The sequence below is a fragment of the Orcinus orca genome, chromosome 14 (assembly GCF_937001465.1).
Source record: "Orcinus orca chromosome 14, mOrcOrc1.1, whole genome shotgun sequence".
Taxonomy (NCBI): domain Eukaryota; kingdom Metazoa; phylum Chordata; class Mammalia; order Artiodactyla; family Delphinidae; genus Orcinus; species Orcinus orca.
The window spans coordinates 28,012,506-28,154,783 of NC_064572.1; the positions used below are offsets into that span (position 1 = coordinate 28,012,506).

The 142,278-nt window shown below is 50.0% G+C and overlaps 2 protein-coding genes across 4 annotated transcripts; one reads left to right on the plus strand and one right to left on the minus strand.

The window, feature by feature from the left end:
* The first annotated feature begins 5,485 nt into the window (after positions 1 to 5,485).
* Positions 5,486 to 62,108, plus strand: FAM241B (family with sequence similarity 241 member B). 3 transcript variants are annotated; one of them, XM_049697329.1, is made up of 5 exons: positions 5,486 to 5,641; positions 6,028 to 6,091; positions 54,351 to 54,500; positions 55,217 to 55,508; positions 61,969 to 62,108. In XM_049697329.1, the coding sequence occupies exons 3-4, from the start codon at positions 54,408 to 54,410 to the stop codon at positions 55,484 to 55,486; spliced, it is 363 nt and encodes a 120-aa protein (XP_049553286.1). In that variant the 5' UTR covers positions 5,486 to 5,641; positions 6,028 to 6,091; positions 54,351 to 54,407; the 3' UTR covers positions 55,487 to 55,508; positions 61,969 to 62,108. The 3 variants fall into 3 exon arrangements, with proteins under 3 accessions (XP_049553286.1, XP_012392569.1, XP_004280838.1); XM_012537115.3 differs by lacking the exons at positions 5,486 to 5,641; positions 6,028 to 6,091 and adding an exon at positions 53,090 to 53,209; XM_004280790.4 differs by lacking the exons at positions 5,486 to 5,641; positions 6,028 to 6,091; positions 61,969 to 62,108 and adding an exon at positions 53,090 to 53,209 and having other exon boundaries at positions 55,217 to 56,012.
* Positions 13,158 to 14,527, minus strand: NEUROG3 (neurogenin 3). Its single transcript, XM_004280791.3, has 2 exons — positions 13,535 to 14,527; positions 13,158 to 13,427 (listed from the first exon to the last, which is right to left on the minus strand). Exon 1 carries the CDS (start codon positions 14,494 to 14,496, stop codon positions 13,849 to 13,851), a length of 648 nt encoding a protein of 215 aa, XP_004280839.1. The 5' UTR covers positions 14,497 to 14,527; the 3' UTR covers positions 13,158 to 13,427; positions 13,535 to 13,848.
* Positions 62,109 to 142,278: the final 80,170 nt, after the last annotated feature.

Consider the following 142,278-nt stretch of genomic DNA (forward strand, 5'->3'; position numbering starts at 1 on the left):
ATCCAAGTACAGGCAGCCCAGCTCCTAAGCCGCGCTCTTGTCCACTACAACAGAGAGTTAAGTGGCTCTCTCGCCTCCGTGGAAAGCTCTGTGCGGAGGAGCTACAGGAGCTGCAGTGGGAAGATAGGCTGTGGCGTGCGGGCTGGACCAGAGGGAGAGGGGACAAGAAGTCTCCCGGCAGGGACCTCTGCCATAGTGTAGCCAAGAGTTGAAGGAGAGCCAGGGCGGCTCCACGGACATTGCAGAGGCAGAATCAACAGAGCCAGGGTGAGGCTGGCACCCAGGTTTCTAGCTTGGGAGGTGCGTGTCTCGTGGTGGTGCTGTTTGTAGGAGTGGAGCCTCAAGGAGGAGGTGTGACCAGTCACAGAGGAGAAGCCTTGCTCTGCTCTGCTAGGGCTGTGCTTGTGGGTCTGACTGGCCCCTCCTGCTGAGACCCATGGGGCTCTCTTTTCACACAACTCACACAGGGCCTGGCATGCACTGAGGACCGGTGGAGCCAGAGCCCCTGTAAACCTGCCTGCTTCTCTTTCCCCTCCTCCTTCTCTCTTACTCCTTCCTGTTTCATGTTGACCTGGTGAGATGCCTGTTGCCACCTCCCTCCGTGCTTGAGGCTTTGAGGATTCCAACCTATTTGTCCTGCCCCTGGAGAAGGGTGAGAGCACCTCTCTCCTTTCCGCCAGTGTTGACTGTTCCTAGAAGGGGAAATGGCTAGAAGGGGTTTGACTGCTAAACGTACACCTCTTTCTTATGTATCCTCCCTGCTCGCTGGGCCCAGGGAAGGGAACACCCTGGGCCTGGCAACAAAAACCACAGCCCAGAAGGTGGCTGATACGAGATCCAGAGAGTAGGGGCCAGCCTGGCCCCTGCATTCATTCAGTTCAGTTTCATTAAAAACATTACCACTGAATGCCTACCACATGCCAAGCATTCAGGGGACACTGCGATGAACTGGACACTGTGATGGCCCCTGCTTTCGAGCTATGACCCTCTCTTAGCCAGACAGCTGAGACATAAAAGGAGAATAAACTTGGTGCCGTGGGCATGGAGGGGTAGCCTCAATTCTGCGTAGCGAGTCTAGGCTGCGAAACTGGGACACTCAGCTCCGGACCCGGACCTGCCACTAACTCTGCGTGTGACCTTGGGCCAGGCTCTTCCCCTTTCAGGGCTTCAGTTTCCACAGCTGTGAAGCCAAAGTTCAGGACTCAGGGGTCCATGAGGCCATTGCCAGCCAGAGCAAGAGGCAGTTCTGTTCCTGGATCCCGAGTCCTTTTTCAGTTGCTGCTAGCTTTTTGCTCCCACTCTTTAAAAGCAATGAGAAGAGGCTGGGATGGGGCAGGGGACATGGGGACTGTAAAGAAATTCCCAGACTGATCTGTTGCTTTTTTTGTGTGGATGGAGGAACTGGGGAGTGCTGGGGGAGGGCGGAGGGGAAGGACAGGGATGGAGTGAGGAGGGGGAGAGGAGGGTGCACAGGGGAGACAGAAGAATGAAATAAAGGCGAATCCAACAAAAGGAAGTGAAAAGTGAGTGACAAGTTTGAGGCTGCAGGCCCGAGGCCGGCCAGGCCTTTAGGGCAAAGAATGGAGACAAACGAGCTAGATTTTCATGCTTGGTGGATAGTGAATGAAGAGCATCTTTTAAAACCCTATCAGGAACTCTTTGGATTGTCATTAGATCTGGAGAGGGGAAAAAGAGGAGGGAGGAGACTGCTGAATTTGGCCCCTTGGGTGTGAAAAGATCCTGATTCTCTGCTGGCGGGGCCTTGGGCCTTCTTCTTCCTGGAGCTAGGCACGCCTGGGCCCCTCAAAGCTTTCGGTAAATTATTTATTATTTCGAGGGCCCTTGAAATTCGGTGGCAGGCTCCCCTTGCTCTCAGTGGGTGACACCACACTGGAGCTAGGAGGGGGAGGGAGGGCTGGGGTGGACACAGGTTTCTGGTTCCTTGTAGGGTAACCAACCATCGGGATTTGCTGGGGACAGGACTTCTAGTACTAAAACTGGGAAAGTCCTGGGCAAACCAGAATGATTGGTCACCAAACTTTGGGGTGAGACTGGTGGGGCGGGGAGGAAACTGACTTGCCCAAGGCCAGTCCCACTAAGCCAGGGAGTCAAGGCTGGCCTGGTCTTGGTCTTGGCCTTGGTCCTGGCCTCCAGCTGGCCGCCTGGCTCACCTGCTCAGCTGGGAGAGAGGAGATTCTAAGATGGAGATTCTTTGCACATTTTAAAAAAGTTGATTGGAAGTGTTTGAATATGACTAGCTGTTAGATCATATTATAGAATTGTTAATTTTATTAAGTATAAAAAATGGCTTTTTTTTTTTTTAAACGTTCTATCACCTAGAAATGGACACTGAAGTCTTTACAAGTGGGATGATCAATATCTGGGATGTGTTTTTAAAAATTCCACACAAATAAATATAGAAGTGTGTGTGCAGGATTGGGGCAGACGGGGGCGGGGTGAATAGATGAAACAAGGTTGACCATGACTTAACGGTTGCAGAAGCGGAGTGATGATCCATGAGGACACGGGATTCTATTCTAGTTTATGCATGTTTGAAAATGTCCAAAACCAGAACTTAAAACGGGGAAAAGTAGAGCATGGCAGTGGTACAGTGTAGCCGTGGTTAGGTCTACTGCCTCCAGGGCAAAGGACCCTGAGTTCAATCCAACTCCACCTCTCGCTGGGTAACGTGTAACATGTTAATGGCTCTCAGCCTCAAGTTCATCATTTGTAAAATGGGAATAATAATTCTGATCTCATAGATTAACAGAAAGCACTAGAACTCTGCTTAGACATAGTAAACACTCAATAAAAATTAGTTGCCATCCAGAAAAAGGGAAGTTTGGGGGGCCCTTTCTGCCCAAGAGAACTCTTTGGAGCTTTGATCCTGGGGGTGTGGGTGATTTCCTGGAATAACCTTTTTTGGAGAGGTCAGCTGTTAGGACCCGGGCCTCCTCTATACAACGAACCTCGGTAGGCTGGCTCCCTTCCCCCACCCTCGGCTTCCACGGAGCCCCCTCCCTGCCCCTCTCTTCTGTTTCCAATCTTATGTGTTTGGTAGACCTTAGTTTCTCCCTGCTTCCTCCAGGAGGTCTCAGTACCATGCTTGTGCTGTCATGCCTTTGTTTGACCAGTTTGACTCTGGTCTCTGTCAGTCAAATGTGAACTGCAAGAGGGCAGGTTTTAGTCTCCATCTGGGGTCTCTCTCAAAGGCTGAGCACATGGAGACATGAGAATATGCTAGTTCACACAGAGGGACAGCACACACTCAGACACACATGTACATGCACACACAGAAGCATGGGCACATGCATGCACACACATATACATGCAACCTTAAGGCAGGTAGATTGACACCTGCTCACAAGTGGGACCATCAGGAAAGAGGTCAGAAGGCCTAAAGATGCAAGGAGAAGAGAAGGGGGTCCTGGTCTTGCTGATCTGGGGGTCCATAGTGCAGAGCTGAGCAGGGTTGTGAGTGGTAGAGGCTGGGGGCCGTCAGCACCTGACACCAAGCTCACTGCTGAGGTCTGTGTTCTCATAGTGCAGTGCCAGGCACAGAGTAGTAGTGACAAGCCACTTGCCTCTATGCCAGGAGACAGCACCAAGAGACCTGGATGTTGGAGGCCAAGAGCTGACTTCCTGCCAGACTACAGCCATTGCTGATGGTACAGTGGTAGCAAAAATGGAAACAATAAAAGCCTCCATTTACTCTGCCCCTGGCACAGATGCTGAGCACTTGTCTTGTAAAATTTCATTTAATTCTGACAGTTACCCTCTGAGATATCATTGTATCCTTTTATAGTTGAGGAAACTGAGGCTCAGAGACATTAGGTTACTGGCTGAAGGTCACACCGCTGGGAAGGGGCAGATCTGGGATTTGAACCCAGAGTGTCTGTCTTCAGAGCAGCTCTCAGCTGCTACGCTCGATGATGCAAAAAACAAACAAACCCAAAAAACCCCTGAAACTGGGGAAGGATTTGTGGTTGAAATTGTATGATGTCTTGGATTTGCTTCAAAATAATCCACAGAGGTAGTGCTGGGGGAAGTGGGTAGGTATGTGGGTGAAAAACAATTGCCTCTGAGTTGATCATTGTTGAATTTGGGTGATGGATACATGAGAATTCATTTTGCACCTCTATCTGTGATTTTTTTCAAAATAAATTTTACTGGTTCTGGGTTCTACCTTGGCTACACCATCACTAGGTGACCTTGAACATGTTACTGAACCTCCGTTTTGCCACTGGGCCTTGCCGCATCTGTTCCCACCTCATTGCACGACTGCAGCACTGCTTAATTTGTGCCCGTGGATTAAGGGGTGTGGAATCTGGATCTGCTGAGACACAAGCTCCCCTGTTTCTAAGGACAGCCATGGATCCCTTCTAACTGACCATCATTCTCTGCCTCTCACTTTCCAGAAAGAAGAATTGTGGCAGAGCTGCCTGTGTGTTTGGTCTGTGTCCAGACTCCTAGAGTGGAAAATGTGTGTGTGTGTGTGTGTGTGTGTGTGTGTGTGTGTGTGTGTGTGTGTGTGGTGGGGAATGTGCAATGCCCTGCTCACTCCACCTGTGTGGGTATCCTCTTCTCTTCCAAGTCGCCACATGTTCATTCCTCGTTCAAAAGGAGCATAGGGGCCCCAGGCAGAATGGTGGTGCTCAGACCCTGGGGGAGGCAAATGAGACTCTGGGCCTCCCAAACACTGGGGATGATAAATGGGGTCCAAGTCTTTCAGGCTTCATTATAGAGTCACCATGGGTTTGCCCAAACCATGGCAACCGATTCAAGCAATGATTAACCTAATAAAGCAGAGGCAAAGGGGAAAAAGATGCATTCAAGACCCCAAGGCAGGCTCTGGTTCTCTAGAGGCAGTAAATTTCCCTTCAGTGGGTACGGTGTCCAGGCTCCAGACGTCCTAAATCTCTGCCTCCGAGAGTGGGGGTGGGAAGGCCTGTGAAAGCAGTAAACGGATGTCAGAGATCAGCTGGGGTAGCTCCAGTGCTCACTTAATGGTGCCCCTCCTGGGCCCTTCTTGGAAGCAGACCCAGCACCGGGGGGCAGAGAGACATCTGCTTTAGGCCCAGGAGTCAAATCACCTAGGCTTTCTTCTTTTGAACTTTGATATATTTGGTCCTAGGGAGGTATATGTGTGTGAGTGCACACATGTGCATGCACATGTGTGTTTGTCTGTCTGTCTCTAGGGTGTAGAAGGCAGGCAGCAAATATTCTGCTACTGCCGCTCTGATGGGCAGCCTCTAAGACGGACCCCAGTGATCCATGCTTCCTGGTATTCGTGCCCTTGTGCAATCCACTCACCTTGGCTGTGGCCTGGATTTAGTCATTTCTAGTGAATAGAATGTGGCAGAGGGATGAGATGTCACTTGTGAGATTAGATTACAAAAAGACTGTGGCTTCCGTCTTGGGTGTCCCTCTACCTCTTGTTTGTTTGCGTTGAAGGAAGCCAGTTTCCATGTTGTGAGCTGCCCTATGGAGAGGGCCACGTGGCAAGGAACTGAGGAAAGCTTCTGGTCTAAAGCCACTGAGGAACTGAGGCCCTCAGTCCAATGGCCCTCGGGGAATTGAGTCCTGCTAACAGCCACATGAGTGAGCTTGGAAGTGGATCCGGCCCCAGCGAATCCAACAGGTAAGACTACATTCTTGGCTGACACCCTGACTGCAGCCTCATGGGACACTTGGAGTCGGGGATGCCTACCTAAGCTATGCCTGGATTCCTCACCTACAGAAGACCCACAAAATAAATGTTTCTTGTTTTAAGTAATAGAGTTTTTTTTGTAATTTGTTATGCAGCAATAGATAACTAGTAGGACAGAGGTACTATAGCTGGTGATGATGTTAGAATAACAAGAGCATCAGTTTGTCTCCATAATTAACAGGCTTGGGCAAGTCATATAAACTCTCCCTGGTTAATGTGGGAAAGTCAGTCCTGGTCTCTGCCTTCTTAGCTAGCCTTCTGTAAGCTTAAGATGGAGATGGGGTGGGAATTATAATGAGGTCTGCTTTAAATTGCAGGCAGGCACATGAAGTGTATGGACATACCTGTCATCTCATCTGAATCCTCATAAAACCCTATGAGGTAGGTGTGGTTTTCTTCATGTTGATATTTGGAGATATTTTTATATATGGAGGCTTGGAGAGGCTAAGTAACTTGCTCGTGTGATAGAATTAGGAAGTGCTGGAGTTGAGATAGATGCCAAGCTTCATGCTCTAATGGACTATCTTAGGAGGGATCACCCACACCTGACTATTGGAATTGTTACTGGTGATCTCAGAAACAATGATACTCTTGTGATAACCCAGTCTCACCAAATCAGTTGGGGCATCTTCTAAAATAAACCTATTGGCAGCCAAAGACAGGCTATTTTGGTGCCGAGGAGGGTATGATGCAGGAAGGGTAATGGGTCTCTGTATAATTTATTAATTTATTCATTCACTTATTCAACAAATATTCATTGACCTTTATACAGCAGCCAGTCGGGGGAAGGATAGAAATTTCTAACATATAATTGAAATACCTTTCATTCAGTCAGTCAATTCATTTATTCTAATTCATTCTAAAAACATGTGGCATATGGTTGAGAATGGGTACTCACTGGAGACAGGAAGGACACTTCCTTTTGCCAGTGGAGGGCACAAATAGCAAACAGATAATCACAAATGCTACCTGGAAAGTGCAAGGATATTCTTATGCACAGGATATTACGGAAGCAGGAGCAAGGAGGGAGGAATAGTTCAGAGAAAGATTCTGAGAAGAGGTGATATCCACGTTGGAGATTTGGGGAGGGGGAAATGAGGGTTTGGGCAGGGACAGCAGTGTGGGAAAAAAGCATGGAAGTGGTACTGACTGTGTTTAAGGGTAAGACTTCAAGCAGGTCAGTATTTCTGAGGGTAAATGCCAAGGCAAGCAAGACATTATGAAAGAAAGGCTGTTGCAGCAGGACTCTGGTCATAAGCACGAGTGATTCGTGATGATAAAAACAAATATTAGCACATATAATCCAATGTAATCCTGACAACAGTCCTGTGGTGAAGACTGCTCATCACCTGCCAGAACCCATTCTTCACTTCTTCCTAGGCACATAGCCCCTCTTCCAGTTACGTTGAGGGGATACGATCATGTACTCCCAGTGGAGTGTTAGCAGAGGTGAAACATGCTACTTCTGAGTCTAAGCTTTAAGACTGCGGGTGAGGCTCCTCCATGACTTATTTCCCCTTCCCACTGGCTGGGACCCATGGCAATGAGCCTCAATCATGTGGATGGCAGGGACCTAGGAGCTGGGGGAGGAAGAAGATGGAAGGAGTGTGGGTCCCTGAGTGATGCCACAGAGCAGAGTTATCCACTCACATGGAATGCTCACCTCAGAATGAATTATTGGTGAGTCTGGTGTAGCAGCCTGGGTTTACTTTAATCTAAACTCCATAAGGTAATATTATTATCCCTGCTTTACAGTTGAAGAGATTGAGAGAAAGGCTAAGGAACTTGTTCATGAGTCATACTGATAATTGGTGAACCAGATGGGAATTGAACCCAGATCCATATCACATCAAAGCTCACATTACAACATCCTTCTCTATTGGAACGTGAGCTTTATCCCAGGGATGATTGGAACCGTTTGAAGATTTTAAACAGGAGAGTGACAGTCTTATATTTGCATGTTTCTGTGGCTGCAGCATGGAGGGTATAGGGACAAGTATTGAGATTAAAGGTAGAGAAATCAGGGGGCTTCCCTGGTGGTGCAGTGGTTGAGAGTCCGCCTGCCAATGCGGGGGACACGGGTTCGTGCCCCGGTCCGGGAAGATCCCACATGCCGCAGAGCGTCTGGGCCCGTGAGCCATGGCCGCTGAGCCTGCACGTCCGGAGCCTGTGCTCCGCAACTGGAGAGGCCACAACAGTGAGAGGCCCGCGTACCGCAAAAAAAAAAAAAAAAAAAAAAAAAGGTAGAGAAATCAGTTGGGCAGTCTCTCCATGTGAAAGTTGAGAGCCTGAACTAGAGACGTCATCATAAGGAGGTAAAGGAGAGGCCAGGTTCAAGAAATAGTGGGAAGGACAAATCAGCAGGTCTTAAGGGTTAATCGGTTGTGGGTAGTAAGAGAGAAGAATCAAGATGAACCCTAGATTTCCAGTACGGATGACTGGGTGATGCTAGTTAGTGAGATCAGGTACAAGAGGCAGCATTAGTTTGGAGTTAGGGGAGAGTAATTCCATTTTGAACATGTCTCATTTGGGGTGCCCAAGTGACATCTGGATGTATAATCCTGGAGCATGGGAAAGGTAGATCACAGCTGGGGAGGGTCACCGGGAAGGGGTGGGTGGCCCTTGGCCTTTGTGCCAGCTTGCACTGCACAGGAGATTCAAATTCATACAAAAGCAACCTCCTCCATCCCAAAATATCCTGGGAGAATGAGAAGAATTTGAGACAAATGAAGATGTTAATAATAATAATAATCACCATTTATGGCAGCTTAATGTGCACTAAAAGCAAGCACATTTAATCAGCCCAATTAAGTGGCTACTACTTATTGTCCCAACCCTACAGGTGAGGAAAAGGGGCCTTAGGGAGGCAAAGGGGTATAATTGAAACCCACTAGTTAGTGGCAGTACCAGGCTTTGAACTAATGTCTGTGTGATTCTGAAGTAACTGTTCTTAACCACTCTGCCATTTATGTATGTGTTTGGAGGGCTTCCTTTCGTCTTTGTTCTTGGAATAACTAAAATTTCATTTTAACCCAAAGAATGAGACCCCTCCCTTTTAATACTTAAGAGATTTATTAAAGCATCTTGTCACAAAGATGGAAACACATACAAATTAGAAACATGCAACCGTCATCATCCACAGTCAAGTTAAAATGTCGTATATTTTTCCAGTTTTCATAGCTGAAAACTTCAGATCTTAGACCGAACTCACTCACCCTGAGTATTTAATTCATTCTTCCTGAAAGTATCCAGGGCAGCAAATAACCAAAATACAAACTATTATATAAGGAAGGTGCAAAGTTAAAAAAGAATATGTATGGAGAATGCCCCCTTCCCACCCCCCTATCAAAGGCAAACAATGGCACTTTGCTCTTGCTTAACCTAGATTGTCTTCAAAAATTATCGAGGGCAAAGTTCCAAACCAGTTTTCCAGTTAGGGCTGCTGCATCCTAAACTTCCAATATTGTTCCACTTCAGATCTCTCATATGCTGTCAGAAATTCCTCAGCTGGTAACTAACTCAATTCTAACTCCATCATTTATAAGGGAATTTTCTTTGTCCTAGATGAGAAAAGGGCCTGTCTGGGGTCGGTCATACAGTCAGTTATTAGCAACAGAGTCTGTGCTTTCACCACCATATCAAGGAAACCGACAGCCTTCTGGGTCTACATATCCACAGGGGGCTCCCTAGGGACTCAGCACTGGAAAGGTGGGCAGAGGCTGTTGATAGTTGGTTTTCCTTACTGAGAACGCCAAGTTCCCAGGAGCGTCTCTCCTCTGAACCGATGCAGTCATTTCAGCACCATGGTCAGGGGCACGCCGCCGCTTTTCAGGACCTCGGTGCCCGACAGTGTTAGCCAGGCATACGCTCTCTCCCACCACTTTGGTCCTCGGATCGCAGAAGCAGAGGGGGCACACAGCAGCCTGTGAATCTCGCTAGGGTTCCGGAGAGCGGCCAAAGCGCGAGGGAGTCTCTTGGTCTTACAAGACCCAGAGAACACAGCTCAAGTCAGTACATAAACACCTAGAGACTGAGTTGGCACAGAGGGAGAGAGCTCTAAACTACTAGCCTAGAGCCAGGGTCATACTTTTAGCTTGCTCCAGTAACTCACTGAGTGATTGAGGGCCTTGGGCACGTCACCTACTTCCAAGACTTTGGGTCTCTATTTCCATTGGTGTCACCATCCTGCCTTGCCCCCCTCACCGGCTGTAGGAGGGGACCTGAGATAAGAAGTGTCCAGCCCCAAGTCTCCCACAGTCTGTGCTTTTGGCCCTTTGAAGGTGGAGCAGGCAAGTAAGGTGAGTGAGTGTCCCTGACGCCCCCCACTCCTTCTTGAGTACAGTCTGCAGATATTTAAAAGGGGAGGAGAGGGAAAAGAAACATGACAGAGAATCTTAATTACATATATGTAAAATGTAATTATAATATACTCAGCATTTGTTCTGCACCGCATTCTCAGTTGAATCTCCTCTCCCTCTCGCCCACACACACACTGTACACACACTGTTACCCTGGGTCTAAAGGCTTTTTCCCACTGTCACTTTTCCGGGGTCGCCCGGGCCTATAATTCCGTCCATCATAAGCAAGGCCTTCTCTTAAGCACCCAGAAATCCAGTGAAAGGGTATTAGGGACTCTCTCCAGCTTCTCATGTGAATTAGCTGAGGCTCAGAGACTTGTCCAAGGTCACACAGCCGGGCAGTGTGGCCTTTGGGTGAGAGGAGGGGCAGAGGGCGTCTGTGGGGTTGTGTGCTCCCCCGGCCCCGCCTGCCTTTGTGCCAGCCCTGCGGCCAGGCTCCCAGACATTAGCATTCCAATAGCCCTGGGACGCTTTGTCCTCCGCCTGCAGCCGGCTTGGGGATGGGGTGGGATGGGGGCAGGACACCATAAATCTACCTGCTTGTGTGTGCGGACGGGGTGGGATGGGGTGGCCGCAAGATTCATGTGCTGTTTTTCTGGAAGCCAGGGCTCAGACAAAGGCACAAGAGGGGGAAGAGTCCTTTGACCGGAGCATCCTTCCTGGCCCCGCTTGGGACCCTGTCTAGGTTTTGGGGAGCTGGGGCGCAGGCGACGACCTCAGACCACGGGAGGCCCTGCAGCCACTCTAGCTGAGGTGTAGTGGGTGGGCTTCCAGCTGAGACCCAGAGCAGCCTGACCAATTGTAAAAGCCGCCAAATGCAAAATGCCCGAGGATGGGTGGGGGGGGGCGTGGTGGTGATGCCACTGGGCTAGTTGTAGGCGCCACCCAGAAATGTTTCCTCGCCCTTCTTGATGAGGGGCTCTTTGGAAAGAGGCGTGGATGAGGTTTCCCATCTCAATACGGTTCCATGCGCCTTGATGGAACTCATCCTGGGCAAGGAGCCCTAAACCTTCCTCCACCTCCTCCTGACTTGGAGACTAGAGCTGACAGCTCTGGGGGATCAAATCCACCCCAACCCAAGGTGGCAGCCCAGCATTCGAGTTGGTTAAATAGTACTTTTTTTTTTTTAATTTGTGGGGTGAAGGACGAGTCTCCGTGTGTTGGGTGACTAATAGCTCCTTAATGAGCACCCTCACAAGCAGGAGAGGGACTGGGCAGTGGGTGTCTCCACCTGGAACACAGGGTCAACACTTTTTCTGCTTCTGGAAGTCGTTTGCACCAAAGGAGTCCCTTGCCTATTTGAACACTACTTCCCACAGCCTTTCACAGGAAGAATGATCTTCCTGCTTGAGGACTTCCTCTCCAAACCTTTAGTCCTGGCCCAGAATGCCACCTTCTCTGGCAAGCTTCCCAATCTGGCTGCAGATAACAGTCCCACTGTCCCTTCTGTGGCTCCTACCTCCACTCAGCACCAGTGTTTTTCAGCCTTGAATGATTTTGTCTATATACTTGCTATTGTCCTCGGAGGACAGAGATGGACCTTCCTGATTTTTATGTCTTTCCACCCCTCCCCCCAATGCCCAGTAATTAGCAGACCCTGGCTTGGTCTGTGCAACTTGGAGCTGCCGACACCTGCCCCAGGGCGGTGCCCCAGGTGGAAAATTGGCTGCTGCAGAAGTCACCAATAACCCATTAATCTTTTCCTTCCAGATTAAAGCCATGAAATACAACAGCCTCATTCATTCGTTTGCAGTGTCCCCGTCCCCGCCCCCCCCCCAATCCAGGCCCTGATAACTAAGACTTATCTCCTCCGAGCCACCTCTAGGGACCTAGGAATAGAGGAGAAAGGAATAGCTCAATTTGAAGCGGGGAGGGCATAAGAGGCAGACACAAGAGGCATTAACCCCTGCAAAGCCACCACCTTTGCACTCTAACACTGGAAAGCAACCTACCCTACCCAACCACTCCCAGCTCCTGACTGTGCCATGCATTCCCCACTGGGGTTGGCTCGCTTCTTCCCCTGGCACCCCGGGCCAATCCAAGGAGGCCTCCGGGGTTCAACTCGTAGGGTAGTGTGCCCACCTTCCATTTTCCTGTTCCTGAGAGTCAGGCCTGGGTTCTTAGAGCTCAAACCTGCTTCCCAGAGGTCCTGGGGGTCTTGGAAGCTAATGTAGGGCTGCTCCAGCAGTGCTCTGGGGACATGTCAGTGTCACTGTGCATCAGCCCTACTCTACCTTGGAAGTAATAGAGAACATGGGGCTGGAAACCTTGACTAGTTCCTTGAAAAGAATAGTAGTTTATTCAGTCAAGTTTGCTGGGTGTTGGGAGGTGTCAGAGACTGCAGCCGGACCCTCCACTTTCTCTACTCCCTGCTGCTTAGTTCCATGAGTCTAATGCCACAGCCTCAGCACCGGCGGCAGCGTAAAATGAGCTCAGAAGATGGGCTTGGGCTCTAAGCACTTTGGGAAAATTCCTGGGATGCCCAGCCTACCAGCATTTCTGAGGGTTCTGACCCTGCTGCAGGGTTATTACTCCCTCCCTTCCCCCAATGCAACAGTCACTCTAAATCCAGGCTAGTGGCATAGGGGAAAGGGTCAGCACCACCAGTGAGTAACCCTAGTTGGAGGCTTGTCTTTCTCCTAAACCACTGTTTGGAAAAAGACAAGTCGCTGCCCCATAAATAAAACAAAGGGGCTGAGCCAATGATTTTTAAGAGCCTTCCAGCTCTTCCTTTCCAAGTGTGTATAGCTGACTTGCCCTGAGAATGCAGTCTGCCTGGCCTCCAGCCTAGCGCCATAGTTTCTCAGACCAGGCCTCAGGAGCGGCCCCAGATCCCCAGAAAAAGTCTCATCCCTCTCCTTGGACAGGGCCCTCCTCCCCCAACCCCAGCCACAGAGGCTGGCCCCTCCCCTCTGCACCGTCAAGTTACCTTGCTCAGGCTTCTTTTTATTGGTTCAAAATCTCATTCACCAGTCCCTAAATCATCTTATGTACAACATAAAAACTTTTCCCACTGTGAAATCTCATCAATAAATACAAACGTGTAAAACAGGGGAGGGGCCATATAATTTACCAGACAAAAATTCATTTCAAAAGATATCAGATAATTTACAAACTGATTTTTTTAAGACAAGGGTGCTTCAGTTTGCAGGGTGGTGGTGGAGGCGCTCCCCCTGTTCATAGCCTCGTCTCCCGCCCCTGGGAGGGCAATGGCTCCAGGAAATTGCACAAGGAGAAGGCAGAGGATCGCCTTCGTGAATTAAGGCAGAGTAGAGAGGCCCAAACCCCGGGGCTTGATAGGGACTAGAGGAGGTCGGCGGCATCCTTGAAGAAGACACGCTGGGCAACAGGAGCAAGTGCTGAGAAACCAAATATTGGATTAAGCCGCATTGGGGGAGGAGTGGTAAGAGGGAGACGGGCAGACAGACTTCAGTGGGGGTAGGGTGGCGGAGACAGTGGGTGTCACCTGCTGTGTAGTGCTATCATCCTCGTCTTTTCTGCACGAGATTTTGGGGTGGCCACAGGGAGAGGGCCTAAAACGCGCGGAGCCTGCAGTGCCCACTCGCGCGGGCAGCGGCAGAGGGTTGCAGTTGGCTCGGCGCAGAGGACCAAGGGATTGAATCCGGCCTGCCACCCTCTTGGGCGCCTGGGCCCGCCAGGGGTCAGCGAGCCAGAGGCAGCAGGAGCAAGTACGCCTGAGGGCCTCCACCGGGCGTCTCCGACGGCTTCCGCCCCTTCCCTTTCTACCATCACCCACTGCCCAGCAGCGGATAGGCCCCTTCATAGAAAGTCTGAAAAAGCCAGGGCGCCAGGGTGCAGGCAGGCAGGGGAAGCAGGCGCCTGTAGCCCGGGGCGCTCCTCCAGCGAGGCGGCGGGACTCAGGCTGCCCTCCTGGGAGACCGGGGAATAGAGGGAACCCCAGTCTCCTGGGGAGCAGCCGTCCGGGCTGGCCAGCTCCTCGCAGGGAGGCGCAAGCGACTCCAGCCCGTAGAGGCTGTGGTCCGCTATGCGCAGCGTCTGCGTCAGCGCCCAGATGTAATTGTGAGCGAAGCGCAGCGTCTCGATTTTGGTGAGCTTCGCATCGTCCGGGAAGGTGGGCAAGACGCCGCGCAGCGCGTCCAGAGCGGAGTTGAGGTTGTGCATCCGATTGCGCTCGCGGTCGTTGGCCTTCTTGCGCCGGCTCCGTCGCTGCTTGCTCAGAGCCAATTCACCCTTGGGGCGGCTGCGCCCTCCGCGTCGCGCACGGAGCTTCCTTGAGGACCCTCGGCAACCGCCCCCTTCCGTCTCGGCGCAGTTCCCCTGCAAGCGAGCGGGGCTGGGCGGAGCGGATGCGACGCAGGTCACTTCGTCGTCCGAGACACCCGGGAAGGGCTGCTCCGTCTCGTGGGTCACTAGGACACCTGGCGCACACGAGGGATGAGGCGTCATCCTGCGGCGGGGTAAGAGGTAAGGGTAAGAGTGGGTCAGTCACCCGAGCGCAGTTCCCAATCCTGGGGCCAGGTGGGAAAAATCGAGAGAAAGCCACCCCCCACCCCCGCCGGACCAGAGGACCCCCTTTCCCCTCTGCTCATCGCTCTGTGGCTCCAGGCGTTACCTTGCTGTAGGGCGCAAAGGGGTAGAGAGCCGTAGGCAGTGAGAGCAGCGGTGAGCTGCGCTGGCTTTTTCGTCTGCAAGTTCAGCTGAGAAGCAGGCGCTGCCGCTGGAAAGTTTCTTCGGCCCCAGAGAAGAAAAGTGTAAAGGGGGCCCCGGGCCTCTGTTGCTCTCTTTTGGCGCGGCTGCGAGACCCTGCAGATTTTCTGAGCCGCCAGTCGTGTGCCCCCTTGGCACGCTTTATCTGCTGCGCCCGGGCTAGGAGCGTGCCTGCCCCGCTGCTGCCCGCGCCGCCGTCCAATCAGCGCCCGGGCCAGGGGGCCGCGCCACGCGAGCCCGCTCCGCCCTTCGAGGGGCACAGCTGGATTCCGGACAAAGGGATGGATGGGGTCGGGGGAGGGGAATGCCGCTCTGTTTGCTTTCTCCCCGCGGGCTCTGTCCCAGCGACTCTCGGTTCCTCAAAGAGCCTCGCCCAGTGAGAAGGGCCTTGTCTAGCTCGCGTCTGGCGGCCCCAAACCGCTTTGCTCCATTCTGGCTTTCCTTGGCATCTGTCCAGACCCTTTCTTGGTACCCTGAAGGGGGCTTTGAGAAGTCAGTAGGGTAGGTCAATCCCCGTGTGTTACACAAGGGGAAACTGAGGCTCAGAAAGGAGGCAGCTTGCCCCCAAACCACTCTGAAAGGACAAGGAGCCAGGTGTCCTGTCAGCTTGGAGGAGCAGCCACTAATTCCTAGTGCCATTCTGCTCTCCTCCTCTATGGGTCAGGTTAGGAAATACAGAGGGTGATGTTTCACTGACCCTTTCTATTTGGGGAGGAGGCACAGGGTGACCACAGAGAGAGATCCTGCCTATGTCCCTGCCACTTAGAGACCTTTGCCTGGGGATGATGAGCCCCCCACCATGCCCTGAGATGATGCCCCATGCTCAGATGTAGGTGCTTAGAACCTCTCCCCTCATCCCACCACCCATCAGAAACCTAAGACATTTTTATCGTGCCTCAGAGTTGGAGGGTGGCTATGGTGGGACCTCCAGGGGCATTCCACCACTGCCAATTGTGGACAGTACCCTAGCAATCTGCCGGGGCCTGTGGGGGAAGAGCTCAGATGAGAAGGGGTCAGGAGAGGGCCAGGAGTTCACAGCGAGCCCCTGTGTATTTTAAATGCCCCTGGAGTGCTAGTGCTTCAAGAAGCAGATCAACTCTCTCTCCCCTTAGTCCTCCTGTCCAATCACAGGCCGGCAGGGGCTGCCTGCACTACCTGGTGCAAACCCCTAGGCAGGGGTCAGGCATTGAGCACAAGGCAGGGTGTCTTCAAGACCCCCAGTTAGCAATGTGTGGAAATAAAAGTGAGCCTGAACACACCATCCCTCCTTTCTTCCCCCGCCTGTCCCTTTGTCTCTGCTTTGGACACCCTGTGGTCTTCTGCTTCTGGTCAGTCAGGGTGAGTGTGCCCCCGGGGAGAAAGCCGAGTCTGGGAAGACCGGGGTCTGGATTAAGTCCCTGCAGGCCCTGAAGGCTTCACTTTCTGGCGGAACCAGATAACCTGAGCCTCTGGAAGCTGGCAGAGGGGGGCAGGACCCGGCAGGGAAACTGAGGGGATAGGGTGAGGGAATGAGGTAAGTAAGTCTGCATATCTGCCCTAGTGACAGCCTCTTGACACTTGCCCAGTCTGCTCGGAGGGCGAAGTTACCTTGAGGCAGAGAGAGGGTGGATATGCTTGGGAGCCAGGGAGCCAGGGCTCTAGGTCTGCGTGGAGGCGACGGTGCTGTCCTCAGGATCTCAGCTGCTGTGCTGTTGGCAGAGGCTCCTTCCCTTGTTGCTTGGGAACTGAAGCTAGGAGCCAGGCTCCAGACCAACAAAGGGACCCTGCCGAGACTCCTGAGTTCCACATTTTGCTGCTGCTCCTCCCTTAGGTCACAACTTGCTCCAAACTTGTCTTCTAGTCGTAAGAGCCTTAGGCCCATTTTTTTTTTTTTTTTTTTTTTTTTTTTTGCGCTACGCGGGCCTCTCACCATTGTGGCCTCTCCCATTGCGGAGCACAGGCTCTGGACGCGCAGGCCCAGCGGCTCACGGGCCTAGCCACTCCGCGGCATGTGGGATCCTCCCAGATCGGGGCACGAACCCATGTCCCCTGCATCGGCAGGCAGACTCTCAACCACTGCACCATCAGGGAAGCCCCTTAGGCCCATTTTACAAATGGAAAGTCAAGGCCCAGAAAGGGTAAGTGACTCAACACAAGGTCACACAGCAAGTTCTAGCAGAATCACATAGAACTCAGGTCCTAAGACTCCTAGTCCTAGATTCTCCCTTGCAGCTGTTGCCTCTCTTTGATTGGGGGAAATTTTTTTTTTCAAGGCAAAACCAGACATCCCCAAATGTAGAAGATAGAAGTCCTGTGTCTATGAGGAATGACAGAGTCAGAGGACAAAAAGGATAGTGGCCCCATCTCCCAGTGCCAAGGGGAGCCAGTATGCACTCAGGCTCCGTCTCTCTACTTTCACACCCTATACACCTGCCTTGCTTGATTTCTATCCTGCAAATTAGGATCTGAGAGAGGAAACCCAAAGCGTGCTTCCCTAGGGCTAGGGGACCCAGCCTGGCTCCGAGGAGGGAGCCCTGGCCATAAGGGATCAAAGCACCCCTATGGGTCCCTGGAGGCCTGAAGAGCAGCCCACAACCAGGGCTCTCATCCTGCAGTGGCCCTCAGATGAGAACTGAAGGCGGGACTCGCCTTGGCTCAGTCTTGCCTCAGGTGGCCCATGTGTACTGATGAGAGCCGCAGGGCAAGCTTTCTGCACCAGGGAAGATTCTGGGGATATTTGGGAATCTTCTTGACTGGGAGAGAAATCTGGCACCTTCTGAGAATTCTTATCCAGCTTCCCCAGCGTCATTCCAGCTCAGGGCTCTCCAGGGCTTGCGGGCTGCCACCACTCCTGCTTTGCGCAAAACACAGGGCGAGGAGCGCGCAGCGACCGGGGGGCAGCGATCTCCTTGAGGCACTCAAGAACTCTCCGCAGCCCTTCCTCTGGTCTGGAGGGTGGGGCCGGAGGTCGAGGAGTCCTGGGGGATTAGAGATCAAGGATCCACGTCTTCCCTTTCAGCTGTAGAGGATGCGCAGCCCCCTCTCCAAAGTTAATTCCTGTACTTTTGGCGGCGGAGGCGCAGGCTGTGATAACTCAGTGTGCGCTGGCGGTATTTGTGAATGGGCTCTTCCAGCCGGGAGCAGAGCCTGTTCCTGAAGCCCCTGGCCGGCCACCGCCTCTAAGGCCTTTGGGAACCCCGCACCCCTCAACTCTCTGAGACCTAGGCTTGCCTGGAGGCTGAGGGGGCCCAGGAGAGAGGCGACAGCCTGATGCCTGGAGACCGCGGGCAGATTGGAAAAGAAGGAAGGCAGCGGTCTGCCCTGCCGCCTTCCCGTCGGCGGGGGGAATCTTAGCAGTGCCTGGGGGCTCTTTGAGAAACGAGGGGAAGGGAGGGGGGCCACAGGAGGCTGAATAGCTAATGACTTGACAGAGGAGGGGGCTTCTTTCTCTCGCCTTCGCCTCCACACTGAAAGAGGGCAAGACAAAAATCTGGCGAGCGAGCTGCCCAGGCCGAGACTAGCCACTTCAAACAGCCCTTCAAACAAAAGGAGACGACGAAAAGAAAGCCCCACCTGTCTCCAGTGTTTGCTAAAATAATAATAAATAGATTTCGTTTAATAAATAATTACAAGAGATTGTAAAGTGGAGTGCTTTGGAAAACATCTACTGCGGGAGTCCCGCAGCCAGCCGTCACCTGCTCCCAAGGCGGGCAACTTTATTGTTAAGCCACCCCCCAACTAGTTTGCCTCTGATAAACCCTCTCTCGTTTTCACAGTGACTGTTTACTCATAGTTAGCACAATATTACCTTTGCCGTGATAAACCCAGATGGGGGAGACCTGGCCCCTGGCCCCTGGGCACACCTGTCCCAGAAGCTGACACATGGATTTGGCACGGAGCAGGCCTTCCCCCGCCTCCCCTGGCCTTCCCCCGTGTACATTGGCCCAATTGCCACCCATTTATAACAGGTTGGCTGCAAGGCCTATCTCGGTCCTATTTGTCTTCTTTTATTGAAAGCATATGGTCTCCAGGGGCTCACCAGCCCCATATTTCATCTGCCGGGAGCTGGGGCGCTTCCGCAGGCTGGTGCTGCCCTGCGCTCTGCTCCCCACCCAACGGCTGCTGCGCCAGCTGAAAGGATGGCGGAGGTGGGGTGGGGAGAGATAAGGAGGGCTTCTCATTTGCTTTGGGAGAGAAGCTGTTCCCCCAGAGACTCCCCCTCCCCGACTCAGGGAGCTCGTGCGCTCCTGAATGGGTAGCCGGTTCTTTTTCTTGGGTAGGTGAGAGGGCGCCATATGCCACCCCCCAGGGCGCACGAGGGAGCTCCGGCCCGGGGAGTCCTCGAACAAAGGGAAGAGAGGGCCCCGGACCTCAGGAGCATCCGAGGTCTTTATTTGCAGATGCCCCTCCCTGCCTAGGGCCGCTTCCCCCCCGGGCGTCCGTAGCTCGCACGCAGCGCCTGGAAACAAAGTGTCTACATTATCTCCGCCGCGGACGGAGACAGTGAATGCGTGAAAAGGTGCATTGCGCACCAAGACACCTGTTGAAGCGGCGCCTCTTCTCAGCGCCTCTCTCTGCTCTGCCTTCAGTTAGGAGGGAGTGGGGGGTGGGAGGAGGGAGAGATACTGTGATTTGTGGCGACATATGTTGAGCAGATCGGTGTGTACTCTTCACAGGGACACACGCACCCTCGCTCCCATACACACCCCGAGAGAAGGAGCAGCTGCTCTCCTCACCTTCTCCCGACATAATACCTGGGCCAGGCGCTTTGGCGTAGCCTTTTGAGACTCCAGTTCTCCCCACCCTCTCTGCCTTCCGCCCCCACCCGCTGTCCCAGTCTTGGCAGCTTCGCTGTAGGACTTTATTGTCAAATTTAACAGATGCACGTTTGTTCCCAGCGCCCGGGCCTCAAACACACACATACACACACGCAGACATCCACAGAAAACGCGACAAATGACACAGATGCGGAGCGCGAAATGTCCATATGCCGGGCTCCGCGCCCGCGCGGACTGGGGAAACAAACAGGGCTGTGTGATTTTTCCCTCCCCAGAAAGGAAGAAACGGAAATCGCCCGGGGGGCCGTGAGGCCCCTCCAGGCGCCTCCAATTCGCGCTTGCCCCTTGGCGCGGTGGCGCACTGCGCGGCGCTGGGGGCCAGGAGAGCGCAAGGTGTGAACGCAGAGCGCAGAAGGAAATGCTGCAGGAAAGGGGCCCCTGGGAGAAGCGATGAGGGCTGGAAGCTCTGCAGGTGCGGGTTCGGCACTGCCTGACCTCTGGCCCTCACTTGACCGCTGGGCTTCTAAACTCCTGAGTGGTGAAGACGCCTTGGTCCTTACAGGATTCCCTGGGTGGGCATCCACCTGAGGCGCACTAGGGCCGGAGGAGTCCGTTGGGCGCGCTTCACCAGCCCACTTATCTCCTTGGCGGGTGCGCTAACAGAGCATGATAAGGAGAGCAGTGGATGGGGGAGAGGGGGCCTGGCTCTGCCAATATCCCTGTGCCACCTGAGCAAATTATTTTACACGGGCCTCGGTTTCCCCTCTGTTAAAGGAAAAAGCTGTGAAGGAAATACTTTGTAATTTTCTTTTCAAGTTTTGCAAAATTTGGAAGTCTTGGATAGCAATGGGCCTTAGGCTGTGAGTGGAGGAAACCCAGAGGCAGTGCAGCTATCCTCCGCTCCCCAACACCCATCTGGTTCCCAGATGTGAGCTTCTGGTTGGATGAGTCTTTCACCAACATTTGAGTGGCTGAGGGCAGTGTTGGTCGTAGGGAAAGACAGACACTGAGGGGTTTAGGAAGCTGTCTTCTGTCCCTCTGTCTTTCAACTCTCAGGGCATAGGCAACCTTTGGGCCACTGTGACATTCGGTGACAGTCAGGCATGCCTGATGAAACCAGGCTTTCAGACCTTCATTTCTTCCAGTGCCAGGATGGAGCTGGGAAGCTGGGTGGTGGATGTAAGGCTCTTAAGCCCTTTAGTGTCTCCAGGCCTGTTTTTGGAGAAGAACATGCCCCTCCCACCCCCATTGTGAGCTTGGATGAACTCTGCTCGTTCTGAAAGAGAGAGACAGCTTCCCTCAGCCTTTCACAAACTGTCTTTATTTTCTGTGTGCGTGGTTTTTTTTTTTTTTTTTGACTGTAGGGGTTCTGACCTTTCTGAGGTCCACTGGCCCAGGGCAGGGGGCAGTCTCCTTTGGGAGAAATCTCCTTTGTAGAAGTCAGGGCTTGTGCTGGCAGGGGAGCCCTCTGCCTGGTGGTCCCTCTGTTCCCCTGTCCTGATGTCCCCTACCCAACCACCCCCAGCCCTGTGGGGATTCTGTATAGGCAACAGCAGTCAGAACCAAAGGGTGTCAGAACTGCTGTGAGTTGGGGTGAGGGCACCTCACTTTTTGAGGTCACCATAGATGAGATACTCACCCCACCTCCAGTTATCAGATTGAGAAGGCAACCTAATAAAGGGACAGGGGTAGAAGGTGGGCAGGGTCAAGAGTTAATTCTAGAGTAACTCAGTGGAGAAGCCACAGAATGTAATGCAGTGCAGCTTTCTACGAAGCACTTAATAGCATTCTATCCGTATAGAACCTTGAAGGAGGCAGAGCACCCTCTCACACAACCTGTGCGGGCTCCAGGAAGGGATTTTTCTTGTTCCCATTTTACGCCTCACCAGTCTGAAGCTCAAGGTCATAGAGCCGAGTCTGGAACTCCTCTTCCCTGTGTCCCCTCCAGCCAGCTGGCAGGGAATCTTCATTTAGTCACCCTCCTGGCCCCCTACCCACTGCCCACACTCCAGGATCTTCATCCTGCCACCCCCTGGAGCCCTTTGGAGATGGGCAGGTCTCATCTAGGGCTTTGGGGGCACAGGAGTTGAGGGGTTTGAGAACAATAAATAAGGCAGACTTTCCCCTTCTCTCTTGTCTTCGTCTTCCTGTGGCTTCCAAGAGCCTCCCCTAGCTCCTGGCAATGCTACGGAGGCAGGGCCAGGCTTGCAGGCCCTTGAGAGTGCGCACCTTCTTAATTTGTGTGCCCAAGGCACCTCACTTAACCTCACTGCAGCCCCAGCCCTGCTGTGAGGGCAATAAGCTTCCTGTCCCCCCTTTAGACCGTAAAATAGGTGGGCCCAAGTTTTTTTGATTATGTGGCACTATCAGAAAACTATTTTAGGCACACCCTTCAAGATATGTTAGCTACTTATAATTCTTCACATATTATGTACAGTATAAAGCATATGCAAAATATGATTTATTGTAAATGATAGATGTCTTTCTGTACCAGACAGGGCAAGTAGTGGAAAAGAGAATGTGATTTGAGCCAGACACCCTGGGTTCCATTTTGGATTTCTGTGTCTAGCAGCTGTGTAACTTTGGCTAATTGACTCAACCTCTCTGAGCCACCTCCATTTTCTCACCTATAAAATGGGCATAATAATAGAGTACCTACCTCATGGGGCTTAAATGATCGGATTTGTTTAAAGTGATCAACAGCAGCAGGTAGTGAGTGCTCAGTCTTTACGAATACAATGTAATATGTACTTTATAAAACATACCTTCAAAGAAATTTGCACCCAGGAAATAAAAATAAATATAACTAGAAGTTCTAATACGTGACTCTCCTCATGCTCCCCCGTCCAGGCAACCCACTTTGAAGCCTGCTGTGTTACGCAGTCACCGTAGCAGTATCATCAACAGTTATGACACAGGTTTATATTTGATGGGTACTTTATCACCCATTATTATTTCTCACCACACCAGTGAGGCCACATGGTCAGAGATCTTAATCCCATTTTACATATGAAGAAACTGAGGCTTCACAGAGCTGGTGTGACTCACCCAAGGGCAACCAATTTGTACTGTGGAATGGGAATAAGAATCTAAGTCTTCTGACCCCACGTCTGTGCCTCGTCCACCCTGGCTCTGTGTTACACTGTGGATCCCACTTATGAGCTGGTTGTAAACCCAACCCAGTTAGGCTCTTGCAGAACACCTACGAAGGAAGCGGGTGTGGGCTAATCAATGAGCTGGTGGTGTGTGCATATGGCTCATTCACTCTTGTCCAGCAGAAGCCGTAGTGGGCTTGGAGGCCCCTGGCATGTGAGCTTATTTGGTGGGTGGGGTACACTTTGCAGATGTTAAGTGTAGAAGGGAGCACTTTTATGCAGAGCTTCAAGTCTGCACAGGAAACAGCAAATCAAATTCCTGTCAATGCAATTGCCCAGATACCAAGATGGCCTGGGTTAATTGGGCACACCTTACCTTTGTCCCATAAATGTTTATGAAGGGTCATCAGGAGACAGTGGTGGCCAGCTGTTTCCTACAGTCACAGAGATTAGACTCAGGGGAAGTGGTTTGAGTTGAAAAGGCAGGGATTTAGGCTATTTATGACCATGTCTTCCCTAATAGATAAACATGGTGAGAGTCCTCTTCAGGTGAGGTGGAATCCTCTCTGTAAAGACTTCCCATTCCTGGCATAGAATGGTTATATAGTCTGCTTAGAGGCAGGGGGATGGCCTGGATGATCCCAGGAGACCGTATCCATCCCCATGACTTTTCCACTGGGACTATTCAGTTTTATAGAACACACTTGGGGAGTCAAGTCACCTGCCACAGAAGTCCTTCAAGATCATGGGTGGAATTTATTACTATAGTTCTTAACCTGAGTGAATGGGAAGTAATACCAGTCCCCTTCTGAAGCATTACAGAACAATAGCACAAACCCATGATATGCTAGGTGTTGTGAGAAATATCAAGAACCAGAGGGTTGGGGCTGAGGAATACCTTCACTAGTATGTGGTCCCCAACACTAAGTTGACACATGATTGGGAACAGAAAGGAAATTTGTCTTGTCCAGTGTCACACTACAAGTGTGGCCAAGTCAGAACTCAGGTCTCTTTCCACTATTATTCCATGATCAAGTCCCAGAGCCCTTGCTCTGTGTTGTTCTCATTTGGTACCCACCCTTCTCTGCCTGGTGTGTGGAGGTCCCTTGTCCTGTGTCTCCCTCAGTAGAGGATGAGCTCCCTGAGGACAGGGGCTGTGTCATGTTGAGAATTTAGCAAGGATGTTGTAAATGGTGGGTCTCCAATAGAGACCAGCTTTATGGGCCCAGGCAGGTGAAGGTTATGTGAGACCTGAGCATCTGGGCAACCAGCCGGAGGTTGGCAGGATATGGAAGGAGTGGAAGGGGCTGATCAGACCCCGTCTGCTGTTGTAAACTCTGATGCAGGTAACGGAGCTGAGGCTGTGGGGATGATGGAAGCAGAAAAAGGGAGGCACATTCTTCCCTTTAAGGGTACAACCTGGAAGTGGTATACATTACTTCTGCTTATGTTCAGATCAACTAGTACTTAATCCCATGTTTCATTTAGCTGCAAGGGAGGCTGGGAAATGTAGTCTGAAGTCTAGGTCACCATATGCCTAGTTATAAATTGGAAATCTATTAACAACAGTCTTTATCACACTTAGTTATTAGAAAAGATGAACTTTTCCTTCTTGGACTTCAGTAGAGATCCTTAATGTAGTGTCCATCCCCCCAGCCTGGGGGCTCCCAAGGATTGTGAAACCCCAGAGTTAGTAGGCAATGTTCCGTGTATGCATGCATCTTTCTGAGAAAATTTGAGTTTCATTAGGTCATCAAGGGGTCCTTGGCCCTCTGCCCCCAACATTAAGAATTTACTATGGTCTGAAGTTTGCTGAGAAATTTTGTGCAAGTCATACAATCTCTCTGAATTTTTTTTTGAGAATTCTTTTCTCTTCTATAGAGATGTGCTGAGGCTCTGAGTGAATAAAGAGCTTTGAATAAAGTTCTGGCAAAACAAAATGAAGGTCTCTCAGTCATTTAGCATATATGTACTGAAACCTGAAGTGGGCCAAGCACTGTGGTCAGCGCTAGGAATAAATCTAGTCCCTGCCTCAAGAGCTCAGAGTCTAGTGGCGAGACAACAGGCACCTAGCCTAGGAATTACAGAACTCTTCTGTGCCTACTATCGCAGATCAGGCCCTCTGGTAGCCCAGAAGTCTGAAAATTGAACAAGTACCCCAGGTGCTTTTGATATGAAGCCAGAGTTGGGACCAGGCCACAGATGACTAGCTTATAAGCTTTTGAGGAGGTCACTGCAGGCAAAGATGCAGGAACCAAGGGTGGTAGGAAGAGTCCTGGGCTCTGGGTTCTAACTCCAGCTCTGTGGAACTGTAGACAGCTCCTCTGTAGACTGCTCACTCATTCATGAAGAGCATTTACAGAGAGTGATCAAGAGCAGACTGTGGACATTCACAGAAAGATAGACAAAATGAAAAGGCAGAGGACTTTGTACCAGATGAAGGAACGAGATAAAACCCCAGAAAAACAACTAAATGAAGTGGAGATAGGCAACCTTCCGGAAAAAGAATTCAGAATAATGATAGTGAAGATGATCCAGGACCTCGGAAAAAGAATGGAGGCAAAGATCGGGAAGATGCAAGAAATATTTAAGAAAGACCTAGAGGAATTAAAGAACAAACAAACAGAGATGAACAATACAATAACTGAAATGAAAACTACACTAGAAGGAATCAATAGCAGAATAACTGAGGCAGAAGAACGGATAAGTGACCTGGAAGACAGAATGGTGGAATTCACTGCTGCGGAACAGAATAAAGAAGAAAGAATGAAAAGAAATGAAGACAGCCTAAGAGACCTCTGGGACAACATTAAATGCAACAACAATTGCATTATAGGGGTCCCTGAAAGAGAAGAGAGAGAGGAAGGACCAGAGAAAATATTTGAAGAGATTGTAGTCAAAAACTTCCCCAACATGGGAAAGGAAATAGCTACCCAGTCCAGGAAGCGCAGCGAGTCCTATACAGGATAAACCCAAGGAGAAACACGCCGAGACACATAGTAACCAAACTGGCAAAAATTAAAGACAAAGAAAAATTATTGAAAGGAGCAAAGGAAAAAAGACAAATAACATACAAGGGAATTTTCATAAGGGTAACAGCTGATTTCTCAGCAGAAACTCTACAAGCCAGAAGGGAGTGGTACGATATATTTAAAGTGATGAAAGGGAAGAACCTACAACCGAGATTACTCTACCCGGCAAGGATCTCATTCAGATTCAACAGAGAAATCAAAAGCTTTACAGACAAGCAAAAGCTAAGAGAATTCAGCACCACCAAACCAGCTCTACAACAAATGCGAAAGGAACTTCTCTAAGTGGGAAACACAAGAGAAGAAAAGGACCTACAAAAATAAACCCATAACAATTAAGAAAATGGTCATAGGAACATGCATATCAATAATTACCTTAAACATGAGTGGATTAAATGCTCCAACCAAAAGACACAGGCTCACTGAATGGATACAAAAACAAGACCCACATATGTGCTGTCTACAAGAGACCCACTTCAGACCTAGGGACACATACACACTGAAAGCGAGGGGATGGAAAAAGATATTCCATGCAAATGGAAATCAAAAGAAAGCTGGAGTAGCAATACTCATATCAGATAAAATAGACTTTAAAATAAAGAATGGGGCTTCCCTGGTGGCGCAGTGGTTGAGAGTCTGCCTGCCGATGCAGGGGACATGCGTTCGTGCCCTGGTCTGGGAGGATCCCACATGCTGCGGAGTGGCTGGGCCCGTGAGCCGTGGCCGCTGAGCCTGTGCGTCCGGAGCCTGTGCTCTGCAACGGGAGAGGCCACGGCAGTGAGAGGCCCGCGTACCGCGAAAGGAAGGAAGGAAGGAAGGAAGGGAGGGAGGGAGGGAGGGAGGGAAAGGAAGGACACTACATAATGATCAAGGGATCAATCCAAGAAGAAGATATAACAATTATAAATATATATGCACCCAACGTAGGAGCACCTCAATACATAAGGCAACTGTTAACAACTATAAGATAGGAAATCGACAGTAACAGAATAATAGTGGGGGACTTTAACACCTCACTTACACCAATGGACAGATCATCCAAACAAAAATTAATAAGGAAACAGAAGCTTTAAATGACACAATAGGCCAGATAGATTTAATTGATATTTATAGGACATTCCATCCAAAAACAGCAGATTACACTTTCTTCTCAAGTGCACACGGAGCATTCTCCAAGATAGATCACATCTTGGGTCACAAGTCAAGCCTCAGTAAATTTAAGAAAATTGAAATCATATCAAGCATCTTTTCTGACCACAACGCTATGCGATTAGAAATCAATGACAGGGAAAAAAACGTAAAAAACACAAACACATGGAGGCTAAACAATACGTTACTAAATAACCAAGAGATCACTTAAGAAATCAAAGAGGAAACCAAAAAATACTTAGAGACAAATTATAATGAAAACACAATGATCCAAAACATGGGATGCAGAAAAAGCAGTTCTGAAAGGGAAGTTAATAGCTATACAAACCTACCTCAAGAAACAACTCAAATAAACAATCTAACATTACACCTAAAGGAACTAGAGAAAGAAGAACAAACAAAACCCAAAGTTAGCAGAAGGAAAGAAATCATAAAGCTCAGAGCAGAAATAAATGAAATAGACACAAAGAAAACAATAGCAAAGATCAATAAAACTAAAAGCTGGTTCTTTGAGAAGAAAAACAAAATTGATAAATCTTTAGCCAGACTCATCAAGAAAAAGAGGGAGAGGACTCAAATCAATAAAATTAGAAATGAAAAAAGAGAAGTTACAATGGACCCGCAGAAATACAAAACATCATAAGAGACCACTACAAGCAACTCTATGCCAATAAACTGGACAACCTGGAAGAAATGGACAAATTCTTAGAAAGATATAAGCTTCCAAGACTGAACCAGGAAGAAATAGAAAATATGAAGAGACCAATCACAAGTAATGAAATTGAAACTGTGATTAAAAATTTTCCAACAAACAAAAGTCCAGGACCAGATGGCTTCACAGGTGAATTCTATCAAACATTTAGAGGAGAGCTAACACCCATCCTTCTCAAACTCTTCCAAAAAATTGCAGTGGAAGGAATACTCGCAAACTCGTTCTACGAGACCACCATCACCCTGATACCAAAACCAGACAAAGATACTACAAAAAAATAAAATTACAGACCAATATCACTGATGAATATAGATGCAAAAATCCTCAACAAAATGCTAGCAAACAGAATCCAACAACACATTAAAAGGATCATACACCATGATCAAATGGGATTTATCCCAGGAATGCAAGGATTCTTCAATATACGCAAATCAATCAATGTGATACACCATATTAACAAATTGAAGAATAAAAACCATATGATCATCTCAATAGATGCAGAAAAGACTTTTGACAAAATTCAACACCCATTTATGGTAAGAAACTCTCCAGAAAGTGGGCATAGAGGGAAACTACCTTAACATAATAAAGGCCATATATGACAAACCCACAGCAAATATCATTCTCAATGGTGAAAAACTGAAAGCATTTCCTGTAACATCAGGAACAAGACAAGGATGTCCACTCTCTCCACTATTATTCAGCATAGTTTTGGAAGTCCTAGCCATGTCAATCAGAGAAGAAAAAGAAATAAAATGAATATAGATTGGAAAAGAAGAAGTAAAACTGTCACTGTCTGCAGATGACATGATACTATACATAGAGAATCCTAAAGATGCCACCAGAAAACGACTAGAGCTAATCAATGAATTTGGTAAAGTTGCAGGATACAAAATAAATGCACAGAAATCTCTTGCATTCCTATACACTAACAACGAAAGATCAGAAAGAGAAGTTAAGGAAACAATCCAATTCACCATTGCAACAAAAAGAATAAAATACCTAGGAATAAACCTACCTAAGGAGGTAAAAGACCTGTACTCAGGAAACTATAAGACACTGATGAAAGAAATCAAAGATGACACAAACAGATGGAGAGATATACCATGTTCTTGGATTGGAAGAATCAGTATTGTGAAAATGATTATACTACCCAAAGCAATCTACAGATCCAATGCAGTCCCTATCAAATTACCACTGGCATTTTTTTTTATAGAACTAGAACAAAAAATCTTAAAATTTGTTTGGAGACACAAAAGACCCCGAAAAGCCAAAGCAGTCTTGAGGGAAAAAAACGGAGTTGGAGGAATCAGACTCCCTGACTTCAGACTATACTGCAAAGCTACAGTAATCAAGACAATATGGTACTGGCACAAAAACAGAAATATAGCTCAATGGAAGAGGATAGAAAGCCCAGAGATAAACCCACGCACCTATGGTCAACTAATCTATGACAAAGGTGGCAAGGATATACAATGGAGAAAAGACAGTCTCTTCAGTAAGTGGTGCTGGGAAAACTAGACAGCTACATGTCAAAGAATGAAATTAGAACACTCCCTAACAGCAAACACAAAAATAAACTCAAAATGGTCTAAATGTAAGAACGGACACTATAAAACTCTTAGAGGAAAACATAGGAAGAACACTCTTTGACATAAATCACAGCAAGATCTTTTTTGATCCACCTCCTACAGTAATGGAAATAAAAACAAAAATAAATGGGGCCTAATGAAACTTAAAAGCTTTTGCAAAGCAAAGGAAACTACAAACAAGACGAAAAGACAACCCTCAGAATGGGAGAAAATATTTGCAAACGAATCGACGGACAAAGGATTAATCTCCAAAGTATATAAACAGCTCATGCAGCTTAATATTAAGAAAACAAACAACCCAATCCAAAAATGGGCAGAAGGCCTAAATAGACATTTCACCAAAGACGACATACAGATGGCCAAGAAGCACATGAAAAGCTGCTCAACATCACTAATTATTAGAGAAATGCAAATCAAAACTACAATGAGGTATCACCTCACACCAGTTAGAATGGGCATCATTAGAAACTCTACAAACAACAAATGCTGGAGAGAGTGTGGAGAAAAGGGAACACCTTGCACTGTTGGTGGGAATGTAAATTGATACAGCCACTATGGAGAACAGTATGGAGGTTCCTCAAAAAACTAAAAATAGAATTACCATATGACCCAGCAATCCCACTACTGTGCATATACCCAGAGAAAACCATAGTTCAAAAAGAATCATGCACCTCAATGTTCATTGCAGCACTATTTACAATAGCCAGGTCATGGAAACAACGTAAATGCCCATTGACAGACGAATGGATAAAGAAGGTGTGGCACATATATATACAATGGAATATTACTCAGCTATAAAAAGGAACAAAATTAGGTCATTTGTTGAGACTTGGATGGATCTAGAGACTGTCGTACAAAGTGAAGTAAGTCAGAAAGAGAAAAACAAATATTGTATATTAACACATATATGTGGAACCTAGAGAAATGGTACAGATGAACTGGTTTGCAGAGCAAAAATAGAGACACAGATGTAGAGAACAAACGTATGGACACCAAGGGGGGAAAGTGGAGAGGGGGTGGTGATGGTGGGATGAACTGGGAGATTAGGATTGACATGTATACATTAATATGTATAAAATAGATAACTAATAAGAACCTGCTGTATAAAAAAATAAAATAAAATTCAAAAATTCAAACAATAAAAAAGTAAAGTGTGGAGTCAGCTAGGTAGGTCTGAATACAGGCTATGGATGGATCTTAATCTCTTTGTAATGTTGGACTAATTACTTAATTTCTCTGGCTTTGATTCTTTTATCTAAAAATGGATGCAACCACCATGCTCACATCCAAGGTTTTTCTTGTTTTAAATGAGCTAATAGATGTCTAGCACTTAGAATAGTGCCCAGCTCATAGCAAGGGCAATGCTTTATTGAGGGTTACTGGGTGCTGGCCACTGGGTCCATGATAAGGATGCACAGGAGAGTAAAACACACAGTCTCTTACAGGCTGACAGCCCATCTACTTGGGGGAGGCAGATGTTAACAAAGCAGTCATACGAATAGATGATGACAAACCCTGGTGAGAGCTATGAGCGACAAACTTTAGGGTGCAAAGGAAGCTTGCAATCAGGAAAGGTGTTCTAGAGAGAGGACCAACATATTTAAGGCCTGAAGCAGGAAAGAGCATGGCACATTTGATCTAGTGAAAGGGCCTTGTGGATGGGGCACAGAAAAGGAGGGAGAAAGGTTTGAGATGAAGCTGGAAGGCTGGCAGGGCTCCTTTTGGTAGGGCTGGGCCCTGCATAGCTTCATGGGTATTTACCTTGAGAGCAGTAGGTGGCCACTGAGTGGTTTTGAGCTGGGGACTGGCATGTTCACAATGTACATTTATGGAGAGATCAGTGTGTATATGAAGAGCAGATTGGTGTACACAGATGGGAAGCCAAGGGGCCTGTCCAGGTGAGAGGATGGGGCTTGACTGGGGCCAGGGCATGGAGAGAAATGGCTGGATCTAGCTGAGAGAGGGAGAGTGGGCAGAGTCTGGCAATAGATCAAGTATGGGGCATTAGGGAAGGGATAATAGAAATAATGGGGCACTTGTCAGTGAGATGGAGATCACCAGAAGACATGTTGCATTTGGTGCCTTTGAGATGTCCAAGACGGGTCTTGGTGGAAGTGTGTGCTGGAGATGCACATTTGTTAAGCCATCTGGGTATAGCCAGTGTTTGGGTATAGATGAGACAGTTTAGGGAAAGAGCATGGAGTGAAAATAGGAGGGTCTGGGAGTCTAAGGAACTCCAGGCTTTAAAGGCATAAGAGAGGAGGAAGAGCTAAGGAGATTGAGGAGGAGTGGCCAGAAAGGAAGGAGGACCACCAGGAAGGTGCGTTGTCCTGAAGGCAAGGGAAGGGTCTCTTAATTCTGCCTGGAGTAAGACACAAGGTATGAACCAGCTTGAGGGAGAGCTGAATGTTCCATATGGATATAAGAAAGCATTGTCATTACAAATGTAGTGCTGTGAGTGAAAGTGTTCTACAAACAGCAGAGGGCTCTGCAAACGCATGAGACTAGCCACGTGAGGTGTGTGGTGAGAACTCACATTACAGTGCAGAGAGACACTATGGAATTCATCCCTAATCTTGTTTCATTAGCCAGTCTTTGCTGGTCCATATTTTACACCTCAGGAAATGCCATGAGGACGAAAGTCTGGAGACAGAGGATGAGGGGAAAAGCCTAGGAGAAAGCAGGAGGTGATGGTCCTGAAATATTAAAATATGCAATTTTTTCAAATCCGTGTCTTAGGGGAAAAAGTTGTTTCCACTTCTCCTGAGGCCTTTCCTGGCATTTCAGCTCCAACATAAATCTCCTGTCTTAGAATGCCCGCATTGCATTGTGTATGATCAAGGGATTTATGTCATAGAAAAGAAGGTGAGGAATTGGATACAGGTTCATGGCATCCACTGGTTATTTCACGTATGGCATCTTTGAGAAGCTGCTGCCTAACAGAGTGTTGGAATGGGCTGCTGAAGGTACCAATGAGTCAGAAAGGATAGGATACCATCCTCCAGAACAGAGCATACATTCTTTTGTTTGTTTGTTTATTGAAATATAGTTGATTTACAACATTATGTTAGTTTCAGGTGTACTACACAGTGATTTGACACTTGCATATATTATGAAGTGATCACTATGATAAGTCTAGTAACCATCTGTTTCCATACAAAGTTATTACAGTATTACTGACCATATTCCTTATGCTGTATATGACATTACCATGACTTATTTTATAACTGGAGGTTTTTACCTCTTAATCCCCTTCACCTATTTCAACCCTACCCTGGTAACCATCTATTTATTCTCTGTATCTACCAGTCTGTTTTTATTTTGTTTTGTTTTGTTTTTTTAGGTTCCACATGTAAGTGAGATACTTGTCTTTCTGTCTGACTTATTTCACTTAGAATAATAGCCTCTACCCAGCCATGTTGTCACAAATTGCAAAATTTCATTTTTATGGCTCAGTAATATTCCATTGTGTATGTATGTGTGTGTATATATATATCTTCTTGATCCATTCATCTATCAACAAACACTTAGGTTACTTCCATATCTTGGCTATTATAAATAATGCTGCAGTGAACATTGGTGTGCATATGTCTTTTTGTATCCATTCAGCCAATCTGTGTCTTTTGGTGGGAGCATTTAATCCATTTACATTTAAGGTAATTATCGATATGTGTGTTCCTATTCCCATTTTCTTAATTGTTTTGGGTTCGTTATTGTAGGTCTTTTCCTTCTTTTGTGTTTCTTGCCTAGAGAAGTTCCTTTAGCAGTTGTTGTAGAGCTGGTTTGGTGGTGCTGAACTCTCTCAGCTTTTGCTTGTCTGTAAAGGTTTTAATTTCTCCATCAAATCTGAATGAGATCCTTGCTGGGTAGAGTAATCTTGGTTGCAGGTTTTTCTCCTTCAACACTTTCAATATGTCCTGCCACTCCCTTCTGGCTTGCAGAGTTTCTGCTGAAAGATCAGCTGTTAACCTTATGGGGATTCCCTTGTGTGTTATTTGTTGTTTTTCCCTTGCTGCTTTTAATATGTTTTCTTTGTATTTAATTTTTGACAGTTTGCTTAATATGTGTCTTGGCGTATTTCTCCTTGGATTTATCCTGTATGGGACTCTCTGTGCTTCCTGGACTTGATTAACTATTTCCTTTCCCATATTAGGGAAGTTTTCAACTATAATCTCTTCAAATATTTTCTCAGTCCCTTTCTTTTTCTCTTTTTCTTCTGGAACCCCTATAACTCGAGTGTTGGTGCGTTTAATGTTGTCCCAGAGGTCTCTGAGACTGTCCTCAGTTCTTTTCATTCTTTTTTCTTTATTCTGCTCTGCAGTAGTTATTTCCACTATTTTATCTTCCAGGTCACTTATCCGTTCTTCTGCCTCAGTTATTCTGCTATTGATCCCATCTAGAGTACTTTTAATTTCATTTATTGTGTTGTTCATCGTTGCTTGTTTCATCTTTATTTCTTCTAGGTCCTTGTTAACTGATTCTTGCATTTTGTCCATTCTATTGTCCATTCTATCTCCAAGATTTCGGATCAACCTTACTATCATTATTCTGAATTCTTTTTCAGGTAGACTGCCTATTTCCTCTTCATTTGTTTAGGTCTGGTGGGTTTTTATCTTGCTCCTTCATCTGCTGTGTGTTTTTCTGTCTTTTCATTTTGCTTATCTTACTGTGTTTGGGGTCTCCTTTTTTGCAGGCTGAAGGTTCGTAGTTCCTGTTGTTTTTTGTGTCTGTCCCCAGTGGCTAAGGTTGGTTCAGTGGATTGTGTAGGCTTCCTGGTGGAGGGTACTAGTGCCTGTGTTCTGGTGGATGAGGCTGGATCTTGTCTTTCTGGTGGGCAGGTCCACGTCTGGTGGTGTGTTTTGGGGTGTCTGTAGACTTATTATGATTTTGGGCAGCCTCTCTGCTAATGGGTGGGGTTGTGTTCCTGTCTTGCTAGTTGTTTGGCATAGGATGTCCAGCACTGTAGCTTGCTGGTCGTTGAGTGAAGCTGGGTGCTGGCGTTGAGATGGAGATCTCTCGGAGATTTTTGCTGTTTGATATTATGTGCAGCTGGGAGGCCTCTTGTGGACCAGTGTCCTGAAGTTGGCTCTCCCACCTCAGAGGCACAGCACTGACTCCTGGCTGCAGCACCAAGAGCCTTTCATCCACAGGGCTCCTTAATTTGGGATGATTCGTTGTCTATTCAGGTATTCCACAGATGCAGGGTATATCAAGTTGATTGTGGAGCTTTAATCCGCTGCTTCTGAGGCTGCTGGGAGAGATTTCCCTTTCTCTTCTTTGTTCTCACAGTTCCCAGGGGCTCAGCTTTGGATTTGGCCCCGCCTGTGCGTGTAGGTCGCCGGAGGGCGACTGTTCTTTGCTCAGACAGGACGGGGTTAAAGGAGCCGCTGATTCGGAGGCTCTGGCTCACTCAGGCCGGGGGGTAGGGAGGGTCACGGAGTGTAGGGCGGGCCTGCAGCGGCAGAGGCCGGCGTGACGTTGCAGCCTGAGGCGCGCCGTGCGTTCTCCCGGGGGAGTTGTCCCTGGATCCCGGGACCCTGGCAGTGGCGGGCTGCACAGGCTCCCCGGAAGGGCGTGTGGCTAGTGACCTGTGTTCGCACACAGGCCTCCTGGTGGCGGCAGCAGCGGCCTTAGCGTCTCATGTCTGTCTGTGGGGTCCGCACTTTTAGCCGCGGCTCGCGCCCGTCCCTGGAGGTCTCTCAAGCAGCGTTCTTAATCCCCTCTCCTCGTGCACCAGGAAACAAAGAGGGACGTAAAAGTCTCTTGCCTCTTCGGCAGGTCCAGACTTTTCCCCGGACTCTCTCCCGGCTAGCCGCGGTGCACTAACGCCCTACAGGCTGTGTTCACGCCGCCAACCTCAGTCCTCTCCCGGCGCTCCGACAAAAGCCGGAGCCTCAGCTCGCAGCCCCGCCCGCCCCGGCGGGTGAGCAGACAAGCCTCTCGGCTGGTGAGTGCCGGTAGGCCCGATCCTCTGCGCTGGAATCTGTCCGCTTTGCCCTCCGCACCCCTGTTGCTGCGCTCTCCTCCGCGGCTCCCAAGCTCCCCCACTCCGCCTCCCGAAGTCTCCACCCGCGAAGGGGCTTCCTAGTGTGTGGACACTTTTCCTCCTTCACAGCTCTCTCCCGCTGGTGCAGGACCCGTCCCTATCCTTTTGTCTCTGTTTAGTGTTTTCTTTTGTCCTAACCAGGTACGTGGGGGGTTCCTTGCCTTTTGGGAGGTCTGAGGTCTTCTGCCAGCGTTCAGTAGGTGCTCCGTAGGAGTTGTTCCACGCGTAGATGTATTTCTGGTTTATCTGTGGGGAGGAGGGTGATCTCCACGTCTTACTCTTCCGCCATCTTCCCGGAAGTCCCCGCATATGTCTTTTTGAATTAGTGTTTTGTCTTCTTTGGGTAAATACCCCAAAGTTAAATTGCTGGATCGTATTGCAATTTGATTTTTAATTCTTTGAGGAACCTCCATACTGTTTTCATAGTGGCTGCACCAATTTACAGTCCCCACCAATAGTGCATGGGGGTTTCCTTTTCTTCACATCCTTACCAACACTTGTTATTTGTTGTCTTTTTGATGATAGCCATTCTGACAGGTCTGAGGTGATATTTCGTTATGGTTTTTTTTTTTTTTTCTTGTGGTACATGGGCGTCTCACTGTTGTGACCTCTCCTGCTGTGGAGCACAGGCTCCAGATGCGCAGGCTCAGTGGCCATGGCTCACAGGCCTAGCCGCTCCGTGGCCTGTGGGATCTTCCCGGACCGGGGCATGAACCTGTGTCCCCTGCATCGGCAGGCAGACTCTCAACCACTGCGCCACCAGGGAAGCCCTCGTTGTGGTTTTGATTTGCATTTCCCTTATGATTAGTGTTGTGGGGCATCTTTCATGTGTCTCTTGGCCATCTGTATGTCTTCTTTGGCAGACATAGTGTACATTCTAAATCAACAATCTATATGGTGCTGTATACTCAGTAGGGTAGAACACACAAGTCCCGGAATCAATAGAGTGGAGGCAGGAGTAGCCCCACTCTCTATCACACTCAATGACCCTTTTGGGGAATTTAGCTCTCTGCCTCCACCATTTTGGGTGTGCAGACCCTAGAAACCCAAAGGGAGAGTGCTCCAACAGGAGATAGAACATGAGTGCATGGAACTACAAGTTTAGGTTGCAGCCTTGGCATATCAAGCTCCTTGAAGCAGGAAGGTGAGTCATCATCTTGGCAGGAGTAGTTGATTTCAATCCCCAGAATGATGTAAACAACTGATGCAAAGTGGAGGCGGGGAGTAATATGTTCATTACCCAGATGATCTACTTGGATGAATCTTGGTGAAAGACGGACAAGTGTAGCAGCCACAACCTGAGTAGGGCATGGTGATAGGGGCTCAGACCTCTCAGGGATGAGGGTCATGCCATCAGGTAAACCACTGAGCCCAGCAGAGATAATATCTATGGGGGAAGGAAATCTAGAATGGATTGAAAATGAGGGGGATTATGTGTATCAGTTGTAGCCCAAGATCAGATACATAGCAGGTATTGTTTTCTTCTAGCTGATGCCTTCATTTTCTGAGTTATCCCCCAGTAAATAAACCGTCCCATAATTCTAGAGAAGTTGCACCCTGAACTTATCTAAAGAAATTAATCTGAGATCTGAGCAGCACAAGGGGTGGATTGTAGTGGATGCTACAGTGATGCTCTATCCAGTTTGCTCTTTAGCAATAAAGGATTTACTCTTTTAGATGCTAGAAGTGCCTTTGGCTGTTAACCCTCCTCAGAGATTGCCTCAGGTCAATGTAGTTGCCATGGCCAAGGTCATGTTTCCTTCTTGCACAGCCTGCATCTGATGACTGGTCAAAGTGGGGTATAGATATCCATCCCCATCACCCCAACTTGGGATAACCTTAAGGACCATCCCAGCTTCAGAGCTTTCTTGGGTAGAATGAGACCTTTGTTGAGAACATATCTCAGCCTAACTTCACCCTCTTCCCAGTCAGGCTTTCTTCCTTTCCTGTCCCCTCCACAGGTTTGGTCCTAAGAGAACTCTCCCATAAACTCCCTGCACAGTAATCTCCACGTCAGAGTCTGTTGCCTGGGGAAGCTGACTTGAGACATCGCTTTGCAGAGTTAGTGTTTTGGAGATAATAATAGAACCACTGAACTTTTAGAGGTGGAAGGGATGTAAGGATAATCTAGTAATACCTCAACCACTTCATCTTTTAAATGAAGACCCCAAAGTTCAAGAGTAGTCTTGCCCAGAGTTAGTTGCTGGATCTAATCACTCCCAGGTTGTCTAAGGATTGGCTTCCTGACTTGACCTATTATGACTCCTTTGAAATCTTGGTTTGACACAAGGGCCAGCAAACTATAGCCAGCCACCTGTTTTTGTAAATAAAGTTTTGTTGAACACAGCTATGCTCATTGATTTAGGTGCTACAACAGCAGAGTTCAATAGTCACAACAGAGACTTTATGGCCCACAGTGCCTAAAACATTTACTAACTGGCCCTTTACAAGAAAGTTTGCTGACATGTTTTAACAGATGAATCAGTCAAGGTCCAGTGAGAAAAAGAGAAAGTACTCTAGGTACTTCAGCTGAGGGAATTTAATATAGGAAATTGGTCAAGCAGGTGTTGGAAGCAAAAATTACCTGAAGGTGAAAAAGCAAAAAGTTTATGCCAAGGGAACACAGAGTAATAACTGCAGGAAGCAGCTACTATCTCTAGGAATGGGGGTTAGAATCTACAAGTTCAGAGCAGGGTTTCCTTGAAGCCAGAGCTCAGAGCTCTGAGGAGGGGCGTTGGCTGGTGCTGCTACTGCTGGCTAAGGAGGAGTGACGAGACTGGTGCTGAGATTGCCAAAGGAAGCTGGAAGTTTCTTGCCTAGAATCAGTTTCCACTGTCAGGGCCATTGTTGGGGCCATGCTGATAGGAAACTCCAGCAAATAGGAGAAGCAAGTCCCTTCTCACCTCTTCTTGTCTGCCAGTCTCCCTCTAGTGACCCCTGTGGTCAAACCTTACAGGAAGCTGGCAGGTAAAGCAGGTATGTAGTTTGCACACTCAGTTCCAGCACAGCAGAGCAGAGTATAGAAGGAGCTGAGAAATAGAAACACAGTGACCTGCCCCATAGACCAGGATAATGTTAGAGCTGCTAGTTAGCTTCTGTCTCAAGTTCTCCCCAGGCCTGGCAGAAGGAGTAGGGTAGCAACAGAAATAGTCCTATGCCCCATAGACTTGCCCTGCTTGGGCCCTACAGGTCCTCTCCTATTTGTGGGCAAGTCACAGGGAAAATGGTCAGATTAATGGGTCTGAGTCAAAGATGTGCTCTAGGGACTGTTGGGATAAGCCTATGTCCCAATAAAGAAACATTCTTTTCTGTCTGAGGATAAGCCTTGCCAGATACATCTGCTTCCTTTGCAGCTCAAATTAGTATTATGAGTCTCATTAGCTCTGATTCATATCTGACTGGGGTTGTATGTCCATCTCTGACCCAGTTATTAGAAATGAGATGCTCTGACTGGCTTAGCCTGGGCCACATGCTCCATCCCTGGAATACTGGGTATGAGGATGGGGAGGGGAAATGAGGGGTCCATTTCATCTGAATCAAATGGACTCAGAATGGGAAGGAAGAGTTCCCCCGTAGTCAAGCCACTGTAGTGTTACCAGAAGGAATGGTCAGTGTCCTATTAGAGTGTGAACAGAGTGTGGTGAGAACACAGAGGGGCCAGAGATGATTTGTCTCCAGGCTGGGAAGACAACTCAAATCATAAGTTCTACTGGCAACATGGGGGTTATTACAGGACTTGGCCAGAAAATCCAGATGAGCCTGGCTGACCCAGAGTTCAGACAGAATCACATGGTAGCGTGGCTTATTGGGTGATCTCAGTGTCAGGCAAGAAGGAGGGGGCATGGGGTGGGGTGGGGCTAGGTTGCCAAGCATATCAGACTTGGGGTCACTTGGTGACTCAATAGATGGCTATGTGAAAAGGGGTTATAGGAGGAGGAAGAGGTCCATACTAGCAGCAGGAGGCCCTCCAGAGCCAAGATAGAAAGACGATATGGCCGGACTACCACGAGCTGCCCTAGCCGTGCAGGGCCAAGCCCGCCCTCTTCTGCCATGAGATACGGCGATTTCCCAGCAGGCGGCAGCATCTCTGGAATAGTCCCTGCTTTCCCTGAGATCCCCTCTTTGCTATTCCCTGGCTCTGCTCTAAGTTGCAAGGAGCTGACCTTGGGTTATGTTTCCTAGGCTGTGGTTTCCGCCTGGGATCAGCCAGTAGGAGACACTGGTGGGAGATGAAAGGGTGGGAAGAAGAGAAACCAGGCTATTTCTCACCTTTCCTGTCTATCTAAGGCAGCATCTCCAGCAGCAAATTTACCAGCTAAGTTTTTTTTTACTTCTCTTCCATGGCTCTGGTCTTTCGCCACCATGTATGATGTTATTGGGAGGTTTTTCATAGATGGCCTTTATCAGGTTGAGGAAGTTCTTTTCTATTCCTAGCTCACTTAGACTTTAAATCATGAATGGCTGTTGAACTTTGTCAAATGCTTTTTGCCCATCTATCAAGGTGATTTTGTACTTTTTGTCATTCTTTAATGTGATGAATTTTATTAATTGATTTTTTAAAATGTTAAACCAGCCTTGCAGTGCTGAGATAAAATTTACTTGGTCATGATGTATTATCCTTTTCATACATTACTGTAATAGATTTGCTAATGTTTTGTTAAGGACTTTTACCTCTGTGCTCAGGAAGGATATTGGTCTGTAATTTTCTTGTACGTTTTTTCAGTTTTGTTTTCAGAGTTTTTCTGCCCACATGAAAATGGACAGAATGAATTGACAGGCTGTGCCAGTTATCAGTCTATTGCCTATCAACTCCAAATCCATTCTTCTTTGCCTGCTCTGTGATCAAGGAGATGGTCATGTAAATATTTCACCTTGGTCAGCAGGCACCACGTTAAGTCAGTAGAAGATGCTCGAGGGACACTGGAGGAGAGAAGGATTTTCTCTTCTTCTTGTAGCATGAGCTCCCAGTGCTTAGGTAGATCAGCATGGTGGCTCCCCCACCTCCCTGATCCTGCAGCACGTGGCAGCCAGCAGCCTTCCTGGGTACCTCCTCAGGTGGCGGTGGAGTGGTGCTGGTGAGATACTTCCCCATAAATGGCCACCCCAACAACTTTGTAGCAGGTTCCAAGGCACAGCACCTCACTGTGGATGACTTCCCTCTGCACCTCAGAGGACAGGTTTCCATCAAGTCACATGGTACCTCGGGCACCTTAGCCCTCTCCACTGTCCAATGTGCTGTGCCATGTCCTCTTCAGTGAAGTCTGGATCTCAGCCCAGGGAGGGGGATATTTATGATTGCCCTAGCTCAGCCCCTAGGAATAGCGGCTACTCATTATGTTCGCTATTCCAGTATTCTTTAGGGTTCTCTTGCACTCTCACTAGACAATTTCCCCTTTTTCCCCCCAATCTCCTGATAATATTTCTTTATATTAAACTTCAAATTACCATTTGAATTACCATGTAGTTTCTGTCTCCTGGTTGGACCCTGAATGATACAGAAGTGCTCCTTCCTCTTGTATTTTCCAAAAGAGTGTCTAAGATCGATATTATTTCATTTTTAAAATTTGTTCACAGTATTTTCTCATTATTCTTTTAAAGTCTGTAGGATCTGTAGCGATACCATCCATTTCATTCCTGATACTGGTATTTTGTACTCTCTCCTTCTTCTTGATAAGTCTAGCTAGGGGTTTATCAACTTTATTAATCTTTCCAAAGAACAGACTTTTGTCTTTACTTTCTCCTTTATTTATCTCTTTCCATTCATTGAATTCTGCCCTTAATTATTATTTTATCTTCTGTTAACTTAGGGTTGAATTTCTTCTATTTACTTCTTTTTCTAGCTTCTTAATGTGGAAACCTAGATAACTGATAATTTTATAATATAGATGGTATAGATGGCATAAATGCATTTACCTCTAATGTAATTATTAATGTGGTTGGGTATAAGTGTATCATCTTGCTACTTGTCTTTCATTTGTTCCTTCACCTTTTTGTTCCTCTATTTTTCCTTTTCTGCCTTCTTTTGGGTCAATCAAATGTTTTTTAGTGTTCTAACTCATTTGTTCTATTGGCCTCTTAATTCTATACCTTTTCACTACTTTTATTATTTCCTTCCAAAAGTACGATGCCATTTACCTGTCCTCTCCATCCTTTGTGCTATGTTTGTCATATATTTTCCTTCTACATAAGTTATAAACCTATCTTACATGATTATCATTTTTGCTTTAAACAGTCTTTTATTTTATTTTATTTATTATTATTTTTTTTGCGGTATGCGGGCCTCTCACAGTTGTGGCCTCTCCCGTTGCGGAGCACAGGCTCCGGACGCGCAGGCTCAGCGGCCATGACTCACGGGCCCAGCCACTCCGTGGCATGTGGGATCTTTCTGGACTGGGGCACGAACCTGTGTCCCCTGCATCGGCAGGTGGACTGTCAACCACTGAGCCACCAGGGAAGCCCCAGTCTATTTTATTTTAAAGAAATCCCAAGAATAAAAGATAATATAGCCTTTTATATTTACCTACTTATTTACCATTTTTGGCGCTCTTCATTTCTTCCTGTACATTAGTTATCATTAGGTATCATTTCCCTTCAGCTTGAAGAACCTCCTTCAGCATTTCTCATAACCCAGGTCACTGGAGACAAATTATCCCTGATTTCATCTATCTGATAATGTCTTCATTTTACACTCAACTTGAAGGATGTTTTTGGTGGCTTTAGGATTTTTTGGTTGGCATTTTATTTTTCTGTTTCAGCACTCTAATGATGTCATTTCATTGTCTTTTGGTGTCCATTTTTTTTCTGATGAAAAGTCACATGACTTTTCATTCATATCATTGATTCTCTATACATAATATGTCTTCTCTAATTGCTTTCAGGATTTTCACTTTATCTCTGGTTTTCACTTTATCTCTGGTTTGACTATGATGTGCCTAGGTGTGTTTTTCTTTGTATTTACCCTACTTGGAGTTTGCTGAGCTCTTTGGATCTGCAAGTCAATGTTCTTCATCAGATTTGGGAAATTTTTGGTTGTTATTTCCTCAAATTGTTTTTCTGTCTCGATTTTACTCTCTTCTCCTGGGACTTTAATTATATGCACGTTAAATGACTTGTTATTGTCTTGCAAGTCTCTGAGATTTTGTTTAAATTTTTCCAGTATTTTTTCCCTCTGTTCTTTAGATTGACTTATTTCCCTGATGTTTTCTGCTGCCGTCTCCATTCTTATCACATCATAGCAAAAGTACATGACATTAGCAGCATGGTTTATCACTGATAGTATTAATCACGATCATTTGGGTGAGATAGTGTTTGTCAGATTTCTCTGCTGTAATTCCTTTTTTCCTTTCCATACTATAATTTTTGGAAGCAAGTCACTAAGTGCTGTCCACACTTATGATACGGAGAATTAACTTCCCATTTCTGGAGGAGTAAATATTTACATAAATTATTTGGAGTTCTTCTGTGTGGGAAATTTGTCTTTTCTTACTATTCATTTATTTATTCAATCATTTATTTATATCAGTATGGACTCAGAGCTGGCAGGATAGGGTATACTGTCAGACCAGGTCTGGTCCACATGGCCACCTTTGGACCTGGGAGTGGGATTAGCTCCAGCTGAACTAAATGGACCAACAGTGGAGAAGGGCCCATTCACTCAGGAGAAACTGGCCTGCTGATATCAGAAGAAGGGAGAACACATGCTGGGCCGGCTAAAGCAACAGGTGACCTTTCAAAGATCTTTTACAGGCAAAATAGCCAAAGCGTCCAGGATACAGTTGAAAATCACAACCCAGGGCTCTAAGAAAGCCCTAAACACAATTTATGTCAGACTCTGGAGAAGAACAGGAATATGGGCTCATGGCATAAAGAGCTACAAGCAAAGAATGTGTGTGTAGTAACTTTACACTGGTGATCTTAAGCTTTAAAGTACATCAATGTGATTATGACGTGTGACAAACACAGCAGCTTTCCCTGTGTGATCAATTGCCTAAAAGACAAAAAAAGGGCTCATAGAAACAGAACATTACATTATCATCATATATTAACCTGAAACTGAAAATTCATCTTTGCAATAAAGATATTGAGCTTCATCAAGAGTAATTTAGTAATTTTTAAGTTAAGCATCTGTCTTAGTCAGTTTGGGCTTTTATAACAAAAACACCATAGATTGGATGGCTTAAAGAACAAATATTTATTTCTCACAGTTCTGGAGACTGGAAGTCTGAGGTCAGGGTGCCAACATGGTTGGGTTTTACTTTCAGCAAAATCTAATTTCCAATCCTGTCTCCTTCTCCCATTATTGGAAACCATTTTTATTAGTTTTTGGTTTATCCTTCCATGTTAAATATATAAGGAAATTAATTTATTTATGTATGTATGTATGTATGTATTTAGTTGTTTGCGTTTGTATTTTCCCTTTTCTTAGATAAAAGACACCACTCTATACATTGTTCTGTACCTTGCCTTTTTCACTTGGCAACTATCACTCCATAGTTGTGTATCTGTAACTGGATTTTGAATGAGCTAGACTTGCTAGGATGCAAATAGAAAGCAGCTATATATATCATTTCTCCCCAGCCCTTTTAAACTGGCTTTCCCATCTTATTCTTCTTTGCTCCTGGGTGAGATCTCTGGCTGTTTTCAGGGCTTTCCCAATCACTAACAGGTAATGAATAGCATCTTTTTCCAAATCTTAGAATGTCCAGTCCAGTGTACTGTAAGAACTCCAACTTTATTTAGGGCTTCTCGCCTCCCTCAGCCTAGACCTATAGCAGACTGGGAGCCCTGCAGGGGGACATGTGAGCTTATGGGGGGTGTGATCAACTTCTCTCTTCCTTCTCCTGCCCACCTCCCTAGCTGCTGGTTTCTACCCCAAAGTGGGAAGAATCAGGAAAGTTCTTGCCTGACTGCTATAGTTGTCACCTGGTGCTGCTGCTCTGTGGCTGTGGTTCTTTCCAAATGCTCATCATCTCACTCTAGAAGTAGCTTCCTGGGTTCTTCGCAGACCATCTCTCTCACTAAGGATTTCTCACCTATAGCTCCCTTGGCACAGACATTGTCTCCATTTGCTGTTTCTGTATATGACCTCTCTCTGCCCCTTGGTTTCTGGGGGGTCACCTAGTCCCTTCACACTCTCAAGGTGACCCAGCCTGGCTTCCTTCTTCAGATTCCACATATGACCCAGAGGAACTCACGGATTCTTTGCCTGCCCACTTTCTGCTTTTCTCCCCTCAGCTATCCCAGGGCAGCCGCAACCTGGCTTTTTTCTTTAGACTTTTCAGATGTGAGTTGGACACCAGTTCCTGCATCCTTCAAACTCCAAGGAGCACATGTCAAACTCTACATGGTTTTCCTGAGGTCCCTTAACTTGGCTTGACGTCCCAGAATGTAGAGGAAATGCTTAGCATGCTTACAAGTCTCTTAAAAATTCTTCACAGTCCACTTCCATATCTTCAGAAATTTCTTTGTCTTTGTTTTTTACTGTCTGTTTCCTCACTCTGCTCTGAGTGTCCTCCTGGGCTTGTGTCAGGGCTGCAGGAGGGGAAGGTCACATGTGTGATGATGGGTTGCTGATGACAGTAAACCTGCACAAGGCACGATGTGCTAAGGGCTCGACAAGGCTCATCCTCATTAATTTCCATTGCAAACACAGAGGATGGGAATTATCACCCCATTTTACAGATAAGAAAACAGGTTCAGAGAGCTTAAGTCACTCCCTCGAGGCGACCCAGTTGACAAGCAGCAGAGTGAGCATTCAGATGGAAGCTTGACTCTGAGTTCAGCCCTTCACCCTTGGGCTGTCTGGCTGCTGGGACCAGGTGGGGGGAATGGGGATAGGTCGGGGGTGGGTGAGTGGGATGGGTCCTGCTCGTGGGCGTGGCAGGTACTGGTGACTGTCTGCTGTCCTAGACAGCCTCACCTGAATGGCACACTTTGGGAAACTGAGTCCCACAGAGGGTCACAGCCTGCTCGGGTGCCATAGCTCTGTCCTACCCCACGGGCATTTCCCCACACTGGGGTGAGGGCTCTGCTACCCTTTCTGGTTGTTTTATTTCCTGTTCTGGAAATAGTGGAAGGTGACTCTGGGAGACACTGTCGGTTCTTGTAGGGCTTAGGGATGGTCCCCCTCAATTCCCCCCCTGCTGGCTCCCCTCCCCGGCAGGCCATAGGGCCCAGCACCATTGAAATTTCAGTCCCAAACCTCAGCCAGGCCCTGAACATATGTTCTACCCTGAAAGGAACAATGGGCTTAATTAAGACCCCACAAAAAGCGCTTGGCTGGGCTGGCCTCATTCTCTGCTTTTGGTTCCTTTTTTGCTCACCCCACCCCCGCACTTCTGTTTCTGCTGCTCCTTCTGTGGAAGGGATGAAAGGCGTCCAGGACCCTCCCGGCTCCTCTACTCTCCCTGCTCATCTTTTCTCACAGTCTGACCTCTCTCTGCTCTTCTGAGCCCTGGAGTAGAAGAGGCCGCTGGTTCTGGTGCCAGACTGCCCGAAGCCCCCATGCCCAGCCCAGCTGCGGAAGCAGGAGGCCAGTGAGGGCCTGCCTGGCTTCCAGTCCCTGAAGGGGTGCCCCAAGCCGGGACCCTCTGGATAACCCCTCGGCTCAGCCTGGCCTGGGCCAGCAATCTGGTCTGGATTTTATTGGGTGGTGGCCTCATTGCCTCTAAGGTGGAGCTCCAGTTCTTGGGCCCAAGACCACGGGCCTGTGAAGGCTTATTGATGGGCCCAAGAGCACAGGTCCTCGAGGAATTTTTAGGTTGAATGAATGTACAACTTTTTACTTATTTAACAAAGCTCATGCCCAGTTTACTGCACGCCTGAGAGCTATTAATCTTCACATTAGGTAGTATTATTATCCTTATTTTTACAGATGAGACAGCTGAGGCACAGAGAGGTTAGGCAAACTGCACAAGGTCACACAGCAAGTAGGTAGCAAAGCCAGAGAATTCAAATCCAAGTCAACTGAACACAGAGGCCATATGCTTAATCCATACCTAGGCAGCCTCTAATGAAAGAATAGACCCATTTGACCACGACTTGGATAGACTGACTCCTTCCTCAGTTCTGTCCCCCCCACTTCCCTGTGCAGTTTAACAAATTATTATAAAGTGAATGTTCATGAAACTACCAACCAGGTCAAGAAGTTGAACATTGTCAGCCCCTTATAGCCTCCGCTGCCTACCATGTGCATACCCCTTGCCATGCACAATTCCTCTCTCTCCCCTAGAGCTAACCACTAAATTTTGGTAATGATTTATTTGCTTTTCTTTATACTTTTATCACCCAAGTATGCATCCCTAAATAGTATACTTCAATTTTACCTTCTTTTGATTTTTATATAAATGAAACCATGCAGTAAGGTTCATTTTGCTTCTGGCTTCTTTTGTTCACTATTGTATGTTTTTCTTTTAGCATGGTTTATGTAGTTTTAAAGATAGGGCTACAGTGGTATAGTCAGATGACCTGGAAAGGCTCGTCAGCGCTGTAGGAGGCTGTGGGGCAGTCAAGGCCCTCTCCTCAGGCAGCCTGGGGAGTTTGTAAGTCAGGGCAGTTTGTTAAATCGGAGGAGCTGGAGAAGGATTACGGATCCCTTAGCCCCGGGTGAGCAGCTCTTTTCTGGGTTGCACAGCCATTCTTTATCTTCCTTCTGGGTGTGTGATAAGTATCTTTAATGTACCTTCGCAAATTTTCTTGGTTTGACCCCTTTCTCCAGTGATTGCTTTAGTACCCATTCCATGCTGGCTTTGACCAGTTTTCTGCAGGTGAAACCTGAAGGTCTCTCCTCAGGCTTGTGCTGCTGCGGGTCTTGATGTCAGCCCTTGATTTCACTGTTGGTGGGTGCCTCTCTGACTCCCCAGCATGGATTGCCCATGCATAGAACATGCTAAACAAAAATATGGGTAAATAAAATAGGCTTTCCTTCTCCTCTTAAGTTTTCTAAATTATGTTTGACCCTTGAAACTAAAATGATAACACTGTCTGATGTGGTTCTAAATATATGTAGAGTAAATGTTTAAGACAATTACATTATAATTGGGAGGGTAAATGGATATAAAAGAAAGTAGGTTCTTATATTTCACTCAAACTAGTAAAATGATGTCACCAGAAGACTGATGAGTTATGTATATGTAATATGATATTTAGAGTAACCACCAAATAAGATATATAAAGAGATATAATAAAAAGTACTATAGATAGGGACATCCTTGGCTGCTCAGTGGTTAGGACTCTGCCATTCCACTGCAGGGGGCACGGGTTCAATCCCTTGTTGGGGAACTAAGATCCCACATGCTGCGCAGTACGGCCAAAAATAAATAACTAATAAAAATTTAAAAAAATAAAAAATTCATTGAACTAAGTGAAAATGAAAACACAACATATCAAAATTTATGGTGCACAGATGAAAAGTGCTGACAGGGAAATTTATAGCAGTAAATGTTTACCGTAGAAAATAGGAAAAGTCTCAAACAAATAATCTAAGCTTCTACCTCAAGAGCTTAGAAAAAGAAGAGCAAAATAAACCCAAAACAAGCAGAAGGAAAGAAATAATAAAGAGCAGAAATCAATGAGATGGAAAACAAAAAAAAACAATAGAGAAAATAAAACTAAAGCTGTTTCTTTGAACAGAACAGTAAAATTGACAAATCTCTAGCAAGAATGAAAGAAAAAAAGAGAGATGACACAAATACCAGTATCAGGAAGGAAGAATGGGATATCACTGCAGACCCTGCAGACGCTAAAAAGATAATAAGGAAACACCACAAACAACTCTATAAACAAATTCGACAACTTCGACAAAATGCACCAGTTTCTCCAAAAGCACCTTCCAGCCTCAGCCAACCTCAAGAGGAACTCTGGAGCTGAAATGGCTCATGGATACCTCCTACCTCCATCAGTCATTGAATGTGGGCAGCCTCTGGAAGGGCTTGACCTTGGGTGAAGTGTCTCTGTGGTGAAGCAATCTGTGAAGGGGCTGATGGCTGAAGGCTGCCCTGATGGCCTCCCAGAAATTAGGGCAACAAATCCTTCCTTGGAGGGGGTCTGGCCAGCAATCCTCATGTCTCCCACAGTCCACTCCTTGTACCACTCAGATCTCCTTTCTAAGGATTCTGGTGGGTCTTTCTGAGAAATACTAGTGGGACAAACTATAGTCCCCTGTGTTGTAGCTGCAAATGGTCCGTCCACTACCCCTCGGCTAGCACCTCTTTTGGTTTTAGTGGCTCACCTGGTGGCATGACCCAGACCCTTGTCCCTGAGGGCTCTGGGCTCCTGGTCACATGCCCTTCTCAGGACAGAGTTGCTGCACCTGCCCTTTACCATTACATTTGGGTAAAGGAGAACCCAGAGACATCCAAGTGGATCACCTGGGTGCCAAACATGGTCTGCCTGTCCTCATTTTGTAAGAGCAGCCCTACCTCCCCTGGTGATCAGGACCAGTTTCTCCTGCCAGGACAGTGACTCCTCTTCATGCCTGCGAGTCTCCAGAAATAGGAACTCAAAGTACTCAGGCTGGGCTTCCCTGGTGGTGCAGTGGTTGAGAGTCCGCCTGCCGATACAGGGGATGTGGGTTCGTGCCCCGGTCCGGGAAGATCCCACGTGCCGCGGAGCAGCTGGGCCCGTGAGCCATGGCCGCTGAGCCTGCGCGTCCGGAGCCTGTGCTCTGCAACGGGAGAGGCCACAACAGTGAGAGGCCCATGTACCGCAAAAAAAAAAAAAAAAAAAAAAGTACTCAGGCTGCACTCTTAGCTTGACAGGACTCTTGCTGTGTTCTCTGGTTCCAGTTACTGCTGCTTCCACCCCTTGGTTCCTGAATCCATTTCTAATTAGAGACACAACAGCTTGTAAAGGTCTTTGATTCAAGGTATTGAATGCATACTTGAGAATGACACCCCATCCTTGCAGAGTACTGCCTCTGAGCTGGCATTTGCCTGTGCCTTCAGTGGGCTGTTGTAGTGTTCTACCAGGCCAGTAGCCTCTTTTTTTTTTTTAAATATTTTTTTTGTGTGTGTGTGTGGACCAATTTTAAAGTCTTTATTGAATTTGTAACAATATTGCTTCTGTTTTATGTTTTGGTTTTTTGGCCCCAAGGCATGTGGGATCTTAGCTCCCTGACCAGGGATCAAACCCTCACCCCCTGCATTGGAAGGCGAAGTCTTAAACACTGGACTGCCAGGGAAGTCCCTCAGGCCAGTAGCTTCTCGCTGGTGACATATGTGATATAACCAGTGAATCCCATGGTCATGAGCACGATCCTGCGCCTGTTTTGCTGTAAAATGGGACCACTGGTCTAATGCAATGTTATAGGGGATCCCATACTAGTAGATTAAACACTCTGTAAGATGTATGGTGCTAGTTGAGGCCCTCCAGGCAGGAAGGGCACACACACCTGGAGTGTGTGTCCATTCCTGCCAGAAGGAATCTCCGGCCCTGCCAGGCTGGGAGGGGCCCAGTGAAATCAACTTGCCATCAACTAGCCGGAGGGTCTCCTTAAGAATTGGAGCTATATTGGGGGCTCAGGGTTGGTCTTTATTGTTGGCATTTGGATATTCAAAGGAGGCAAGTGACTGTAATTATGATGATGTACCTTGGGCAATGTTCCCCGTCTGGGGCTTGGGCTATTATACAAGTTAATCTTTGTTAGCAAAGTGGAATTTGCTGCTTTGTATCCGAAGAGGCTTTAAGTTTGAGGGGCATCTACCACAGTGTTTTAAAAATGACTACACATCAGCGTTCACAACCTTGAGTGCCTATTCAGTCACCTGGAATGGAGGTGCCTAGGCTTTACCTCCTAGAAGTTCTGATTCAATTGGTTTGGGCACCCGTGGTTTATGAAAGTTCCCTTTGGTGATTCTAATGTGCAACCAGGGTTGAGAACCATTGTATTAGTGGATAGAGAAATCGAGTGAGGTCTCGATTGGCATTTTCTTCCCTTACAAAATAGAAAATGTCGCCGTATAGCTAATATAGAAAGGATAATATTGTTTTGAAACTTCTTTTTCGTGTGTGTGTGGGGAGGGGCTACTAGGTTGTGATGTAAGATGTATTGCCATCAAAAGAGCTTGAAAAGCCCCTGGTCCAAAGTAGTGCTTGTCAAACTTCAGTGTATGTAAGAGTAACCCTGCAAAGACCAGGAAAACCAAAAGCACATTTTTACCGGGCACCTTCTGGGAGTAAGACATGACCTGGGGCCAGTCTTGTGCCAATGGCATTGGATGGGAGAGCACAAAGTAAAGAGGCAGCAGAGATGGGACAACGCTGGGGGAGGCTGTTTGGTGGTGGCTAGATACAGAGCCTACAGTGCAGAGCTGGGGGGATCCTGGCTCTGCCACTGACCGCGGGATGGTCACCCAGAGTCCCTCTGAGTCTCTTTATTAGCAAAAGGGGAACGATAGCCTACACCTTTCCTATTTCAAAATCCAAAAAGGATGATGTGGTTTCTGGAAAAGCACTTTGGAAGTGGTAAGGACTCTGTACACATAGAGGTTATCATTACTACATGGAACAATCAGAACTGAAGTTTATATTGTTGGCATTAAAATTTGGGGATGGGGTGGGATTTAGATTGGGTGGGGAGGGCCTTTGGGCAGATAGTCAGGCCCAAGCAAAGCAGGACTACGGGTGATGTACTTCAGGGAGAGTGAAGAGACCCTGGCAGGCGGAGCTGAGGGAGGGAGTTGGTAAGAGTGTACTGGGGCCAGATTTGGAGGGCTGTTGGAGCCTGCCAACGAGTGGGTCTTATTGGAGCAGACAATAGGGAACCATTGCAGGTTGCTGAGTAGGGGAGACATCTGAAGGAAGTGGAGAGGTAGGAAAAGTGATTCACAGCCTCCTGAAGTTGTTTTAATTGGTAATGATAGGACTTTTCTAAGTGCAGTCAAACACTACTGCCTCCTAAAGCGGTTCTTGACCCCCTCTGGAGGGACTTACTTCCTCCAATGGGCTCTCACGGCTACCTCTGGCTAGACTGTGTCTATTTGGCAGCTGTGGTACCGGCTCAAGCCTTCCTAGAAACTTCTCATTTCCTCCCTGGTTTCCCCAGCCCACAGAGGTCTCTCCCTTCTTGGGGTTCCTGGGTTATGAGCCCCATGTATAGAGCTCAGTTCATGGAAGGTAGTGGTTCTCTGTCCTGGCTGTTCATTAGAATCACCTGGAATTTGTTTTTTTTAAAACCTCTTCCTGCCCAGGTTGTATCCCACATCAATGGCACTGTCACCTCTGGGGTGGGACTCAGGCATTGGCATTGTTTTTAAACATCACAGATAATTTCAATGTGAAGACAGGTTTTTTTTTTTTTTTTTGCGGTACGCAGGCCTCTCACTGTTGTGGCCTCTCCCATTGCGGAGCAGAGGCTCCGGACGCGCAGGCTCAGCGGCCATGGCTCACGGGCCCAGCCGCTCCGCAGCATATGGGATCCTCCTGGACTGGGGCACGAACCCGTGTCCCCCGCATTGGCAGGCGGACTCTCAACCACTGCGCCACCAGGGAAGCCCCTGCAGACAGTTTTGAGATCCACAGACCACCTCTGAAAATTGGGCATCCTGCCTTGGGATTACCCCTTCAATGGATGCACTATACCCACCTGCAGCAAGAGTGTAGGAAGAAAGTATTAGGATTTCAGTTTATATTTATTTGAAATCCTGTTCTTTTCTAATGTAGATGCTTTACAATATAGTACTTAATGTAGTGGAGCAGTAGCAATGACAGTGGCTACTGAGAACATATTGCGGCCTCATCTAAGGCTCTCATCTAAGCACTTTACACTAAGCACTTAGTGCTTCACAAAAACTTAATGAAGTGGGTACTGTTACTATCTGCATTTTACAGATGAAGGAACGGAGGCCAGAGAGGTTGAGTAACTGGCCCATCACACCACCAGAAGGCAGCCGTGCCAGATTCCAACCCAGGCTGGCTCTAGCATCCACCTTTTACCCACAATGCCAATCTGCTCTCATAGCACACATGTATAATTTATAAACAAACAACTAAATAATACACAAATGAGGTACAGATATCAGGGGTCCTGCTCAACATTTTTTACTGATAAGTTTTCATAATCAAATAATTAAACCGTGGTGGCAGAAGATGAGCCCTTGAGGCAAGGTCTAAGTCTCAATCTTTCTGTTCCCCCACCCAGGGGCTAGTGAGCATCTAGGTCTATATATGCTTAATAAATATCTGCTCCCAGAAACATCTACTGCTTGATAATCATAACAAATGGTTATCAACACTTGCCATGTGCCAGAGACTCTTATTCTTAATCTTCACAGCAATCCTGAAGGTAACTGCTATGTTTGGCCCCATTTTGCAGATGAAGAGACTGAGCAGCTCTGGAACTTGCCAGAGTCTGACTCAAGTTGTGGGGTTGCCGAGCTTATTCTCTTCCACTGGTGAACAGGTCCACAGGGAGCAGCTTATGAAGGTGGGCGGGGGTGGGGGGTGAAAACACTGGGAAAGAGGCAGAGGTTTATCGTTCACTCCTTTGCCAGGTGCCCTTCCTTATTTGCCTGACAGGTAAACTCCTACCTACACTTCTTGCCCCAGTTCAAAGGCCACCTCCTCCAGGAAGCCTGCTTTCCTTCACGTTGCAGTTAGTTGCACTTGCCCTGTGGTTCATGTGTTGTCTTCCGCACGGGGAGGTTCCACACTGGAACAGGAGCTGGAGTTTCTTGAGTACAGGGCTGGGTCCTACTGAAGGGGCATCCGCTGAGCGGGCTCAGCAAACTCATACGGGTGGGCTGAGCCTGTGCCACCCAGGCCAGAGGCTCCCCCACCCCGTAGGTTTTTCCTCCTCCTCTTCTTCTCCCTTCTCTTTGCTTTCCTTCTTCCTCCGCACTCGTCTCCTCCCTCCCTGCCCTGTGGTCCACCCGCTCCTATCTTCGTTCTTCTCCCGCCCTCTTTCTCCCGCTCCTTGCGCCGCCCAGGGTCCGGAAGCTGCAGTTCCCCCAGAGGCCTACAGAGGGAGCTGCTGCGCCACCTGCGGGGCCGTACGGCTGCGGCGCGCGCTTCCTGTGAGGTCAGGTGGGAGGAAGCGGCCTGGGAGCCGCGGGGACTGGACGCCGTCGCCCGTAGGTGAGTGTCCGGGCCCTGGGCGCGGGGGAACGAGGGCGCATCCTTCCCCTACCCCGGGCCTGGTCTCGGAGTCGGGCTCCGCGGCCCGGGCAGCGGCCTGTCCCACCGCGGCAGCAAGCCCAGCCCAGCCCCGTTCCCCGCCCCCATCCCCCCTTAGTGTCAGGTTCAGGGCGGGCCCGCCGCACCCTCAGCCCACCCAGCGAGGCGGGATAACAAAGCACAAAAGGACTGCGGAGGACCCTTTGGACACGCTTGGCCTTCTGTAGGGGCCAGCAGGCTTCAAAATGGGGACCCGCCGGCCCAGGCCACGGGCGTGAGAACAAGGGCTCTTAATCTCTTTTGGCGTGTGCGTCACGAGTGCTTTTGAGAATTTAGACGAAAACTGGCTCATCTTCTGAGAAAAATGATGGCCTTTACCCAGATTCGGGAGAGGCGTGGAAAGGCCCCCATCTCCAGCCCGTGGACCCCCTTGTGGTCTGTGAGTGGGGCCTCCGCAGCATCCCTCAAACCGTATTTCGGGAAGGCTGGCCGCGCCCGCCCAGGTGTTACCTGAGAGGTGAGGGACAAGTGAGAGTATGCCCTCTGCAGGAAAGTAGCTCTCCCCGGTCTCCTGCGCGGAGAAGGCCTGAGTCCTTAGCATCTCCCTGGACCGTTTTTTAACGGAAGGGAAATGGAGACACTGGGGATCCTGGTGTCCTGGACTCCCTACTAGGGCCAGAGTTCCTGGCTTCGTGCTCGTTCTCTGCTGCCCATGGATGAATGGTCCCGGGTGAGTGAAGTAAGCCCCTCTGGGTCCCTAGCTGTATCTGCCCCGGAGGAGTGTTGGGAGGTGTAAGTGAGATGAGCCTGGGTGGACTTTCCACAGGGCCTGGGCCCCAGCAAGGGTTGTCATCCCTATTGTTGCTGGAGGTGGTGGTTAATAATAAAACTTTCTTCTCCAAGAATCTTTCTGATAGTTTTCCTAGTGGACTCAAAGTCTGAAAGATTTTTGTTTGGCAAACAACTTGTATTTATTTCTCTCCTTTTTATTAGTCAGACACACTGCCTACTCAGCATGGGTCACCAGTGTGAGCACCCAGAATTGCAGTTTCTCCCACTGAAAGCAAGCATCTCTTTAAGTTTGGTAAATTTTTTCCCTCAGGTGTTTCAAGGTCTGGGGAAAGGTGCAGCCCAGCTGGAACCCATAGCTCCTGGAAGGATGGTTCGGATCTTGGCCAATGGGGAAATTGTGCAGGACGATGACCCCCGTGTGAGGAACACTACCCAACCACGCAGCAGCACCCCTCGACAGGTAGTCGCCCCGCCCCTGTGGAGGGGAGCAGCTGGCCTCCCGTCCTCTGTACCAGTTACTCCTTAGCTCCCAGAAGCTCCCTTTCTGGTGATTAACCTTCTCTAGCCCGAAGTCCTCTTTGCAGAGAGCCAGGCTGAGCAGCATGGGGGTTTAAGACTTGGGGAAAACCCCAATAGATTTGTTGCCCAGCCCCCTGCCTCCCCAGCTCTCCTTTCTCCAGGCAGCCTTCCCAGACTTGAAACCTAAGAGCTCTTTCTCCCTTAACCTGGTCAGCAACCCCCACTGGAGCCAGCATCTTTTAGAGTCTGTTGGATGAGAGGGAAGCTGGAGAGTAAGTGGAGAAGAGGAACCCACGGCCACACAATGATGAGTTTAAAGGAAGGAGTGAGGAGTGTTAAAAATGCCTGCTCAGATGCTGTGCCCTGGGTGTAGTCCCACCCTCCTTGCCCCCTTCCTCTTCTCTGTCCCGGGCAGCTTCTCCCTGACGTGACATAGGGAACCTGGACTGGCATTTTCTGTGCTCTGAGAGCTTGCGACTCAGTGGTTGGGATCCCCATGGGTGGCATGTGAGGATTGCTGAGAAAGGAGGGCATGGCCCTGGGTGGCCGTAGGGGAGAGCAGGGCCCCACCCAGAGGGTTCCCTCCTGCCTCTGGTGCCTCAACTCCAGCGAAGCTCTCTCTGGATTCATTCGTCTCTCTCTGTCTTCACCTTCCAGAGCTTTCTCAATAGGGGCCATGGCACCCCGCTGGGGGGTCCCGGCCCTCGCCAGCAGCAGGCGGGCGCCAGGCTGGGTGCCGCTCAGTCCCCCTTCAGTGACCTCAACCGGCAGCTGTTGAACATGGGCTTCCCCCAGTGGCATCTGGGCAACCACGCCGTGGAGCCGGTGACCTCCATCCTGCTCGTCTTCCTGCTCATGCTGCTTGGTGTGCGTGGACTCCTGCTGGTGGGCCTCGTCTACCTGGTGTCCCACCTGAGCCAGCGGTGACCTCCGGGGGCTGCTGGAGCAGGTGTGTGGGAGAGGGAGCTGCTGGGCCTCGGTGTGAGAGCGGGCACCTGGGGAGGAGCTTCACTGGTGCCTTGAACGTGTGCTCAGAGAGCATGTTTCCATGTTGTGTTAAGCATGAGGCAGAGGGAGCCTCTAGTCCAACGTTCCCAAAGGATCAGGTCATACCCTCATTCCCTGGAGATGCATTTTGGTCGTATCAGGCGTTAAGCACAAAGTCAGAGCGAGAAAGGGATTCCCTTTCCAATTCTCACCCAACCCTTTTATGCCACGAAGAAAGTCTGCTGTGTGCCAATATGTTCTTGTGCGTCTGGAACACGGGCCGACTTCCCCGTTACTAGGGAGCAGGCCTTGAGCTTAGGGCAGGTGGGAAAGGTTTCTAGACTTTTATAGCTCTGTTTTGTTTTAATGGGATATTTTTATTGGCTACCTTTTATTTACGACAGGTGGTACTGGTATTCTCCTTATTGTGGTGGCGTTTTCAATAAAGAAATTTAAGTAAAAGTGAGTCCATGTAAAGACATTCGTAAATAATTGTACAACTGCATGTAGATCTGGAAGACGTGGTGAAAGTGGTTTGGGATTGGGGACCAGGTAGAAGGGGGCATTTGACCTTGGAGGGTGGTTTCTAACCTCTTCCTGATGGGCTCTGAGAGCAGGGGCAGGGGGCCAGGTGAAGCCTGTACTTGGGCCCCTTGACCGATGCCTGGATAACTCTGGCTTACTCTGAGATGTTGGCCTTGTCCGGGGTGGTGTGGGAGAGATTCTCTGACCAGAAGGGCCAATGAGGCTGTGGGGTCAGGACAGCCGGGGTGCTGGCCTCCCCTCCCAGGGTCTCTGACCAGAGGCTGCTCAACCTCGCTCAGTCTCCTGAGGCTCTCATAGCCTCTAACCTCGGCACACTCTCCTTAGAAAGCAGGGGTCTTGGCGCTGACTACTCCGTGCACGCGGGCTGAGGGTGCCCTGCTTTCCGTGAGTGGAGGCCTTGCGTTATGGCTGGTTGAGCCCTGGGTCTGTGTGGAGGCCCTGCTGGGCGGCGGGGTGTGGCATCGGATGGCTGAGGGCTCTGGGCCTACAGTGCTGACCGTTCAAGGTCAGGGAGAGGCTGCGTGAGCTGGAGGGCTTCCCCGGCTCAGGGACCAGATTTCTCACCTCACCTTCCTCTTAAGATCCTTCTGGGTCTGGTGGTTTGGGGGAAGAAGACAGGTTTTAGAGGTGCTTCTTGAAAGCCAGGGCCAGGGCAGCAAACCATCATGGGGTGTATGTGGGGGGAGGATGGGGGAGAGAGATGGAGGTTGATTCCATCCCTCCGGAGAGCCTGCGGTGCTCCGGGGGAACAGAACCCTCTTCCCCCGCCCTTGTGCCCACCGCTGCCCTTGAGGGGGCTGGCGGCCTTTATCATAGACATTCCCGGGGAAGCTTTATACTGTTCAGATAGGACTCCTATCTCAGGATTTTCTGTGTCTTTATTTCTACAGAACAGGGAAGGGAGGGTCTGGCTCCCGGCGGCTCCTCTGGGGCCTGGGCAGGGGAGGTGGTCCCCAGGCCTGGTTGGTATCCCAGCTGTTCCCCGTGGCATCTCCTTCTGCCCAGCACATCCCCCAGCCCCCAGGCTCCTGTGGCTCTAGCCCAGCAGCCGTGGGGGAAGGGATGATCCTCCACAGCACTCCCTCTCCTGACACCCCCCTTCAGTGCATCTCTGTGGCTGGGCTTTCCCTTTCTTTTTGCCTTGCAAAGCTGTGGGACTTTCTGAAGAAATAAATCTTAAGTGGACCCTCAATATATAAAATTCCTTGAAGGAGTATGAATCTGAGTCCACAAATTCAGGGCTGAGAACTGTGTCTTTTTCCATAATTCAGTTTCCATTCCCAAAGCCTGAGGCCTTTGAGGAGAATTGAGGGTGCTTTAGAGAAGGCAGGGCTTTCCTTCCTGCTTCTGACTAGGAGACAGACTGGGGCAGGCCCTGGGGGGCAGGAGGAGCCCTGGGCACCGCCCCAGGGACTTGTTAGCCAGCCTAAGGGAAGCAGCTGGGGGCTCGGACGAAGTGAGTTGTTCAAGAAAGAAGTGCTTTTTGTTGATTGAGCTCGACACCCATGACACAGACCCAACAGAGCTGCGCTGGTTGAAGTGGCCCGGGGCGAGGGCCCAGGGGCCCACCTCTCGACCCTCCTTTCCTCAACCAACCTTCCCTATGCCCCCTCGGGCTCTGGGCAGTTTGCTAAGCAATGCTCTGCCTCACTTCTCAAGGTCCAGGGTCCGAAAGTCTGCCTCGGCAGAAGCAGCGTGCTGAGGGAAGGCGCCTCCTGGGGTTGTGCAGCCTGTGGAGCTGCTATAAGCCGTCTGGGGGCCGCGTCTCTACCTCTTGTGTGAATGCCCTTCAGTGGGCTCTCGCCCGCCTCGCTCAGAAATCATGGTGCAGGCATGTTCTGAGCAGGTAGAGGCTTGTTGCCTGGCTGGGTGGCCAGCTGCAGAGCCCGATGGGCCCCTGAGAGAGGCCAAGGGCCACCTTGGCCTAGTGTGCATCCTAGCTGGAGGCTTGCTGAGGAGGGTGGGCCCTGCCTCCTCTGCGCCCCCCTCCCCACCCTACCTGCTGCGTGACGGGACCCCCCAGACTGGGCCACCTTGGGGGCAGATTTCAAGGGAGGTTTCTGCTAATCTCTAGGGCTAATCCTCGGAGCCCTGTGTCTCCGTGTCAGGTTGGATTTGCGGCCTGGCTGCCTCGTGAGCCACAGCGGGGTTCACACCAGGCCTCCGCCGCCTCCATGGGGCTGGAAATAACTCCCACCCCCCATGGGGTTGTTTGACTCCCTGGTTGGGGCCACCTGGTGAGGAGCTGCTGGGGTCCGACTGTGTGTTGCTACTCCATCTCCCAGGACGAGCGGCCTCCTGGGCCCTTCCTTCCGCAAGTTCCAAGCCCTTTGCTTTGCACGCTCTACCCCTCCCCGCCCTCCAGCTAGCCTGCCGGTGGGGACCACAGTTCCATATCCCCAGAAGAGATGCTGCGCCTGAGAGAGAGCTACATGATTTGCTACCTCCAGGGCTCTTCCTGGGCCTTTTGGCAGAGGCAGGGACTTGGGCTCCCTGACTGGGGACTCTGGCTCTGTGAGTTGAGGAAAAACCCTGGTGTGGTGGTCAGAGCCTCTGCCCAAGGACACCTGACCTTGAGGGCAGAGAAGACCCCCCCAACCCTGGCCGGCTGGACCCTGGAGGAAGCTTGCAGGCCCTGCTCTCCTTTGTGGGTCCATGACCTTGGACAGCTCACTCAGTCTCTAGGGCCTTGTTCCTCATCTCTAAGGAGGGGTGATGGTCCCTCTGGGTCCGTCCTGCCGTCCGGAGCCTCAGGGATCACCCTCAGTGCAGTGGGTAAGGGAGATGGACAGAGGGCATGGGGAGGACTGCTCCAGCTCCGGCACCTCCTCCTCGGATGCTCTGCCTTGGGCCACAGCTCCTGTGCTGTGGGCTTAGCCAGAGCAGCCGCCATGTCCCAAGCTCCTAGGACCCCCAGCTGTCACCATCCACCCACCTTCTCCCGTTGGAGAAGAAATGCAGCTGCTTCTCTCACCCCTGGAAGCTGAGGGGCTTGTTGCAGGTCTCGAGTGTCAGGACAGGAGGAATTTGCCAAGTGTGCTGTGTGTCTGACACTATGCTAAGCACTTGGTGTCATTTAATTGTCACTAGAACTTTATGATCGAGGTACAATCACTGTCCTCCTCATTTCACTGCTGAGCACACTGTAGAGCATTTATAACTCGCCCCCAGGACTCCTGCACCCCTCCCACCCCCAGGTGAGTAGGGGGTGGAGCTAGGATGCAGACTGAGGCCAAGCCCACATGTTCGACCACGCCTCTGTTCACCTTTGGTATATGTCAGCATCACCTCCAGACTTGTTTCAGGTGCAGATTCCCAGGCCTCACCATAGAGTTTCTCAGAAGCGCTGAGGGATGTGCTCCAGAGCCTTCCTCTTACAAAGCCCTCCAAGTGATTCTGATGGAGGGTTGTGAGTGAGGGGTAGTTCATCTCCTGACTGTGCAGAGGGTGCCTGTGGCCCAGAGAGAGGAGAGAAACAGGGCAGGAACAGGCCTCACTACCTGCTGGGACCCATTGTGACCACTAGATCAGCTCTGTGAGGGCGGAGGGCACAGGGTGGGTGTGAGGATGCTGGCTGCAGCTGCCCGGCTGGGTGGCCTCCCTAGCTTCCCAGCTCTGGGCCACAGCCATTGAATAGGGTGCAGCCCTCTTCCCTGCTTTCCTGAATGCATGACGTTTCACAGCAAAATGGCAAGGGGAGAAATCCAGTTACCTCATGTAGGGTCCCTGAAGGATGGTACAGGTGAGGGTGAGGGAGGCAGAGGGCTTTTCCCCCAGCTTCAGTGGAATTGCAGAGGGCGCGCGCGCGCGCGTGCGTGCGTGCGTGCGTGTGTGTGTGTGTGTGTGTGTGTGTGTGTGTCTCTCTCTATAATCCTTTGGTTAGGGGGTGGAGGGAGAGCTGAAACCATTTGGCTTTAGGGACCCAAATGAGGCTGAGCCTTTAGGGCAACTACCTAAAGTGCAGGCTGCCAACGGCTGGAGGGGGGAGGGCTGGTCTGCATTCACTGGGCCACCAGCTTTTAGTCCCTCCGGTGTTGGGCCCTACAGGAGGCTGGATGCCTGGGTTCAAATTCCAGCTCCACCTCCAGTCAGCCAGTGACCTTGGGCAAGGTCCACATTCTCCCTGCCTCTCTGTGTCCTCATCTGCACCTCCCAGGGATGGGAGGGTCAGTATATTAATTCATGGGAAGCACTTAGCAGTTTCTGGTGCAAGGTTAGCACTTGATAATACCATATTCACAAAGCAATGGCATTAGGGTTTATGTAATAGTTTTCTTTAGAGCAACATACAATTTACTTAAAATATTTCCAAAAGGAAGACTCATATTGCTATTGCAAATTGAAGACCAATGTTACTTGCCATTCCTTGTAGATATTAGTACAAGTAAATTGAGTGTAGAGAAAATAACATGATTCCATTTTCACCCTTTAGCTAGCTGCCGCTGTCAACCAAGGCTCTAAGCCTGATGCCTTTTTTCTTTGTTAAAAAGGCAGTTTACCAGGATTTAGAAAGGTATTAAAGACCTACTAGCATCTCACTGAGGCATTCCCCCTGACGGATTCAGAAGAGTGAAGAGAAATGAAAAGGGAATGGCTTTCTCACTGAATGATTCAGTGCTGTGTTTGTGAGTTGCTTACAGTCACCTTGTGCACCCCAGATCATTTCACGTGAAAGCATCCTACCATGTGAAAGCATCCTACCTACAACTGTGGGAAACACTGTATGATCTTGGGCAAACTGTTTTTAAAATTTAGTCTTTGAAACAGAATTCATTTGCGTGGTTCAAAGATCAAGTGATGTACAAATGCATACGGACAAAGTCTCCCTCCCTCCCCTGTCCCATCCATCCATCCATGCATCCCCCCTCCAACCCTATAACTACTGTTCTTAGCATCTTTTAAATCCTTCCAGAACTTATTTATGCAATTATGTGCAAACACAAATATACTAATTTTGTCTTTTTTAATATAAATAATGGAAAATTAGACACGTTTTCTGCCCTCTCTTTTTTACGTTAACAGTATCCTGGACACATTTCATATTAGTGCATAGAAAGCTGCCTCATTCTGTAGAGTTTTGGTATTGAGGTGAGTTGTTGACCCTCATTTGCTCTCAACGGAATCATCTGTACCACAGGGGGTTGACCCAGTTGACCCCCAAGGGCCTTGCAGCACTGACCTTGAACCACTCCATGGGGCTGTTTCTCTGAAATGAGGGGACCCTGAGAGAAATGTCCCCCTTCTTCAGGGCTGGAGGAGGAAGCTCCCTGGATGGTTTAAACTTGGTCCTAGGTCTGCAGTCTGTTCAGCAGACATTCAGGAAGAGTGTCTTGTGTCCCAGGAGAGGGTGAGGCAGGAATAGCCTAGGAAGTCACACCCAGTTCATTTTCTCTGTTCCCTTTGCAGTCGGATGAGATGCCTTTCCTGTCTTCCCCTGGCTTTGTCTGGCTCAGCTTAGCAAGGAGGAGGGGAGGAGGCGTGGTGGCCTCACCTGAAACCTGTCCTCCTGAGTCAGGCTGCACCCTACGGTGAGCCTGGCAGGCCTCTCCACCACCTCTAACAGACAGGCGTGACCCTCCCCTGGCCTCCTTCCATTCTGGAAAAACAAAGGGGCAAAGGTGGATTTCCTTGAAGGCCCCTCTCAGCTCTAAAACTCGACAATACCTGCCAGAGGGCCTTGCCCATAGTAGGTGCTTGGTGGACTTTGCTGCTGACATGGCCTGGCATTGCCACTGTCACTGTCCCTGTGCCCCCACCCCCTTCCCACCACACTTTTGATGAAGATCTAGATGAAGGAGATGGAGGGAAGCTGTGAAGAATGACACAGCCTCAGGCTTTCTTTAGCTCTGACTGAATGAAGTCCTGTTCTTGTGCAGGAAGACCCTGGAGACCCCAGCGATCCTGGTGTGTTGGCCTGAAGGGCTGTGAATGTTGTACCATGGCGCCACCTGGTGGAATGTCTCTGCAGGAGCATGATCTCTATCCCTCCATCAACTCATCCTTCCTCCTGGCCCAGGTGAGTGCTCCGCTCAGCCAGCCCAGGCTTACGATTGCCTTGCATTTCCGTGATAGCAGAACTCGGGTTTCTCGTGGAGAGTACATGCGATTCCACTGGAATTAATTTACTATGGTCTCATCCTGGGGTAAGACTCTTGTCTCGTTTCATCCTCCCGCAAAGAAAAATAGACGTCTTTTCCTTTTTCACGGATGGCGACTCTGAGGCTTGGAGAGGTTAAAGCAACTCACACGTGGTTGTACAGAGATGGCAGATCTGGGCTGGGACCCCTAGGGGAGGGGAGAGGGGAGGGTGCAGGGTGGCCGCGGCCCCCAGGAAGAGACTCTGTCGCCAAGGGCCTTGGGCCTGTTTTGAAGAAGAGCCCCTGGTACTTAAGCCTCCAGGGTAGGAGTTGGAATGAGAAGTCTCACACTGGGTGATTTTCTAGTCCAGGATTGCTGTCATCACGGAGGTGGCCCCAGCGGGAGAGACTCACTTGTTCTCTAAGGCTGGGCTCTCTCTAGATTGGGTCTGGGGGGAGCTGTGTCTAGTGCAGCCCGCCCAGTGCAGTGCCCACCAGCACTTCCACACTCACCTGTCTTCATTCCGCCCAGTTTCCTTTGATGAATGTGATTTTGTGATCTGGTGTCATTCAGGACACAGTGTCCCTTGTGTAGTGCTTGTCTTTTACATAGGAGGCAAGGAGTAAGGGAGTCAGATCTCCCACTTGCTAGTTGTGTGCCTCAGCTTCCTCATCTGTGAAATGGGGAGAAGGTGTCATTTAGGGCTGTTGTGAGGTCCAGACGGTAGACGTATATAGTACCTGGTGTGTAGCAGCGTGCCGTGGTGATGGTTTGTATTGGATCCCTTCCTGCAGTGCTCATTGGTGAAAACTGGCTGTCCTTAGCCAACAGTGTTCAGAATGTAATTTGCTTTTGAAATTCCAGGAGAAAAATAACTGAGAACATTTCCAATATGGCAGTTACCAGTATACAGCAGCTACGAAGTTTGTCTCTGAGGCACTGGCCTGGGCTAGAGCCCGCTGCAGCCTAGGGGAGGTGTTTCTTTTGCAACTTTGAGCTCACCTAATCCTGAGAAACCATCTTCTTCTGATGAAGTGACTAAAATCCAGATGCTTTCCGCAAGGGAAGGGACAAGGCAACCACAGATGCCTGAGACAGAGTGTTCCCTTCCCTGTGACAGTGATTCTCAACCCCTGCCGCACAATAGATTCACCTGGGTGGGCAGCTTTAAAACTTGCAGTGTGGGGTCCAGCCCTGGAAGCCGGGCTGGGCTGGCCAGACTTGCTTCTGGCAGAAGGCTCTCTCGCCATGGGGAGTGGGGTCTGTGGTGCCTGTCCTTTCACACACTACTTGGTTCTTTTCTGTACTCCCAGCCCCTGATGAAGGCTGGGCCCTAATCAGAGCTTAGGGATCATTGAGTGAATTGCATGAGAAGGTACAAGCGACCAGCCGAACTGAAAGGAGAAGGGCGACCCAAGGGCAGAGCTCACCCTTCCTGCCTTGGCTGGGTGGATCCTGTGACTTCCGGTGGATCGGGAAAAAGAAACTATCACCTGTGCACTTGGCCTTAATTCTCAGGTTATAAATACAGACAGTCCCCCCTTGTCCACCCCCAGCACAAGTGGTTGAAAGAGAGGGAGGGAGGAAATAGGGAAGGAGGGCAGGAGGGAGGGAAGAAGGAAGGAAGGAAAGAACCTGGGTCAACAGTGTAAGTGCAGCCCTGAGTCAGGGCTCCTGGGGCTTGTTGTGCTGTCTGCCTGTGTCCCTGTGTTTCTCTAAATGAAGCAGTAACCCTCCCGTAGAGACCACCAGATGAGGACTCCCCGAGTCCCCTGGCCCCTTCGCTGCCCCTGCCTCGGGAGCTGAGGGTCCCCTCTAAGGCTGTAGTCTCCATGCATCCCTATCCTTCTGCTGCGCTGCTCCCTGGGGTGGGGTCCTTAAACCAGGCCCAGCCCTGGGGTGTGGAGGGTGCAGCGACCCTGACGTCACCATACACAGATGTCATGAAAATGATGCATTGTGGCCTCACAGCTCAGGGAGGGAATTGCACTGGGGATGCTTGCTACCTTGTTTTCTCTGCGCCATTCCCCGGGTAGTTCGGCTCTTGCCCTTTGCTCCCAAACCCTTGAGGAAACAGGACCTGCTGTATGTGGCCTCTAACTCCCAGTGCCCTAGTTATACGGGGTTGGAGACTCAGATGCCTTCAGGAGCCTGGCAGGTGGCTGAGAGAACCATGTGAAAAAGCTGGGGACCAGGCTATAGGGAGGGGTGGGGTCTGTGGAGAACTGGGCAGAGAGCAGTTGCCTAAAGGCCTTCATGTGGCTGCACAGCACTGTGCAGTGTGAAGCTAATGCTGCCAGCAGGCCAGTCACAGGGCTCTTCACTGTGTAGTCTCTAGTGCCTGTGTCACAGCTCCCTCTTCCCCAGTTGCCGTGTGGCCTTGGCAAATCAAGCCTGTTTCCTCTCTGTAAGTAGGGGTAATAATACCCCCTATTAGAGTTGATGTGCTGACGAAAGTGAAGTGATATATTCCTTAAATACTGCGTAAAATACTCTTGATATAGCACCTGTATTCCCTTTCTCTGCATGTGACAAATTACCAAACACTTAGCACTCAAGCAACATGTTTATCACTTCAGTTTCTGGGCATGGCTTAGCCAGGTCTTCTGCAAGGCTGCAAACAGGAACCCCAGGACTGGGTTCTCATCTAGAGGCTGGACTGAGAACAGTTCGCTTTCAAGCTCTTCGGGGTATTTATTGTCAGACCGCACTTTCTTGCCACTGGAGGACTCGTGGCAGCTCTTTCTTCAAAGCCAGCAATGGAGAGAGACTCTTAAGCAAGTCCACCAGCAAGACCGAGTCTTACATAACGTAATACAATCATGGGAGAGACATCCGGTCACCTTTGCCGCACTCTGTGGGTTAGAAGCAAGTCCCAGGGCCCGCCTACACTCGAGGGGAGGGGATCCCAGAAAAACATGAACATCAGGAGGCCAGATCACGTGGCCACCTGAAAGTCCATCCGCCGCAGCAGCTGAAAGATTGTTGGACATCATTACGATTGATTGGGTGCCACATGCCAGGCAGTGACGCGGGGTCCAGGGGGGGAGTTCATACATATCATTCCATCTATTTTTACTGTTCTATGAGTAAACGGAAACTCAGAGAGGCCAAGCAAGTTATCTAAACTCATCCAGCTAGTAAGCGACACAGCAGGATTTAAACCCAGGCCTCTGCTGTCTTCCTTAGACATGACATTCAAGGTCAGGGTCAACTTCAAGCCATCCCTGAGGAGCCCTCTAACACCCCAAAAGTATTTTGTTCTGGCGGTCAGTTCTTCCCCTGGGTTCAAGTCCTTCAGCTCTTGTTCTGCTAGGTCCTGTCCTTGGCTGCTGAATTTCTCTGTGCCGCCTTCCTTTCGCTCTGTCCTCAGACACTGCTTGAAATGGTTTGGGTTTCTTGCCCCAGATTTACATCCAGCTTCAATTTATCTGTCCATGATTTTTGTCTCTTGTTAACTCCTTCCCACTCAACAAAACTCTACAAACACTCTCCTATGAAGAAAGCCCTGGGCTGGAGACTCCCTGTGCCCCCAACATTCTTACAGTCTAATGAAGAGGCAGCATGTTCATTACTAATCCCAGTCCAGTGGTTCAGAGCTTTTTGAGGATAAGGACAATTAAAAACTAAAATAATACTGTTCTTAAAGAAGATTAAAATCATTTTCTGTCAAGAAAATGAATAAAAACATCAGAATTAGACAATACAGAGAGGGTTTGGACACCTTCACAAAGTCATCAGGCATGTAGGTCCCTCTTATCCAGCAGCCCTGCCTCATGGTCCAACATGGTTGCTAAGCTCCAGCCATCATGTCCTCATTCCAGTCAGCATGAAGGAGGGAGAGGCAAAGATTAATCATCCCTAACCACCCAGATCAGGTCATCTCTCCAGTCATATGCTCCCTTGGCACTTTTGCTTCCCTTTCAGAATGGAGAGTAATTTATTCTTTGTGTCATTATTTGTTTGATGACCGTCTACCACTCTCCCTTACCTCTCACCAGACTAGAAACTCCATGAAGTCTGGCATCATGTCTGTCTCCTCTGTTGCTCTAGCCCTGTTGTGCAGCACTGTGCCTGGCACATAGTAGGTGCTCCACGAATAGTTATTAATAGGAGGAACTTTTTACATGTTGTTAATATTATGATGAGTCAGAGTTGGCCTGGTCCAAATCCAGAGTTTCTGAATTGAGTCTGTAATGATGAGTGCTGCTATGGGCCAGGCCCTGTGCTAAGGGCTTCCCATGCATCATCTCATTTTAATCCTCACCAGAACTCTGGGAGGTAGATACTGCTGTTACCTACAGTTGGCAAATGGGAAAATGGCACCAGGTCACGGAACTACTAAACGTGAAAGCTGTGATTTGGACTTGGCTCTCCTGACGCGAGTCCTGTATTCACTCACTTCCTGCCTTTCTGGGCTAACCACCATTGCCTCCAGACCTCCCCCACGGTGGCCCTGGCTCCCTTGGTTGCAGCAGACAGCTCAGCAGGCATTGATGCCATCACAGGGGCTCAGGAAGCCTTCTGCATTTGACACCGTGTCCCAAAGTGGCATCTCTCCTGCAGATGTGGTAGGCACCAACACTGATTGGGAGCATGCTGGTTCCCCAGCTTTCCTTCCCCTCTAACAGCTTTTTAGGAGCCTTTGTGGACCCGGGAGCTTTCTCAGACTACAGAGGAGGGGTAGGTGGGATTGCAGGGCCTGGTACATGTCTTGTAGTGGGTGCTGTGTGTTACGGTGCTTAAGCTTTTGCCTCCCTCTTAGCGGGGCCCACTTGGTAAAGGGAGGGTGACGGGGAAGCTCTGGTGCCTTCCAGGCTGCCCTTGAACCACGTGGGGCTTACAGAGCCCCCACTCCAAGGAACAGTACATTGGGGGAGGGGTTCTGGTATCTCCCCTCAGACTCAAAGAAATATTCCAGATAGGGGCTAAATTCTGGCTTGAGTCAAGGAATCAGAGTATCCAAGCCATAAAGAGCCCTTCTAGACCTTCATTGCACAGATGGGACGTGGGAGCCCAGAGAGGGAATTGACTTGCCAAGATCAGACACCGAATGCGACTGTGGCTCATTTGACTGAAGAGTTCATCTGGCCCACAGGCCGTCCGAGGGGGCGTGGAGGAGGGTACCAGTTTCACCCCCGGCTTGAAGAGGTTGCTGAGGCTCAGTGGTGGGGGCCCCACTGGGCCCCGCCAATTCTAGTCACGGCAGTCTTGCTCCCAGTGGTCACCAGCAGGTGGCGCCAGGCACCCAGTGGCCACTTAACTCCCAGAAAAAGGGAACCACAGACCCGTGTCTGGGAGTAATCAGGGAAGAGGCTGGCTTTGGGGCCCACTTCCAATCACCTTCCCTCTGGAACCCCTGTGCTTGGGCACCCTGGGGGAGGAGGGACAGGAGGCCCCACGTGGGGTTCCTCTGGTTCCAGACCCTTTGGGGGGTTGTTCTGTGGTCAGTGAGCAGGCGCCCCAGGGTATGCTTCATTTACTCATTTTGAGCAATGATGGAGTAAAAGCAATGAGGACAAGTGGGTGCCTCGGCTCCAACTGACGTGAGGTTCAGCCTGGGCTTCAGCTCAGTCCCCTTCCCCTCAACTCGCTTGTACATGTCCATACTCAGTGCACAGGGCGCTTCCTTCTCTTCTGGGCAAAGCCCAGAGAACTCAGGATCCCCGAGAGGCTGTCTGGTTCCTAGAAACTTCCTCTCCTCCCTCCTTCCTTCTATCACCCTCTCTCTCTCTTCTCTCCATCTGCTCTCCCCTCTTGCCTCTCTTTCCTGCCCCTCGTCTCTCTCCCCTCTTTTCTCCCTCTCTCCTCCATCCTGTTCCTCTGAGGCACCCTGCAGGTCTAGCCCCTGCCCCCAGCACCTTATCTGCAAACGCAAACAGGGACCAATACCAGTGGGTTTCTAGGATGTGGTTTCCATGGCAACAGTGCATCTCCTGCCTCTGTGGTTCTCAGCCCTGGGCAGGTTGCTGTGGAGACTCACCTCACTGAAGAGTGATTTGTGGAACTGTTTTTCTTAGCTTCATCTCGTTCCTTCTCTCCAGAAATTCTGCCAACCCAAATGGGCTTTTTCCCACTGATGGCAGACCTGGAAGACTTCTCCAGTGGGCTTCCCCGCCCAGGGCCACAAAGGCCTGGAGAGCATTCTGTTTACTCAGGGTTCCCCTGGTAACCTTCTCCCGTTCTAATGGGGAGAGTAAGGCACGGCTAGAGGCTGGGGTGAGGGGTCTCCACAGAGAGACGGCAAAGCAGACCCGGTTCCCACCTTTCCTGCCCACAGCGCCCTTCAGTACCCTGGCCCCATTGCTTGCAGCGAGTGATGTCAGCCTGAAAGCTTCCGCTCATCAGCCATGTTCCCCAAGAGTCCTCAGCTTTGGCGAGAAGGCGAGAGGCAGCAAGAGGGGTGTGGTGGGGAAAAGAGGGATGTGAACACGGGGGAAAAGAGGTGGATTAAGAGAGAGAAGAAGAGTATTAGGATAGGGGGAAAAGTGAGGCGAGGAGACAGGGATCTTAAGGGGAGAGGGAGAGGGTGAGGGTGAGAGTTCAAGTCACCACAGAAAGCCAGCCCATGAATCTGTAGCAGGAGAATTTCTCTGGTGTTACTGTTCCTTGTAAATCACTCCACATCCCCAAACCCCAAGCAGGCCTCTTTCTCTGCCAAGGAGAGAATGTGTTTGTCGACATAAAAACATATTAGGTGCGTTGTGCCCCCTCCCTCCCCCAAGTTGAAAGCCATTACAATAATTAATGAAGGCAGGAAATTAAAGAGTCGTTTTCCCCCATTCTCCCCAAATAGATTAGTTGGGGGGTGGAGAATATGTGCTACACTGCAGACAGGAGAAGCGGGGGCTAGAGGAGGGGGTGTGCAGAGAGGTGTTTACAGACACAGCTGTAGACAAAGGACCTACTGGAGGGGGCAGAGGGGCTGGGGGCGGGGAGGAGGAGAGCTTGCTCTGCTTCCCTTCCTGGTTTACAAGGCATGAGGGGTTATGTCACCATGGAAACAGGTCTGGGGGACACGAAGGAGTATCAGTCCTCCACTCCTGGAGGCTCCTGGATTGTCCTCTGAATGTGTGATGGCCAGACCTCCCTTAGTCCTGGTGAGTGCAGGCAGGAGCCCTTTCTGGGGTGTGGGGTGAGGGCTGGTGGCCAGCTCTGGTCCCCCTCCCTAAAACCAACTCACTGCACGGCACAGGTACTGGTGGTGCAGCCTGAAAGTTCTGTAATCAGGTGTACTTCACTGCAGATGTGACAAGCCAGTTTTAGCTCAGGCTGAGAATCGTTACAGTCTTTTAGATAACTTGTCTCATTTTGCCTAATTTTGAGGTCTTAATGATCCATTCCTTCCTTCCCTCTTTTCCTCCATCCTTCCTCCTTCCTTCCTTTCCTCCCTCTCTCCATCCCTCAATCTTTCTTCCTCTCTTATTTCTTTGGCCAGTCTGTTTTCTAGCCTAATTTCATATTTCTAGGAAATATTCATATACAGATGGTCCCCAACTTACAATGGTTCAACTTAACGATTTTTCAACTTCACAATGGTGCAAAAGCGATAACACATTTAGTCGAAACTGAACTTTGAATCTTGATCTTTTCCCGGCTTAGCGATATGTGATGCTGGGCAGCAGCGCTGCAGCTCCATCAGCCCTGCCGTCACGGGGATAAACAGCTGACACTCTTACAACCATTCTGTACCCACGCAGCCATTCTGGTTTTCACTTTCAGTAGAGTATTCAATAAATTACACGAGAGATTCAACACTTTAAAATAGGCTTGCTATTAGACGATTCTGCCCAACTGTAGGCCACCGTCAGTGTTCTGAGCATGTTTAAGGTGGGCTAGCTAAGCTGTTGTATGATGTGTGGCAGGTTAGGTGTATTAAATGCATTCTCCACTCACAATGGGTGTATCTGGACGTAACTTCATTGTGTAAATCGAGGAGGATCTGTGATGTAATGTGTTTCTTGTGTGACAAAAAAGGTTTAACCCGTTCCATCTTGTGTGTCTGTCTTGCCTCCTTTTGAGCCTTCCAGAATTTTCTGATTTTTTTTCAAAACAAAACACACACAAGGGACACATAGTTTTCGACAGCAGGAGCCCGCTATGTCCCTCTTTGCCTGGCAAAGCAGTAAAGCTGTCCTTCTCTAAGACAAAACAAAACAAAAAAACTCCCCAAAAAACGAAACAAAAGAAAACAGGAAACCAACCCCCTCCCCCCCACAAAACACACTGTTTTTGTGTTTTCAAATTTTGTGTGATATTTTTCATGTCCTTAATAAACAGTATATAAGGTGTGATACTCTGTGGATGATTCCCCATAACCTCCCCTGGTATCGTTTCCTCCTTTCTCTTGTTTTATTTTAGGCCTTGTGCATCTCTGAGCATTGCTTGGACTTAGCAGGCAGTTAGCTGCTGGGAAGGGGTAACTCAGCCGGCAGAGAGCAGAGGAAGGAGCTCATTAGCACCTTGGTGCTTGGCACTCTGGCACTACACAGTGTACCGCGCGGCAGCACGCTGTTTACTCTCCTTGTCATTGTGGATAGTGGCCTAGTGGGTACTAGACTTTGGGGACACACAGTAGACAGGACAGATGTGGTCCCTGCCCTCTGGGACATGACATCTGCTGGGAGAGACAGACACCAGTCAATAGACACACAAAAATATAGCTACAAATTATGAAAAATACTCAACAGGGGAAAAGCAGGGTTCTGCGAGAGAGAATAGCAAGGCCCTATTGTAGGTTGGGGTTCAGGAGGAAGTGACATTTATACTGTGACAAAGTCCACCAGGCAAAGTGAAGGGTGAAGGGTGAAGGTCTCTAGCAGAGGTGGTGCCACCAGAAGCTGATGAGGCTTCAAACCCAGGGCGCCCCAGTGCACCAGAGCCTTCCCAGGCCCAGCAGGGACCCTTGCGATGTGTCGCCATGGCCACAGGTATTTGTAATAATTGCATAAATAAAATAATTTAACTGCAGTCTGTTAAGGCCACTGCGTTCTCCCTTCACTTTGCCTGACACTTGCAGGGGCCTGTCAGGGCATCACTGGGGTCTGGCTCAAGGGACACGGAGTTGGGGGGAGTCTGTTTGGCTTTAAGGAGACGTGTCACCACGGCTGTGGCATTCGTGGCTGGCCGTCCTGGGGTGGGAAAGGCTCCTGTGCATTCTTGCCGCCCCCTGTTCCTGGCACAGAGGTGCCTCCTGGGGTGATGTGAAGGGCCCCAGAGCAGGTGGAGGGGAGGGAAATGAGCTTTGAACTGTGCAAAGGCAGAAGCTGGTCTGGAATAGCGTTTTGTGATGTTTGTGGAGTTTGTCAGCTTTTTAAAACTTGTAATTTGTTTTGATTTTCTCATTCTAAATAAGTTTTCACCTTTGTACCTATTTATTGTTTTTGGATTTCTTCATTCTTTTCTTTAAGGAACCTCTGCCCTCCAGCTGTAGATCTGGGATCTGCCCCCGTCTGTCTCCTCCTCTGAGGCCAGAGGAGCTTAATGGGTGCTCGAGGGGATGTCCCCCAGGCCAGAGCCGCTGGGTGCATCCTGTGCTGTGTGTTCAATGCTTAAAGCTCTGTGGACTTGGCTTTCCAGGCTTCTCATGTCTCCCTCCACCCCTACACTCAGACCACAATACATGGCCTTCTGCACTTGTTCTCTTTTAGAGTAGCTGTGCTATCAAACAATGCTTATACATTGTTTATACGTCAAACAATGTTTATACTGTATGTGATATATTAGGTAGACAGGGCAGAATAAAAATACATATATAATGTTTATACATAATACATAAAATTATGGAATGTCTAAAAGGAATGTGTATACACTAGGAAGGAGGGAAGGGAACCCACAGAGGTTTAAAAAGGGCTTGTGTGTGTGTTTCATGATTATGTGTTATGAGAGTGTGTGTTTGTGTGTGTTGGGTGTTGGCAACCCATGAGGATAAACGCAAAGTGAACCAAGGAATCTTCCAAGGAAAAATGCAAGGCCCGACAGGCCCTGGCTGTGTGGGTTTCTGAAGGTGGTGGGGATGCGGTGTGCTTGGGCTGGGGGTGCTGAGCTGGAAGCCTGACTCCACTAGCCCCTGCTCCAGCTGCTGGCCTCCCGCAGACTCAGCACTTGCTTGCTTCCCCCCACCTTGGTGTTCACACCGCGGTGCCCCTCCCTGTCTATACTTTCCAAGCAACAAAACGAAGATGTGTTGACTATCAGGTGGAGGCTTCAGCTTCCTTGAGGAAGAGCAGGAGTGTTGTTCGGGGCTGCACGCGGCTCGGTTCCTAACAGTTTCTTGTGCTCTGACCCAGTTTCCGCCAACCAGCCCCAGAGGGGCAGGTTTACACAGCTGGTTTACACGAGGGAGGTCTGGGCAGTGGCTCTTCACAAGCTGCAGGTCCCCTTGGACACGTGACCGAGCATCCTCGCTTGTATTTTGAGGCCTTGCTTGGTGGGCTGGAAGAGGCTGGGAGCTGGACCCTGGTCCTTTCCGTCCTCCTGGGCCTTGGGACAGGCCTGGCAAGGCCGGTGGGATGGGGGCGAAGATGCCGCTCTCCCGTCACAACTGGAACCGCAGGGATTACACAAAGAACATAACTAAGGAGACAGGGCAGTTTGGCCATCCAGCCTGCCTCCCATCTGGAGATCTGGAATCCTCCTGGGAGCAGCGTGGGATGAGCTCATGTGCTGGAGGGTTTCCTCCAAAGCAGGAAGAACTCTTTGATCCACCATGGCTGGTCTTCCTGAGGCCGTTTTTAGCCCCCAGTCCGGGCCTGTGATGTGCAGAGCTCTGAGCTCTCCGGTTTCCTGTGACTGTCCCAGCGCCTCTGGTGCATGGATGTGGTGACTGGACCAGTGAGTGGGCACATTTATGTCCACCCGCCACCCCAAGGGGGGAACAGGCACCTGGAGGACCCGTGTGCCAGCCCCTCCCGTCTCTGCAACAGGAAGCACAGGCGGCGTGGCACATACAAACCTGCTTCCTGGAATTACGGGCGCCATTCTTTCGGATGCAAGAGATCCCATTAAGAAATCATGCAAGGAAAAGACTACACACACTTATTTTAAAACAAACAGGAAGTTGTTATGGCCTCTTTGGACAGGGGGACATCCGTTTCATGAGAGTTTTACTCTAGGCAGCTTTTTCGCTGAACAAATGTAAGCTGAGTACCTGTTGAGTATGCAGCCCTGAGTGAGGGCCTGAAACAGGCCCTAGGGGTGGCTCTGATGTGGTGGCTGCTTTCAGCAAGTTCATGGTCTCATGTGGCAGACAAATGGGTAAACATCTACTTTACAGTCTAGTGTGATAAGTGTAGAGATAAAGCAGGAAACAGGGTTCTTGGGAGCTCAGCCTCAGGGTGAGCAGAGTTAGGGCAGGTGTAGTGGGATTTCGATGGTTGCCTCTACCTGCCCTTCTGCTTTCCCGACAGGACCCTGTCTTCAACTGGGCGTCCACCGCGCCTGCTCAGAGAATCTTTATGAGGTTCTCTGGACACAGTGGACTCCACTGTAGCTTCGGGAAGAAAGAGACCCTGTTGGGAGTCAGCCAGTCAGCACGTTCCGTCCCCTGCCACAACGATTTGTTGGTGGGTGGACATGTGGTCCGTCCGAGTGAGTCTCAGGATTTCACCTGGATTGCTGAGGCAGAGTTGCTTGCTTACTCCCTCTCTCTCTGGATCTGAGAGAGAAGTCTGTGGTTTGGGGGAGATTCTGGAAGCTACCTTGAGACCACAAAGGAAGTCGGCCTTAGGATAAAGATAGCATCATGAATGGCAGAGAGGCAAAAGAAAGAAACTAGGTCCTTGGTGACATTTTTGAGCCACTGGGTCAAACCAGTCCTGAGATCCGCTCTACTTCTGAACTTGCCACCTTAGGTGAACACTGCATCCCCTTTTTGTTTAATCCATCTGAGAAAGCTTTCACTGTTGTCACTTCCAACACGAAGTCCTAAGTGATGGAGGCTCTTGCTCCCTGGAAGGTGACACTGGAGATGGGTCTTGAAGCACGTGCTCTAGGACACACTCCATAGCATTATTTTCTGGAGCCCCCTGACTCGAGTCGTCGTCCAGCAAACACGTGCTGAGCAGCGACTGTGCCAGATCCTCAGCAGTGCGCTGGGACAGTCAGGTGAATGAGGTGTGCCCCCCGGAGAAGCCCTTGCCTTAGAGAGGATGCAGGTGGGCACGTCTGCCGTGCTGCAACAGAGGGGTGCGTGGAGGGCTCTGTGCCCCCAGAGAGGAGGGGTGGCCCCCCGGAGAAGCCCTTGCCTTAGAGAGGATGCAGGTGGGCACGTCTGCCGTGCTGCGATAGAGGGGTGCGTGGAGGGCTCTGTGCCCCCAGAGAGGAGGGGTGGCCCCCCGGAGAAGCCCTTGCCTTGGAGAGGATGCAGGTGGGCACGTCTGCCGTGCTGCGATAGAGGGGTGCGTGGAGGGCTCTGTGCCCCCAGAGAGGAGGGGTGGCCCCCCGGAGAAGCCCTTGCCTTGGAGAGGATGCAGGTGGGCACGTCTGCCGTGCTGCGATAGAGGGGTGCGTGGAGGGCTCTGTGCCCCCAGAGAGGAGGGGCGGCCCCCCGGAGAAGCCCTTGCCTTGGAGAGGATGCAGGTGGGCACGTCTGCCGTGCTGTGATAGAGGGGTGCGTGGAGGGCTCTGTGCCCCCAGAGAGGAGGGGTGGCCCCCCGGAGAAGCCCTTGCCTTAGAGAGGATACAGGTGGGCACGTCTGCCGTGCTGCGATAGAGGGGTGCGTGGAGGGCTCTGTGCCCCCAGAGAGGAGGGGCGGCCCCTTTTGGGTGGTCAGTGAGGCTGTGCGGCGTGAATGTTCGTTGTCATGATGGCCTGAGCAGCTTTGACTCCCCTCCCCCTGACTTCTCTCTGAGAGCTATGCCTCCCGCACTGCCGGCTCACTCCTGGCCGTTCAGGTGGGACCAGCCTGGTCAACCAGAGCGTTCCTTCCCTCTGCCCATGGCACTCACTCAAGAGTTGGCTTCTGACCCCAAGCAAGATGAATGAAGGTGTCATATGGGCCTTTGCTGGAGTCTTGGGGATGCTGAGATGATAGGATGTTAGTTGAGGCTGGGGATCATGTCAGGGTTGCTTCCCAATCAGAAGAATTCTGGTCTTAGTGGGCTGGCTTTAAAATATGTCCAGGGAAGTCCCTGGCGATCTAGTGCTTAGGACTCCACGCTTCCACTGCAGGGGGCACGGGTTCAATCCCTGGTTGGGGAACTGAGATCCTGCATGCTGCGTGGCCAAAAAAGGAAAAAGAAAAAAGTCCATCTTCTTGAGTCCTCAAAGTGTTGACTCTCAGAGCAAGGAGGGACCTCAAAGAAAGCCCTTCAGGTCCAGTCTTCTAATGTGACTGACTAGAGAACAGAGGCCCAGAGGGTTGCCTGGCTTCCTCCCGTCCCGCTGCTATGCCGTGGCAGAGCTGGATGGAACGCTAGTGTCCTGCGTGCCCCTGCCCTCTATCTACTGTACCCAGGGTCTCCTCTTGTCCCTGTCCAGCTTCTCAGCTTCAGCAGGAATGAAACTGGCCCAGGGTCTAAACATTCAGGCATTAAAGCACAAGGAATCCTGCTCTCTGAGGGGAGAGGGCTCCGCCTGCTGGAACTGTGGAAACTGCAGCCTGGAATCCAGCCCCCCAGGGCCCTGGACCCTGGGATCACTTCCCACAAGAGGGTGGGTGTTGGGAAAGAAAGCACCTAGAAGGGGGCCGAGCTTAGCCCACCACCTGGCTCTGAGCGTGGGGGGTTCTTGGGCTGAGCTCAAGGTCACAGCCGTGCAGCCTGCCCCAGGCTCAGGAGAGCTGTAGATACACATCCATCAGCAGGAGGTGGAATGGAACAGAATAGCTCCAGAAGCCTCCCTTCCCAGCTGCCCTGGGGACCGGGGCCAGGTCACCTCGGCCCAGGCTGCTCCCTGCTCCAGCTTCTCTCTCCAGGGCTGGTGAGAGGTATGGAGTGTTTGGGGTCTCTCGGGTTGGCACTGTTCAGAGAAAGACACAAACTGAGAGCTCACCTGGCCCCCAGCATATACCCAGAAGGAGCTAGAGAAAGTCCAAGCAAAGACCAGTGAACAAGAAGTGGAGAGGCAGAGCTCAGCGGCCAGCTTTCCCTTCAGAGAATGACCTCTGGGGGCACGGTTTCTGTTCCAAGGACCGGCTACGTGATTTGCAGAGCCCAGTGCAAAATACAAATGCTGAGCCCTTTTTTCAAAAATTACTCAGAATTTCAAGATGGCAGCTGCAGAGCATCAATCCCAGCGTGGGCTGGGTCTGGTGTGACTGCGGTTGCACATCCCTCAGCATCTCAGTGTTGGAAAGAGCTTGATCTGTTAGACTGTCCCTGAGCAGGCCCGGGGAAGTGCCCGGGAGCAGTCTTTGGAGCCAGCAGGGCTGGGGTCCTGGGATCTTGGCAAGTCATTTAACCCCTCCAGACTTTGGTTCCCTCATCTGTAGAATGGGGATAATCATGGGCCATTGTGGAGATGAAACAAGCTAATGCACAAATTGCTTAGAACAGGTTACACAAGGGTTTGCTGTTGTTATTTACACGCACGCCCTTCTAGGGTGAAAATTTGTCTCCAGCTTCCCAGCTCACGTCAGGGCCTCCCCAGCTGCCGCGTCCAGGCTCTGGCTGCTCAGTGACACAAAGAGGACTACCGTGTTTGGAAGCCGGGAGGGGTTCCCGGGACCCACTCCACCCAGCCTCCTCTCACCTCTTCCCCAGGAGCAGGCCAGGGTGAGCCAGCGCTGATGGAGCTGGGACCCACTCTGGTCAGGAGCACATAGCTGTGCTTGCTGGGAACTCAGCCTCATAGATCTGCTGGTCCGAGCACTGAGCCATTTTCCCTGGAGTGCCGAGCTGGGGAAGGCTGCCAAGGTTGTCAGAGGGAGGGTCAGAGGGTAAACATGTAGGCCGATACCACCCCAGCTGAGGGAGGAGTGGGTGCTGGGAGTGGAGGGAAAGAACGGAGGGCGCTTCCCCCGCCCCCGTGGTAGGAAGGGGCAGTGCCACGGAGAGCTGTGGGGAAGGGAAGGAGGGGGGAATGGCGACTCACTAGGTGGTCTCCACAGCCTGCTCCGGGCCAACCCGCTTGGCGGGGAGGTGGCGTGCCCAAACCACTTGGGACACCCAAGCCCTGGATTTTTGGCCCGGTCTTGCCCCTGGCTGACCCCAAGCTGGTCTCTCAGGGATCCCTCGGGGCTCCTTTATCATCTGTCAAGTGGGATTAAGGCTCCTTAGTTCAACAGAGATTCTCTGAGGACTGAGAATATGAGAGTGAGAGCAAGAGAGAAAGAGAGAGGGAGAGAGAGAAAGAATGAGAGAGACAGAGAGAGAAACAGAGAGACAGAGGGAGAGCAAGAGAGTTAGAGAGACAGAAGCAGAGAGAGACAGGGGAGCAGAGAGAGAGAGAGAAAGGGAGAGAACACAGAAGCGCGAGGACCCCGTGCACGATCAGGTGCGCCCCTGGAGGGGCTTTGATGCCCCCTTGCTGCACACTTGCTCCAGGAGAGAAGAGCTCTGGGTCTCGAGCCCCGAAGTAGAGGTGCATCCCCCCTCCTCCAGGCCTGATCACCCAGGCCAGCAAGCCTTGTTCTTGGCAGGTTGGGTCCCTAGAAGTGAGGCAGTGAGTGGGTCTCCCAGCATTAGGGCTCTGAGCCGGACTCATCTGCCCGTTTGCCCTTTGAGCCTCCCATGGTGCCTACAAGCTGTCGGGCCAGGACGAGCTGCTTCTTAAGGACTTGAGCGTCCCACTGGGTGTATTTCTCAGCCATCTTCCAGGTGATGGCCCCTTGCTGACCCACCCTTCTGGGCCCCCAGACTCAGGCACCTTGAGGACGAATAGCAAACCAGCCGGATTCCAGGAGGCACAGGTCCAGTGTATGACCTTGGAGTGTTTGCTTTTTTAAGCTTAGAAAATATACAATTTGAATTTTCATCATGAAAACAATTGTGTTCTTAGAACTTCCAGGCGGCCCCTGACTCGGCCAGTCCTCATTTAGGCTGCCTCTCAAGAGGGAAAACTGCAAAATACAATAACTGAGAAAACAATGGGCCGGGGTTATATTTAACGAGGGGCCGGGCTCAGGGGCTGGCGTGCCACAGCACTGAGCGCTCACCTTCCTGTCCGCCGTCTGGGCTTCTCGCTCTCCCAGCCACCCCCACCTCGCTGTCTCCAGCTGTCTGCACCCTGAAGCCATTACTGATGGAAAGTCAGCCAGGCCCGTCCCAGGATGGGAACAAGCCCCTTCCTCCCCGCCACCCTCCGCAGACCCTCCGTGTGATCCCACGAACCTTGACTGAGGTCACACTCCTGAGTCAGAGATATCCCTGAGTGGGACTGGCGCCTCTGGGGGTGGAGTTGTCTGAAAGAAAATCGTCCTGGCCTTTATCTGCTGCCTTCAGACCTCAGAAACACTTCATGCCCGATGCCCCCAGCCCACAGAGGACTGTCACTGCCCTTGTCCTGCTTAAACATCGTAATCATCTAAGGCAGGCCCATTTTACAGATGAAAAAACTGAGGCGTGCAGAAGTTAAGTGGGTTCATCACAGAGTTCCCGTGTTGCTAGGAGAGCCTGCATCACAGGCAGTGGGCTGCTAAGGCCTCTTCCGGTTGTGACATCTGACGAGCATGATGTCCAGGTGCTGGGGGGAGCCTTCAATTGTGGGCATCTCGAGAGCAGATGGTACCTGTAGGAGGGCCATGGAGCAGGGCATTCAGAAAAGGGCCAGGGCCGTGGGGACAGGAGAGGGGAGGCCTCAGGCGGGAAGCTCCGTCAGAGAAGCCTTTCCAGACACCCAGTGAGGTCAGACCCCCTTCTCCCCGTCTCCTGCAGCACCCCAACCTTTCCTTCATTCAACTTTATACTTATTCCTGCCGTTACTATTTTTATACTCTGTCTCTTCCGAGATATTACAAGCTCCTTGAGGAAAGGGCGCATCCTCGTGGGCACACCATGAATAATTCCACCCCTCTTCCTCTTGGAGGACAAAGGGCTGCTCGAAATCCAGGCACACTGTGAATGGCTGTTCATTGATCCATCAGGCCGGCCTTTGCCAACCTTCAGGCTGTGGGGGACGTGAAATAGGAGACATGGAATTCAGTCCTTTCACGGACAGGGCTGGCTGCCCGCTTGCACCCTTTGCAGATCTTGTTCGGACTCTAAATTTCCCAGGATCTTCTGCAATCTCTGGTTTCAGTTGCTCCTCCGTGGAGTTTTCCTGACAAAGGTCTCCTTTTGACTTCATCAGCATCTTGACTATTCCTTGAGGGTGGGAGGTGGGAGGTGGTGGTGGGCGAGGTGAGGGTCGGTGGTGGAGGCAGTGATGGGGAGGTAAACAGGGGTGTGGCTGCATCTGTGGTGGTCAGCTAAGGAGGGACTCATCGGGAGATCTGCCAGGTCACGCTCAGCTCTACCAGTGGATCTCAGTCAGCTGGCGGGACCTCCTAGTGTGCGCGTCTACCTGAAGACGAGATGGGTTGAATGCCCAGCTTATGTCCTGCTCCCATGTGCTGTGTACCCCATAGTGGGGAACCAAACGAGCAAGAATAAAAAGCCACGGTGATGTTCAGAGGCTGGTAAGGAAAGAGAGGATTGATGAGGATTGTAGATCCCCTTATGTCTCCGGGAGAGGTCATCGAAGGAGAGAATGGGAAGAGGAGTGTGCTTGAGAGCATTCAGCCAGAGACCCACGACTGCCCAGCTTTGGGGTCAGGTTCCAGCTTGTGGGGCCTTTTAGCCTCGGTCCAGCACGTCACAGTCCCGTCTCAAAAGGGGTCTCAGAGAACAGTCTGCAAAGTGAGAACCCGGAGAACCCCCCAAACCCTTAAATTCATGTGGGCCGAGAAATGGATTTTAAAGGGGCTCGGCTGAACGGTCCCTGGACTTACTCCAGCTGCAAATACTAGGCAGATAGTCCGAAGCACTCAACATGCTCGAATCTCGGCCAACTCTGCCCTCCCTGGTTACTAGTAACTCCGAGGAGCCGGCGGCAGCCGTCAGTTTTGACTAATGGCATCTGGGCCACAAGAAACCCTATTCAGTTCAGCTGGCGCAGACTCCCCGGAGCCCCTGTCCTTTGCCCGCCTCCTCACAGCTTCCCTAGCCTGGATCTAATAGAAATGCCTTGTATTTATAGCACACTTACCTCAGGGTGCTTTACAGACATAATCTAATTGAGGGGAGCAAAGGGGTGGGGTTGCAGGGAGAAGGGACCATCTTTTTAACTGGGAGAGATGCTGGGCAGGGGAGTTAGAGACCCCGGAAAGCCCGTGCCAGGTGGCCTGCTGAGAACCATGCAACCACAGCATCCGGTGACAGTCTTGACTGGGCACCTCCTGGGTGCCCAGCCTGCCTTAGAGCTTAGAGGAGTTCAGAGGCATGGGGCATGGCCTCTGCTCCCAAGTTGCCCTTGACCTGGTACAGAAGATAAGGGTGCACCCATGGACCATAGGGTGAACAGGGTTTGGCTAAAGATCTGGGCATGGGGTCCTGCCTGCTCTCTCCAAGGATCCATCCTGTACAGACCTTGCCTGACCTTCCTCAATGCTGCCTGCTTCCCTCTGGCTTGGGCTAAAGAGCCAGCTCTTCACTGGTATTGAAGCCACTTGATTCCCACCTCCCTTTCCAGCCTCTAAAATGGGGTGTGTTCCTGTCTCTCATCATCAGCCGCTGTTTTTAGGCCCCTGGCCTGGGTCGGATGCCCTGACACGTGTGGTCATGGGACTCCTTGGTGTAGGTGAGGGGCTGCCACTTGCTTAAGGCCAGCTGGGAGGTGAGAGAGCTGGATTCAAACCCAGCTCTTTTCATAACAACCTAAAAGAAAGCCAGCCATCCCACAAGCATGGGCAGAGGCGGGCCCTAGGAGGAGTTCTTACACCTCTGGAGGTGTCTAGGCTGGAAAGCATATCCCGGGCAGGAGGAAGAGCATGTGCAAAGACTCCACGCCAGGCCAGAGCTGTTCCTTTACCAGACAGAAGGGAGGCCAGGGTGGCAAGGGCAGGGAGTGCCAGGGCCGGGAGAATGAACTGGGGCCTAGAGAAGGGATAGCCCCAGGGTAGATAGGGCAGGCCGTGTAGAGAAAGCTGGATCATGTCCCAGTCCACCCAGTGCCCTTGTGTTCCGAGGTGGCATGGGGGCCTGAGTCCTTATTACCTGCTTTCCAGTCCTTCTGTGAACCTGTTCTGGCTGTGCCAGCGCCCCGTGTCACCCCTGTCCCGTGCCCAGCACGACTCCCTGCACAGGCGGGTCGACTGTAAGTGAGTTTTGAATGACTGGAACTCTGAGGATACTGTGACACGGAGCTTTGGAAGCCTGGCCAGGCACTCGATTAGTGAGAGTTGACTGATTTTAACCAAAGGATAGCTAAATGCACAGCAAAAACCTAACACTCCCTGCCTGTCTGTGTTGCTTTGTTTTATATGCCCAAGAACCAGGATGACAAAAGTCACTACTATTTATTAATCATTTTCTATGTACTAAACACTATGCTAGAAACTTTACAAACCACTACTTTAATTTTTTTTACTTCCATTTTCTTTTATTTTTAAATGTTCTTATTAGTTTTTATTGGAGTATGGTTGCTTTACAATGTTGTGTTAGTTTCAGCTGTACAGCAAAGTGATTCAGCTAGATGTATATCTATATCCCCTCTTTTTTGGATTTCCTTCCCATAACCACTACTTTAATTTGATGGGGTGGGATGTGAGGTAAAATTGGTGGTGAGGGATGGCGGTGCTGCTGAATTTGGGCTTGGGGAGACTGGGACGCCATTGTAGGTTCTGGAGTGAGGGAAGATGAGACTGGTGTTGGAGGCTGGTTTTTAAGTCTGTGGGACCAGGGGGAGAGGGGAGGGACTAGAGGAAGAGAAGCCAAGAGAAGGTTAAGGCAGAAAAGGAAAAATAAACCAGACAGAGAAAAGGGAAGGAGGGGGAAGAGGCCCAGGGAGAGGAGGACAAACTGATAAGTGGTAATTGCTACCATTTGTCCACTGTATTTCACCAAGCCTTTGCACACACATCATCTCATTGGAATTAATCCTCAAAACAGGCCTATGACGTAATAATAACTCCTGCTTACTGAGCCCTGCTCTGTGCCAGGTACTTTATGTACATGTCCTCTAGCACTGTCAGCAGCCACAGAGGGTGAGCGCTGTTATCCTTTCCCCTCTACAGATGATATATCTGTGGTTCAGATAGGCTAAGGAGCTCATGCAAGATCACGGCTCAGAACTGGGGTTTGAATCCAGGCCTGTATGGCTCTACCGCCTAAGTCTACCCCACTGCTCCAGACTTTATCCCATTTAAAGATAAGGAAGCCAAGGCTCAGAGGGGGCTCAGGGTGTTGCAGGCCCAGCGAGCACCTCGGCTGCAGCTCTTCCATCTGGCTGCAGGCCAGCCGTACTTGGCCTTAGGGCTTTGGGTACCAAGTGACCCCTCCCCTGATCAAGGCCCCTGAATCTCTTCCTGTTGGTTCCTGTGATTCCTCAGATAGGTGTGCCCCTGCTAAGCACTCCAGGAGGCCGCTCTTCCAGATGCCTAAAGTCTGGTCTGGAGGCCCGTAATAAAGCCTTGGGGAGTGGAGGCTGACCCTCAGGAGCAGACAAACTCCAGATCGCCTCTTGCCTTGCCGAATCAGCATCAGAGCTCGGCGCTGCAAGGGATGGGGGGCTCTGTAGTGTGTTTTAGGCCTAAATGGAAAGAAAGCTCCTGGGACATAAAGATGTGAAAGGAGCCAAGGCCGGGGGCGGTGTGGGCCAGACCAGCCAAAGGCTGGTCAAGGGATGAGGTGGCAGCCCTGGCCGCATCAGGGGCTGGCCGGGGATCGAGTGGTGCCCGGCCCCCGGATGGCCGCTCCCAGATGTCAGCCGCACAGCTATCAGGTTCTCGTGAAGCACTTGACCAGCCCTCCCAGCTGCCTCTCTTGGCTGGAGGGTTGGGATTCTAGAGCTTTCTGGGGCTGCAGAAGGGGGAGACCTGCCAGCTCCAGAACTACATGTGTCTTCTCAGCAGGTGGCTGGCAGGAAGTCTCTGAAAAGTAGGCCCCAGGCTAGGGGTGAGTAGGTCAACAGACCTCTCCCTGGTTGGCCATTTGGACAGGCTCCCGAAATATTTGTTGACTGACTAACAGAAAGGAAGGTCAGTCTGATTTAGAGAATGTTCTGTTGAAAAGAAAATACACTGAATGACATATTCAAGCAAGACACTCAGAGTCTTTGAAGGATGTGAGTCAGAAATAGAGAATGGCTGCCATTCTCATCTTAAAAATATCATCAGAAGGTAATTGAAGAAGATATACATACATACAGTGGAATATTATTCAGCCATAAAAATGAACGAAATTGGGTCATTTGTAGAGACATGGATGGACCTAGAGACCGTTATACAGAGTGAAGTAAGTCAGAAAAAAACAAATATCGTCCATTTATGCATATATGTGGAATCTAGAAAAATGGTACAGATGAACCAGTTTGCAAGGCAGAAATAGAGACACAGATGTAGAGATCAAACGTATGGACACCAAGGGGGGGAAGGGGGTGGGTGGGATGAAGTGGGAGATTGGGATTGACATCTATATACTAATATGTATAAAATAGATAACTTATGAGAATAACTTATGCTGTATAGTACAGGGAACTCCACTTTGCTGTACAGTAGAAACTAACACAACATTGTAAAACAACTGTACCCCAATTAAAAAAAAAAAGGTAATTGAGGCTTTTTTATTGGGTCAGAGTGCTTACAATCTGTTTGCTCTCCATAGTATCTGTAAGTATCTTCCCTCTGAGGATCTTGTTTGTAAGGATCTGGACTCTCCGCAGAAGGTGTTTGCTTATCAGAGGCAAGCTTTAGTCCTGCTTTCGCTGAAAAAGCTCTATCTCGCAGTCTGCAGTTTTTCGGTTTATATCAGGAGCTGCAGGGCCCTGCCATGTGTTCACGTCACACCCAAGCTGCCAGGCTGCTTGGATATAGACAAACATCCTTTGTGCCAGGACCCCAGTCCGCCTGCAAGGGGCTCTCCTGGGGCCTTAGATGGGCTGGGCCGGTAGTTAGTGCTTGCCCCTTCTGACTGCTGTCCGGCCAGAGTGTGGTGTGGGGGTGATGACAGCCAGCTTGGGGACCCGCAGTGGCGGGGCTGGCCACCCAGCTTACGCTGGATGCACAGAATTCTATGTGTCAAGGGTGGGCTGGGCTGGATTCTAACCCCCACTTCTGCAATGTGGCTCCTTATATGGCTCCCCAGCCTATGGGGAAGCCTCTCCGGTACGTGACCAGGTCAGGGACTGATGTCCTGGTGGCCCTATGTGCGCAGTGGGGAGACCCAGAACCCCCAGCCATGGGTTCTCATCCCACCCTGCACTCTGTGGACGGACAAGGATGGTGGCAGGATCTGTCGCCCCCTAGCTGGTTCCCCTGGCAGGTGGGAAAGCAGCAGGCCTTCCTTTTCTGCCAAGGGAAGCCGTTACCTCACAAGGGGTAAAGCACAGGGGTGTGTGGGGTGCATGGGAGAGGGATGGAGGAAGGCTAGGTCCCACTCCCAGAGTCCACTGAGCTTTCTGGAAGAGAAGTGGCTCAGGCCCCTTTGAGGGACAAAAGGCCCCTGCTGGTGCTTGGGTCAAGCTATGGGTTCAGGGCTGTTGAGGGTCCCCCCCAGGTTCTCCACTGGTAAGTAGCCTGTGGCACAAAATTTATCTTTAATAGGCCCACCCGGTAATATTTTTGTTCATTTTGTTTTCATTTTGAGTTATCAGTTGGCACTTACATTGGAGAATCTTTTACAAACAAATCTAGATTTCTAGCTTCTCTTGAAAAATCAGAAGACCTGGCAACGGAGGGCTGGAGCGGAGTCACAGATGCCACTGGGGAGCTCCTCTGGCCGGCAGAGCTCCCTTCCAGCCCACTGCCTGGCCCTGTGGCCTGTGAGGAACTGATCTGGGACTGGTGCTTTGCAGGGAGGGCTGGGAGCAGCCTGCATCGAGGCGCTGGGTAGGGCCGTCCTCTGTCCTCTGGGGAAGGCTGGCCTGGGCATGATGGGCAACGGGGGTGGGGGAGATGAGTGGCGGGAGGCAGGAGGGGTTGCAGCTGGGACAGGGACCTCAGCTCTGAAAGGCCTTAGGAGATCTCCCTCCCAGTTGAGCAGCAGCTGGGTTGGGAGGGCCAAAGCCTTCTGTGGGAAAGTTTGGTAGAAGAGGAGAGGGATTAGGGGATGGGAGAGGTTTCAGTTCCTCTTTATCTTCCTTCCCCCAGGCCTGGGAGGGCTTTGCCAAAGTACCAGCCCCTAAAGTCTGGCCTGATGAGAGGCTGGAGGCAGGGTCTTCTCACAGCTGTGGCCAGGGGCAGCTCCAGATTCCAGGTTCTCCGAGCACCCACAGTGGCCAGGAAACCCTGTCACGAGCACATGGGAGGCCAGCTGGGATGTCTGAGAGGGGTTGGTGGCAGTGCCCCTCTCCACCTCCCCAAGCCCCGTTGCTGCCAGGTCTCCCCTGGCAGAACCTGCCACCTGATTATTCTGTAGTCAGAGGCGGGTTGGGAGGGGGAGGAATGAGCCTCAGGTCAGTCTGCAAAGTGCCCAGGGCTCCCGGCAGCTTGGGCGGGAGGATCCTCCCTGAGGCCTGAAGGGGACTCTCCCTGACCCAGGGGACCAACAGTCCCATTTCCAAGGGTCTGTCCTTGCTGGAAGGCCACGGAAAGCAAAGGCTTCCAAAGAGGGAATCCCCTGCTGGGGGGTGTGGGATGCGGGAGAGATGACCCTCCCTTACCCAGGGCTATTGAGGGGGGCAGCTTGGTGGCCTTATCACGGGGAAGGATGACCCCGAGTGGCTCCATCTTTGGGTGCTGCTTGGGGTGGTAGACACAGCTCCGCCAGGGAGCTAGGGTTCAGCGCAGCCATCCTGCCTGTGACCTGGGCGAGTAATTTAACCTCTGTCAACAGAATGTCAGAATAGCTTTCTCACTAGGTAGTTGCGAGGCCCAAAGGAGATTACAAACAATGGTAGCCAAGATTTGTCTTATTGATTACTGGCTGTGACCCAGGCAGGAAGTCCCAGTCAGATCAAACATCTGCTTCTTAAGAAGAATGGTGTGTTAGTGCCTGTGGGCTGGGCTCTGAACCTCCCCCTCGGGACCTGCAGGACTCAACAGGAGACCCAGACATCCTGCAGACCCTGCTCTTGCTGCCTGCACACCCCTGGGAAGCCTCAGGGAGGCAGGAGAGCAGGCGGCAGGCAGGAAGTATGGCCTTGGGGTTAGGGGCACCGGCCAGGCAAAGCACCGGGGTTCAGATGACCTTGGGCACGTCCCCTACTCTTTCTAAGCCTTGGTTTCCTCATCTATAAAGTGGGCATAATGGTAGTGTTGATATTTACATCACAACGTTGTTGCGGTTTAATGACCTACCAGCCGCCCCATAGCACTTTGAAAAATGGACTGGTATTTCTTCCCCATTGTATTTCCTCCCTTCCCCACCCTTCTCCCATTCCTGCAGCCAGCCTCTTCTGTACTCATTGCCTCAGGGAAAGGATGTGACAGAAGGAGGCAAAGGGAAATAGAAAGGGTCTCCTCCGGACGTTTGTGTGCAAAGCCTTGGCTGTAGGGGAAAGTGAAAAGATTTAGGAAAAAAACATCCTGAGTGAGTAAGTGCAACCCCACGCCACCAACTATAAAACCACTCCCTGATGGGGAGGAAAAGGAGGATGGCTGGGCGGGGTTGAGGAGATGGAGCTGTGAGTCGAGGCTGGGTCCTGGGGAAGGGCCACGGCTCCACTTGAGGTCTGGGATCTGGGAGCAGAGGGGACCTAGGCTCCCTTCCCGGGGAGAACCCGGGGAGGCAATGAGGGCCAGAGAAAGGAAAGGACTGTGCAGCGTGACAAGGTCATGGCCTTAAACAGCCCCGTTGTGAGTTCTCCTGCCCCATCAGGATGTGGAAGTAGCACATGGGTCCCAGGGGTAACCGTGGCCCAGAAGAAGTGGAGAGACACCCCCCCACACCCCGCATCCCCTCCCAGATTGGAGGCATCATGCAGACAGGATCACAGGGCACCTCCGTGGTGACCAGGTGGACTCATGACATCGTGGTCTCACTTGATGTCTTCTTGTCTCTAATGATGACCCTACTCTCACCCATGGGAACTGGGACATCCTCCTGGGCAAAATGGCATGAAATTTGAGTTGTCTGAGATCAAGATTTGGCTGCCACTGGCATGGGGATTCGAAATGAAAATAAGGCTGAGTCATAGAAAATAATGAAAGTATTTCTTACCCACTTGAATTATGGACTGTGTGAGATTGGTGCCTGCTACAAATTCACGCAAGGGGATTAGCAAGGTCCCTGGCATGTAGCAGGTCCTGGCTGCCGAACCCAATATGGATACCCTGTGATCAGTGTGTTAGGTCCAGAGCCAGGTGGGGTGCCGAGCCCAGCCCTGGCTGTCAGGCTCTTAGCCACCTTCCTTCCCTGCTGAGGGCACTCAGGTGGGCAGCTGTGATTCCGGGGAGTATGTGCCCGCTCAGCTCCTGGCGCTCCCCAATCTCCCCCACGTACCGTGAACATTTCTCTTGCTTTCCCCAAGCCCTTGCGGTTCTGTGCTGAGCCCCTGGAGCCCTTGGCCTGATGGCTGGCACCGCCTAGACTCGGTGAGCGTAGAGCGTTCGCTGGGAAGATGGATCTCAGTGTGTCCTGCCCGACCCGGGACAATACAGAGATGCCTCAGACAGCTCGCCAGAGCCGTGGGGAGGACCAAGCCCGAGAGAGTGACAGATCTGCCTCTGGAAGGAGGCCCACGCTTACACCTCTCTTACTCTGGAGTCCAGGGAGGCAGCACAGTGGCTGGGAGTGGTCCATGTTGTCTGGGCAGGGGCAGCTTGATCAGGGTCAACAGAAGAATTTTGCAGAAAAGGACCCTGGTCAAAGCCTTTCAAAGGCAGCTTAGGGTTGAATGTGGGGTTTTCTACACACACCTGGACCTGAGGGTCCTCACCAGAGAGAGGGTCCAGGCTTTATTCTCATTCATGGAGCTGATTTGCCTGAAATGTCCTTGTATCAGTCAGGATTCACCAGAGAAACAGAACCAGTTGGTTCATTGTATCCTTCATCATAGGGTTTCAGCAAAGCCCCAAGAGGGTCAATGTCTTCCTTTGTCACATGGCTAGAAGGTGGCAGAGAGCCCTGGCTCTCACTTCTGTGCTCCTTTGAAAGAAATCAGCAGGTATCTCTTTAGGCAAAGGGCAATCAAGACAGATTTTAGAAGCAATGTCAACCCCACTCCTATTACTTTTCTGCTTCCCACTCATGAGTTCTTTGTAGCTCTTTGTTTTCACAGGACCCAGAGTTGCTGGGCTGAGCCTGATTTAGCAGTATGAGTGGCAGACTATTACAGTTGTTATATGGGTTCAGGGCAACTAAAAAAGACAAACCACCCGGTCCTCATTAACAGTGATAGGCAGGTGAGGTGCTCAGCACGGAGGGTGCACTCAGCAAACGTCAGCTGTCATCGTCATCATCATCACTGTTGTCATCATAGTCGGTCTTGCTCTAAGCTTGTCTCTGCCACTGATTCGTGTTGTGACCACGAGCATTCTCATGTCAGTTCCTCACCTGCATCCTCTTGGGATTATTTTGAGGAGCAGATAAAATAATGGATATAAAAGTTCTTTGAAAAATATAAAAGCAAGCCAGTAGTATTATTACTTGGCAAGTAGTTGAAGTTACTTGTACTTACACAGCAAGCCAAGCGCGATTCACCTCTGAGGATTATGCCTGTGACCATTCTTGATGGAAACTTGTGTGTGAATTTAACAGCTCATGCTTCAACCCAAGGAAGAACATTTTATTTACTTCCACAACCTAACCCCTGCAATCAAGGCAGAAAACTGAATTTGAAGAAAATAAAGCTTAGGTTTGGAAATTGGAACATAACTAGAAGACTGTACCAACTTGTGATTGTTATACAAAAGCTCACCAGAGTTAGGTAACATATAACTGAAATATAGGACTCTGTGGTTTTTAATACCAATTCTGTCCTTTGAAGACAGTCTGATGGTAAATCATTGAAAAAAAACAATATGGTTTAAAAAATGGACCATAGATATAAATGTAAAGTACAAAATTATAAAACTCCCAGAAGATAACAGCAGTGAAACTCTAGATGGCCTTGGGTATGGCAATGACTTTTTAGATAACCCTAAAGGCCAGATCTGTGAAAGAAATAATGCGTAAGTTGAACTTCATTAAAATTATAAACTCCTTCTCTGTGAAAGATGGACAAGAGAGTTGGAAGACAATTCACAGACTAGAAGAAAATATTTGCAAAAGACCTATCTGATAAAGGACTGTTATCCAAAATATACAAAGAACTTTTAAAACTCAACAATAAGAAAATGAATAATCCAATTAAAAAATGGGCAAAGACTTGAACAGACACCTTGCCAAAGAAGATATATGGACAGCAAATAAGCATATGAAAAGATGCTCAATATCACAGAGAACTGCATTAGAGAATCGCAAATTAAAACAACTAGATACCACTGTACACCCATGAGAATGGCCAAAATCAAAAGCACTGACAACACTATGTGCTGATGAGGATGTGAGGCAACAGGAGCTCTCATTCGTTGCTGGTGGGAATGCAAAATGGTGCAGCCACTTTGGAAGACAGTTTAGCAATTTCATACAGAACTAAACATAGGGCTTCTCTGGTTGTGCAGTGGTTAAGAATCTGCCTGCCAATGCAGGGGACACGGGTTCGAGCCCTGGTCCGGGAGGATCCCACATGCCACGGAGAAACTAAGCCCATGCGCCAAAACTACTGAACCTGTGCACCACAACTACTGAGCTCGTATGCCACAACTACTGAAGCCCACATACCGCAGCAAGAGAAGCCACCGCAGTGAGAAGCCCACGCATCTCAACGGAGACCCAGTGCAGCCAAAAATAAATAAAAATTAAAAACAAAAACAAAAACACCCCAAAAAACTAAATATACTCTTGACATATGACCAGCAATCATATTCCTCAGTATTTACCAAAATGAATTGAAAACTTATGTCCACATGAAAACCTGCACATGGATGTTTATAGTTTATAGCCAAAACTTGTAACAACCAAGATGCCCTTCTGTAGGTAAACAGATAAATAAACTGTTGGTACATCCACACAGTGGAATATCATTTAGCAATAAAGAGAAATGTGCTATCAAGCCATGAACAACCTGGAGGAAACGGAAATGCATGTTACTAAGGGAAAGAGGCCAAGCTGAAAATACTACTTTACTGTATGAGTCCAACTGTATGACATTCTGGAAAAGGCAAAACTGTGGAGACGGTAAAAGGGTCAGTGGTTTCTAGAGGTTGTGGGAGAGAGAAGGACGGATGGTGGGACACAGAGGATTTTTAAGGACTATTCTGTTTGATACTTAATGGTGGCTACGTATCATTATACATTTGTCCAAACCCATAGGATGTACAACACCCAGAGTGAACCCTAATGTAAACCATGGACCCTGGGTGATAAGGATGTGTCCATGTGTTCAGTGGTTGTAGCAAATGTACCTCTGTGGTGCAGGAAATTGATAGTGGGTGGGGGAGGCTTGCATATTTAGGGGTATTTGGGAACTTTCTGTACGTTCTGCTCAATTTTGCTGTGAATGTAGGACTGCTCCAGAAAGTAAAGTCTATTTTTAAAAAGTCAACATGAGACAAACATTGTCTTCCAATACCATTCTGTCCTCCTCTTCAAAACTGACTTTTGTTTTAAATTTTAGATTGTGGTTGAAGTCAACTGTTTCCTTAAGACTCAGCTTCTTTGGTGAAAACTGAAGAGATTTGAGCTCTAGTTCTGTTTAAGCCACTAAGTGTCCTATCTTGCAAATCACGTCTTCCCAGCCCTCATTCTTTCTATCTATGCAGTGCGGGTGTTAGGAATGCTGGAGGTGTTATGGTAGGGCTGAACATGGTGATGGCGGTGGAGATGATCGTAGCTGTGGTCGACGGGATGATGAAGGTGGTGGTGGTGATGGTGTTGGGCAGGATGGTGCTGGTGTTAGGTTGGGCGTAATGGTTGTGGAGGTGGTGTAGGGAGTGGTGGAGGTGTTGGTGGCGGGCAGGGAGGTGATGGGGACAGTAGAGTTGGTGAGGGTGGAGATGGAAGGAGAGGTGGTGGTGAGGGAGGGGTTGGTCCAGATGGTCTCAGGTTTCCTTTCAGAGCTCCTCTTCTATGTTCTTTGATTTCTGTCGCCATTTATGTGGGCGGGGGTTGGCCCCTGAGGCTACCAGTGGAACAAAGGGGAAAGGAAGAAAAGATTCAAAATCAGCGTGGCCGAGCGCTTTCTCTCACTTGAATTCTCTTTGCAGGTTCTACTTTTGCATTTTGAGGTCCTCTTCTGTTCTGTAGTATTTGTGGAGTAAAAAAAGGTTGAATTAGGGAGGTTATTCTTGGTCAAGAGTCCATCAGACACCTACATCTTCCACCAAACTGCTGGAATTGAGATGAAAAGGAGAGCACTATATTGGAACTTTGCTGTAAGAAATTGAAATTTGGGAATTATGTCAGTCTCAAGAAGGAACAGATGGCACACAAATTAGGAGAATTCGAGGAGGTTTAATTTACAAAGAGATATTTACAGAGGTGTGGCCAGGGTGAAGGGGAACCACCATGGATGGTGCGGGAACCTGGGTTACCATCCCTAGGCTTGCTGATAAGAGGGAGAGGTTGCCAGCGCCCAGGAGAGATCATGGTTTGTGTCATAGAGGAACTTCTGTGGAGGGCCCCAGCCAGCAGAGGGGATTCTGTAGTGATGTAGCCAAGCGCGCGGATCCCATTGTCCTCCCTCCCTCCAGTCTCCTACCTGGGCTCCCCACTGACCCAGAGGGCAGGGGAGCCCACTGAGGTGGTTCATGCCCATAAGTCTCCTGGGCAGAGAGCAAGGTGGACACAGGGAGAGAGTGGACCTGGAAGGGCAAACAGATGTCACTGGCCAGGACGTGATTCAATTACCATTAATTCCTCCATGCAGTACATATTTTTTGAGCGTCTGTGGTGTGCCAGCTAATGTCCAGGCATGGCAGGCAAAGTCCTTGCCCTCACGAAACTAACATGCAGTGGGTCATGGTATTAGGGGTGACATCAGGGCTGTTGGGCCCAAAGTTGGAAGGGCCGTTTAGTTTGGAATATCTGCCCCTCCTGACCTCCTTCCCCCAGTGCACGTTCTCATCAGTAGTCAAGTGGGCCAGGTCGAAGGTTGCCACCCTTCTGCCCCTTTCCTGACCCTGACCATGACGCATCCTGCCCCCCTGCACTGCAAGGCTTTACTTAACATAGAGGTCACTGTCCTGCAGTTTCCCGGGTGTGGTTGCGACCCCACTAGGGAGCTGTGTGTCCCCATGCCTCGAAGGCTACCTGGCGCTTACTAAGTACTCAAAGCAGTAGATGCTCGATAGGCATTTGAGGCATGAGGATCAATGGTTTTATGCCCTCACAAAACGTTGTGCTCTTTCTTCCCACTTTTGGCCACGCTCCGCTTTTATCCTTTTCCCAGGTCTTGTTGTCCTTATGGGCTGCAGCCCGCAGCAGCCCAGCCCTTCTGTACTGATGACAGTTCGTTCCAGCCCACGACCAAATTGTTTCCCCATTGTCCCCGGTGTGCCACGAGGCTCTCCTTCTCAGCCAGCCATGAGCTGGGCTTCAACCCAGGACGGTGAATTTCAGAGCCAAGTCTTCTACTTCTTTTGCGTTTGCAACCCGCCACTGCGCCACCCCATTGCAGATGATAAGAGAATAAAGATAATAATTACTGATTATAATAATGATCAGTCTCTGGGCACACACTCTGGGCCACAGACACAGGGAGCCCTTTGACTTGAATTATCTCATGTAATTCTCACGACAGCCCCCTGAGGCCATAGCTTGGCATCCCCACGTAATGGATGTATAAACGGGTTCAGAGAGGTTTTCAGTGACTTGTCCAACATCCCACAGCTGGTCAGTAGTGGAGCCTGGCCTTGAACCCAGGTTGTCCAATTCCAAATCCTGCTCTCATAACCACACCTCTACTCTCTGGTATTCTCCTCGCCATGCTCTACCCTTTCCCTCTCCAACTCAGCATCTAGAACAGACCTGGGTATATAGAAAGTGCTTAATAAATGTATGTCGACTGATTGTTGGATGAGGTACCCTGTGACTGATCAATACTCAGGAGACACTGGCATTTCTTGTGACACTGCAGCTACGGGAAAGCCCTTGCAGCCAAGCCTTATCTCCAGAAGTCAGCACGTCTCCCTGCAATAGCCCGACAGTCCTTTGTCTCCCCAGACTGAGGCGCTGGCTGGGTTTCCAGCCATCCCAGGACATTGCTCCTGACAAGTGGCCTTTGCTTCCAGAGCAGAAACAGGAGGCGGAAAACCCAGGTCCCTCTCTCAAGCCCTCTGAATCAGAGCAACGGGAGCCCATAAAAAATTCAGTTATGAAGTGTCACAGTGTCTGGAACAACTGCTTCTTTATTGCATAAGCACTCACCAGAAATTGGTTTATTTCTGGGCAGGGGCTAATGGAAAAAGAGAACAACTTTCTGTGTATTTATTATGTGAAACATAACATACAGGGGATATGCATGGTGATATGTAATTAGATATAAAACGAGCCAGACTTGAGGAATTGCCAAAAATATGCAGCAGGATCATGAAGCTGCTTTACAGGGTCTGAGTGGTATCTTTCCTTCTCAGTCCGTCATTGCACTCTGCTACCCCGCTTACCTGTTGAATGGCGACAACGCCACAGAAACCCAGAGCCGGGAGCTCATTCTCGGGATGCCTGGCCAGGCACCATCTTTGGTTAGTTCCCATGTCTTTTCCAAGGCAAGGATCTTGATGCCCTGGATGCAAAGGAGCTGGGTAAAGAGAGGGTGGGTGTAGAGGGGACGAAGCCCATCGCAGGCAGAGGGTGATAGAAGTGCCCTGATTTCCCCAGTCCTCGTTGGACTGGGCTGACTGTTATCTTCTATGACACACCAGCTGGACAGGTGGTGGGGACCGATGCGGGGGTGGAGACTGTGGCAGCTTCTAATTTCAGCCCTGTGGCAGTCTTGCTTTGTGATCTTCTCCAAACCACTGGAATTTCCGGGGCCTCAGTTCCCTCCTCTGCAGAATGGGGACGGTAATTCACCCAAGAAGCCAAGGCACAGGGATACGTGCCAGGTGATTGTGACCACACGCGGAGGAGAGCCTGCTGTCCTGGCCTTTCCGTGAGAACCTGTCTGGTGTATCATTCATCACCATGGGTTGATTTCAAGTGTTTCATTAACAACATGCCAGAACAGATCATTGTGTGTTTTTATCCCCCATTCATATAGAAGGTCGGCAGCATGTACACCTGGCATGTAGCAGGTACCTAAGCTCTTCTTTGCCTTGCAGATAATTGCTCGCCAAATCCTGCCGGTCTTACTTCCTTAAACTCCCCTACATCTGTCCCCAACACTGTGTTTTTCTCTGCAACTGCCCTGGTTCAGTCTCTCAGTGTCTCTTTCCCAAACCATGACAACAGCTTCTAAATCTGATCTGGGCTGGTGAGTCTCCTCTCTTTGTCTCCCCCAGCACCCCAGTCTTCTCTCCATCCTTCTCTGTCCTGCTCCGTGTCCCCAGAAACCGACCCCTGCAGTCTCCTTCACGGGGACTGTCTTGCCAGTGGCTCTGGCTTCTGCCCATGGAGAGCCCCAGGAGGAGATCTGAGGATGGGTTCTTCTTGCTCCAGTCCTTCCTGGGGCCAAGTTTCTGGCCATGATTGCATTCCTAAGCTCTGCACCTCCGGCTCTTACCAGGGCCAGTGATGCAGTTTCTTGCCCTCGCCCGGCAGACCTAGCTTAACGGGGGTAAAGGCTTCCCGCTGCTGCCCATCTCTGGGGGCCTTTTCATCCCTCATCGCTCCCACCCACCCCTCCCTGAGCAGTGGGCTCATTCACCCATGGATTGAGCCCCCTGAATTGCACTGTCTCCTGCCAGAGCCCTGAGTGTTCCTGCTGTTCCTGCTTCCAGGCTCTCCCCCTCCCGGCTTCTGTTGCCTGCACGCCATTCCCAAAGCTCAGTCCTGACCGTGTCTCTCCCATCCCAAACACCTTGGCCTCTCGTTGTCCTCATTCAGTGTAAGAGGGGCGTTTACAACCCACCGCAACGTGGCTGATGTTCTCCTCTCTGATCTGCGGCTTTCCTTGCTGTCTGTTGCTCCCCGGCAGAGCAGCTCTTCCTAAACTCGAACCCTACTGCTCCCTCTCCCCAAATCTCCATGGTTCTAAATCCTACCTGTCCTTCAAGGCTCGGCTACAATGTCACCTCCTTCATAAAACCTCCCTCTCCTTCCAGCTGGAAGCAATGTTGCCCTTCTCTGAACTCCCAGGGGACATTATCTGTTTCCCTCTGGTCACTTATCACTTCCCCAACTTGCATTAGAAAAATGTATGGACAAGCCCTATCTTCCCTTTGGGCTGGGCCTCTTTCATCTCGCTGTGACCATGTGGCGCGGTCATTAAACACGAGTGCTCTGGAGACAGCCGCCCAGCTTCAAAGCCTGGCCTGCTGCTTTTTACCCACATGCACTTGGCACATCGTGTTACTTCTCTGAGTCTCCAGGCGGCATAGCCATAACACCTGTCTTACAGGCTAGATGGAGGATTACGTGCGTTAGTACGTAGAGAACACGCTTAGAAGGGGGTCCGGCACATAGTAAGTGCTCCGTAAATGGCAGATCTCTTCTTCGTCTGATTGTTCCTCTAAGTAGCACACGGATAATTAATTCCATGTGTTGTCAGAGATAACGGGAGGGTAGATGGAATGATAGAATAGTGCCTTGAAAACAAAAACTTTCTCATCAGAAGGATTTTCCTAGATTGGTCATGTTGGAGAATGTGACCATTTCCAAAGCTAGAATTATATTCAGAGTCCAAGTCCTGGCCTCTCATTAAAACAGTGGGTAAACAGGTGCCCAGAGCCCATTTGATTAGTGGCTGTTTGTTTGGTAAAGCCCTATGTGACCTGTGAAGTAATCAAAATAATTATGGGCACAAATTGGGGGACAAAAACAAACTTGCCCAGAGCCACACTAGGAGTGGCCAGAGTTGGGGCTTGGACTCAAATCTTACTGCAACTGTTTTTCTTCTATTCTTGTCAAGTTTCTGAATAGTTAGAGTTTTCAAACTTCCAGGCCCCAAGAGAAGCTGACCTCTATGGGACTAGGCTGGACGATGGGACCACCTCCCCCAGTGGACAGGGGGCAAGGGCCTATGGACTTGGGGGTTCCCTGGGACTCACCTGACCCTCTTATGATTTGGGGGTGGAATTCAGGGATCTGGAAACCCTGCCTCGTGTTTGCCTCCTGGAACTTTGCACCTTGCTCTAGGGGGCAGTTTACCCCCCGAGCAGGTCTCAAAACACGGGGAGAGTCCTTAGCTCTGAGTGAGAGACACGAGCATTTTAGTGGGAACGGATGGATGAGAAATAGGCCAGTTGGTGTTGGCCAGTCTGAAGACTGAAGATAGATCTGATCTGATGATATTTGGGCAACTATTGACCTTGTCATGGAACCCAAAGCGCTTGGGTGGGTGGGTGGGGATTAGGCAAGAACTTTCAGAAAGAGTGTTTCTGTGCCTCAGCCCCCAGGAAGGCTGGTCATTCCCGCCCTGGAGGAGGGAGCCTGTGGGGAGAGGAGCCCGCAGGGCCAGCACTTGGGGTGTGGCTGCTCCGGAGCCCATCTGGCCACCAAGGCTGATGGCTCATGGGCCAGTCGTGGTGGGTGACATCCCCATTCCTGGGAGCCTGTCTCCTGCCTGTCAAGGCATCCTGCACAGCAGGGTCTGGGAGGGAGACTGGGTGTGGGGCAAAGCCAGGCAAAGTGGGCACTAGACGTGGGCTTGGATGTGAGGGCAGTGTTGGGATAAGTGTTCTCTTGCGGTCAGTGGGGACGTTGGAGCCAGGTTGGCGCTCCGGCCCAGCCTTCTGGGAGATCTCTGGAAAGTCCCCTAAGCCCACCAAGGGTCAGTTTTCTCATCTTTAAGATGGGACATTGATACCTGCTCCAGGTTGTCTAGTGTTACTGGGGGAAGGTGAAAAGGCTAGAGATGGGGGAGTGTAGGGGGGTCTGGGTCACCTGAGGCAGGTGAATTCAAACCCTGGTTCTACTGTTTAGCACTGTGTGTCCTTGAGAAATGGATAAACTGAGTATCCTTGTCTTCATCTTTACAGAGGGGTCAGTGGGAGGACCAAACAGTGATACATGTGAAAGGCTTTAGCACAGCACCCATTCATGTTATTATTAGCAAAGCGCAATTCCGGGCACAAGGTAAAGTCTCAGCAAATGTTAATCGGATGGACAATGTATGGAAGGTTCCTTGGAATTTACAAAGGCCCACATAGATGTGAGGACTGTTACCATCAGACCCAGGCAATGGGGTACTTTGGGCAGCCTGTGGGGTTTCTGTACCTGGGGGACCTTCTCCGTGCCGTCTGAGCCTGTCAGGTTGGGGCCCAGCTTGGACTAGACAATTCATACAACTGACCTCTCCCCAGGTGGGGAAGGGCTCAGCTGGGATATGAGTTTCTACATGGGAGTTAACCTATGATCCAGCCTTAAGTCTCTGTTCAGAATGTTCAATGGTCAGGACACTAAGGCCCCTTGGGACCCTCCCACCAAGCTTCAGTTGTGGGTTGGAGCAGTGGAGGCCTTTTCTGGGCGCAGAGGGGTAGGAAGTCAAGAGGTGGGTCCCTTCGGCTAAGGTGGGCCAGTTGTCTGTGTGCTCCCCGAGGCCTGGCTGCTGGCTGAGGGGGTTGGTGCATCAGTGTCTCCCAGTCCTGGCCCCCTCATCCTCCCCTGGGAATCAATCTTTCAACTTGTAACCACCAGGGAGAGAGCTCACTATCTTTCTTGTCCACGTGGAGAGGAGGGAGTCATGGGGAGTAGCTGAGACATCTTAATGAAGCAGATATGTTCAGGAATGAGACCCAAGAACTCCCCCCACCCCTGTGACCATCTTGCCCCTCTCTCAGATGTGTGGTCACATACACACATGCATACACTTGTGGATACAATACATGTGGTTACACAGACTTACTCTGAACAAACATTTATTAAACTTCTCTAGGGCGCTGGCAATGCAAAAGCAAATCCAGTTCTGTCCTCAGGGAGTTTGTGGTCCAGGGCAGGGTGGGGAGAATTGGCATAAACAATGTGATGGTCACTGCTTTCTCTTTTATGTGCAAAGCCAAGGGAGTTTTGGAGAGAGAGACATTTATTCTGCTTGCGGGGATTTGGGAGCCCTTCAGACAAGAGGTGCTCCTTGAGCAGGGTGTTGAAGGATGAGTAGGCAAGACAGAGTCTAGTTACATGCTCCCTCCCACAGGAGGGAGGTCCTTCCTGATTCTCTCCCCTGTCCTGCCCCCGTTGGCCTAGGTGTTCAGGCCTGTGATCCCTTGATACTTTGCATGTCTCTGCCACTGTGAGCCACTGAGGACTGGGCTTGTGTCTTTGTGCCTCTAGCTTCTGAATCACGTTGAACATATAGAAGATGGTCAATGAATGCTGAATGAGTGTATAAAGGAGGAGGACAAATGAGGAACAGAGCAGCCCGTGCAAAGGCAAGGAAGAGTGGGAATGAAGGGGAGTAGAGGCATCTGTCTGGATGGAACACAAATAGAGGCACACAGGGACACAAGCCAGAGACTACTGAACAGGGCAGCCCACAGCACCTCTCACCCACTCTCCCCCTGAAAGAAGAACTTCCCTTAGAGTGAGGAATGAATATTATTGTCTGCACGTCTCCCCAAGCACCTGCCTCCTCTCCTACCCTGGAGAAACAAGAAAACCAGTGCTGCCACTGGCATCGCTCACGGTCACGAACAGGGCCCAGTTTCTCTACTGTCACTGTCCACACCTCACAGCCCACAGCCTGGCAATCACCGACCCACCCTATGGACTGGGGGACGCTTTGCAAATCTAGTTCCCATTAAAGTGTCAGTAAAGAAACCCAGGAAGTTCTCATGGTAAAATAAGACCAGATGTGAGGAGATGGACAAAGGTCCCAAAAAGCAGAACTAGCCCTGTGGTTCTGACATACCTGGAGGGTTTGAAAACGTCCACGGCTTGCTTGGTACTGGGCTGGGGGTTGGGGGCAGCTGGGAGGGCCTTGGCTATTCAGTGCTCCCCAAAGAATATAGAGCCACCCCATAACAAATGACTGGCCAGTTCCTTTGGGAGCTGAAGAAACCAAACTCCAGGAAGGGTTATGAACATGTTCCAGGATGGCACTGCTAGAACCGGCAGAGCTGAGCCCTGAGCCCGGGCAGGCTGACCCGGAGCCCTCGGTTTTGAGCTCTGTTTTATATGACTTCTTAGTAGGACATGGGAGCTCAGATCAGGCTGACTCCAGAGCATCATTTCCTAGAACTGCTGATGCCCAGTTCCAAGAGCTGGGGCAATGTCGGAAACAAGGAGAAGGCAGAGAACGGTTGATGGAAGCATCAGTAAAGAAACAGGTGCTAGATTGTTAGAAGTTTCCAGAGGGGGGGTAATGGACCAAGGGCACCTCTTGTCACGTCCCCTCTTCAGACGAGATGGGCTGGCTCCGGGTGCGACGTGGGTGTGAGGTGGGGTGGGCTGCAGATGGCTCAGCTGGCTCTCTGCACGATTTCCTGTTATTTAGTCTGGTTCGGAGAGTACCCCCATCATCTTGCCAGTTCAGGGTAAGAGAATCCTGAGAGCTCATTCAAACGCCAGAGAAGCTCAGCTTTTCAAATAACCGTCAGTAAAGTCGGTTGAAACTTTTCAGTCAAACCAGTCAGAAGTCCAGTCAGGTGCGCTGAAAATTCAGGAAACTCAGAAATCCAGTCAGGTGCGTTGAAAATTTGGGAAGCTCAGGCCACACTGCTTTAGGTCGGGTTTTGTCTCGACTTCTGCAAAATCAATCGGAAGCTAGATCGGTTCATCCTGAAGTCCTGGGAGTCTAGACAGAAGTTCAGGCAGGCTTCACGAGTACTGAGGTGGTGAGCTGGAAATCTGGTGAGGTCGGTCCCAAATCCAGCAAGGTCAGTCCCAAATCCGGATCAGCCCCGAGATCAGTGTGGTGAGGCTGAGGTCCAAGCAGTGTAGTCAAATACACATAACGTCCCCCCAGCCACTTGGCATCGCGTGGGCCCAATATCCGGTCGTGGGACTGGGTTTTCGCCGGGTAGACCAAGAGACAGAGGATTGGCTGTGGGCGCAGGCAGGGGAGCCAAAGTGGCGACGAAATGGTGCCGTCGGGGGTTTCCGGAAGCATCTCTACAAGGAGCTGGGCCGAGGAAATGGCAGGCTGAGCAGGGGTGATGTTCCCAGACACGCCCCTGTGCCTGCCTCGAGGAGACCCGAAATGCCACTCTGCTGGTCCCTGTGAACCTAGCATGTGGTCGAGCTTTCAGGCCTTCAAAAGCCAGTGCCCCAATCCAGCCACAGGCAGCCAACCAGGGTGTCATCACCTCCAGGGCACAGCCCTGTGAACACACGTAGCGCGCCTGTCCCCTCATGGCCGGCCTGTCTGTTCTCCCACGCTCCTTCCCCTCTCTGGCTGTAGCTGGGCAGGCAAAGCTGAGAGCTGGCCTGGTGCCCCAGAGCATGGAGGTGTAGCTGGGCTCTGACCCAGCTCCTCAAACAGGTTCCATATGGCCCTCCAGCGGCCCCTCATTCCTCTTCCCCACCTTGACTGTTTCTGAGATTAAAACCCTTTCCTGGTTGTCAGCACACAGCCATAGGGAGGGGCTGCCTTGCTGCTTTTGGGGGCTGAGCTGGTGTGGAATACTCATCAGAAGGCTGGCTGGAGGGGCCGGGAGCTCATGGGCTGTTGGGTAAGGGGGTGTGGGGGGCAGGTGGCCCGAGTGTGGGAGACGCCTCTGTCTGCCCCTCAGCCCAGCTGCAGCCTCTGGAGCAGTTCCTGAGTGTCTGGCCTGGGCATTGGGACCCCAGGTCTCCGGGCGGGAACGCGCAGCCATCTGAACCCTCTCTCCTAAACCCAGAGTTCCTACTGCAGCTAAGAGGGATGTGATGAAAGCAAAGCAGGAGACAGCTGAGATGGGAGGGGAGCCGGGGTGGGAGCGGGGAGGCTAATCCACATACGTGATCCCCGGTGACAAACGGGCCGATCGGTCGGTGGGGGTGCCAGACGTGGCCCTGGAGTGGGTTCCTGGCGTCCGTCCCTGCTGAGTCCGGTGCTCACCCTTTGGCTGCAGGCCTATGGGAAGTCTTTAGTCCTGGGACTGGAGTATTAGGTTGGGGTGGGAGTGGGGGACGCTCCAGGAACTTGGGGCTGCACCTATTTACCCTGGTATTAAAGTATTTTAATGATTTAGCAGCCAGTCTGGCGGTCCTGGAGGCCCCAGCTGAACCTTCACCTTGGGTTGGAGCCTGTCTCAACTCTGCCTCTGCCTTTCCTGGAAAGGCTTCTGTTGACTGTGAAACCTGAAGACACACATACACAGATGTGTGTGTGCGTGCGTGCGCGCGTGTGTGTACGTGCCCTCCCTGGACACCCAGCACTTATAGGTGGCCACGAAATCCACAAGCACGTGCCCGCCCAGGCTCTTTGCACTCCTTGCACTCCCGCCCAGCCCCTCCCCCCCCACCTCCAGCCCAGAGGCTTGTCTGGTCGCAGAGGCACAGCTGATCCACTTCTGAGCCCTTGACTGAACCATGCCCTGGGGATTCTTAGCTTTTACCCCTCGTCCATCCTGTCACAGACCCGTGTCCAGGAGCTGGCGTGAACGTCTGCGGTGCCAGGCACCTGGAATGCTCCCATGTGCACGGTCTCCCCACCAGCTTGTCTTCCTGGCTCCACCAAGCCACACCCTTGACGTAGCTCTGAGAGCCTGTCCTGCCCTGCCTTGGAAGATCAAAGCAGGCTCCCTGTCTGCTCTCAGTGATGACATCTGGCTGCAGTAGGTGGTGATTTAGAATCTCGGTCCTGGAAGGGCTGCGGATCTCCATTTTCTACATGGAGACTCAGAGAGGGGAAGGGTCACTGACCTGGTGGCTAAGCTGGGACTGGAACCCAGGGTTCCACAGCCCCTGGAACCTCTCCAGCAGCATCTTCGTGGGCAAAGGGAGAGAGTGGGTGAGGATACCCAGCCAAGCCAGAGCTTCCCTTCTCCTCCAGAGCAAGTGTGGTCAGAGGGAGGGAAGGTCCTCCTTGGAGTTGGATGTCTAATAGCTTTGTGATCTTGCCCTTGGCCAACCTCTGTCACTTCTCTGAATTCACCTGGGGTGCTGGGACAGCATGCTAGCATGGGACACCCACAAGATGTTGCAGGGCAATTTCAAGGGTGTAATGGGAGCACGAGCTGTAAAACATTTTGGAACAGTGGTGAGGGGGAGGGGTCCTGGATGGAGGAGCCCGATTGACCTCAGTTCCATTTTCTTGTCCTTCTACTCCCTTCCTTTCGCCCTCTCTTCAGCCATCAAAGCAACTGCTGTGCACAGGGAGGGAATATGAACTTATTTTGTTTCTCCTTTAGGGGTGCTGCTTGGAAGTCTGGGGCTGAAGAAGGACCAGTTGTGGCCCCAGGCAGCCCCAGAGGTCTGAGCACTTTGAGGAGTGTGTATATGTGTGTTGGGGGGGCGGTGCTGTGCACCTAGTCAGGCTTCCCTCTGCCTGCTCCTGTCCAGCCCCATCTCCCTCACAAAGCACCGGAAGCTCTTTCCAACAGTCCATACCCAGATGTCCCGGGCACATTCACAGTGGGCAACTTTGAATCCCCCCAGCTCTCCTTCCATTTCCAGCATCTGGTCCCTGCTCACCAGTTTCTTCTTTAAGATGTTTTTCCGGAGACAGACACCCCATCCTTCCAGCCCTGCTCAAACTCTGCTGGGGCCACGTCCCCACGGCGTCACATTCCTCTGCTAGGGAATGGTCATGGTCTCAGCAAATGAGGTGGGATGCGCTTGTTTGAGACATCACTTTTTTCTCCCAGGAGTTCACTCTGTGCTCTGCATTCCAGACACTGGGCCTGTGTGGCTAGGATGAGGGATGGGACAGATGGTGGGTGGAAGCAAGGAGCTTGCCTGGCTTGGACCACCCCCCAACCCTGGACCTTAGAAGAAATGAGAGGATGCAGGGGCTTAGTGGAAATGGAACAAGGTCTGGAGTGAGAGCAGGCATGGCCACTGAAGGGGGAGATTCCCTAGAGAGCTCCAGGAGACAGCAAGACCCGGGAGGGAAGGGCTGGTGGCAAGTTCAGGCTCTGCCTGGCTTCCATGCCCAGGTGAGGCCCAGACCTGAGAAATGGCCCCCGGGCCCTGGCACCTTGCAGGCAAGGGCAGGAAAACGCAGGAATGAGGGTTGTCTTGGAGATGCTTCATGGATTCATACCTGTTCTTCGAGGGCTCCACTGAGAGATGTCCCAGAGGACCCCATGGGGCAAATGCTTCGGAGACACACTAACTCCCCCAGTACCTGGGGTTATATGAGCTCCCGTAACTCAGACTCATCCTGGGGGACATTAGCGGGTTGCCCCAATCTCTCTGAGATTGCGTCCATCCCCACAGCTGAGTGGGGGAGCTCAAGCCCAAGATTAAATCCCAAGGTCACAGAGTTGGTACGTCTCAGGGATCCAGTTGCAAACCGGCATCTGACTCCCAAGCCCACACTCTGCATGCCCTCCCTTCTTGGCAGGTTCCCTTCCCCTCCCTGGACTGCCCCACCTTGGGGGACACAGGTGTATTTAACCATCTTAGCTTCAGTGTTGGGGTTTAGCCGGGGTCTACACATGCTTTTGTCAAAACCTTCTGTTCCAGCCTGTGTGTTCTCCATAATCTCAACGTTTGGATTCTTCATAAACCCAGCCCCAGCACATCCCTCCCCAGCTACTTTTTTGTTTTGTCCTTATCACAAGCTCAGGAGCAGACCTAGCCCACAGCTGTGGCTTGGAAGGGACACATCATTGTTGATGTTGTGGCAGTCCCTTACCTTGTAGAGCACGGTGCTGATTTCATTGCACCTCATCGCAGCTCTAGGAAAGAGGCAGGGCAGGAATTGTGCCCATTTTACAGGCAAAGAACTGAGTCCCAAGGCTTGCCTTAGGCACACTGAAGTTGAGGAGGATCTGGAACCCAAAGGCAAGTCTCTCTTTTTTTTCCTCCAAATTTGTCCAAAGATGAGAATCACTTGGTATGTTTATTAAATGCTCATTTCTGAGTTCTAATTTAGACCTTTAAATCAGAGTTTCAGAGAAGAGATGATAATTCTCCTGCCTCTTCAGACAAAGCTCACTTGCCAGTGATTTGCAAATCTGTTCAGAGCCTTGGAATCTTTTATTTAAAAAAATCTTTATGCTAGAGAGAAAACCAATGAAACAGATCCTCTGATCTGAGGGAACGGGTTGGAGGTAACCATCCTGCTGCCCTGAACGGGTTCCACAGAGCCCCAGAGGTGCCTCTGGGCCCGGGTTACAAACCATGAACTGCACTCTCATTCAAATCTCAGGTCTGCCACTTACCAACTGTGACCCCAGGAACTTCTCTGTGCCTCAGTTTCCTCATCTATACAAAGGGGACAATAATATTATCTGCCTGACAGAATTGTGAGGATCAAACGGGCGAGTGTCTGTCAAGCACAGAGAACAATGTCTGGCATGTAAGAAGTACTAAGTAAATCCGTGTCATGCGCTAGGCCACCCTGTGTTGGCTGACTATTTGTTGAGGACTGCACCATGCATTCGCTGATTTAAATGGTTGCCTTGGTTAAAGGAATGATTAAATGGCATCATCCTAATGAGTCGGAAAGAAACACAGTCAAAGCAATTGGTAGATTTAATTGAACTGTGTGGAATGTTTTTAAAAATACTGATCAGGTTGTGGTGTATGCTGTCGTTTTTGCACGGGGTGGCCAGCCACCTCTGTGCACGTGGGGAGGCTGGAGTGTGATCAGGTTTGTTCCAGCACCAACCCCCCACCCCCAACCAGGGCTTCCGAGAGAAGTTCCCACGGAGGTGAGAGACATCAGACGGAGGACCCGCCGCCAGTGTTTCCTGGATTGCTCAGGTGCCCTCAGAGTTGCCATGGGGTCAGATCCTGGAAACCCTGAGTGGTTTCCCAGATGGGACCTTTGAGCTCTGCTAATTCGTTCCGCCTTGTTTCCTCTGGGGGAGCTTGGCAAAGGGATTATTCACTCCCCCGCCAAGGCTTTTTTTAGAGGGAGCAGCTCTGTCTGCTCTGGACAGGAAAGGGTGTTGGGAGGAGGACAAGGGCAGCCACTTCTTTCCAGGGCCTTGGGTAGCTCCAGGAGAGAGGCTGCTGGCTGCCACAGAGACCCTGGGGTTGTCTGGGGTAGGACCTCTCTGGAGAGGCTCAGAGGGAACTTAGGACAAACCACACTTACATCCAGGTGACATTGGTTAGTCTAATCATCAAAGGGCAGCCTGAGGGGAGGGAAGCGATCCCAGAGAGGAAATGAGAGATCTGATCATATTACCTACCTCCCTGGTCAGTGGCTTCCATTGAGATAAGGTCCCACATCCTCCCTGCACCCCTGCCCTGTTTGACCCAGGCTGCATGCCAGCCTCGATTTGTGATGGTCCCTCACGCCCCAACCTCAGCTAAAGGCTGTTCCTTCTGCCTCGGGACCTTTGCACATGCTGTCCTTTATTGCTTTCCCCAGCTCTACCTGTGCAACCCTTTAAGCTAAAGGCCTCACGGTCTGAATGTCACTCTTCCAGGGGAGTCTTCCTCGAAGCTGTGCACAGCCTCCCACCCCCACATTTCCAGATTAAGTTAAGATACTTGCTCTTCTCCCTTATTACACACACTCAACCTCTTTAGATTTCTCCTTCAAGGCACTTTGCACAGTTGTAACTAACTCTTTGTTTAGTGTCCATCTGCTGGGATTCTTAGCCACAAATGGCTCCCAACTGCATCCCTCACTGTGCCCTGCCTGGTCTGCAGGGAGCTGCGCACTCCAGGTCACACGTCCTTCCAGGGGTGACCCGTAGACAGTGACTGGCTAATGCTGGGATACAGAGACACAGCCTGCTTGCCTCGACTTGAGACAACTCTGAAGGGCCAGCTCAGCTCTAGAGCGCTCCATAGGTTGGCTGACGCCTCAGTTATAAACATACTGCAGGCTGACTTCCCCCTTGCCCAGTCCTGCCTTCCTCAGTTCCTTGTATCTCCTGCAAACACTCCCTTAAATACTTTCTGTGCACAGCTCTCTGAATCAGTCTTTCCAGGGAACCCCATGTGAGACACCCACCTTACCCACTTCTCTCAGAAACCTCTTTTTTCTTATCAAAACTTCTCTCAGGAAAGGTTCAGAAAATCTCATTCACATGGAGGTACCAGTGGTTGATAATAGCTCAGTGGCTTCCCTTTCCCAGAGTCATCTGCTGTTTATGAGAATCTTATGTCAAAGCATAGATGAATTTTTAGGCATCAGCAAAGTGGGTAATGAGGTAAGGTTGGGGCACTTGGGATTTATCAGCAAATCAGGGACCACTCCATGCCAGCAGCCTGAGGCCCTGCCAGCGTTCATTGGTGAGGCTGGCACTTGTGAGAACCATAGAGGGCCACCACCTTGGGGGTCTCAGAGAGGCAAGCAGCAGGGTGTGACAAAGAGGGGCCTGGTTAGCTGTGTGACTGCTTCCCCTTTGGAGCTCAGCTTCTTCAACTATAAAATGATGGATCGTAGTACCCATTATACAACTGCGTATACATATGAGCTCAGTTATGAAGACAATATACACATTTGTTTATATACACCAAAATGCCAGAAGCCGATGCCCTAGAACGGCGGTTCCCAAACTTTCTCTGTTCTTAGCACCCTTAGAGTCAATAATTTTCTATGGTGCACTTAGGCCAAAAGAAATACCAAAGAGATCCTTTGATTAAGTAGTTATGTCTATATAAGTCAAAGGCTATTTTGCAGTCATCTAAGAAAAGTGCACATAAATTGAAAGAAAAAATTTATATTTCATTCTTAAATAACCACAGTTCTTTACTAATGGATGTGCCTGGGGCGCTGCACAGCTTCTCAAACCTTGGAGCCATGTTGGACACCATCACTCGTGTCCTGCGCCTCGGTGATTTTCACGTGGCATTTGCTTTTAATCACAGCAACCACCAAAAAACGAACTTCACAAAGATATGACATTGTTGGAAGGAATGCCTCATAATCTAATGTGGAAACTGGACTGCTAGAGCCAGCAGTTTGCTGAGCACCCGACAGATGGCACTGTGCTTCCCTCAAAACTTAAAATACCCTTGCAGTGTCTTAGTGGATCTGTTATTGTGCCCTGATGCCTCAGTGCACTGTTTGGGAGCTGTCACCTTAGTATTATTCATGGTTATCCCCAGGGAGTGGAATTTTCTGTAATTTTTACTTCTTCCTTTATATTGATACTTCCCCCCATCTCTTTTTTTTTATTAATTAATTTATTTGTTTTGGGCTGTGTTGGGTCTTTGTTTCTGTGCGAGGGCTTTCTCTAGTTGTGGCAAGCGGGGGCCACTCTTCATCACGGTGCGCGGGCCTCTCTCTATCGCGGCCTCTCTTGTTGTGGCGCATAAGCTCCAGACGCGCAGGCTCAGCGGCCATGGCTCACGGGCCCAGCCGCTCCGTGGCATGTGAGATCTTCCCAGACCGGGGCTCGAACCCGTGTCCCCTGCATTAGCAGGCAGATTCTCAACCACTGCGCCACCAGGGAAGCCCCCATCCCCCCCCCATCTCTTTAATAATGAGCACATAATGCTCTAAAAGAGATCAGAACCAGGTAGAGGTGATGGCTCACGGGCCTAGCCGCTCCGCGGTATGTGGGATCCTCCCGGACCGGGGCACAAACCCATGTCCCCTGCATCGGCAGGCAGACTCTCAACCACTGCGCCACCAGGGAAGCCCAAGATTTGTATTTTTAAAAATCTCAAACCCCTCAGAAAAGGTGGATGAGATGACAGAAGGGAAGACTCTAAGCTGGGAAGCTGTAAGGCATCCATCACCCCCAACCTGCTGCCAGCTTCCCAGGGAAACATCCCCACAGAGTTTCCACCACGTTCACAGTCCACCTTTCCCTGGAAGGAAGACCATTCACTGTTCCACTGACTGGCCTCCTTGCTGGCAGAGAGGAGGATAACAGGCTCCCAGGAAAACAGGGAATCCCTCCAGAAGATAACGCTGTCAGGAAGACTTCCCTGGGGGTAAGTGGCCAGCAGAGGCAGCGGCAGAACTGCAGTTGGTTTTAAATTTCCTACTTGACAGTGCTTGCAGTGACTCTCAAACATGACGTCTCTCCTACTGATGCTGTACCTGTCCTTTCAGCCACATGGCTTGGATCACCTGCTGCTCCAGCTGCCCAAGTAAATGCAGAGAAGGAAAGATGGGGGGAGTTTCCTGGAGGTCCAGTGGTTAAGACTCCGTGCTTCCACTGCAGGGGGCGCGGGGGCGTGGGTTAGATCCCTGGTTGGGGAACTAAGATCCTGCATGCTGCATGGCATGGCCAAAAATCAGAAACCAGAAAGATGGGGGGCTGTGCTTCTGCCTGTGGTCGTGTGTGTGCACACCTGCCCTCTGAGAACATCAGGCGACTGAGCCACACACGACTTCCTTTGTTGGACTTCCAAGGGTAGCATCTTGGAAATGGAGGCTCAGAGGGCCTCTGGGAGCGCTCAGAGGTGGTCATGGACTGAACTGCTATTGCTGGAGGTTCAGATGGAGGCACAGTAAAGGAGAATGCCAAGAAAGAGATTATAATCTCAGCACCAGGCCACCTCTTGCATCTGCCTCCTTTCCAGTCTGGGACAGCCCCCTCCATCTTTCATCTCTCTCTTTTCCTCTTCTTATAAGGCCACCTATCCTATCGGATTAGGGCCCCATCCGTATGACCTTAACTGTTTAACCTTAATTACCCTCTAAAAGCCCCATCTCCAACTACAGTCACATTAGGGGTTAGGACTTCAGCATGAATTTGGGGGGACACAATTCAATCCATATAACAATGAAAATTAAAGTGATACTTTTAATACATGACACATGCAAGATTACATATCCCTTCTTGGTATGTAAGTATGAACCTAGAGCTACGATTAAAAATAATTAGATAAATAGGAGAAGGTACTAAAACTAAAACATAATCTCTAGGCATTGTGGAGTTTAAATCTATTTGGGAAAACAATATAAAAATCTGTAAGTTTGAAGAATGAAAGATTAAAGGACAATTCAGATATAGATTTCCCCCACTATCCAAAAGTAGAGCTTTCCTGTGAAACCTTTTGTAAGCAGAAATGGTGTAAAGCAAAGAAGCAACTCCCTTAAAATACATCTTGCCTAAGATGTACAAAACAAATCGAGATAAAGCACAGATGCTCACAGACAGTTCAAATCTCTGGAGACTTGATGCTGAGATGCTGAGTGTGGTTCCCGGGTAAGGAGCTTGGCAGTGCCACTCTTGCTGCTCTGGGTGCACACTGCCTCTGTCACGGCTCACTGCAAACCAAATGCTAAACACTTTTTCACTTTTCGCTTTTTTTGTTTTTTTTGTAAAAGCGAAAATCCTCTTCAGATTTCTTTCAGATAGTGAAACCAGGTACTAATGTAGGTCTTTCATAAAAGTGAAGTGGTGTTGGGCTTCCCTGGTGGCGCAGTGGTTGAGAGTCTGCCTGCCGTTGCAGGGGACACGGGTTCATGCCCTGGTCCGGGGGGATCCCACATGCCACGGAGCGGCTGGGCCCGGGAGCCGTGGCTGCTGGGCCTGCGCATCTGGAGCCTGTGCCCCGCAACGGGAGAGGCCACAGTTGTGAGAGGCCCACGTACCGCAAAAAAAAAAAAAAAAAAAGTGAAGTGGTGTAAAGCCAAGTTTTGAAAAGTGGGGGATACTTGTATATGTAGAATAAATGCCACAATGTACTCTAGCTTAAGGGTGAAGTAACAGTAGCTTTCATAGTATGATAAAGTATAAGCTATTTCATATCTCCCCATCTAGTCACTCTCCCCTATTACACTGGGAGCTGATAGAGAATGCTAGGAATATATGTGATCATCTGCTTTTGCCTGAATACAGACTACCTGGTGATTAATCTCACGCTTATGCCTCATTTATATATGTATTTAAAGAGTTATACCTAATTGATAATGACTTTTTATTTTGAAATAATTTTTAGACTTAAGAGGAGTTGCAACGATAGTACAGAGAATTTCCTATACCCTTTCTCCAGTTTCCCCTAATGTTAATAGCTTACATAGCCATGGTACGGTTATTAAGACATTAATATCAGTACAATACAATTCACTAAACCATAGACATTATTTGGTTTTCTCAGTTTTCCACTGATGTCTTTTTTCTGTTTCAAGATTCAATCAATGATACCACATTGTAGTTAATTACCATGTCTCCTTAGGCTCTAATCTGTGACAGTTCTACAGTCTTTCCTTGTCCTTTATGGTGTTGATACGTTTGAGGAATACTAGTCAGGCATATTGTAAAGTGTCCCTTATTTATGTCACTATGGCTTCATGGGGATTTGTTTTGTTGGTCAAACTGTTGTAGCTTTGGCCATCGGAAGTTCTTTCAGTTTGACTCCTCTGACTTTTTTAAAAGCACTTTCTTACTTCCTGGCACCACAAGGTGCTTTAGGTTCATTTTGCATTTTTCCTGCCCCAAGCGTAGAGTCAGGCATTTCATCAAGGAGCCTGGTTCCTTTTATTGGAGAATGATATTTAGAAACCAAGATCTAGGCATGAAGTGTGCTTATTACTACTGAGTGTCAGCGCTTCTAGATTCTCTTAGTGGACAGAGCTAGGAAGTGTATGCATGTATACTAATCCATTGTATTCACACATCTATCTACATCTATATATCTTTGCATCCATCCATATATATTATAATAAATGTGCATTTATACCAATATTTCAGATTCCAACCCAGCACAACAGGGTCCATACCCTGAGTTTTGAATTTGGACAATTATACATACTTTTTTTGTTTCCAAAATTTCAATCTGTTCATTTGCAGATCTGTCACCAATTTTAAGGGTACCAGTTTTGAGTTTTTACACATGTATATACACCCATGTAACTACCTCCACAATCAAGATAGAGAACATTTCCATCGCCCCAGAAGGTTCCGTTATGGCTTTTTCCCATAAACCCCCATCCCAGCCCCAGACAACCGCTGATCTGTCTTCTATCACTATAGATTAGATTTGTCTTTTCTAGAGTTTCATAAAAATTGGAATTGTACAGTATATATTCTGTTGTACCTGGCTTCTTTGGCTCACTGTATTAGTTTCCTAGGGCTGCCATAACAAAGCACTACAAACTGGGTTGCTTCAAACAACAGAAATTTATTCTCTCACAGTTCAGGAGGACAGAAGTCTGAAATTATGGTGCTGGCAGGGTTGGTTCCTTCCGGAGGCTCTGAGGGAGAATCTGTTCCATGCCTCTTGTCGGGTGGTTGCCGGCAGTCCTTGGGATTCCTTGGTTTGTGGCAACATGACTCTAATTGCTTCCTCCTTCTTCACGTAGCATTCTTCCTTGTGTCTCCGTGTTTTTTTGTGTCTCTTTTCTTCTTATAAGGACACCAGTCATGTTGATTTAGGGCCCACTGTAATCCACTATGACCTCATCTTAACTTGATTACATCTGCGAAGACCCTATTTCCAAATAAGGTCACGTTCACAAGTACAAGGGGTTAGAACTTCTGTGTATCCTATTGGAGGAACAATCCAACCCACAACTCTCAGCATGACGATAGGAAATTCATCCATGCTGCAGTGTGTATAAGTATTTGCTCCTTTTTTTTCTTTTTTTTTTTTTTTTTTGGCCATGTCGCACAGCATGTGGGATCTTAGTTCCCCAACCAGGGATGGAACCCGCACCCCCTGCAGTGGAAGCACAAAATCTTAACCACTGGGCCGCCAGGGAAGTCCCTGTTTGCTCCTTTTAATTGATGAATAGTATCCCATAGTATGGATATACCACAATTTGTTTATCCATTCTCTTGCTGTGGACACATGAGTTGTTTCCAGTTTGGGGCTGTTATGAAATAAAGCCTTCCATAACATTCATGTGCAGATCACGAGAGCTCCTGTCACTTCGCATCCTCATCAGTGCTTGGTATTGTCAAGCTTTTAATTCTAACCATTTGAGCAAATCTGTAGTGGTAACTCAACTTGTGGTTTTCATTTTCATTTCTCTGATGTGATGACAAATGAAGTTAAACAGCTTTTCATGTACATGTTGACCATTGCATATTTTCTTTGGTGAAATGTTCGCTTGACTTTTTTACACATATTTTATTGGGTTCCTTATCTTATGAGTTTAGATACTTCTTTATATATTCTGGATGTGAATCCTTTGTCAGGTATAATATATATTGTAACTATTTTCTCCCAGTCTATGGCTTGACTTTTCATTTTCTTAATGGGGTCCTTCCAAGAGTAGAAATTTTCAATGTTAATTAAGTTCAATTTATGAATTTTTTTCTTTTATGGTTCATGATTTTTGTGTCCTACCTCAAAGTCACAATTCTTCTAGAAGTTTTAGTTTTTATGTTTAGGTCTTTGCCCATTTTGAGTATTTTTGTATACGGAGTTTGAGAGGTTTTTTTGTTTTTGGTTTTTTGTTTGTTTCCATATAGCTATCCAATTGTTCTAGAACCATTTGTTGAAAAGACTAGTCTTTCTGCATTAAAATACCTTGTATCTTTGTCAAATCAAAGATACATACTTACTACCATATATGTGTCGATTTACTTCTGGAATTTCTAATATGTCTATCCTTATGCCAGTATTACATGTTTTGATTACTATAGTTTAATAATAAGTCTTGAAATCAGGTAGTATAAGTTTCTAACTTTGCTCTTCCTTTCAATATACTTTTGTCTATTCTAGGTTCTTTGCATTTCCATATAAATTTTAGAATCAGCTTGTTAATTTCTATCCCTAAGAAAAGCCTTTTGGGATTTTTATTAGATTTGTATTAAATCTGTAGATCATCAATTGGGGAGTAATTGACATATGTTCAGTATTGACCTATGAGCGTGATATAGTCAACCTTTGGCAGTTTTCAGTGTACAGATCTTACACATACTTCACTAAATTTATTTCCAAGTATTTTGGGGTACTATTGTAAATGGTATTTTCCACTTCAATTTCTAGCTATTCATGTTAGTATATGGAAATATAATTGATTTTAATATATTAACTTTATCCTGCAAACTTGCTCACTTCACTTATCACTCTGGTAACTTCTTTGTAGGTAACTTAAGATTTTCTATGTACACAATTGTGTTGCCTAAAAATAGAGTTGTACTTTTTTTCCAGCCTGGATGCTTTTATGTCTTCTTAACTTATTGCAGTGGCTAGGACCTCCAGTAAAATCTTGAATAGAGATAATGATAGGAGACATCTTTTTCAATAAAAGATGCTAAAACAATTGGGTAGCTGTGTGAAAAACAAACAAACAACTCTAGTGATTCCTGTGCAGGCTCTGGGAATTTTTCATCATACAGCTCCCTGGTAATTGTTCTGTTCCCAGATGTTGTTCTTTTCTCAGCCTTGGGTATTTACTCTGTGCTGCACAGGTTGAAATCCAGCCAAAGATTTAAGGGGACCATGCAGATTTTAGAAGCCCTTTCTCTTCATAGCTCTCTTTTCTCTGGTATTCTGTCCTGCAAATTCTAGGCACCTTGGCCTCTCCAAACTCCAAATTCTATCTCTTCAACTCATTGAGGCTACTGAACTCTGCTTGGGTTCACCCACCCTGCTCTGCATTCCAGAAATTCCCTCCAGGCAGAAGATTGCAGTTTGGTTTGATCTCATTTGTTTCTTGCCTCTCAGTCTTTTTTTAAAAAATTTAATTTTATTTATTTTTTTATGCAGCAGGTTCTTATTATCTATTTTATACATATTGGTGTATACATGTCAATCCCAATCTCCCAATTCGTCCCACCACCACCACCCACCCCGCCACTTTCCCGCCTTTCGCCTCTCAGTCTTGAGTTTCATATTGTCCAGTGTCTGAAAACAGTTGTTTAATTGTCTGTATTTGAGGATTCCAACATTTGTAGTCCTTAGGAATGTAAATCTGTGGTGACTCATATCCTTGTGTGTTTGGTAATTTTTGATTGTGAGTTCACATTTTCTTAATCTTTGGGCATCAGTCCCAAAGGTCTCTGTTGGGAACACCTTTCTCCAGAGAGGATTTGTACTTGTCTGGAATCCAGACCCTTGCAAGGTCTGGTACCGACCTGGTAACCCTTTCAAGAATCCCAGACTTAATTTAGGAGTACCAATTTCAGCTCCCCCCAGCCTGCAGGTGGCTCCCTTTGGTGTTGCCAATAAATGTATTTACCCTCAGGTCTATATCACCTTTGGGTTTCAGCTTCTTGTGACTGTGTTTTCCTCCTTTGAATATTTCCCTATCATTCTGCAAGCTCAGAAATGTGTTCAAAAATGTGTGTTATAATTTATTCAGGATTCAGTTCTTTAGCAAGAAGGCCTTTCCCAGTATCTAGTTTGCCATAATGTTGGAATCAGAAGTCCTGGTCATTCATTCTCTATTCGTCTTTTCATCTGTCCACCCACTGACCTTTTCTGTATTCCGTACTCATTCTCTATTGCCCACCATACTGTTCCCAGCCCCCTGCAAGATGCTTCAGAGAGAACAAGAGAAGTGGCGTAGTTGAGAAAGCATCTCTAATTCATTGACCCTCTTTCAAAATGTTTCTTCTTCACCTGCCAGCCCTTCCTTCTGGCATGGCCATGCTTGACCCTGGCTTCACAGGACCCAGTTTTGAGTGGCTCCCAGTGAGGGGAAGGCTCCTTTTTGGCTTTGCCCATGACCTGGACTTCAGTGGGCCCAGGGCCACTCTGGACCTTGGGTCTCTGTCTCCCCCTTTAGCCCATTCCTGCTCCTCTACATGGTCACGGATCTACCTGCAGCCTCAGCTCCAGTCCAGGCTTCCTTTCCTGAAACTCCAGAAGCTCATGAGGTGGTAGGGAGAGGAGACAGAGGCAGGGGTGGGTAGAATTGGGGTGGGGACACATCGGGGGTGTTTAGGTCTTGAGAACAGAGTCAGCAGGTGCAGCCCTGCTCAGAACAGGCCTGGCAACATATGCTCACAGTCCCTGGAACAAGCCTCGCTTGTTAAAGGAGAAAAACCAAACAGCCCATCTTTTTCTGTGTAGACTTAATGCATCTTTGAGGCTTGTGGCTCCTCAAGGGCCCAGGCGGCTGCCGCTGTTCATGTGTTTGGTCAGGCTGGCTGCCAGCCCTTGACCTGTCTCCCGGCCCACCCCCCACCCCTCCCCGTCCCTGCATCCCAGTGTCTGAAGCAGTAAATCACCCACACGCTCTATCTGAGAGGCACGAGGTTTCAGGACCTCCCGGGGCTGAGCAGAAAGCGGGCGCTCCACACAAACATGCCCCTTCCCACCACAGACGAGCCGCCTCTGTAGCTGAAAAGGATTTGGGGGGAAGGTGGAGCAGTCGGGGTGCTTCTGGGGGTGGTAAAGGGGTGAGAGAATGTGAAGTCTGCTCTGCTCAGCGGTCTCAGGAATAAGGCGAGAGCAAAGGCCTGTATTTCCTGTAAGTCCGAGCTTTGCCCAACTTGAATGTGTCTGCGAATGACCTGGAGGTCTTGCTCAGGGCAGATTCGGATCAGGAGGGCTACGGTGGGGACTGAGGGCTGCACGTCTAATATGCTTCCAGGGTTTGCCCACACTGCTGGTCCACGGGTCACGGGTGGGGAGGCTAAGGGCTTTGCTGGCCTTAAAGGGCCACTGTGTTGGAGGCTGGGTGCAGCTGCTCCCTGGAATCACATGGAGAGCTTCAAAAGACACACCTGTCATTGAATCAGCATCTCTGTGCAGTGGCTGGGGCCCTCACATGCTTTCTTCTTTACTGCTCCCCCAGGAGGTTTCAATGTGCAGTCAGGATTGAGAACCACTGGGCTGGATTATGGAAAATGGTCCCCCACCTTCAAATGCTGGGCCATGACCAAATAACTGGCACTCAGGGAGGAACGGCTGGAAAACGGTTTAACATCATCCTCTTCCCAGGAGCGTCTGCCTTTTCACCAGGGGTCTGTTTGGCCACAGAGGAATGGCAATGGCAGAACTCCTGGGAAGAATAAACGACCGGGTCATACCTTGTCCAAATAGCGATGCCTGTGATCTTGTTCCAGTGATTTCATGCCTTGGGCCTCGTGTCTTGGCCCTGAGCAACAGAACTCCTGTTTTGGTCTGTCTGTTCAGCCCAGAATTCCCAGAGGTCCTGCAGCTTTCCACGGTTCAGGGGCGTTCTCTTCCCCCCATGTCATCTGAGTGAAAAAGGCAGCTGGGGGTCCCCTCCACACAGAAGGCCGTGCTCCCCTCTGGTGACCCCATGCCATGGCTGAGGACAGTGGGAATGAGGTGCTAGCGCCCCTGGTCTTGACTAGATCCCCCCAAGGCCCACACATCTGGTTTCCATTTCCCTCTGCTGCAGGCCCAGCTGAGCAGAGCCTTTCTCTTTGGATCTCTTGGAAGATCAGCTCCGAAGGCCTGGTTCAGGCCACCCTCTATCCTCAATCCCCTGGGAATCCTTCCTCAGAGAGGGACCCTCTGCTCTCTCTTCCCCACGACCTCCTGGAAACACGTAGGCCCGTGCTAGATGGGAGGGCAAAACAGTGGATTTGGCATGTGTTTTGTTTCCTTGGAGAATTAGGGAAGTGAGAAAGTTTGGGGCCATTTAAAAAGAAAGGGGAGGGCACATGAGCATCAGGGGAAGTGAGAGTGTCTGCTCCACCTGAGTTGTGAGGACCGTCCACGAGGTCATCCAGGGCAAGCATTCAAAGTGCCCCAGTCTCATCCTCATCCTCACTGTCAGACTGGTGAGAGGGGAGCTCAGCCACACCTCCAGGGTCCTCTTACTCTCACCCAGGCCCTTGGGCACAGAGAGAGAGCAAGGACCCTGTGGAGTGGGGACGGGGCTCTTGGGATCAGGTTCTACTTTAAAGGATGTCAGGGTCCTAAGGACAACAAGCTTGTAGTGCTTGCTGACCAGAGGATCACCACTACACGCGTATATAATGTCCCCACGTCATGGGGGCCGTGCACTGTGGTGGCCAGGAGCCTGGCCCTGCGTTCACCTTAGGTGGGTTGTGGAACCCCTTTGAGCTGGTTTCTTCTTCTGCAAAGTAGGGGCAATGAAGTAAAAATTGGATTGGGCAAACACAAGCAAAACATCCAGCCTAGTATATAGCAAACAGCTAATAAATGGTGGCAAACATCTGTTATCCATCCATCCATCTTTCCATCCATGCATACATATATATATCCATTCATGCATTTATCTATCTATCTAATCTATATGGTGGAAGGGTCCAGTGGGTCTCAGACCCGGGGAGCTTATTAGCTGTGCTGATTCTGGACCCTCTAGAGAGACCCTAATTCATAGGTCTGTGGTGGGGCCCAGGAAACTGCATGTTAAACAAGCTTTCTGGGTGATACTGATGGAGGTGGCCCTTAGACCCCTCTCAGGAAACGCTGGCCTAGGACCTCACCCCATTTTACCGAGGAGGAAACAGAGGCAGAGAGGGGGACCGCCAGTTGTGTGAGTTGGTGATCCAAGCAGGACTCGCCCTCCCCCACTGCCTCTGTGAGCGTTGTGTGTGTGGGAGGGGTGAGTGTGACCAGAGGCCCCAGGGGGCAGCTGGCAGCCCACCCTGCTGCCCTGGCTCCTGCACCCCTCCCCTGCCCACCAGCACTGCCCCAGCTCCCACACTGAGCCTGTCGAGGAGCAGGGATTTATTCCTTTGGGCCAGCTTCCCACCCTTTATTGCCTGTGTTATTTATGTCCCTGGCCTTTTATCTCCTGCCTGGCCAGCCCGCAAGGCCCATTATGTTGCTTTGCATGCAGCCACGTCAATCTCCAGCCCCGGGGGTTCGAGCCCCCCAGCCCATCCTCATCATTTATTTCCCGGGTCTCCTGGAGGCCCAGCCGGCAGCTGTCCCGGCACGCGGATGGCCCCGCTGGCGTTGTCCTCAGAGAGGACCACTGTGAAGGGGCTTTGGGCCTGTTGGGTCAGAGGAGCCACAGGAGGCTCGTCTGGGGCTGGGGAGTGAGGTGACCTTTCAGGAATTAACACCGAAGTGGGGTGCAGCGGGCTGACTGTCAGGACTTGCTGTCCTAGCCTGGAGACGGCCCCCCTTAGGTGAGGAGCAGCCCCTCTCCAGGCCTCGCTGACTCCATCTGTACCGCTGGAGTCGGCGCTGGCCGGGACGATCCAGATACCGGCTTCCAGGCCTCCTGGATATGTGACAGCACTTTCCAGACTGTGTTTTATAAATTAGCAAATGTTCATGAAAAACATGGAGTGGGGGGGTGGAGGAGCAGTTCCATAATCCGTTTGGGAAGTTCTGGCTTGGACAGAGGTGTAGAGAGTGGAATGGTGACCTCCAAAAGATACATCCACATCATAATCCCCAGAAATTTGAATGTGACCTTATTTGGAGAAAAGGTTTTTGCAGATGTAATTAAGCTAAGGATCTTGAGATGAGGTCATCTGGTTTTAGTGAAGGCCCTAAGTCCAGTGACATGTGAAAGGCAGAGGGAGATTTGAGACTCAGGCACGCACGTCCTGAAGCAGGGTGCCATCCTTGAGCAGATGGGTCTGCTCAGCTGGCGCGAAGGGGATGGGGTGGGACTGGGCCTGGAGCCTCTCCCACCGCCAGCTGGGGAGGCGGGCAGTGCACACAAGTCTGAACTGGGGTGCAGATTATACACCTAGTCTCCGGCCTCGAGCATCACCCCACACCTGGGTCTCCGCGCCAAGTGACAGTAGCTCCATTTATTGACCCTGCTATGTGCCAGACATTCTGCTAAGCACTCCCCATAAACAGTCTCATCCAATCTTCACTAAAGCTCCATGCAGTGTGGTTACTGTCATTCCATCTAACACAAGAGAAACAGAGGCTCTAGGTGGCTGTGCCGCATGACTGCGCTGTGAGCCTGGACGTAACCAGCGATGACATCAACGTGTTGACAACCGGGGCTTTGGGGACTCTGCCCGTTCAGTTAAGATGCCACCCAGGAGCCTGCCCAGTGCAAACCAGCTGAACGTCCACTTTACTTGTAACCAAAGCCAGTGTATACTGGAATCATGCTGGGAAGACAGTAGGCACCAACAGATTTCAGCTATTCCTTTCCTCGTTATTATTTTCATTATTAATCACCCCTCCTGGGGCCATGGGGAGAGCAAGGCATTCTGTTCCACTTCATACTGCATGCTCTTCCAGGTTTTCTAAGCTGTTATTTACAGGTTATTTTGCTGCTCAAGAATCTGCAAGGTTCCCATTTGCCTACAGGAAGTACTCCACTTCCTCCGCTGGTCACAGTTCTCTAGGACTGGCGCAAAGCTGCCTCTCCAGGTGGATTTTCCTCCTCATCTCCAAGGAGGCCCTCCTCCACCAGGCTGCTTCCTCACTGTGCCTGGGACAAGCCATGCGCCTCCCCCCCGTGGGCCTTTGCTGAGCCGTTCACCCACCTCAAATGCCTCCCCTGCCTCCTCTTCCTCTCCACCAAACTGTCCTTCAAGGCTGCTGAAATCCCACCTCCACCCAGAAGCCTTCAGAATACTCAGGCACTCAGGGGGCACTCACTTTTTTTTTTTTTTTTTGCGGTACGAGGGCCTCTCACTGTTATGGCCTCTCCCGTTGCGGAGCACAGGCTCCAGATGCGCAGGCTCAGCAGCCATGGCTCACGGACCCAGCCGCTCCGAGGCATGTGGGATCTTCCCGGACCGGGGCACGAACCCTGCATCGGCAGGCGGACTCTCAACCACTGCGCCACCAGGGAAGCCCCAAAGGGGCACTCACTTTTGAACATCCTACAACTATCCCTGTTCCGTTGGCCCTTTTTCACATGCCACGTGGCATCTGTTTTTGGCCTGCCTCCCAGCAGCCCAGTCACAAAATCAACCTCTCAATGTCAGGAAGCCATGGTTTTGCTTCTAAATCAGCACTTCCCAAACTTTAATGCATCCATGATTCACCTGGGGATCTTGTGAAAATGGGATCTGGATTTGTTGAGATGTGGTGGGGCCTGACCAGCCCCCCGGGGTGATGCTGCTGTTCCGGCCCTTGGACCACACTTGGAGCAGCGAGGACCAAGGCATCTGTCAGAGCCTCTAGCCCCTAGGCTCTCAACCCTGAGAGCTTACAACAAAATACTATGCCTGGGCCCCACCCTCAGAGTCTCTTTTTTATTGGCCGTGGGTGGGCCAGGCACTGGTATTTTTATTTTTTAACTTTATTTTTTTTTAAATTAATTTTTATTGGAGTATAGTTGATTTACAATGTTGTGTTAGTTTCAGGTGTACAGCAAAGTGAATCAGTTATACATATAGCTGCTCTTTTTTAGATTCTATTCCCATATAGGCCATTACAGAGTATTGAGTAGAGTTCCCTGTGCTATACAGTAGGTTCTTACTAGTTATCTATTTTATACAGAGTAGTGTGTATATGTCAATCCCAATCTCCCAATTTATCCCACCCGCCCCCCTTTCCCCGTTGGTAACCATACGTTTGTTTTCTACATCTGTGATTCTATTTCTGTATTGTAAATAGGTTCATTTGTACCGTTTTTTTTAGAGTCCACATATAAGCGATATCATATGCAGGCACTGGTATTTTTAAAAAGCTCTTCAGGTGATTTTGATGGGCAGCCAGGGCTGAGAGTCACTGGGCCAGCACCATGTTCGAGGATGCTTAGACAAGAGCCTCAAGGGAGAGCACCCATGCCTGACAGCCCAGCCCAAAGGCATCTCTGAACCTGAAGGACTGGCTGCTGGGAGGGGATCCCACGGAGCCGTTTGTCAGGAGCTCTCTCCTCCTGCCGGGCAGCCCAGCTGCATCAGTTCGTGCCAAAGGACTCCCGCCCTGGCACCCAGGAAACAGGCTACTGTGTGGAGTTAGAAGGCATGGGGTGCCCTCTGCTGGGAGGTTTGAGCTATTTCTCCCCGGGGACTCCCAGGGTGAAGAGGAGACCCAAGATGGGAGGGTGCAGTGGGAAGGGGTGCTGAGACCCGCTTCCTCTAACCCCTCGAAACGGGGGAAGATCAAGGCAGGCCAGGCTGCTCTGTCTCTTCTCTGTCTCCCGATTCCAGGGTGGGAAATACTTGCTCACACAGAGAAATCACGCCAAGGCTCTTCCACCTTTTCATTCTTATCATCATAATCACCATCTTCATCATCAGGTGACATGCAGTGGCTCATATTTAGAGGTAAGAGGACTGGAAACGTTGATTTTTGCTCTGTGTCCCCAAGAGGGGCTTGGCTCTGAGCACCCACAGCTCCTTGTCTGGACTCCTCTGTGGTTTATAACACACAGAGGTCAGTGTGGGGTCAGCGTCAGGATCAGCAGCGATGGGAGTTAGAATTCAGTATGGAGCCAGGGGTCAGCCTATGGCTGGGGTCCGGGGTCATCCTGGCAGAGTAGGGGTCAGGCTGTGTCCAGGGTTGAGGCTTAGTAACCAGGGAGGCACCAGTGGCCAGGTCCATCTCATTATAGGCTATGGCCACACGTCTGCCTGTGGTGAACGAGCCCTGTATCTGGGAGACCCAGGCAGGAGAGGAAGACAGTGCAAGTGGAGCTGCCCAGTTTTCCCCAGCTCTCTCAGGATGTCTGCTGCAGCTCTTCGCCATACTTAGGGACTGAGGGTCCAGGGATCAGTACACAGTGCATCAGAGGCCAGCCCCCTGGGCATGACCCACAGAGGGCCCAACCCCTTGGCTCCATCTCAGGGCCTAGGGCCCAGATTACAAATCTCTACTGGCTTTGTCACAAACACATGCTCGAGACTAGGCAAGGGTGGGCAATACTGAGGGAAAGGGGTCCATCCAGCATTATGTTGGGGTTGAGAATCAGCACGTGGACACATGTGGTAATTGATGCTGCTGTAGACTGGGGATATGAAAGCTGGGGTCTGAGTGTGGGCTTCACAGGTCCCTGGAGATCCACAGACCCACCCGGAATCATGTCCACTTTCTGCATGTGGGACTTTCTGTGGTTTTCATTGGATTCTCAGAGAACTATAATCCAAAAAGTAGTTAAGAATCCTTGCCTAGGCCTATCCTTAGCACTTTTTCCCCCCAAAAAACCTATGTTAATTATAGCTTTACTGAGATATAACTGACAGACAATAAACTATACATTGTGTATTTATAGTGTCCAATTTGATAAATTCCAACATGTGTATATACTGTGAAATGATCACCACATTCAAGATAATGAACATTTCCATCACCCTCAAAATAGATCTGCTATCTGTCACTATATATAACATTCTAGAATTTTATATTAAGGGAATCATACAGTATGTACTTTTTGGGGGGGTCCAATTTCTTTCACTCAACCTAATTATTTTGATATTCATCCATGTTATTGTGTGTATCAGTAGTCCATTACTTTTTATTGCTGAGTAGTATTCCATTGTGTGGATGTACCACAGTTTGTATATCCATGAATCTGCTGATAGACGTTTGAGTTGTTTCTAGTTTTTGGCTATAACAAATGAAGCCGCTATGAACATTCATAACTACGTATTTGTGTGGACATATGCTTCCATTTCTCTTGGGTAAATACCTAGGAATGGAAAGAAACTGTCAAACTGTTTTTCAGAATGGTTGTACCATTTGCATTCCCACCGGCTGGGTATGAGTGTTACAGTTGCTCCACATCCTGGACAACACTTGGTATGATTAGTCTTTTTAGGTAATTTTTAGCCATTCCAGTGGATGAGGTAGTAGTATCTCCTTATGCTCTTAATTTGCATTTCCCTAATGACCAGTGATGTTGAGCATTTTTTCACTTGCTTATCTGTCTTCCAGATCTTAGGTGAAGTGTCTGTTAAAATTTTTGCCCATTTAAAGAATTGAGTTGTTTGTTGTCTTCTTACTGAGTTGTAAGAATTCTTTATATAGTATATAGTTTAGATACAAAGCCTTTGTTGGACAACTGTTGCAAATAGTTTTCCCAGTGTGTGACTTACCTTTTCATTTTCATAACCATATCTTTTGAAGAGCAAACATTTAAGATTTCGTTGACGCCCAATGTATTTATTTTTTTCTTTTATAGTTTGTACTTTTACATTCTATTTGTGAAATCTTTGACAAAAGCAAAGTCACTAAGATTTCTTCTATGTTTTCTTCCGGAAGCTCAGTAAGTTTATTTCTTACTTTTAGGTTTATGATCCTTTGAGTTAATTTTTGTGTATAGTGCAAGTTATGAATCCAAGTTTGTTTTTTTAATATGGGTATCTAATTGCTCCAGCATTGTGTGTTGAAGAGATTATACTTTACTCACTGCCTGGCACCTCTGTCAAAATTCATTTACCATATTTGGACTATTATCTTCATTGATCTTTTACACCACTGTCATACTGCATTGATTAGGATAGCTTTATAATACATCATAAAACCAGAGTAAGTCTTTCAATTTTGTTCTTTTTCAAAGTTATTTGACTGTTCTAGATCGTTTGTATTTCTGTAAAATTTTAGAATCAGTTTGTCAATTTCTCCAAAAAGCTTGCTGGGATTTTAATTGGGATTCCACTGAATTTATAAATCAGTTTAGCAGAAAATCAACATCCTTACAATATTGAATCTTCCAATCCATAGCATATCTTTCTATTTATTTAGTTCTTTTGGTAAATTTTTCTTAGCAATGCTTCATAGATTTCAGTGTACAGGTCCTACACATCTTTTGTCAGATTTATCTCTAAGTATTTCATACTTTTTCATGCTCTTGTAAATGGCAATGTTTTCAGTTTCAATTTCTTTTTTTTTTTTTAGATTTTTTTGATGTGGACCATTTTAAAATTCTTCAGTGAATTTGTTACAATATTGCTTCTGTTTTATGTTTTGGTTTTTTGGCCACAAGACATGTGGGATCTTAGCTCCCTGACCAGGGATCAAACCCACATGCCCTGCATTGGAAGGTGAAGTCTTAACCACTGGACCACCAGGGAAGTCCCTAAATTTCAATTTCTGATTACTCATTGCTAGTATATAGAAATACACTTGATTTTTGTATATTGATCATATTTATTTATTTTTTTAATTGAAGCATAGTTGATTTATAGTGTTGTGTTAGTTGCAGGTGTATAGCAAAATGATTCAGTTATATGTATACATATACATATACATGTATATATATATATATTCTTTTTCAGATTCTTTTCCCTTATAGGTTATTACAAAATATTGAGTATAGTTCCCTGTGTGTATTTGATCTTGAATTCTATAACCTTCTGATTCACTTTTAATTCTAGTAGCTTCTTTGTAGGTTTTATAGGATTTTCTGTGTAAGTGATCATGTTATCTGCAAATAAAGACAGTTTTGCTTCTTCCTTTCCAATCTAGATGCTGTTTATTTATTTTTCTTGCTTAATTGCACTGGCTTCAACTCCAGTACCATGTTAAATAGGAATGGTAACAGTGGGCTTCCTTGCCTTCTTTCCAATCATAGCAGGGAGGTATTCAGTCTTTCACTCATCCTTGGCTTTTATTTGCCCTGGTAAGTTTTGGACAAGCTCAAACGGGTAGCATTTTAGGACTGGTTGGAGGACCCTGGAATTAGCCTTGGGTGGTGTGCTTTTCTTTCCCCTGTTTTGGTCCATGCTTGATGGAGACTGCAAGTGCCTTGAGGGCAGAGATGGTATATTTGATTCTGGTTCCTCATACTGTTCCTAACATGGCTGGTCAGCTTGACAAATTCAGCTGCCAATCAAGTCACTGAATCTTGCAGAATCTTGCAGAAAGGGTCTGTATGTGTCCCTCTCTGTCCCATCCCCTTTGCTTTCCTCCTAACCCAAAGGCAGTCATACTTCCCTCCTTCCCTTCTCTTCCCCTCCAGAAACGTGAATGGAAGGAGACATGAAAGCAAAGGGTTCAGGTTTTGCCAGCATCAAGTTACTTTCACACAGCGTCCTCATTCAAAAATAAACCTGTGGAGAGGAGGGGAGGAGGGTGACAGAGACAGGAGGGAGCTGTTAGCATAGCTCTGCTTCCAGGCAGTATTTTTAGGGCTGGCATTTAGGCTTGGCCTGGGGACAAGCGGCTGGAAAATGCAAGGCATTTCCTCTTCCTGTCAGCCGAGACACTGTGTGTGTGTGAGTGTGTGTATAAGGCCCCTGCCACCTTCCCACTTAGCACCTCCAAATAACAAACAAAATACACTTCCTCCACCAGCCTGTTCCCTGCTCCGCTCTTGGTCCCACTGACCACCAGCCTTTCCAGTCCTGTCTCATCTTGGGACACTCTTGAAGTTCCTCCCCAGACCATAGCACATGCTGATTCCTGCAGGGAGAGGAGCACCTTGCTCCCTTGGGGGTGGGCTTTGCACTCCCTGAGGTCCTGGGTGGGATGTTTTAGGAGGACTCAGTGGTGACATAACAGATTCATTTGTTCACTTATTTATTCATTACTAGCTGTGTAACGTGTGTGAGTTACTTAACTGCTCTGTGCCTCAGTTTCCCCATTTGTAAAATGGGGGTAATAACAGAACCTGCTTAATAAGCGTGTTGAGAGGATTCAATGCATTGATATTTATAAAGTGCCTAAAGCAGCTCCCGGCAGGTAGTGAGGGCTTGGTAAAGGGTAGCTGTTATTATTTGAATGTCTATTGCATTTCAGCCTTGAGCTTGGGAGGGGGCAGGGGCTGCAGTGGTGTACTAGGCAGATATGGGATCTGACCTTTTGTAGCTTATTCAGTTGGAGATTTAGTTGCTGCCCTAGAGAATTTTAAATTCTCAGTCTCAGCTTTAGACCAGGGCCCTGCTTTCTCTCCATGGAGTTGAAAGGTCTCCTTTATCCACCACAAGGTGATGAAATATATAACCAGAGATGTGATGGTATTGATGTTATTGGCATTTTGTGGAATTCTGAGTGGCTTTGTTCCTTCTTTGCTTTGTAAAGTTATTTCACGTTTCATGGTCTCATTTTCCTTATTTTTAAATGAAAGGGAGAACAGTTAAAGTGGATGATCACCCAGGTCTGTTCCAACGCTTTTTTCCATAAACTGAATCATCTCTTTGTCTCTCCCTTGCTATCATCTTCCTCTCTCCCATTCAGCTATCAGGGCTGCCCCCTCAGGTGCACAGGTTGCGTATTGCACAACACTTGGGAGTGCTATTTCCCAAGACTTCACCGTGGATGGCATTCCCTGGAGTTGTGCAGTGCACAACCTGTTCAGCTGTATAACCTAGCCTGCTTATGACCCACCTAACCTCCATCTCCTGACTTTATGCAAAGCAGGAAAAAAAAAGTATAACATCAACCAGCTCAAACAAGAATGAATAAACAAAATAACACTTATCTGATTTTCCCCCTTTTGTCATTTCCTAAGTTTGGAAGGTTGTTCTACTGTTGGTTTCTTTTGCCTGAGACTTAATTCAACAAGGGCTTGTTGACATTCCCAGTCATTCATTTAACAAATATTTATTAAACACTTACAATGGGCTAGGCACCATGGGATATGCGGGGATACAGCTGAGCCGAGGTCCTTGCTCTCACGGGGTGTGCATTAGAGTTCGAGGAGACAGATAAGAAGACAGGCAGAGAGAGAGGCAAGACAGTGTCCAAGAGGGTTAGGGTAGACAATTACAGAGAGCCCTGGGTGTGGAGAGGTGAGGGGGCCGCTGTAGACGGTGGTGAGGGAAGGCGTCTCTAGGGAGGTGACATTTGAGTTGAATGACATGGGTGTCCTCACACTGGGCGGGACAGGAAGGGGTGAGCCACCTCCCACTCTTGGCCTCCCTTCATCACTCCTTGCCCTTTCCCTAGTCCATCGCTCTACTTCCCTTCACCTGAGAGAAAAATCCCCAGTGGCGTATCTGGAGAGCGGAGGTGGAGGCTCATAAATCCATTCAGACTGAAGGGTAGACCCAGGCAGAGGAAGGAGTCCTTCAGGTCTTTCTGTGAGTGGTTATTTGCGGTGGGTCTCCCCTCCAAGCCAGCTGTTACATGGATATGCGAGGGTCACCTTTAAGAGATGTTGCAAGTGCCTGCTCGGCTTACTCAAAGGCTGCCCTGGCTGGGATGATGGGGAAACCAGGATCGCTAGGTTGGGCTGGTGAAGAAGAAGAACACAATTGTCTCTACTCCCTAGAAGAACAGTGTGTGGGAGCACAGCTGCTGGAGCAATACAGCCATGGGTTCAAATCCCATCTCAGCCTCTTGCTGGCTGGGTGACTTAGGGAAGGTACTTGACCTCTCTGTGTCTCAGTTACCTCGTTTCTTATAAGGGGCAAGAAGTAATCGTATCTACCCCCGAGGGTGCTGCGAGGATCCAGTGAGTTTGTACACAGAGCTCTTAGAGCCGTGTGTGGAATGCAAGAGCACGTGTGTTCAGCCTGATCTCATTTTTCAAGAGCATTATCTATGCACTGGTAAGTTTTTCTATGTGTCAGAGACCTCTGTTCCAAATCTACAAATGCAGTCTTGGTTCACTCATAAGAGGCTTGCTCTGGAGGAGACAGAACTATACACAGGTCAGGGGGGAATGTCTGAGTGTGCGTTTTTAATATATGGAAGGAGAATGGGAACGGCATGTATAGGGCAGTGTTTCCCTCGTTGTGTGCATTAGTGTTTTTAGCTTGAATATGTGGGTATCTGCATTTGCATCTCTAAGAAGAAGTTCCTTATTGTGCTCTATTAGTGAAGATTTTTATCCATCCCTCTATCCGTCCATCCATCCACCCCGTTATCCATCCATCTACCCACCCATCCACCCATCCATCCATCCATCCCTCCATCCCTCCATCCCTCCATCCCTCCATCCCTCCATCCATCCAACATTCTATAGCACATGTTTTTGCTAGGTGTTTTACTGGTTTTTACCAAGGTAAACACCTTAGCCTGGGTTCCCCAGAAAACAGAGCCTGCAGCAGTGCTTGTGTGCTAATGCTTGATTGTGGGGTGCAATCCCAGGAAGCAAGAGTGAGGGGAGGGAAGTAAGGCAGAGAGGAAGGAAAGCAAAACCAAGGTGATGTTTTACCGAGCTGGCCTCAGCTTCTCAGAAAACACAGCTGGTTGCTCAGTCATGCGGACTGTCCCTGGAGAGGTCCTGTGGAACCACTGTGTCTCAGAACAAGCTTCTGCCAGGGGGGAGAAAGAACAGATGGTGTTTTGCTGGTCCTTCCCCATCCACCATGTAATTGACTGCTATGTAATTCTGGACTAGTATTGCCTGGCCCCTCCTGGCAGCTGCTGGGGAAGCCAGAGCTTGGTGAGTCCTATGGGGTTGAACCTGGGCACGGTGGCTGCCATAGTTTCCTTTGTGGCCGGCTTGATGCTGGCTATTCACACACCATCACCCCTCTGGGAGGCTGAGCTGATGAGAGCTAAGAAGGAAACAAACGGGGAGAGCCAGAGCGTCACTGGGAAACACCACTTTAGATAGGGCATCTGAGAAGGCCTCTGGGACAATGTTATTTGAGCTGAGGCCTGAAGGATTAGATGGAGCCCTAAGGAAAGCTGGAGGAAGGGCATTCACAGCGGTGGAATCAGCAATGCAGAGAGAGGCCCTCAGGTGCTCATGTGTTGGGGCGGCTGGAGCAGGTGCTGGGGTGAGGCTGGAGAGCCCCAGGGTCCAGCGCCTGAGGATCTTCTGGGTGGGATGGAGTTTGAATTTTATTCTAAGAGGCATTTGAGGGTTTGAAGCAGGAGTGACCTTAGTCGAGGTGCAGTTTTCAAGGTCAGAATGGTCACCGCGTGAATAGATTGCGGTAGTTGAGTGCCGCCTTTGAAAGGCCATCTCAGTGTCCAGGCCCGGCTCTGCCACCAACAGGTGTGGGACCCCAGGGTCATCCCCCTGAACCTCCTGCCTCCACCCAGGCAAGAGGCCCTGTGGGAGGGGTGCAAGAGGCAGGACCCCCAATCTCGAGTGGGGAAAACGGCAGTGCTGGAAGCTTCTGTTCTATGTCTGTGGAGAGGGAAGGAGGGAAAATGTTCAACGACAACAACGACAAACTCCACTGGCCCTAAAATGCAGAACAGAGAGGCTTGTAGCCTTTCTTCCCGTTGGTCTGCAGGGGGGCACCCAGCCGCTCCCTTGGCGTGGTTTGGAGGCTCTGGCCAGGAGTCTGCCCCAGTGACGTCCTCACTCGACTGCTGAAAGGAGTTTTGAGTTAATCATCTTTGAGTTAAGAATTGTCCTCTGTGGAACGTTCTTCTTTTTTTAAACATTTAAAAAAAATTGTGGTAAAACAATTTACCACTTTAATGATTTTTAGGTGTGTGGTTCAGTGGCATTAATTACATTCACATTGTTGTGCAAGCTTCACCGCCATCCATCTGCAGGAATCTTTCCTCCCCGAAGACTGAAACCTTGTACTCATTAAACTGTAACCCCTTCTCCCCGCTTCCTGCAGCCCCGGCAACCAGCATTCCAGTTTCTGTCCCTACGAATCGGACTAGTCTGATCACTTCCTAGAGGAGGCACTTAGAAGTAGAACCACACAGTACTTGTCCTTTCTGTGACTGGCTTAGTTCACTCAGCATCATGTCCTCACGGCTCATCATGTTGTAGCATGTGTCAGAATTTTATTCCTTTTTAAGGCTGAATAATATTCCCTGTGTGTATATCCCACATTTTGTTTATCTGTCCCTCCATCCACAAACACTTGAATTGCTTCCACCTTTTGGCCATTGTGATTAATGCTGCTGTGAACATAGGTGTAAAAATATCTGAGTTCCTGCTTTCAGTTCTTTGGGTGTGTACCCAGAAGTGGGATTGTTGGATCATACAGTAATTCTATTTTTAATTTTTTCGGGAACTGCCATACTATTTCCCACAGCAGTTGTACCATATTACATTCTGTGGGTCTTTCTTTAGTAGGAGGTTGTGGTGTGAATGTCAGAGGGCCTCCAGATGAAAGGTCTACCACACGCACCTAGTTTCCTTCCTTCCTCTCTACGGTGGCTTAGGTTGTCACGATGCTCTGGTTTCCCACTGCCACACTGACTGTGAGGCGGGGTCATAATTCCTCTTCTATAGAAGAGGACGCTGAGCCTCTGATTCTATGGCAGGCAGCTGCTGCTCTTGCCTGCCCAGCCTCCATTCACCTCCTTCTGGTTTTTCCATTAAGAAGCCATCCTTACCCTACTCTCAGTGTGTGCTGATTCAGTGGGGGCCAACCCTGCCCCTTGGCTGCAGGGGCAAACAAGGATTCTACTTCCTCTGGACATGGTGATTAATTCAGCAGGAGTTTCATGACGCAGACCTGGCCAACCAGAGCCTGTGAGCATCTTTTGGAAATGTGCTAAGTGTTTGGAGAAGTAGAGTTTGCTTTCAGCTGGGGTTGATAAGCAGACAGGATGGAGCCTCCAGCTTCTCTGGTGTCCATTTCTACCATCTCTTAGGGTGATTATAATGGAGCATGAAGTCAACCCAGAAACACAGAGCCAAGAGGTAGAAAGAGACAGGCTTCAGAAAATGTTATTCGAGCACCTGGATCTAACTATACCTGAAGCCCTCATGTCTGCTCCTGGACTCTTCAATTACAGGAGCCAATGAATCTTCTTAGCTTAAGCAGTTGAGTTGAAATTCTCTCCTTTGCACCTGAAGGGAATCCCATTTAATTCAGAGAGTAAGAAACTTGCCCAACATCACTCAGCCAGGAAATGGTGGTGCTGAAAACTCAAATCCTTAAAGGAATTCCTGGCTTAGATCTGGATACCAGCTCAGGCTCAGGAGTAACCATTGTCCAGCTCTCATTCAGAACGCTCGATCAGCTCCATGTCAGGATGCAGCGTCCCGGGACGGGAGCTCCAACCTGCCTGAAGAATTGCAGGAACCAACAGAGCCAACAGAGCCACAGAGCACAGCCCTTGTGAACTAAACCCAAATGGGAGTTGGCAAATTACAGCCTATGGGCCGAATCCAGCCCAACCCATGTTTTTGTAAGGCCCACAAGCTAAGAATTCTTTTTACATTTTTAAATGGTAGGAAAAAAATAAGACTATTTTGTGATACGTGAAAATTACATATATTCAGATTTCATCGTCCATAAATACCGTTTTATTGGCTCACAGTCACCCTCGCTTACATGGTGTCTGTGGTTGCTTTGCACTGCAATGCCAGAGTTGAGTAGTTGCAACAGAGACCATATAAAATGTTTACTGTCTAGCTCTTTACAGAAAAAGTTTGCTAACTGCTGCCATATCCTGAGCTTCCCTCCTTAGCTTTCCACAGCCCTTTGCCCAAGCTTTTCTTCACCTCCTTTCCTGCTTCCTCTTCCTCTAGCTCTGCTCCTTAAAGAAGCAGGACCCTCACAAAACCAGTGCATGCATGGAAAGTGCTCAGCACAGGCCTGGCACACTGTTATTTTTCAGGAATGAAAAAGGTGCTGTTAAGTAACCTGATTCAGCAGTTAAGGACTTACGTGGTGGCTCTGTAGTCTATATCCATTGCTTACTTCCTGTGTGACCTTGGGCAAGTTGCTTCACCTCTCTGGCCTCAGTGGCTTCCTGCAAAATAGGAATAATAATAGTATTTACCTCTCACAGTCCTTGTGACATCAACTTAGCCATTACATGGAAAGTGCTTGGCACATAGGAAATGCTCAGTGAGATCCTAATTGTTATTCCTATTTGCTTAATCTCCATGGAGGCTGCTGGGATCTGCCTGCAACTGAACCTAGCCCCGCTCTGGCCCAGAATCCCCCAGCAATGCCAAGCCTGTGCTGGGAGCAGACACCTGATCTCCTGACTCAGAGCTGTCGTGCCTTGTCAGGCTGGGGCTCTGTGATACCCCAGCAGGAGACAGCAGAAGGCCTACCAGCCAGGGGCTGAGAGGGGGGTCTGAAAACAGGAGATCCTGGGATTTCCGCACCTGCAGAGGTATGTGTGTGTGTGTGTGTGTGTGTGTGTGTAGCTGGATGAGACCGACTCATCTCGGGGAAAAGAAAGAGCAAATGGGTCCCGTACAGGATGAAGAAGAGGACAGGATAGCAACAGCAGCCTGGATATTGGAGGGGGTGTCCCTCAGTTCAGACCATTAGTGAGTTGAATGAAAACAGGTAGAATTGAAGGGTCCATGGGACTTCTGCCCAGGCTTAAGGCCACTCAGAAGTTCTGGAAGTCTTGTGGGAGGGGGATCTCTGTGGATCTGCTGCCTCCCCAAGTCTCCAGCTTTGTCAAGGCCTCAGTGCAGCGTGAGCTGAATAGCTGGGCTTGGCTGTCCAGCCTGCTCCTCGCCTGACCCAGCCCCTGCCCCCTCCTAGCCACTGACCACAGTGCGTTCCAGGCCAGTGTCCAGCTCTGCAACTCCCCATGGGGACAAGCATTCACTCTCACCCGGAGGGCAGGTAAGGGGCAAGAGGACCTTCCTGGGCCATTTCGGCACCTGTCCATCCCCAGAAACACAGAGGTGACAGGAGAGCAGTTCGCTATGCAGAACCCAGCCTTGGGTGCTGAGTGGACACACACACACACACACACACACACACACACTCTGATGGCATGCACACACAGCACACACTTCTAGACAGACACACTCTCACTCCCCACTCACACAGCCCTTTCCCACCACACACCCACAGCCGTGTGCCTCATCTCGCACACACCCCCTGCTGACACTGCCCAGCCCGACTCCGGGCTCTGCTTCTGTGCTTGTCTGAGGCCAGGGCAGGCTGACGTCAGCCTTCCAGAGTGACTGTGAGAACCAGGTCCAGGGGACATCACGCAGAGGCCACCAGAAGGTCAGCAGGTTCTTACACACCATCTGGGCCAGTGGCTCCCATACCTGGAGGCACACCTTAGGGGCCTTTGTTAAAAATTCCCAGGAATTGTTACCTGAGACCTGGTGAACTGGAACCTCGGTGGTGGGGGGTGGTGACTGGGTGGGAGGGCTGGGATCTCACAGGCCTTCTGGGGGTTTCAATGCCAGCCAGACTTAGTAACCTGCTCTAGCCCAGGCCCCTGACTGTTCAGTGCAGGAACCAAGGCCGAGAGAGGAAGAGTGACTTGCCCAAGGTCACACAGCAATTGCATAGGATAGCCAGGGTTAGAACCCAGGTCTCCTCACTCCCGGTCCCCAGGCTTCAGGTCTGCAGAGACCCTGTGCCCTTTCCTGCCCCCTGCCAGCCCTAAGCGCCCCTCCTGGCCTGCCTCCCAGACTCCCAGCAAGGGGGCCATCTGGTTCTCACACTGGGCAGGGGGGTGGCCCACAGCAGGCAGACTGACCCCATCCCCACTTCCCGTGTGAGGGCCCCGGTCGGTCGGGAGGCCCGGCTTAGGGCAGGGGAGGGCTGGGCTCCCTGCGGTCGCAGATGTCCGCCACTACATGCTGAGCCCCCCACTCCACTCCTCGGGGAGGCCGGAAAGGGGAGTTCACATGCTGCCCAAACATCTGGACTTTGCAGAAAGAGCCAAAACACACCATCCAGATGTTTTCAAAGCTCAGTGCTGGGTGTCAACTGAGAGCAGACATCTGGGTGGAGGTTATGTTGATGTTGGAGGGGAGAGGGTGCATTTTGTTCAGAGATTCAGGGTAGTGTTCGCGCAAAGCTGGGCATGGTAGTGTATATATGTCAATGCTACTCTCACTTCGCCCCAGTGGGAAGCAGCAGCGTAGCGCAGGAAGATCAGCTCAGTGCTTTGCGATGACCTAGAGGGGTGGGATAGGGAGGGTGAGAGAGAGGCTCAAGAGACAGGCGATATGGGGACGTATGTATGCATATGGCTGATTCACTTTGGTGTACAGCAGAAACTAACACAGTATTGTGAAGCAATTAGACTCCAATAAAGATCTATTAAAAAAAAAAAAAAGCTGGGCATGGGGGTGAGCCTGGGGTCTTCAGCCTCCCACCCCAGGGTGTGAAGTGGGCCAGGCCTGGCTTCTTTGGGTAGGATTCAGATCCCAAGGGCAGCAGCCAGGTGGCATTAACAATCATAACAGTAATAGCTACCATTTGTGGAGCACTCGCTACGTGCCAGCTGTGCTCTACACATATTATCTCATTTAACCCTGGCAACAACCTTGTGGGACAGGTACTATTACTGTCCCCATTCTCTAGGCAGCCTAGATGCAGGGAGATCATGTCACTGGGCCAGGCTCACCCAATGAGCCAGCGGCAGTGCTGGACTCACACGGAAGCCGGTGCAGGTCACCCCTGCACCCCTATGCCATCTCATGTGCACCCCCAGTGATTTCTAGGGGCCAGTCCCAGTGTGCCCTTCTTTTCCCCAATGTCATTTGCATACGTGAGATTTTTCATAGAGAGGATGGGAATCTAGGAAGGGCCCTTTTCCTTGTCGTTGGAACCTGGGGAGGGGGAGTAGTAGGAAGCCAAGCCAGGCCCTCCTCCCAGGCTGGTGGGTGGCTGGGGAGGGGGTGGGTGCCAAGTGTCCCAGAGCTTCCAAGGCAGAGGCTGCTTCCTGAAGGAAAAGTGAGTTCCCTGGGGCCAGGGCCAGCTGTGGCCAGCAGGGCTATTTATTTTTCTGCCCCTAAGCCTTTAAGTCATTTGTTTACACAGGGAGGAAAGGAGCTGGGCTCTGTGTCCCTGCCCAGCACCCTCCCTCCCCCACAAGCTGGGCCTTGCAGGCTGAGCCAGGGACCCCCTAGAATCAGTGGAGGAGGCTCTGGAGCCAGAATCACAGGGCCACTGGGGGACACTGCACTCAGGGCTCTGGCCAGGATGCTGACCAGCCCTGGACAACACCCTCCACCCTCCCTCCCCAGCCCCCGCTGGAGTCCTCAGGCTTGTAGGACCTGACAGGTTCTCAAGAGCAGCTGGATATCGGCCATTTACACTCTAGTGAGAATTTGCCTTCCTTCTCCCTGTGGCACAAAAGGTTGTGTTCCCTCCTTTTTTTTTTTTTTATAAATTTATTTATTTATTTATTTTTGGTTGCGTTGGGTCTTCGTTGCTGCGCGCAGGCTGTCTCTAGTTGGGGCAAGCGGGGGCTACTCTTCATTGTGGTGCGTGGGCTTCTCATTGAGGTGGCTTCTCTTGTTGTGGAGCACAGGCTCTGGGCGCGAGGGCTTCAGCAGTTGTGGCTCGCGGGCTCTAGAGCGCAGGCTCAGTAGTTGTGGTGCACGGGCTTAGTTGCTCCGCGGCATGTGGGATCCTCCTGGGCCAGGGCTTGAACCGCGTCTCCTGCATTGACAGGTGGACTCTTAACCACTGCGCCACCAGGGAAGCCCTGTGTTCCCTCTTAAGACATCATCCAGGGAAGGGGATATGGGGGACAGGCCAGGAATGAAGTGGGGAGGCTTTCCTGGGCTCTGTGGTCCTGGGAGATGCAGGCTCTGCTTCTAAAGGCTGCTCTGGGTTTTCCATTCCATAAACATGTCTCAAGATCTAGGACAGCCGCACTCTGGGGCAGGGCATGCACAAGAAGAGATTTCTGGCCTCAAGGAGCAGGGGACCCGGAAGCACAAGGAGCAATCCGTGGATGTCCTCACACAGCTGTGTGCCTCATGTGCGGGAGGAAGGTCTGGAAGCATCCGAGGGAGGCCTTGCAGAAGAGGTCCCCCTTGAAGTGGCTGTAGAAGGGAGAGAGGTTTCCCCAGCTGGAGAGCGGGAACTCCGGTGTGTGCAAGAATCAGGAGCCCGAGCCGCAGGGCCTGTGTGAGGAAGAGCAGACAGAGCATTCGGGGCACCAACTGGGAGGGCGAGGCCAGAAAGGTGGGCTGGAGCTAGGGCAGGAGCAGCCTTGGGTGTCCCCACAGAGTTACAGGCAGTGGGGCGTCATTGAGGGTTTGCAGCGAAGGAGCGACAGCATCACAGTGCTGATTAAGAGAGAAATCCAGAGGGGCGAGACGAAAGGCAGGAAGACCCTGTGTGACCCACGAGTGCCACACGGTGAGCCGGACCCAGGGTGGGCAGAGGTGTGGGGAGGCGGGCAGACTGGACAGATATTCACGGGCCATATTTATCTCATTCCAGAAGGGACTTAGGGAGAGAATGCGGAGGGAGCCTGGGAGATAGAGCTTCAGGGTCCTCCTTTCTCTGGAACCTGCAGGCGAGAGGGACAGAGGACCTGGAAGGAGGATATTGGCTCAGAGGAGGGAAAGGTCCCACTGGGTGGGCATACAGGACAGCCTTGCAGCCAGGGAGGAGAGGCACTCAGGTTCTCAGTTATGGGCTGGATTTGCAAGGAGACATAGGGTGGGGAGGGCATTCCAGGGAGAAACTGGCTGAACAAAGGCTCAGAGGTGAGTGGCACAGAGAGTCCACATCCTTGTTTCTTCTCGAGACCCTTCACCAGCATCATCTTGTGGTCTGGGGTGATGGGCAAGGAGGACAGGATGTTGGACTTTAAACCAGGGCATCTGGCTGGAGCCCCCCCGCCCCCACCGCCACTGACTACTGTTTGACCCGTGACTCTCTTTGCCCGGCTCCTGGGACTGCTCTCTCCAGTTCTCGCCCTTCTTGCTCTCCTTTGCTGCCTCCCCATCCTTCCCATATGATGTTGGAGCCCAGGGCTTGTCCCGAGCCTGTCTCCCGGCTACACTCATCCATCAGGGACACCTGGCAGAAGAGGGCACGGTGCTGCAGGCAGAGGGACAGCACGGACAAAGGCTCTGCGGTGGCAGAAGCTTGGCCAGGCTGAGCCAAGACAGCATGGCTGGGGTGTAGCAGGGAGGGAGAGATCGCCAGGGCTCTGCAATGAATCATTTCCAGAACACGCAGCCAGGAGAATGTCAAGAAAAATTGGCTCTATTTCCAGAGAGAGAAATTGAGGCACAGAAGGGTCTTGAGAGAAGGTGAACCCTAGAACTCTCTGAGTTCTGTCTCTCCTCGTGCCTGGGGTTCCTCCCTCCTTCTGGACGCTGTTTCTTGGAGGAGGGGATAGATGGCAGAAGGGACTAAGGATCAGGAGGCCTGGTTCCACCTAGACTCTCCTACTAACTGTCTGTGGGACCCTAGAATGCCCCGCCCCCACCTCAGCTTCCTATGGTTAAGAAGGTTCTGGGTTGTCCTGAGCTGCATGAGGCCAGCACTGAGCCCCTTCCCCAGTGTGGGTTGACAGCTCCACATCGATGCAGGCGCCAGCAATTTTCCTGCCTCTGGAAGGGCCTCCTGTGAGGCTGTCCACATGGCTGTCTGGGCCAAGGCTGCAGCCTCTGCTCTCCTCCTCTCTGGACCCCGTGTCCTTCTCTGTACGATGAACAGTTTGCACAAGACCACCTGAAGGGGCCCCCTTGTTCTGTAGCTTGTGAACCTGTGACTGTAGGGTCTGGTCGGCCTGGGAGACACACCTGGGCCTTGGAGGAAGGTAGATGTTTCAGTTCGGGCCATCGGTGACCAGAGGGGTCCACTGTCCCACACTTTGCATCTGCAGAGCTCAGCCTGCCTGCTGCAGCCACAGTGTAGCCGGGACCAGCTGTCACTGCCTCCGGCATCCCTCCTTGCTGTCAGATGGGGATGAGCCCTCACATGCCCCCTCTGGGGGTTGGGGGCTGTCCTGCCCCTCACCTCGCCCCTTCATTTGCCCTGCTCTGAAGTCAAGGCAAGACTCCTTGAGTGAGAAACTGATCGTAAGCTCCATGAGGGCAGGGACTGGGTGGGTCTAGTTCATGGCTTTATTTCTGGCCTGTGCTCAGGAAGGCCAGGGCCTCGAGCATTCCTGATCTGTGAAGTCCCACAGGGAAGGCCCATCGAGCAGGACATGGAGCCCACTGGCCAATGCCCCTCCTCCTGGGGCCCCGGCCGAGCAGAGGGGAGGACGCCCCTTGAGATGCCCCAGAAGCAGGAAGAGACACAAGGAGGCGGGCCAGCAGCAGCCTTTGACCCCACCTCCTGTTGGGAACTGTCCAGTAAGGGACTCAGATTGGCTTCCAGGCCTGGATTTAGTTCTCATTCACTGGGTTACCTTGGACAAGTCACTTAACTTCTCTGGGCCCAAGTTTCTTTTTGGGAAAATTGCAAGAAAAATGCTTGGGTCTTTTCTTTTCCTCTTCACTCTCCCGCTTCTAAGGGGAGGAGAAATGATGGGAGTTACGATCAACTGTGTTATAGATTTCAGGTTCTACAAGTGTTACAGGATAGACAGATCAATCCAAAGCCCTATGATGTGGCTTTGAGACCCAGCACACACACCAAAGTGTGCGCACACACACACACACACACACACACACACACACACACACACACACACACACACACACACACACACACACACGCGCACACACACACACCAGTCTGTATTCCCTTTAACTCCTCCAGTTTTGCCAATTCAGTTACATTTTTCCATACCTGATACCTAAGAAGACACCCCAGGTTACTGGAGGAGTTGGGCGGACCTGTGCTGAGGCAGTGGTATGCTTGTGTTGGCCGTGGAGGTGGCTCTGTGTGTGATAATAATAGAGGGAATGGAAGTTGTTGTTTTGTGACTCCATAATCAGCTCATGTTTAAGCCCTGATTTCAGTCTTTTGAGACATTACTAATATCGCCCCCCCAGCCCACCATCCCAATGAAAGAAGTTCACCCATAGCTTTAGAGCTCAGGGCAAGATGGCATGGAGAGGTGAATTCACTTGTCCATGGTTCCACATTGGTCTTGAGAAGAGGACAGTGCATCCCGCTGCCCTGCCCTCACTCAGCTTCCTTTGCCCCACACACACCCCTGTTCCCCGAGCCTTTGAGAAGCCTTGAGAGTCAGGTCATTAGGACCCAGGGTCTGTCCTTTGTCTGAGGCCCAGCCAGGGACAGAAAAAGGGCCAAGACCAGAAGCAGGAAGTGGCTGGGCGCAGAGCAAGACCCCAGAGTGAGCAGCTGGCTCCTAGCTGGGGTGACTGTGTACTTGCCAGTTCCCGGGGTGGGAATGAGCCAGTGGAGCAGCTGTGGCCTGAGAGCCGCCTTGGCCCCTGACCTGCAGCCTGGGGAGCCTGGCACGCACTGGGCTTCCTCTCCGGCGGCCAGCCCCTTCTACTGAAGCCACTTCTGGCGGGACAGCTGATGCCCGGGCCTTTGCAGGGTGAGAGGGCCTGGCAATGAGGCCATCCACTGCCCTCATCCACGCCCCTGCAGTCACTCCACAGCGGCGTGTGGTCTCCACACCTGTCCCCTGGCATGCCTGGGGACAGGGGCCTGGCAGGAGCCTGCTCTCTTCCTTAGTCTCCCCCAAACCAGGAAGGGCCTCCTCCATTAAGCACCATTCGTTCTCATTCTGTCCCCCTCTGCCCATGCTCCTTGACTTGGGGTGGATACTGGGAACGAAGGGATCATTCCTGATGCCGAGGAGGGCTCGATGAAATATGCTCTGCCTGAAATATCTAAATGAGTAAAGGCACTTTCATTGCTCTCTAAAGTTCTTCAGTGGCTGACTCCATACTAACAGAGCTGCCAGGGCTGTCCCTGGGCCTCCCCTTGGAAAGATGAGTGCGGAGACAAGCCCAGGGGGCAGCTGGGTAATGAGAAGTGGTTGGCAAGTCTGTCTCCATAATACTAACAATAAAGTAACAACAATAATAGCTAATTCATATACCACGTACCATTTGCCTGCCACTCTTTTTAGCACTTCTCACATGCTAACTCATTTAATCTTCAAAACCCTATGAGGTAGGTATTATCATATTATCCCCATTTCATGGATGAGGAAAGTGAGGAAAGCCAGGAGGTAGCAGAGGTGGGGTTTGCGTATCTGCAGGTTAGCCGCATGGCCCCTGCTCCGGAGCGATTATGCAGACTGCCTCTGGGTTCTTAGGTAGCTCCGTGGTCCCTCTGTCATCCTGTTAGTCCTAGTTTGGCTCCACCTACTCTTTCTCCCTGGATGATACAAAAGCCCATGCCGGCCCAGATTCACATCTGAACTCTTTTGTAAAGGATCTACACGAGTGGATCTTTTTAGGCCAAACAGCTGAGCCTGTGCAATGTGAGAGGGGCGGCTACTTGCCAGAGGTTTCCAGAAAGCATGCAGAGGTCACTCTGGGCTGGCCCAAGTAGGCTGGGCCCCGACCACTGCTCTGAATAGCCACCGTCCCGCCCGGGTCCGCTAATTGGTGGGTGGGGAGGCGTGGAGGGCTGGAAGCTGGTCTGCAGTTGAAGGAGCCACAGGGGAGCCAGGCATTTGGCTCAAATAGCAAATGCCAAGAGAAGATGGAGTGGAGCCTACAGATCTTCAGCCTAAAACTGCCTTCCCAAGCCCTGTCCCTGTCTGTATACCCAACCTCTTCCCAACCACTGGCTTACCCACCCACCCACCTAAGGAGCCAACCCCTTACCTCCCGTGCCACTACTGAGCCACCCAGCTAGTACCCAGCCCACCTAACATTCAGAATACACACTCCTGACCCCCATCTGGACCTACAATGCTGACCCTACTCACTGAAGCCCAGACCCATGCCTCCCAGCTGGCCTGCCCTGAATCCACACCCTACCTGGGTCATCTCTGGCCTGTATCTCCTCACCTTTCACCAGGCCTGTTGATTTCTGACACCCAGCCTACCAACCCAACTGCTGGGCAGCCTGCTCTGCACCGTCACCTCCCCCAGACAACTTCACCTGCCCACATAGCCCCTCGCTGCCCATCCACGTTAACCGACCACCTGCCCACTTACCTAATGCCCAGCCCACACTTCATAAATCACAGCCACTACTTCTGGACCCAACGCCCCTCAGGCGCTAATAAATGTGATTCACCAGCTCTTCTGGGACTGTCCAAGAATTGTATTAGAGGCCTCATCTTGGACAGAGGTATTTTCTACTCAGGTCTCAAAGGAGCAGGGCAGGTAGGGCTGGGGCACTTGAAGAAACTGCTTCTTTCCCCCTTATAGTGCAAGTACTGCCCTACTGGGAGAGCATGAGATGGGTTCCATACCTCTTAACCCCTTCTACTGAAAAACTTCATTGGAAAGACAGTTTCAAAAACTAGGAGGCAACTGAAGGTGTCACCAGCAAATGCAATTCAGGATAGATGGACAGAACTCTTTATCTCTCTAAGTTCCAAAGAAAGGAAAGCAGCGTGGAGTAATGACAGGGCCATAGGCGAGGATCTGGGGCCTGCACCATGAGAGTCAGGGGTTCTGGGTTTAGACCCAACTATGTCACTCACCATGTGGTCTCGGGCAAGTCACCTGGCCCCTCTGGGCCTCTTCAGTAAAGTGAGAGTTGAAGGCGATGACATCTAACCTCCCCAGCCTCTGGCCCCACTGCTGTCTTGGGCTGGAGAGTCCCTGTCAGGAGCTTGGCCAGGCTGCTTGTCCACTCTGTCCTTGGCACTCTGTTCCAACAGCAGGGCTCCTGCTTCATCCACTGACCAAGCCCCACCAGGTGCATGGTTCATGTATGGTCCTCTGTGCTGAGCAGGGAAAAAGTAGACAGGGAGACCTCTCCAAGGACTCCCTGAGAGGACGATATGTCAGCAACATCCCCACAGCCAGATTCTGTAGCCCAGGGAGGGCAACTAGGCATCATTTCACATGTCAGCACCCACTGACTGTTCGTGGCTGCCTGGAGCACGGTTCAGAGAAGGATCCTGTGCTCAGGGAGGAAGTGCCAAGATCAGCTAGTGATGTCTGCATTGGGAACAGGGAAAGGGGACATGAATGCCAGGAGCTGGACCTCTGGGTTTATTTTCCTACTGTTACCCTCAAGCCTTTAGTAAAGTCTCATTTAAAAGAGCCTTCTCTCATTGCACTACAGGAAATTAAAAGGGAATAGTGAGTCCGCCCCCTGGGTCAGATGCCAAGTGGGAGACAGCGCTCCCCCCCTGCCCCCACCCCAGGTTAGTATGATGGTGGCAGGGGTGATTACCTGGAGATCTTCCCAAAAGGGCGACTCTCAGGATGCTGTGGAGTGTGGCCTTTTGTGGGCCCTTTTTCCTTATGTACATTTTCCAAAAATTTTCAGATTTCCCCATGAAAATGCAAACTCTATGAGGACAGAGTCTAGTCTTGTGTCTGCTATTTCCAGTTGAATGAATTGTAAGCCCTGGAGGGCCTGAATATGTTACTTATTCATTCACTCCTCTCTTCCTTCCTTCCCCCATTCATTCACTCCACTTATTCACCCATCCATCCATGCATTCATTCATTCCTCCATCCATCCATCCATCCATTCATTCATTCATTCATTCATTCCTTCCCTGCACATTCACTCACTTCATCCATCCATCCATCCATCTATTCATCCATTCACTCCCTTATCCATTCATCTCTTCATTCA

Coding starts and splice junctions, on each gene's coding strand:
- NEUROG3 (XM_004280791.3), bottom strand. CDS start 14,496: ATGACGCCTCATCCCTCGTGTGCGCCAGGTGTCCTAGTGACCCACGAG.
- FAM241B (XM_049697329.1), top strand. CDS start 54,408: ATGGTTCGGATCTTGGCCAATGGGGAAATTGTGCAGGACGATGACCCC. Junction 54,501..55,216: donor GCAGCAGCACCCCTCGACAG/GTAGTCGCCCCG, acceptor TTCACCTTCCAG/AGCTTTCTCAATAGGGGCCA.